This window comes from Ammospiza caudacuta, chromosome 5 (assembly GCF_027887145.1).
Source record: "Ammospiza caudacuta isolate bAmmCau1 chromosome 5, bAmmCau1.pri, whole genome shotgun sequence".
NCBI lineage: Eukaryota > Metazoa > Chordata > Aves > Passeriformes > Passerellidae > Ammospiza > Ammospiza caudacuta.
Genome location: NC_080597.1, coordinates 48165251 through 48297689, shown reverse-complemented (window position 1 = coordinate 48297689; position 132439 = coordinate 48165251). Strand labels below are relative to the sequence as shown.

At 40.2% G+C, this 132439-nt stretch overlaps 1 protein-coding gene across 1 annotated transcript; it reads left to right on the top strand.

Annotated features, from left to right (window-relative positions):
- Positions 1–16418: 16418 nt before the first annotated feature.
- On the top strand, positions 16419–87708 carry ANO6 (anoctamin 6). Its single transcript, XM_058804690.1, has 20 exons — positions 16419–16533; positions 43270–43346; positions 52544–52672; positions 60590–60655; positions 62225–62503; positions 62864–62977; positions 64830–64945; positions 65379–65513; positions 66792–66897; positions 68115–68175; positions 70956–71101; positions 72526–72603; positions 74048–74273; positions 75157–75326; positions 75871–75968; positions 76608–76738; positions 77543–77748; positions 81831–82030; positions 82487–82592; positions 83514–87708. The coding sequence occupies exons 1-20, from the start codon at positions 16449–16451 to the stop codon at positions 83718–83720; spliced, it is 2736 nt and encodes a 911-aa protein (XP_058660673.1). The 5' UTR covers positions 16419–16448; the 3' UTR covers positions 83721–87708.
- Positions 87709–132439: the final 44731 nt, after the last annotated feature.

Sequence of the window (132439 nt, the reverse complement as noted above, 5' to 3'; positions counted from 1 at the left end):
TGGGAACGTGCTGCCACCAGGAGGCTGCCTGGGCTCCTCCGGGCTCCTTCCAGCGCTTCCAGCCTTCTGCTCCAAAGGCACCTGGAAACACTCCCCACTCCTTGACAAAGCTATATACACAGCAGTGACGGAGAACTACCGAGCTGCCCCAGGGCTGCATATAAATCAAGGCTAAAAGTGACTTTAGTGAAGCGGCTGTTGGTGCCTGCACTGGGCATGCATCGATCAATGTGTGTTTAATTGCACTGCCATGACTGCCACACGCTGAGAAATACAGCACTGGAAATCACTCCGTGCCAGTGGTAACTCTTCCAAAACAATCAGGGTGAAATCACTCTGTACTCTTTCATATAAGATCATAATTTGATATCAGTGATCTTACCACCAAAACAGTATATTAGGTTTAGGAATCTTTTTTCATTCACTTTCAATAGCAGTTTAAGTATATTTCTAGATTACAAACAGACACATACGTATTGGGTAAGTCATCTACTGCAATTGGAGTCATTGGAGCTACCTCAGTATGAATGGTTTGAACAGCTTTCTCTAAGAATGCCTCTGTAGAAAATGCTGGTACTACAGTTGCCCTTGCAGTCTCTGATAATTTATTTTATGTTATTTGTGGGAAAAATTTAAATATAAAGAAAATATTTTATCCAAAGCTAATTAGAAAGTGGGGGGGGGGGGGGGGGGGGGGGGATGGTTGGTTGTTCTTTTGGAATTTTTTGATTTTTTTCCCTAGAGAAACTAACTACCCAGTCCTGGCCTATTCAGGTAACCTTTTCCATAAAGATCCACTTCTACAGGCAGACACAAGCAATTATGTCAAGCAGTCTGTAAATTAAACATACTCACCTTTGCCAGACTGTGAGCCTGGATTCTTTCCATTGCATTTCCTTGGTCTATCAATAACTTGTCTTGTGGCCTTGAGAATTTCTTAGCCTAGCTGTGCCTTGTGATCCTTAGATCAAGATCAACTAAATAATTGTCATGAATTATTAACCTGTGTGGGACTGGAAAGGAGTTCTGAAGCATAATGGCCTTTCCCTCCAGCCAGAATGCCTAATGGCATCTCTTCTGCTGGATAATGCAATAACATCTGCTGAGGGCTTTCTAGTGACAGCTTCCTTGTGACAGTGCTGAGTGACATTACAGGATGAAGCAGCTCACAAATGCCACCTTCACACCAACCTTCTCAGTACACCCCACAACATACACCATTTTATAGCTCCTAATGAACGCTAGTGATAGATTACCTGTTTCCATGAAAAGCCAGCCCAGATATGACTGGGGGAAAGAGCTTATCTTTAGTTCTGATTAGCAGTATGTTTCATCCTAAAATACAGATATCCATAGGACCAGGCAGACACTTGGCTCCTTCGCTGCACGTTGAGACCATCTGATGGTGGGCCCATGTGGCAGTGGAAAATGGGGAAAACTGAGTAAAATTCCTGTATGCTGGCAGGCACTGCTGAAGGGTCCCAAGCACCCAAGGGAAGCCAGAACACAAGATTTACCTCTGCCCATAGCCCTGCCTTCCTGCATCCTTCCAAAAGCTGGACAGATCCCAGCAGTTTGGCTTACTTGACAGGCACCTTTCCTGGATGAGGAAGAGGCAACTCCTTGACATTCAGATATTCAAAGCCCATAGCATTTGTATGCCCATACCTACATCAAAATGTAAATAGGAAGATTTCAAGGAACACTCTATTTTCTTTAAAACAATTTCCAAGTTTTGTTAGCTCCTAATAGGCTGTCTTTTTTTCTTTTGTACTGCTTGTATGTATTCTGAGACTATTTTCTTTACCAAGCTGTTCTATTCACAAGAGGTAGCATCTCTCTTTTGAATTTGTGAGAGTATTGTACCACTGGCCATAACTAAAGGAGCCCGAACCATCATTGTTAATAAACTCTTATGCTTGAAAATTATCATTTTGCTTTATTTTAGGTCTATACCCTATGGATGTCAGCAGCCTTTTCCCATGCTCTGCACTTCAGGAATGATGAACACATTAATACTAAGCAAAAATATTATGGACACAAAAATACTAAGCCTAGCTTGGATTTTCAGGGCTGTGTGCAACTACAGAAAGTTTCAAAGAGCTCTAGGAGATGGAACTATACTGAAGAACTAACTAGTCCCATAAGGCTCAGGCTGACAAATGCACAAACAAACTTCACAGGAGCTGCTAGTCTGTGCTTCCAGGCTTGAGCTTTCAGGCTTTCAGTACACAGTTTATCTTGGTGACTCATTTTGTCTGCACAAACCTCCAAAGGCTTTCTGCTACAACCACCCTTTCCTTTCTTACACATCCTGGTGTAAGGAGTCTCTTTAAACTTAGACCATTTTAGTCAGAGGGATGCTCCATGAGTTTTGGCCCTTGGATCTCACAGGAAATCAATATTTTTCTCTTCTGACAATGCTACAAGGAAGCTTTGCAGATTATGAAGGAAGACATGTTCCTCAAGGAAGCCCAAGCTACTGTACAGGCAAGAAACCCACCAAAGAAGGAGAATCTATTAGCTCAAAGCCAGACCTAGTGGCTGGCCTTCCATGGTACTTCCATGAACCCCTTACAGGTTCATGGAAGGTCCCTTAAAGCACCAGCGAGTATTCCTGGTGTTTAAAGCTTCAAGTGCTACTTCAAGCCTGGAAACAGCCTTAATCTTCCCAATAAGGATCAGATGGAGGTTCCTCCAGGCTGACAGAGGTAGGAGCTCCTGGGCAAGATACCCTGCTCCTAACTGGCTGGGCAAAGCCCATGCCCATGGAGAAGTGCTACCACTGCTCACTTAGTCTCTCCTAGCTCCACGTGAAAGCAGGAAGGAGAGGTGGAGCTGTTTTAGTTGGGGTATGAAAAAAGCACAGGCCATAATGATATTTATCTGTTGTTCTCGTTACTGTTATTCCTGGCATAATACATTGAATTTCACAGGAAACTGTGACAAGATTCTGGGGACAGATGCTTTTCTTTTTGAATGTGAACTGCTATTCAGTGTTCAGAGACTTTTTCCTTCAGAAAGAAAAAACAATGTTAAAGTATTACAGCGACCTGAGTGGGTCGCTGCTGGTGAGAGAGACGGTGAATCTTGTTTCTTGAATCAGAAGGCTTGATTTATTAATATATGATATAATACATTATAGTTATACTAAATAGAATATAGAGAGAGGTTTGCAGACCTGCTAGCTAAGCTAAGAAGAGATAGAAAAGAATCCCAAACAAAGTTGTGTCCAGGGACTCAGTCCCCTCACTTGCCCTGGTGATTGGCCCTTAATTATAAACATAGGAAATGAGCCAATCAAGGTGTCCCTGTTGCATTCCACAGCAGCTGATAATAATTGTTTACCTTCTCTTCGGGGGCCTCTGGCCTCCCGAAGATGCAGAAATCCGAAAGAAAGGATTTCTGTGGAGAAATGTCTGCGACATTAAAGTTAGATACTTGTCTGACTTTTGTTCCTTTAATGTACAAAGACTAAAACCAAAGTTATCAAAAAACAATCTTATTATCAATTTTTAAATCCTTGCAGTGGAATTGCCATGGAAAGATGTCTCTGACTATTGACTTTTTTTGAGGCTACATTTCTAATATTTGCTGTAGCTATTTGCTTGCTTTTCTGATGTTTTTGTGTCAGCCTGTGATGGTTGTGCAGTTTCTTTTCACATTAACCTCCATCACATGGTGTCCTCACCTCTGCATTTTTATGAAGCCCAAAAACCCCATTTTTTATCTGGGACCTTTACAATAGTGTATATTGCTATGATCTTGGCAATGGCTCTTTTTTCAGCTAATTTCATGAAGGAGCTTTACTGTTCCCTATATTTTGAGTTAAATGCAGCTGTTACAAAAAACTCCTTCAAGGAGATTTTGTCCAAGCCTTAGTATAATGCACCCTCACCCTCTCTGAAACCATCATTCAGAATGAAATTCTGAATTTGAGATTTGATGTTTACAAGGGTTTGAAAAGCTCAGAAAAAATCTTTTTGCATTAGTTGGGTATATCAAAGGTGAAAGATCAGACTGTGGAGTCAGAAATGTTGTTCTTCTACAAAAAGAGCTATAAAACCAGGTTAAAACACTGTATCATGTGCAGGGCAGGCATTGCAGCTGGTGTCTGAATTGCTGACACAGAGCTGGGTTCAGCACCTCGGTTTGTTCCTCTCATGACCATGGAGACTCTTATCTTCAACTGGGCTTCTTTCTCCATGAACCAACCCATCAGCACATCAGTCTCAGCCTACAGCCAGGTGTGCCTGGCTGTAATTTTAAACAGCAGTGCTCTCTGATGTCCTTTGCATTTCATCTGCCTGCTTGGATGTCTCTTGGACATCACAGAGCATCACTGCACCTTGGCCCTGGAAGGTTACACCAGGAGGAATGTCCCCAGAAACATCTGGGGAAAAATATGTTTAAGACTGTCTGTGGGACCAGGAGAGTTGTGTCTCTAAGGGCAGAAACAGTGGGAACATGTGAAGGATGATTTGTCAAGTCCAACATAAAGACTCATGCATGGAGGAGATGCAAAGGGACCAGATTTCCCTCCCAACAACATAGAGGTGAGCTCCACCAAGGACTATCCCCCTCCTCTGTCCCTGTTAAAAGATGCTGGATTTACACAGTCCTGAGAAATGTAATGGGAAGGTTTAAAATTCCCATCTACATCCTGAAATATTGGAGCTCTCTTCACAGCTCTCCAGACTAGAGCAGGGTCTTTTCTTTATGACTTGTACAACCTCATATTTCATAAACCAAGCCCAAAATGTGAGATGGACTAGGGATTGAAGGGCAGGGTGAGTGGTGATGTCAGCAGGAGTTCCTTGATGCAAATGCAAAGGGTAGGTCACTGCCAAAGCAGCACAATGCTGGTCCATGTGCTGAGCTAAAATGCCATGTTCTCCTTGTCCTCCTTCTCTCATATATGACCTTGTCTTAAAAAGGTCTTCCCAACAATCAAAACATAAACATGCATTGGGAAACCTGAGAGAAGTTAATAGTGTTCTGTCCCCAGGTAGCTGCAGCACATGTGTGCTGCTCTTAAGAGCTGCCAGTCACATTTGGAAGGAGAAAAATCACTCTGCAGAGGCAACAAAAACCATCATGGAGCAAGACATTTATATTCAGAGTCTGAGAGTAAAACCATATACAATATATTCAGTGGCAGAGATGCATCACTGACAGAAATTATCTGAGAAATTATTTTATAGAAGTTCCATTCTCTATTGTAAATAATGTAAATACTGCAAAATAATGTAGATTTGTTTGCATGTGTACATGCACAAAGGCTGCTATTGAAAAAACTTATACATTTTGACCCTAACTGCTGCATTAAAAAGTGCTATTTTCACCATAGGACCCTTGCTTGGAACCTTGTCAGAGAAGCACCTATTCTGTATTTTGCTTTAGCCACACTATCCTGCATCTACTGGGCAGGATATCTACTGTCCATGTGCAGGGCTGTGTTCACCTTGCCTTCCTGGGACTCTGCTCTGACACTTCTCCTCTGGTGTGAATCTGTCACAAGCATGCATTCTTAAGGCTTCCCAAGGCAGGGCTCCAATATTATTTCATTTTTAGCTACCTAAGGCTCCATTCCTGAGAATAGTAAGTATTATGTAGACCTTTTTGTCCACATAATAATTATGTGTGATTATGTTACTGTTGTTGCTGCTGTTGTTGTTATTTTTCCATAAGACTGGTGGGAAAAAATGAACATGATGCTGTTTTATGGAGTGTAAACTAAAGTACATACACTGTGTAAACCCATTAAGAAAGTGCAGACAGCCAACATTTGGCATTTCCTAAATTTTTCACAATTAAAATCACAGCCATTTCATGTTGTTTAATTATTTTTATGTCATTTTAGAAAGGGTGACAAATAGAGTCGTTTGACATGCCACATTCCTATGGCCAAGCCAAGTTGCTTCTGCTTAAATAGCTGCAGCAGAAAATAATGGATTATTGGAAACAGTTTTAACAGAACTAACATAATTAATTTTGTCATATCCAGCTAAGGGAGGGAGTTAAGGCGAAACTGATGTTTGCAGTTTAGGCATGCATAATTTAGAAGGAAAGCAATCTCCTAGCAAAAAGTAAATAAAGGTTAGTGAGCCAGGCCTAATATTAGGCTTTGCTTAAATAGTTCATGTACAGGGCAATTGGAGTATATAGTCAACAAATGAAAACACTTAAAAGAACACAGCTTCTCAGGGGTCCTGAGGTGCAGTGAAGGCTCCAATTCACATTGCCCATAAAAAGATGAAATCTGTGCTGCAGTATTTACCGTATGGGTTTAGAAACCGATCGTAACTGATGGAATACAAAAACATGGTGGTGAAATTGCAAATAAATAGGTATTGAAGGTGCATATACATGTTTCTGCAGTGAACTTTCAAGTTAATTTAAGCAGAGTTGATTTTCTTCTCACCTGTTAGCAGTTAAAGGCTGTAACTCTATCCACGGCTCTGCAGGGCACCCACAAAATTGATCAATTTGTGAGAGGTGAACTCTTCACTTGAGCTATGGTTACTGCAAACCATCAGCTGCTTTCAGGGGAATCAAAGTTGCTAATGGCAATACAAACACAGTAAAAGCATCCTGGGTGTTCTGAGGGGGATATCATGTAGCAGGAACCAACTCATCATTGAACAGGAGCTCCCACAAATGTATTTCTGTGAGTTAATGTGTTTGAAGGGGTTAGCCAGGTTAGCCAGTGTGTCCCCAAACAGCCTGAATTTACTGAACTTATTCACTTTCATTTTGAAAGGGTCACAGCAGTCATATAATTTAGTTTCTGCATAGTTCAGTATCATGTGGAAAATAATATAAAGGGCCATTTTGGGTTGCAAGGGTGTGGTAGCTTACAGAGAGAGCAACTAATCAGGAATGCTACCATTTTGTGTAGTTTCTGGACTGGCTGGTTGGCATTTAGTCAGCTCATATCTTCAGCAAAATAAGATCAAAGCTGTTCACACCCTTCTTTGCATTGGCAGTGATATGTCACATCCCCATACTGAAACATCAGATATAACAGAAAATGTTCATATGGTATTTGACTTTGGATTCTCCTAATTTCCTGTTTATCTAATAATTTTCCTTCAGAATGGAAGGTTAGAAAAAGTAAGAATCAAGAAACAGGAGCTGTTAGACTTGGCGTCTCAGACACAAGTTTGAGAATGGTCTCGTCTGTAAATGGGAAGATTTCTTGCTTTGAAACTTTAATTTCTAACAGCCACAAAACAGAATTGCTGTTCACAAAGCAATCACCATGGCTTCAAACTGCAGATCTGTAAAACTGTTCCAAAATGTTTAATAGATTTCTGGTACTTTTTGGGATCGCAGTATGGATTTGGTTACTTCATGATAGCCATCATTCTGGATCCTGTGGTAAGGCATGTTGTTTCTCTAAGGAACTTGATGGCTATAGCACCTTTCAGAAGGTAATTAACTTTTAGATAGAAGGGGAATTGTGATAACCTTTACCCAGAACCTTTACCTTAACCACAGCAGCCTGAGGAACATTTCTGCTTTTCCTTAGAGGAAGTCAACAAGTTCCACATCTACATTTTAGCCTTTGATCCTACAGTGCTTGAATCCAACTAGGCATGGGAGTCAGGAAAGATCCTCGTGCTATTTCTTGTATTTTTTTTCACAGCCAGCCATGGATCCTTTCTGAGTGTGGGGTAGTGGCACAGTCACACCTTTAGATTGACCAGCTACTGCAAATTTTCACCTCAACCATCAGGTGAATGCTTTTAAAGACTTTTTTTCTTGTTCATGTAATTTTACATGCTGGCATTTGGAGGAGAGCAAGGTTCTGTTTTATTCCTGTTTATCTCACTCTTGAGTTTCTCTGAGTAATAAGTCAGAAGCAAGTAATTTGTAAGATGTCATTTCACATCTCAGTTATGAGGACATTAATGTAAAGCCACATTTTGCACTTGTTTATCCTTTGCAGTACTGGTGGTTTCACTGGGGATTTGATGGAGGAAATAAGGTCGGGATGCATCTCTTTGAGCCAAATACTGCAGAATTTATTCCGGCAAAAAAAGCATGTGGGCTTCCTCCTCCTAATACTCCATGCAATGGAAGGAAACATATGCTCCTCCAAGTGACCATGGAAACTGGTGCCTTGGTTTCCAAGGTGATTTTCTGGCAAGTGGCCGAAGGAGGAAGTGTTAACAAAACAGGATCCTGGGCAGCAGAAAGCATCCACATTCCTGGCAATGCAGCAGCCTGCACTGAGGAGGACAAAGCCACAGAGACAAGCAGAAAACTCCTCATTTTAGAATCACCAAAGGTGTCAAACACCTGGCAAAGGATGGGTAACTTGGTCTGTGGTCCCAGCTTCCTCACATATCTATCTGTTTCCTTTTCTGCTTCTACCTGGGGAATGAGGTCAGTCTTACCCAGCTAACACCTTAAGGCTCATATAATCTCACTTTCAATAGAAAATAAGAAAAGCAAAATAACCCAAGGAGAGTAAAAAGAAGCTGCTTAAAACTGACTCATACCTTGAGGTAAGGAAATTCTCACACTCTGTGTATATCTATATATATCTATCTATATATATGTATGTGTATATGTGTGTGTATATGTATATATAGATACATATTTAATGTTTCATAGTAAATAAGAGTGGTTTTCTTTCTTGGCATTTGCAAGACATGGAAGACATGTGAAGAAATACCCATTTCTCTTTAAAGTGCAGTAAAGATACTTTGCAGAGCATGTGGGTAATCCTCCTGGGGTTCCATACCAGCATACAGCAAAATCCTTTCTTCACATTCTTCAGGAGGACCAAAACTCTCCTTGTTTGCCTGTCAGTGTAATTCCTCCTTGGAGTAAATTTGAAATACAGTGATGTGCAACATGACATAACAGAGTGGAGGAGGAGGAAGGACTGGTGACAAGATCACTTCCTTTTGCAGCAGAGGGGAAGAGGAGTTGATACAGGAGACACATGAGCTCCTCCAAGTCCTGTGCAAGCATTAAAGCCTGCCACAGAACGCTCTCACTTCATCAGTTGTGGAGTCTACTGATTTATACCACTTCCATGACCACAAGCCAGTACAGACATAACATTTAACAGTGGAACAACCCAGAAACAGCAGTGTTACTGAAGATTAGATGAAAATTAAAACCATCCCTAGCAGAAGAGCAACCCATCCTGATAGAAGAAATCTGATTGGAAAATAAAGGAAAGCCATTTAAGTGTTAAGTGTGCAATTATACTAATTCTTCAGCTATAAGTAAAGCCTTATGAAGTTTGTTTGCCAGGTTTTCATTAATGTCAGAAGGTCCTGTTCTATCCCTGCAGGAAACAGTTATTGACAAGTTATTTGAAGAATGTTTCATGGCCACAGGATAGAACCAAATTATCTTTAAAATGCTGGGAAGTATTTTGACATTCAGTCGCTTAATTAATAGTGGAATTTATTTCAGAATTTCTCTTTCTTGCTCTCTCTTCAACTTTTAATGGAAAATCTGTGCTTTGCAGGTGGTGGGGGAGATGTACAGCAGCAGTCACTGAAAGCACTTTGCTTACCACAAATAGAGAGCTTTACTGAAAGCATGCAGAAGTAGCACTTGCTTATCCCACTGGAATTGCAGTTAAAATGAACATTGGCTGAAGTGCTGCATGCATCAGCCAACACAATAAGGGGAGATGATGACAGTGAGGGCAGAGGATGTACCCCGCACAAGTAACAGCCAATGACCTTATCATTGGCTAACCTTTCTGACCTTATCATTGATAAACTCCCATATGCATATTTTTCATCAGATAAATCCAGGTTTTTCCTGGAAAATATCTATTCCACTGATAATGGAATGGCGAGTTTGTGACACACATTGCTGAGTGGGTTCTACAGAGTGGATCTTTCTCAGTTGTTCAGGGAAGATTGTCTGAGTAAGCCAACATGGAAATAGAAAAGTTAAAAAAGTATTTTATTAAAAATAAAATATCATGGCTTCTATTACCAAACTTCTGGAAACATTCTCTTTTTTTATTGTGTGTTTTTGTGGCAATTGCAGAAAAAAACTGTAGTATTACCACAATATTATGGTCACTTCAAATTTTCCAGTAAGTTTTATCTCCTTATGTTCAAAAATTCACAAATTTTATCTTTCCAGGACATACAGCTCTTATTTCAGATCAGAAAAACTGTTGAAGACTTTATTGTATATTTTTTGTAGTCTGAACATTCAGCTATGGTTGTGTCATTTCTGTGTTGGCTTAGATCAAACATTTTTCCCAAGTAACTGAGAAAGTGACACTGTAAAAAAACACTTAGCAACAAGTGTGGCAAATTATTTATCCTTTGCTTTCCCAACCAAAGTGTACCTGCACTTGGACACAGCAAAGATGTACAGCATTATTCAAATTAACCATTTCAGGGGGATTTGGATCTGTTCAGTGGGGTTCAGGTCAGGGCTACATGCAGCTCTTTGCATTTTTTCACAGCACAAAGACAAAACCTGTTGGCTGCCCTACAGGTGTGGGCCATAACTCCCCCAGCAGTCAGATGTGATGCCCAGGTACCACAGCCAGTTCAGAGCAGCTCAGTGCATCCCCAGAACCTTCAGAGGTCCCAGCCCTGGCTTTGAAAGGCCTGGCCTTGTTAGTCACAGCTCACCTGGACTAACCAACACATGTGGGTATTTCCTGGGACTTAGAGATATCCAGACAGACTTGGGACATTTTTAATTTTTTTTTTTTTTGCAAGTAGAATTAAAATATCATAAAACTAGAACAGCATATAGCCAAGAAAGTGGCTGAATGTTATTGTTCATAATTCACCTTTTGAAATAACCTCATTATCTCCCTGAAGTTTAAATATTTTGAACTATATGAGTTCAGATATTTGTGTTAAAAAAATAACAGTACTTGAACTCAATAACAGTACATTGAACTCATGTCCAATATACACATTGGACATGTACATACCTTTCCTAAGAATTAAAAGCTTGGTATTAAACAGGTTAGAAATATCAGACAAAAGGTTTCCCAGATGATTACCACATCTACTTACCATACTAAGGACAGCTAGAGAAAGAAGGCAAAAGGAATTCACAGGTAGCAGTCAGCAGAAGACTTGGCAGCCCTTACGAGACTTCTGCATCAAGTGATTACACACATCAGTGCTCTGAGATCCATCATTTATATCCTCTTTTCTGCATTGTAGCTCATATTTCCTTGGTAATTGTTATTACCAATTCACTTCAATAGAGGGCAAAAGAGACTGAAGTTGTCATCTCAGACTAGAGGCTGCATGCAAGAGTGAGAATTAAATCTGTGAGGATTACATGCAATTGGAAACATAACCGAGGTAAAAGAAAAATACTAGAGCTGTACAGAAATTGGGTAATTTAATTTCCCTTAATGATTCACTGCTCTCCCTATCTGTGAATCAGACTGAAATAAACATAAGAGCTTGATGAAACAAAATTATCTCAAAACTCTTCACAGTCATTTCTCTCTAGGCTTGAACAGATTGCAAGCACCAACTTAACAATACAGGAAAAATATATGATGCAGTGAACTGGAAGAAGTTTCTTCTACATTTTCTTTTACTGACTGTTAATGCAGCAAATTTGTGAATAATTTGGTGCACTTAAGGGAATTTCTTGTGGGGAAATACCATTTTATTAAGTGTATATTATATTTATATATGTATTATTTATTATTTCTTTAGTTAGTTTTAATCTTCTCTCTGAATTTGTTCTTCCATTATAGCAGGGGCTTTGCATTTCAAATGATCTCTTTTCTCTTACTGAGTTTCAAAGTTTCAGTAATGGTGCTAAAGTCCCCTGCTTTCAGACACAAAGGCACAATATCCCAGCAGTTATTAAAAAGTCTAATGTTTTATGAAATGTGAAATAATAGACTTTGTTTGGTCCCTAGGATTATTATTTCTTTCATTCCAACTGAGAATGCAGAGTAGAAAGACAGCTGTGTTCTCTGCTCTGCAATGAATCCCACAGTGGTGAACCACTCCAACTCCTGTATCCTTAAAGAAATCCTCACACAGTGATACTTGTCTCCTGCTGTCTTTCCCAAATTTCATGTGCACTGATACAATATTCCAGTGTGGCCCTAATATATTTCAATAATTGATATCTTTCCCACAAAACTCCCTCCAAGGTTTTTTTGGAGCACACCTGACCTACCAGTCCTCCAAATCTTCTGACTGTTTGCTTTCTACATGCTCATGGACTTTATTCTGCTAGGCTTATGGTTTAGGCCATATGAATTTTGTCCCCCAGCAGTTTGCTGACACCAAGAAAAACACTCATATTCAAAATTATCTTGAAAAATGAGAAAGAACTGATCAAATGAGGAAATATTATAAAAACAAGGGTAAAAATGTCCACTTAGGGACAGAAAATCAACTACAGAAATACAAAATGGGAAACTGCCAGACAAATTGATCTAAGACTTATTGCACAATGCAATAGAAATATGAGTTGACAACTGTGGAAAGACAAAAATTAAAATTGTTGCTGTGGGCATGTTAAAAGTAAAATCATGTCCAAAATGGTACAGCAATAGTATTCACTGTAGATGAGTTCTTACTTGGAATACAGTTCTTGTTGTTGAGCACAGTACATTAAAATAAAGGGTGAGGCAATGAAACAAAGTGTACAGAGGTATTGACAGGTAGTAGAAATATTAAGAGGGCAGAAATGAAGGATAAGTGGATATAACTGCATAAGCATGATAAAAATGAACTATATTCTATTAAAAAATGAACTATATTCATATTGAAGGAAGGGCATAGTCCCCAACAGAAAGGGGGACTGTTTCCTGCATTTACCATTCCAGTCAAATGAGACCACAGATTGCCTGCCAGCAGAAAACTCTACCTCTAACAAAAGAAAGTAATATCACATCACATCAAATACACTATTCCTTTTATTTCCAGCCCATCTATAACACAGACTCTGGCCTTAAGGAACTCAGGCCAGACTTGCCTAAAATTTATGGAGGTGGAAATAAGCAGAAGTACAATGCAAAAGAATGATGTCGTAGTGATTTTTGGTTCTTGGGTACAAAACATCTGTCCAAAAATTAGTTTATCATTGCTCAGGGGAGATGATGAGGACCTGATACCTGGCATCCCTTCACAGAACCACAGAATGGCTGAGGTTGGAAGTGACCTCTGCAGGTCATCTTGTCCATGCCGCTTGCTACAGGAAGAGCACCTGTGCTGTGTCCAGGTGACTTTTGGGTATGCCCAAGGATGGAGCTCCATGGCCCCCTGGTCCTCTGTGTTGTACACAAGTGACCCTGCCCAGACCACCTGAACATTTGCTTCTTGGTTCTTGTAATTGTGTGGATGTGAGAGTGTAAAGGAATGCAATCACTGAGAAAAGGACTGTGAGTGGATAAAGCCAATGTACTTAAAAGCTTTTGTAAAATGATATCACCTTCTCCTACCATAGATTCTCACACTGCATTTTTTACACTAACTTGCAACAGAGAGAAAAGCACAGACAGTGATTTGTGCTGGAAAACCTGGATTTGTGTAATCTGGATGAGGAAAGCTTCAGAGGCAATAAGGTGATAGTTTTCCACATGTAATATGTCATTATCAAGAGAACAACAACCAGCTGCACTCACAGATGCTGGGAGAAGACAAGAAGAAAATTTCAAAAGCTGCAAAATTCTTTTGGCTGTGTACCAACAGGAGTGAAACTGGGGCCTCGTGGACTCCCCACCAGACAACATGAAGCATGCGATGGCAAATGTTTGTCACCAGTGTCTGGATATGTTCAAACCTGCCTTTCTGCTGGGGGCTGGACCAGAGCAGTGACTGACAGCAAGCTTCTGATGCTCAGTGCCAGATCCTTTGTCAAAGGCCCTGTGACTCATAGCTCCTGGTGCCAGCCCAGATCCACGCCAGCTAAAGACTTGGTGCCTGCACCAGAATTTTGTCACTACTGGGCTAAACAATCTCTTTTACTCTCTTCCTGACCTATATTGTTACAGTTGCTATGAAACCCTTACCCATGGAAGCAATTTTTCCACTGGCTCCACGAACTGTCTCTGTTTCTCACCACCAGGAAGTTTTATTTCTTCAATAAAATTGAATACAGTCATGTTTGAGCCAGGGTGGGGATTACTTAGCCTAACTTTTTCATTTCAGATGACTTTTGAAAAACTTGGCTAGAGTTAACCCAACTGCAATTCTTTGAGTGGATCTTTTGCTATTATCCATCTGACAAAGAGATGGCAGTAGGGTGGTGCTGTTGCATTTTTGTCTTCATTTACTTTTTTTTTTAATGTGTTTTTCAGTGATAACAAAACTGATCTTCTGAAGCTTAGGTGTTTTACCAAAACTACTCAAGAAGTATTTTCATCTGGTACAAAGTCAAAAAACAAATAGCTTTGCATTTTCCCAACATACATGCTTTTCATGTGAATTTTGCACACAATATTCCCCTTATTTTTTAAGATATCTGCAAAACTCAGCTCTGTAATCTATGAAATTGAACATTCAGGTGTTGAAGGCTGAATGAAGCCTACAAAATCTTTATTTGTATTATTACAATCTATATTGTAAAATACTGGGAGAAATCTTTATGCTGGGAGCAGGAGGTAGATCTTCTACCTGTATTTTTAGTAGGATAAAGTTAAAAAGACTCCACATTTTGTTAAAGCCTGGTTTTGAAGTGTTCTTTCTTTTTTTAACTTAGCTATTATTGGATTATATTTTCATTCATTAAATGTGAAAATGGGAAGTATGTAACCAAGGTAACAATGATGTCCCTGGAGAGTATCCAAGTGCACAAATCTCACGTCACCATCCTAAACCAAGCTGTACCTTGACTGTAACCTGCCCTCTTCCCATCATTTGTGAAACAAGATCTCACCAGCCAGGGCCACATTTTGGGGAGGACCTGCAAGAAAAGGGGGCAGCTGAATGTTACACACTACAGGTATGTAAAGATGTTACTGCAGCTGTGTGCCAGGCACATCAAAACCATGACGTGTCTGCAAATGAATCATCTTGGAGTGACCACTCCTGGCTGGAAGCAACATAACTCACTCCCTCCCCATAAGCTCAGAGTGTGAAACCTGACAAGCAGTCACGGCAGTGAGTGAGGCATGTTCTTAGATGGTCAGAGGCAGATTGGATGTGTCACAGGGCAGCACACTATGCTTCTAACTTAGGACACAAAAGAACAAATCTTGCTGTGCACCATTATCCCCCCATCATATTGCCCCCCTTCTCTGGTTCAGTTCTGTGAATCTTTCCTAATCTGAGTGAGAAAAATGCAGTGTCAGATGGTGCAGATAACCATAATACCAGTGAGGCATTATCAAGAGGGCAAAACAAGTAGCTTCTGTTCTGATGCATTTGCAGACCACTTCTGTCTTTAAGCAGACTATGAGAGAAGGTCTTTGCCAAGCACAGCTGATTCAAAACTCTGCAATTAAATTTCTGAACTATTATTTTGCTGAAAGTGCTTGCACTTAGACTTGCTGTAATACCAGGCCCTGCTGTGACTCTAACCACAGCTGCCTGACAACAGATAACCATATTAACAAGCAACAAGCTTATCTGACAAATGGCTTTTCATCCAGTTTTTTGTTTGTACTTTAAACATCCTGAGTCCTGTGAGTCATTTTGGTATCAACAACAGACTGGAGAGTGAAAATAGGTTGCTTATAGGGCTTTTACTGCTTTCTGCAGGAAAAAATGCCTCAAATGGTATCTTGTGCTTCTTATCTTCTCCTTTCCCCAAATATTGCTCCTCCATTTCTTCAATCCATTTTTACAGTCTTATTTCCATTTCTTCCCACTATACCACCTCAGTCCAGTTCCTGTCTGGGCACTCCTCCAGATGTCTTGCAGTTTTAGTATCGCTTTACTTGCTCATGGAACCAACACATGTGAGTAGATGAGTATATTGAGGAGCACTTAAATCCCCTTTTATAAGTACTTCTGCCCCACAGTACTCCTGCTTAGTGACGATTCATCATTCTCTGCGTTGCAAAATTCCCCTAGGTTGTGTCTGGAGGCTAAGATGGAGATGACAACAACCTCTTCCCTCTGAAATAATCAACAACGAGTTGAACACATTACTAGAGGTCTAGAGATGGGCTTGTTATTCAGTCCTTGAGCATTCTCCCTTCAATTTCCATTACCTTTTCCAAATAACTCTACTTGTTGCTTTGGAGCTTTTTCCATCCGTAGGCTTCACGTTTCCAGCAGTATTTAGCAGTGGTGCCTGGGTGCGTATTTTGGCACATTTTGAAAGCCCCAGGGTTTCAGAGGGCTCCGGTTGGAGCGGGGCAGGGCCGGGGCGGGGCGGGGGCGGCCGTTCCTGCCGGGAAGGTGCCGGTGGCCGCCCCCCGCGCTCCGCCCCCGGCGCTGCCCGGGCTCGGGGCGGGCTCGCTCCGGCGGCGGGGAGCGGGCACGGGGCACCGCAACTTCGGCAGGATGAGCGTGGAGAACCAGGATGTGCTGCTGGATCTGGAGGGGGAGGAGGAGGAGGAAGATGATGATAACGATGATGGGGAGATCGGTGAGTGGGGGCTGGCGCGGGGAGGGTTCCCCGGACAGCGGGCTCATCGCGGGCGGTGTGGCTCGGCGGGGCTCGGGCAGTCCCTGCCGGGGCCGCGGGCGGGAGCGCACCTGGCCGTGCGGGCTGGGCCCGGCCGGGGCCGGGAGCCGCCGGCAGACAGCGAGCCGCGCTGCCGCTCGCCTCCTTCCGCTGAAACTACTGAGCGTTTTTCCGCGGAAAATTCGGGATGTCTTTGTCCCTGCTGGCGGGTGTGCGCCAGGTGTGGCTGCCTTACGGAGCGCAGTGGCGATGGTCCCGCTTCTATAGCATCGGCACGGCTCAGTGGGCGAGAAGCACCGAAAACTTTGTCTGTTCCTTTCCCTGTGAGCTGAGGGAAACGCGAGAGAGGGGGCAGAAGCAGCGCTTTGCAGGGAGCGCGGTGCCGGAGACCTTTGGGGCGGCAGTGATCTCACAGCCCGTGTCCCGGTGCCTCGGTCCTTGGGAAGACACAAAGGTGCCATCCCGGTGCCTCGGTCCTTGGGAAAACACGAACGTGCCATCCCGGTGCCTCGGTCCTTGGGAAAACACAAAGGTGCCATCCCGGTGCCTCGGTCCTTGGGAAGACACAAAGGTGCCATCCCGGTGCCTCGGTCCTTGGGAAGACACAAAGGTGCCATCCCGGTGCCTCGGTCCTTAGGAAAACACGAAGGTGCCATCGCTCCGGCCGCCGGCGCTCGCAGCATCCCTTTGCTCCCCGCGCTGCCCGACTGGGGTGCCTTAGCTTCACACCAAGCTAAGGAGAAGGGTAATCACTGAACGGCTTGGGATGGAGAGAGCTTGAAGATCGTCCAGCTCTAGCACAGCTGCCATAGGCAGGGACACCTTCCAGCAGACCGGGTTGCTCATAGCTCCATCCTAGCTGGCCTCAAACACAGTCAGGGAAGAGGCATCCACAGCTTCTCTGGGCAGCCTCTTCCAGTGCCTCACCATCCTCACAGTAAAGAACTTTTCCCTAATATCTAATCTAAACCTACCCTCTTTCAGCGACACCACTCCCTCCCTGCAGAACAAAACATCCAACAAAACAAAGTAAAATGTAAGGAGGAAATTGGCAAAGCAAAGAAAGATAGTGATTTTGCTGGGGGGAAAAAAAGGCATATTGTGTCTGCCAGAAAAGCAGACATTAAAATGGACAGAGATTTTTAAATTCAAAGTGTATGTAAGTCTTGTTCCAATGCCAGTAGCCCAGGACAATGACATTGTATTTACTGTGGGAATGAATTCTATTAAAGTATTTCCAGAAAACAGCCCAAAAGGGGTTGTTTCTCAGCTGGTTCAGACTGAAGGGGTCTGTTCATTTCACTGAAGAGACACAGATTTACTTCAGTTCAGAAGCTGTTTTTCAGCTGCAGTAGCCAAGATATTCTAAAGCCTTTTATTTCTAGTTCACTTGTTAAAATAAATCTAACAAATAAAGAATGCAGGTAAAAGTCAGTTAGACAAGCAAGTAGAAGCTGGGCCTGTACATATAAATTTTAACAAATAAAAAGGGTTTCTGCTCATTATTTTCCAAAAGGCTGTGAATCTTTTTGCTGAAAAGCACATATTTTGATGATTTTTTAAATATTTGGTCTGAGTTTCTGCATTTGTAAAAAATTTTAGTGACATTAACTCTCTCTTTTTCATTGCCTCCAAATATTAATCCTTAATAATGGTAGATACAGCCTGCCACATTTGTTCAGTTAGCTCACTCCAGAAGTACATAAAATTTGAGCCTCACCCAGTGTCTGTGGAAATCAGGGAATGTCTTTCCTCCAACATTATTAGCCTTTGTTTCAGATGGGAGTATCCCTTGACTTACAGTAATAGTCCAAAGACAAATCCAGTTTTCCATATGAAGTGCAGCAAAGGTATTGTTTGACTCCACTCCCTGAATTTAAAGGGTGGATCAGCACTGCAGTGTATTAATCAACAGCTGTCTTTTCCATTCTTCACCCCAGAGAACAACTGATTTTTTTCCTACTCATAACTCTTTATCCAACTTGGGGATAGTTCAGCTCTCAGAGCCAGCAAATCATGAGTTTCATATACTGTATACAACAGTCGGGAACAACTCATACTATGTGGCAAAATTGCCTAAAAACTGTGCAGTGATGATTTCATGAGTTGTTGTGTTATGCAGAGCCTGTTACACAGCACCTGGCTTTGTCACATTTGCTACTCTTCCTTGCAAAATGCATGTGTAACTGTCTTAAGGTTTTTATATTAGGTATAATTACAGGAGAATTGTTTTATTAGTATGACAAATATATTAATCATCCATTTACCTCCAGTTTTATTTTGCAACTTGCATCTGCAGTTTTCCCAAGGACATCATCCCTGGTTCAGTAAGTAAGCAGGATTTCTGCACTCTTTCCAGTTCTATTCAAGGTTAATCCAGAGTGTTTATATCTCATCAGAAAAGCATTATTATGGAATGTCAAAGTTTGCAGCCATGGCACATAAAGGGAGCGATCTGTCTCGTTTTGGCATACAGTTGGTTTTGGTTGTCCATGCTGATGACCAGCAAGCCACTCATGTCAGAGGCAGTGTTGGGCAGGCATCCAGAGAGAGAGCTGTACTCTAGTCCCAGTCCACAGGGAGGTACCAGAGCTGCTCTGCCTGTGGTACAGAGCTTTGACACTAATTGTTTGGATCAGAGTTGTGCTTAGGGAAGAAAGTCTTATCCTAAGGTTAGACTTTTTGGCAAGTTGCAACTTTTTCTTTCCAATGCTTAAACAAGATGGACAACTTTTTTATTTGGACTCAGGCTGTTTTCAAGAGGATTTTTACATCAGTGGCATTTTTCCTCCCCCATAATTTATTCTTTCCCTAGTGCAAACTTCACACCATATCCAAATTAGTTTGCTTGTGTTTGAGGATTTACAGGATATTTGAATATGCTTTCCAGAAAAATTAACTTGTGCAGACAATATCCAGAGGCATTCCTCCTGATTACCCATCCAACAAGAAATGCTTTTGCTTTTGTCTTCATAGGGATATGTTAGCAACTTGCTTACGCTTTGTGGTCTTGGTTTTACTCAAATATATATCCTATTTGCTTCTTGAGCCTAGAGTCTACATCTTGTCATCTTTTGACACTGCTGCAATAATGACCAGACTGTGCTTTCTAGATGACCAAGAAAAGGATGTTCGTTCGTATGTCAGCCTTTTTCTTCTCACACAGTGTGCTGATGAGGATTCAGGGGGAATTCCAGCTGTTCTTTCTAAGAAGGCTTTCATGCTGTTGTTCTGGACACATTTTCAGCAACTACAATAAAAATGTACAAAAGTAGTGGTTTATTCAAGCAACATAATAGCTGTGGAGCCTAAGACAAGCAGTTTTGTTCAGCCCACTGTACAACTGGAGCCCTGCCCTGAGGGGTGATGTTGTAATCCAAATGGTGTAGAATAGCTATTCTTCGCCTCCTTACTTTTGCTCACTGTTATGTTCTCTTGTTTCCTCATGGCATATACTGCATTTAGTCATGCTGCCTGCCCAGAGCTTTTATTTTTTCCATTTCAATAGTTCCAATAACATGATGTTCCTTGTATGACCCTACAAATATTGTTGATATCATATACTGTACTCCAATATGAAAACACAACATACCCACAATGTCCTCCAAATTACTCCATTTTTCCTTCATGATTCTCTGAAATGGGCAGTTCTCTACAGAATTCTTCTAAAGGCAATGGAAAGCCTGAACACTTAAATTCGTTTTCTCAGAAGTATGGCTTTGTCCTGCAATTTATTAAGTATAATCCCCACCTTTGGAAAATTTCAAAGGGGCCAGATCTTATATTTTCTTAACATGCAAGACTTTAAAAGTAGATTCTTTTAAAAAAGTAGTTTTGTTTCTGAATGGACACTTTCTACCTTTTCAGTCTGCCTACAGTAGTAGGGAGTAAAACTGCCCCAGTGGTGTCTTTTCACACCTGGTTTTCTTCTCTTTTGCTTCTCATACTTGCAATCAACTTAAAAAATGATTGAGGCACATTGCAATTCTCCATTCTCCTGAAGATGGCATAAACTGTCTGATGAGCTGAGAATCAAGAATTTCTGCTCCCTGCACTCTGTTTGGGACCCTGCTCTTGTGTGGACATCTCATGCGTGTATGTTCCTGCAGAAACAAGCAGGAATGTAGACCCATAGTCTCAGTTATTCTATTAAATTACTATTGGAGTTACTCTTGGGGCAGCAAGAAACTCCTCCTGGTGAGCTGGGACTTGCACAGGTCCAGGAAACACTGGAGTGTTACACTGGCCAACATCTAAACCACTTTTCATGCCTTCATGTCCTTTCTCTTATATCTGTTACACTGATGGTTTACCCACATTTTTTTTGTCTCTTCATAGTTTGTCATTTTTCTCTCTCTGCCACTTCACCTTTGCAGAATCCAGGCCACAGATGAGGATACAATCCAAGCCACACAATGACACCAACCTTGTCACCAAGTGTGGTCCCATTTGAAAGTACACTGCTGGTACCACTCACTTGTTAAGGCTGATTTATTTATTTTTCTGCAAAACTCTGAAAAACCAAATGCTGAGAATATAAATCTTTAATTGCAATATAATTACCAGTTTGCAGCTATTTATAATTCATAAATTCTGGAGGAGATCAGAGAATCAGGTGGGAATTTAGGAAATTTATACAACCTTCATACATATACCAAATTTAAATCTATTTTTAAAGTGTTTTTACCATACCTGAATTCAAAGTTGTCCATTAAAAACTTCCTGTACTGTGAAAATATTCTTTCTTCCTGTATTGTGAATTTAGCTGTACTGAACATATTACAGGTAAGTCTACAAACTGTAGGAGGACTAATTTGCCACTGTATTAGGTTGTGCAAATTGCACAACTTTAATGGTTATTGTTTTGTTTCTTTTCCTAATTATTAAGTTATAAATGTTATGGTGGATATTTATCACATGTCATTCCCTGAATTTTTTCCTCTATTTACACAAGCCACAATTTCCTTTAAAAGGAGGAATACTCTACACTGTTATGCTCAACAACTTAAGATTTTTTAAAACTACCTTTGAAGCATTACCATTTGTAAAAAAGAAAACTCATTAAATTCAATATGTAGGGAAAAGCCAGAATTTTGTTATGTGGTACAGAACTCCAGCAGTTCTATAATGTTACAGTTACTAAAAGTAATGCAATCAAAAGCTCACAAAAAACTGCCCTAATATGAGTTGATTTGTCCTTTAGGCAGAATATGAAAATGCAGATAGAGAACTTGAATTTGAAGAGATCAGAGACTTGGAAGGGAAGATGTACACATGCCATAACAGATGTTGTGTTTCCACACAAAAGTGCCTTTCAAGAGTAATTAGAGAAGAATTACTAATAAGATCTGTTACTATATGCCTGGGAAATACTTAGAATCACAGAATGGGTAAGATTGGAAAGGACCACAGTGGGTCACTGATCCAACCTCCCTGCTCAAGCAGGGTCATCCTGGAACACATTGCACAGGATTGTGTCCAGATTGTTCTTGAGTATCTCCAGTGAGGGAGACTCCACAATCTCTCTGAACAAACTGTTCCAGAGCTTGGTCACCTGCACAGTAAAATTATTCCTCGTATTCAGGTGGAACTTCCTGTGCATCAGTTTTTCCCTGTTGCCTCTTGTCCTATCGCTTGGCACCACCAGAAGAGCCTGGAAACACCCTCTGGACACCCTCCCTGCAGATACTGATGGACGTTGACAAAGTTCCCTCTCAGTCGTTTCTTCTTGAGGCTGAACAGGCACAGCTCCCTCAGCCTTTCCTCGTAAGAGAGATGCTCCTTTCCCCTGATCATCTTTGTCACCCTCTGTGGGACCCACTCCAGGAGCTCCATGTCTCTCTTGCCCTGAGGAGCCCAGAACTGGGCACAGCGCTCCAGATGTGCCTCAGCAGGGCTGAGTGGAGGGGCAGGATCACCTCCCTGGACCTGCTGGCAGCGCTCTTCCTAAGGCAGCCCAGGATTCCATTGGCCTTCTGGCCACAAGGGCACTGCTGGCTCATGGACAGCTTGTTGTCCTCCGGGATCCACGGGTCCTTCTCCACAGAGCTGCTTCCCTGTAGGAGGGCCCCAAGGCTGTCCTGGTGCAGAGGGTTATTTTTCCCCATGTGCAGTATCCTGCATTTGCCTTTGCTGTATTTCAGACACTTCCTCTCTGCCCATCTCTCCAACCTCTTGAGATCCTTCTGCAGGGCTCCACAGACCTCTGGGGTGTGAGCCATTCCTTCCAGCTTTCTGTTGTCCATAAAGTTGTTATAATTTATGCCATTCAATAAAGTTATCATTGAAATCTGTGACGGTGGTCACAGGGGTTCTTGGATGAGGGAAGAGACGAAAATGTTGACTCTATGTTTAGAAGGCTTGATTTATTATTTTATGATATATATATATTACATTATAACTATTCTAAAAAGAAATAGAAGGAAAAGGTTCATTTCAGAAGGCTAGCTAAGAACAGAATAGCAAAGAATGATAACAAAAGCAGCTCTCTCAATCTCTGTCCGAGATTGCTCGGCCTTGATTGGCCATTAATTATAAACATCTAAGATGGGCCAATCAAAAATCCACCTGATGCATTCCACAGCAGCAGATAACCATTGTTTACATTTTATTTCTGAGGCCTCAGCTTCTCAGAAGGGAAAAAAATCTTAAGAAAAGATTTTCACAAAAAGATGTCTACGACAGAAATCACCTCATCATGCTATTTCCTCATACCTGCCAATTCCTTGGAAATGATTGGTGCTGTGCACTTAAGATATAGTTTGCCACTAGACATGTGGCAAACCTCAAGGGGAATCTGATACTAAAATGGGTGTTTTCTGCTGTGATTACAAAAAAACAAAATACAACCAAACACAAGGGTGCTTTTGTTTTACATGGCATAAATTAAATAGTCTTGTACCCCTTAAAAAAGTCAAATAAAGTAGCATTAGCCTAAGCTTGGGATTAACTGGTGTAGCCAGGAAAAGGAGTTACTGACTGCTGTGCTTTTTACTTAATGCACAAATAATAAAACTAAATATTGTCTGCTTGACATGAGAAAACCTTTAGAAAAGGTGCTTCAGGCCTTAAGCATATGGAACTGCTACAGTTGCGTGTTTAACATGATAATTTATTTAACAGAGGGTGAATGTCAAGGAGGACAGCTCTAGAGAAGGTGCCATGGGTTGGTTTATGTGCTGTTCTCATATTGAGGAAACAAAGGTGAAGGGAGAAATATTATGCAAGTGCTGAGCTCTGTATCCTGATGAATAGAAAAAATCAGATTATTTTTAGTGGACTGTCACTAGTGCTACAGTGCATGTCTTTGGCATGGTCCTTTCTAACAGTCTGAAATATTGCTGTACAAAATACATATTATTAAACTGATATTTGGTATATATATTTTAATATGAAATTTCTAAAAATATTCACTAGGGGCCAAATATTCAATGGGCCTAATACCACTTGCAGTTTTTAGGGTTTTCTGTTTCAAACTCATTCTTAGTGTGAGTGTAGGTGGAACAGTCTTACCTCTGAAGAGAGTGAGTTAATCTGCTGCATTGGCTGTGAGGAGAGACTGCTCAGGAATTGCTGCTGTCTGGTGTTCTGGTTCCAGTCTGATGGATCTGGAAGCTGAAGTGAAAACTGGAGGCTGTAATGTCACAAACGAGTGAAGCAGCACAAACTGGTTTGGCTACAGAAAGTATTCCCACCCCCAGCCAGCCCACAGCAGCAGCCCAGGTCTCCTTGGCACTCTAGCCCTGTATTTCACTGGGGAGTCTCAGTGCCAGTGTGGTAGGAATGCAAAGCTGCAGGGAAGGACACTGCACACTTTATCTTCTTATTGCTGCTGTCTGTGGCAAATGAAAACTGGCAGTCATGTGCACTGCCACCAAACAATGGATGGGTTTTGGTAGTCAGTCTAAGAATGCAAGTATCTAAGCATAGATCTATTGTCTTTTCCACCCCTCACAATTTACTCAGGCATCCCACATCTCTCTGAAGGCTTTGTGACAGAAGACAATCAATTCCCTTGATTGTATCCCAAGGGAATACACAGCCATCTGAAATACATTTTTGCTTAATTTGATGGAATTACTCTCTTCTTACCTGCCCCATTCTCAAGTATTTGATAACAGCAGTAGATATATAGACAGGGTTCCCTGCAGGGACTTGAGAAGTGAGCTTCTGAGGCATCCTTAATGAGTGCCAGATTCAAACTGGAAAATTATTAAAATATATTAAATTGCAAACTGAACTTTAAGAAGTTTAGTTGCAAGTCCGCTGGACCATAAACATTCTTTTCATTGTTTTTGTGACTCATGTGGTAGAAACAGCAGCTTAGTTTCAGAATGTAAAGGCACTTCAATTAGTGTAAAGGCACTTCAGTTTAGTTTTTACATTAAATACAATTAAAATAATTTCCAACTAAACCACTATTCATCAACATCATTTTGACACAACTGAAAATTAAAGTTTTGTAAGAACTGCCACCAACAGCAGATTTTTCTTTGCTTTTACTGTTTCCCTTCCTTTTGTTTTTTTTTTTTTTTTTTGTAGATGGAATTCATCTGGCCCCATTAATCTGGTTAGTCAGGTTCTCCAGCATTTTTTAGATATGATTTATTATCGGACATTAAATATTTGCATAAGAGACTGCTTACATTACAGTCATCAGAATGAGCTGAGCAGCAGTGCTCTACTGTAGGAAACAGCTACTACCTCTTGTGTGTTCAGTGCTGCTTGAGACCAGCTGGTGCAGCAGGATAAATGCCTGGAAAACTTGAGTTCCTCTGGTGTGTGCCTGTCCTGCAGGCTTCCAGCATGGGTGGAGATAGATCACGGAACCACAGAATGGTTTGGGTTGGAAGGACCTTTAAAACTCATCTAGTCCAGCCCCACTGCTGTGAGCCCCATCTTCAACCAGATCTGGTTGCTCAGGGCCCCATCCAGTCTGGCCTTTAATGTTTCCAGGGATGGGACATCAACCACCTCTGGGCAACCTGTTCCAGTGTGTCACCAACCTCATTGTTAAAACTTGGTCCTTATAGGTAGACTGAGTTTACCCTCTGTTAGCCTAAAACCATCACCCATTGTCCTGTCTCTAAAGGCCCTGATAAAAAATCTGTCCCCATCTTGCTTATATGCCCCCAGTTTGTCCTAAAATGACACAATAAGGTTTCCCCAGAGCCTTCTCTTAAGCCCGAAAGCTTTTGGCTCTTTTTCCATGGCTGCAGCAGAGACTCTTGAGCTGTCCCTCTACTAGTTTGGGAAATTGCAGTCAGTTAAGGAATCTTCACTGTCTAGGAAGAGTGGGAGCAGGAAGAGCTTTTGTTGAGATACCCTGCACCTCCTATGGTGTGGTGATACTAATGGACTTGTGTCAGGAGAAGGGGATGAGATTAGTGACTTTTCAGTGGGTGAAATATCGTGGATTCTTTCCTTCCTTTGTGGGAGGAATAGTAACTCAAAAATGTCATCTGGGCTGCAGATCAGGTTGGAAAGAATGAGAAGTGATTGTTAAATTTTGGTGGTGTAGCAATCCTGCTAAAGATGCTCGCAACTGATATTAGTAATCCAAGGATGTGCTAACACAGTGGAGGAGTTAAGAGCCATGACCAAACAGCCTATGGAGAAGCTGTGGTCTGTTACTGTGATTCAAGAAAGCCTGAGAAAAGCACCAGACTTGAGCTTAGATCAGTGGAGAGACTCAAGTAGCACAAAGCAGGGTCTTACCTGAAGGCTCTCATAAAATAAAAAGTGTTGAAGTCATGAAAAGAATGAGGAAATAGAAGTGAAGACGAAACATGTGAGTTCTGGGTACAGAGTGAGAAAGACAGAAAGCAATTGAAAGTGAAAGAGGAAGAACTGCTGGCAGTATTCACTGGGGAGGGCTGGCCAGTGCAGCTGTTAAGGAGCAATTGTTTGCTGTGGGTGCTGAGGCACTGGGGCTCCCCAGAGGAGCTGTGAGTGCCACATGCCTGGGAGTGAGCAGGGCCAGGCTGGATGGAACTCTGAGCACCCGGTCCAGTGGAATGTGTCCCTGTCCGTGGCAGGGAGGTTGGGAACTAGATGGCTTTTAAGGTTCCTGCCAACCCAAGCCATTCTGTGATTCTATGATTCCGTAATTATATTCACCTATTTGTCTGGTCAGGAACTTATTAAGCAGTGGCATAAAGATTCTTCCAATTGAGTTCATCAGGCAAATAAACTGCAGAAGGGACTAAGATAATATAGCTGTGGCTGCAGTGAATTGAAATAATTCATCTGTGCCATTTTAATGTATTTTTTAATATATAGCAAAAATTGAAATGTGTTCATCAGTAATTTATCTGATTAAAATGAGGATAAATTAGCAGGAAAAAAATTACTATCTTTATACTCTTAGTTATTTGCAAAAAATTTCCACTGCTGCAGGTTTGGCACCGCAGTTAGAGATAATAAGAAGGCTGAGATGATAATCCAGAGGGCTCTAGCAGTGCCAGAGAGTTTTATTAGTTTGTGTGCAATATTAGTAAGATTATTGGTATTCTTTTTCTGTGTTTTTTTCTGTAAGTGGTCTAATGGAGTTTTTACAGGCATTAATGAATAAGGATGAGGTCAAGCAAGGCACACTTTACCCTTGTGAGCAGTCCCTTTGACTAGAGTGGGAATAGCATCATTTTTGTAAACAATGTTGCAAAAGCAGAATTATTCCCTAATCGAGGTAATATCTCTATTAAATATTTCATCATCTCCATATATGCTGATTTATTCTAGGAAAAATAATTAAATTCATTTATTCATTCTGCTGTCTATAAAATACAAGAAGGAATTTTGCACTAAAGCACAATTTAATCTATAAAATGATGGTAGTACTTAAGACACAACCCAGCAATTGCTCCTACAATATTTGGTAAGGCTTAAACATGTAATAAATTTTTTTTTAATGACCTGAAGAATAGAAGAATCAATGCTGGAATATATTTTTTAACTTTTTCCTTGCTGATAACCAAGTAAGGAGAGAGAAAACTTCAAGGGCAATGCAGTCCAGCCAAGGAGAGCTCCAGATGTTTTTGTAAGTTTATTGGAGTTTACGAGAAAAGCAAAGTTCATCTTTCACAGAATCACAGAATAAGCTGATTTGGAAGGGATCCACAAGGATTATTATTAGCTCCAGGCAGGACAGCCCCAAGAATCCCACCATGTGCCTGAGAGCATGGTTGAAATGGACCCTGCCAACCTTGGTGCTTGCCCACTTCCCTGCAGAGCCTGTTCCAGTGCCCAGCCGCCCTCTGGGTGAAGAACCTTTTTCTAATATCCAGCCTAAACCTCCCCTGACAATAACTTCAGGCCATTCCCTTGGGTCCTGTCACTGGTCACCACAGTAAAATCTGGGGAGTCCTTTAATTGTTAAAACTACAATTTACTCATTAGGAAGCAAAAGTACAGTTTGTTTCTAAACTCTGGGTCCAACACCAAGAATGCTTGCAGGCAGAGTCTTTGCACCAACATACAAGCTAAAAAGTACATCTAGATTTTGACTTATTTTCACTGTTTTTAAAGTAATTGAAAGTATCTTTTTGGGACCTTTCTATAAACACACTGTCTAACATTAGAGTGTGGGAAATACTTTAAAGCAAACATGCTGAGCATCTCGTTACAGAAATTCAAATATATCTCCTTTGAGACATGCAAATTTAACAGCAGTGGGTATAATTTTATAAATCTAACTCAAGATTTCTAATTAGATAGTTCATTGATCCACAGGCATTGAAGGCTGACCAAACAGCCATCTGCAATTACAATTGTATCAATTATGTCAGCTCCCAGTGAAAAGTCTCCATAGCTGCTGCCTGGAGATTTGGCATTGGTGAGGAACACCAAGGGCTCAGCTTGGCTGCTAAAAATCCATAGCTTGGCTGCTATGTTTGGAGCTTGGGGCAACTGCTGTGGGAGGGCTGCCCTCCTGGAAAACACAAGGAAGGCAGGGTATGCTAGTTCCCTCTGTAAAGGGGTAGTGTTTTTGACAGTATGGTTGAGGTTGATCTTGGCAAATTTGTCTCATGACAAAAGCAGAAGTAGCTTGTCTTCTTTGTATTTCCTGCTTCAGGACAGATTTTTTAGTTGATCTGGGATAAAAACAAGCAAACAAAAATGAACCACATTGTTTTAAGCAATGAAGAAAAGACCTTCTAATTCAAGAAGGCCCTTGGGGACCCTCAGCCCTGGAGGAGGTATAAAAGCAGCTTATCAGACTTTTGACCGGAGGCCAAACTCAACAGTCCTCTCCAAAGCTGTGACAGTCCTACAGCGAGTCAGCCTCCAGAGTATGTGCATGTGTACCATGGTTCTGGGCATGCATGAGACGTAGGGGAGGGAGAGTGTTCACACAGAAACAGTAAACAGCTTGTGCTGCTTCTTGGTTTCATCCTTTCTACTTCTTAAAGTATCAGCAGTACTGTGTTTTAGCAGCTGCTTTAGATAAGATGTCACTAACTCTACTGGAATTACTCAGGGAAAGAAAACATAAAACCAATGATATTTTATGGAGTTTGGGCTCAAATTTGGACTCAACCTTTTGATAGCTGTTACACTGCCACCATTCCATGTACTTGTCTCAGGCTGTGGTAGGAATACTGATTTTTACAGGATTACCTGCAGCCTGCTCCTGTAGTTCTCACACAACAGCCTAAACTTCTGAGGTAGCAGGCTGCTGCTTCTTTCTATGTTCCAGTCCATGTAGGGAAGGATTACAAGTCAAACATGAAAATTATTCTTTTGAGATGAGTGGATCCAGCAGAGTCTATGTAGTTATCTAAGTGTGTAAATGTTGCAGTCTTAGTCCTCAGAGCCTGGGGGTAGCTGTTCAGTAGGTGTTTTTCAGTGTGGGGTTTTTTCAGTTGTTTATTTTCCAACATTTTTCATTATGAAAACATAAATAATAATAATACTCCATTTATCATTTGTGGTTTGGTTGCTATATTTTCATTTGTTTCTTCAGAATGTAGGAGAGTTTAATTAAATGCATTGGGGATAGATGTTTATCCTGTGCTCTAAGATCAAATGTGTCCATCAGAAGAGCTTCTGCATCTCTCACTGTGTGTAGTTCACCAACCAAACCCATTAACCATTTGTCTCATCAGAATGTTCCTTAGGAGCACCTTGCATGCAAAAATAAACATTAGAGAAATCCTGTTTGCTTTCATGATGAGTCTTTCTGTTCTTTTCCATATCCATCACAATCTTCTTTGCTGTTTTCTTGTGCCAGCTTTAGGGCCAGTCATTCTCTTGGCATTCAGAATGCCAGGTTTGAGTCCATATGACCAGATCTGGCTCATGCAGAAGAGAAATGTCACTTACAAGTGGCATAGGATATTCTTCAGGTCCAAACTGCACAGCTGAAGTGCCAGCCTGGAGCAAGCAGGGATAGAGGAGTCATTCCATGATTTCATGTTTCTGTTTTTCTCCAGTTTGGTGATACTAAACTAAATTAAAATCTGGAGGTAAAATCCCCTGGTTTGTGTTCAGGGACCAGACTGGATGACCTTGCAGGGATCACTGGATGACTAGAACCTTCCTAGTCTTGCAGTCTAGGAGCTGGATCCACACATTTTAAAAGGTCATTTTTCTTACCTTTGACACAAAAAATGGAATCTGCAGTAAAGCCTTTTCAAAAACAGAACAAATCTCAGCATATATATTATCCCCGTATAAGGGATAATGACTAACCTCCTAACAGCCCATCACACTTGCATTTTCCCTACTGTAGTAACGAGATGCATAAGCATTCTAAACTCAGCTTAAATGAAAAACAACTCTCTAGAGGCTGCTGGTTGGATTTTGGTTTTATTTCATTGCAAAACTGATTTTTTACATTTTCTCCCTTCCACAGTTTTGAAGAAATGGATTAGAATCTCAGTGGAAATGAGTTTGTGGCGAGGGCCATCGCTGGGTCTCTCAGCACTGGTCTCTCTGATGGAGATCTGTAATGTTGTACAAAATGAGCAAGCCCTGTGGCTGTTCCTGTGTTACTGCCATCTGGTATGTTCATCACATCGTAAAACAGTTTAGCAGGATTCTTTACAATTCTTTACAATTCTTTTCTAGACACCAAAGTAAAATGTCTCTCCCTGCTTGCATGCATTTCCTCTTCTGTGGGCTTTTTAAAAAATTTCATGGAATTACACTATGGTGTAGGTGAGATAGGAGTAAAGGAAGGGTTTGGCTTTTTCCTCCTTATTATTCTTGCTGCTTGGTTTTGTTATAGTTGAACAGTATCTAAGATTTGATGCTAGTAATTTTTCATCAGGATCATTACAGTATAGTCCTGAGCTCTGTTAGCTCCCTCCTCAGATACACTGTCAAAATACACATTTTTATTCTCTGTGCTAAGTAAAAGGAGATTTGTATTTTTAAATTAATGAGTATTCTTTACTGATAGAGAGAATTTACTCAATCTAGGATGGCTAATTTTCTGTGAAGGAGCAGCAATTGCTAGAGAAATTTAGAAATGGCACTTTATGCCAGACTATCGTGTGCTTACTCTGCTGGGTCTAAAGCTGTCCTGCTGCTCCTACTCTGAGAGGCTTGTTCACAATGGTGGTGGGTGACCATACTGAAGTCTGAAGTACAACTCCAGCCAGGTATTAATCCTTCTATTTGGGTTGCTCGTAAGCACTTCAGCTAGATACCTTATTCTTTATTAACATTGTTGCACGTCAAGCAATCAAAAAGCTCTCCTGTCCCATGGTCAGCACTGTTCTTATATTTTCTCAGGTATCTTTGGCATCTCAGAGCTTGTAGTACTGTGTAATATATCTGGGAATATTTCTAATGTGCCATTCATGGATAGGTGATTAGAAACCTGCTGCTCCTCTCTCACCCCAGAGCCAAGACGTGCAAGAAGCAGCTGCAGGCTCAAAAGCATTTATGATCTAAAAAAATGTACTACTTCTGTCTGATTCTGTATGTGGGAGGTTCCCTGCCTCTGTGCCCTCATTTTACACTTTGGGACCCTGAATGGTGGTTCTGACCCAAAGCACCACTGGATTCTCTTGGGGCCTGGAGGCTGGGCTGGGTGTACCACTGACCTTGTGTAAAACATGGGAACAGCCTGAGTGTTCACTGGCTGGTGAAAAGGGGCAGTAAGAGCTGCACAGGAGGCAAGATGCAGGCCAATGACTCCTGTGAAATAAAGCTGGGGTCTGGGAGCAGGCATTCTGCCCAAGGACAAGGGCCAGGAGCTAGCAGTAAGCCCTGCAGCTGAATGACCACGAGGCAGTAGTGTGACATCATCTGACAGAAAGGACAAGCCAGCAGTTGGGCTTACAAACCAGATGACAGAGCACCCATCCCAACAAGAGGCTGATTGCAGCCAAAGGCAGGGCTTGATGGTGGCATCACTTTAGAAAGCTAATTGTCAACCCTGCCTAAGCTCAGGGCTTGGCCTGTGAATGTGCAGTGGTTGATCTGTCCATTCAGTCACCTAAACCTGGGGGCTCTTCACCAGTGACTAAAATGACCAGGGTCTTCAGCGTGCCATTCTCTCTCCAGAGAAATATACTTAATTTTTTCCATCCTTGTCTTGTTACGAGACTGTAATGCTGTTGGGATCTTACATCCTTCTATTTCTGTATTTTCAAAGTCCAGGGAAAAAAATTTGTGCTGTCTCTAGAACTTGCTTTTATTGCCTTTGTGTTTTTTGAATGTATTTGTGTATAAATTTGTTGAGTTGGTATTTTCATATGCATTTATTTTTTAGTTTTAGTTGAAGAGTGGACTTTTCAATGCCAGGCAGAAGGAGCGTATTCTTATTTTCCATCAGACTGCCCACACTACTTTTATTAGAAAGCTGTGTGCACACATGCATCCTTCTTGTTAATGCCTCTTTTCCCAGAAAGGAACTTAGAAACCTCTGTGTCTTCAAAGCCACAGGGTCTGTGGTATATGATCTTCTGTCTGGCACGAAGCTGTCAGACCTTACCAGCTGCAGTTACTGGGCATCACAAATAGAATTTTCAGCAGAAACCAGAATTTTTATTCATGGTGATTGTAATGAGCTAAACCAACCATATTTGGTTGGTTGTGGGTTTTTCCATCATGGTATTGAATTTACACTAATTACATTATTCTGAACTGACTTTTGAAACTTAATAAATTTGATCCGTGAGAAAAAGTGTCCATAGTTACTGTGATTACTTTTCTTGCAGTGCATTTTGAGATTACTCTGCAGCAGCACAGAGTGCTGCTGCGTATGGACCACTAATCAAATTGCCTGATTAGGTGAAATTCTAGACTTTCAGCAAAGTTTCCTCATGCCAATTGCAGCAATAATTATTACATCATTTCTGCTCAAGGGAATCACTCAAATGCTTCAGATATAATTTCATTTCTAAACTGACTGTATAATTAAATTATACAGTATAGCCAGTAGTAATCTTTCTCCGTATTTAAATGCAAATTTTACCAGTTACCGGCAGGAGCCATAGCATCCCTAATTGGTTGCAGCTAATAATATATTATGACTAAAAAATGTTAACATTAAGGCTATGAAGTCAAGCACTTAGAAGTTAGGCAGTGTCAGCATTAGTATTGCCCAGACAACTTCCATTTCCCTGCCATTTGTTTAAATGCAAGTTACAGTGTTTATGTACACAATCATTGTTCTTTTTTTCCTCTTAAGTCCATTGCCTCATTTAGTAAACTGGTAGCAATTGCAGATTTCTTTTTATCTTCCTCATAAACAGCATGGCTCCATATCTTGTTTAACTCAAATTATCCAAGCATTGCACAGAACATTTTCATTTTTTCATCCTCTGTGTTTCTATGGTGCTTTTGCCACACCTGAACGCTATATCCAACAGGGATGTCAGCGTCAGGTTGCCTAAAACTCCTGTTTTTAGGGAGTCATGGAGTTTCAGGCTCTTTTCACAGGAATGTAGGATGCTGAAGTGATTACTAAGATGTGGGGAAGGTAAAACACATCTGAATGGATTGTGCAAGCACAAGATGCTGAACAGAGAGATCCAGATTGCACTGGCAGGAATCCAGTGCAGTTGCAATGGCAGGAATGCATCTTCTGCAGGGCCACAAGAAAATAATTAATTTTTAACCACTTTTGTACAGTCAGATCTTAATCCCATTCTGTGTTTATAGTTTATAAACTCCCTGCTCTTCTTAAAAAGTTGTCTAAAAATGTTCACCAATGCCAAAAGCTTTGGGACACATTTTTCAGAAACAAGAGCATTTTCCACTTTTGCTATTATAAATACCATACCACACTTCATCATAGAACCATCATAGAACAGTTTAGGTTGGAAAGAACCTTAAAGATCATCTTGTTCCAACCCCTCTGCCATGGGAACGGATATCTTCCACTGGACCAGGTCGCTCAGAGCTCCATCCATCTTGGCCTCAGACACAACCAGGGATGGGACATCCACAGCTTCTCTGGGGAACCTGTTCCAGTGCCTCACCACCTCCACAGCAGAGGATTTTTTCTAGAATGTGATCTAAGCACTCTCTCTTTCAGTTGTAAGCCATTCCCCCTGGTCACTACATGCTGTTGTAAATGGTCTCTCTCAGTGACAAGCGCCCAGCTGTGCTGTAGAAGTGCTGAGCTCCCTGGCAGCACCACCCTGGGCAGCTGGCTTGAAAACTCTGGGCCAAACCTTGTTTGAGCAGCTTGCTCAGCACCACGTGTATCACATCCTGACGCAGGGACACAGGCCCCTTCTCTGCGGCTGTATGCAAATTCTTTGACAAGGAGATAATCTTTCTTCTTTCAATCTTCCAACAGCCCTATATGCTATCTGGCTTTTACAAAAATTACTCAAAGTTCTAGACAGACAAGTTTTACTTAGCCAAACCTGGAGTCATCGTCATTGCAGCCCCATCTTGTATACAAAAGAAGGTAGGGTCCTGGAGAAAAAATTTTGGGGTTTATACTGAAAAATTATTTTCTTTGCCTTAAAATCTGCTTACATCTCCTGGGCTAGATCAAGTGGTATTACACTGTACCTTTTACCTTTTTTGTAGTCACAAAAAATTCTGAAACAGAAAAACCAGGATCCAGTCCTTTCCTTTGTGTCTATCCAGTCCTTTCCTTTGTGTCTTTAGAATGAGGATCTGCAATGACAAAGAGTCTTGAACCAGAACTATTTCAGTGTTCATGAGTTTGAGTTTGGAGTCTTATTGATCTGCTTGCTTGCCACATCTCTCTATAATTTTCTTTTTCAGAAGAACCCTGAAAGCCATTAGAGCCACATTAACCAAAGAGGAATGATTGTAGTTACTGATTTAATTCATGGGTTGTAATATGGAGCAACCTGAATTTTTATTTTAATGGCTCTCTTAGAAAAAGAAGTTTTTCTTGTTTATTGGTAAAGAAGCTAAGGCAGTAAACCCCTTGTGTTCTACTGTGTAATGACATTTCCGAGGGCACCACAGGGGCTGTACCCAGTCTGGGTATAGCAATTTCCTGGCAACCTGACAGTAAGGCAGGAAATTCCTGTTAGCCAGCAGTTGCAAAATGATTATTTCAGTTTGTACTTCTGGAATTGAATGTTTTGATTTCTCCCAAGTCCTGCTTTAGGGGCCTACATCTCTTCTTTAATTCCATAGACACACATTAATTTCAGCAAGTATATGGCTCAATGCTCACTTTCTTTGATTTTCCACTTGTTGATGAATAATTTCTTTCTAATCTACTAGATAATTCCTATTTGCTCTAAACTTGTATATAGATGCATCTTGTTGGTAAGTAGAGTTAATATACCATAGAGAAAAATATGTTTATTAGTTGACTTAAAGATGCAGTATACTTTTTTAAAAGTACATTTATGAAACATTTTGCATTTAAAATAATTTATTAAGCAAGAGAAATATTAGTAATTTCATTTCATTATAATAATGAAATTGGTGTATCAATTAATGAAATTGATTCATTCTGGTCATTAAGGGCCATATGCTATGATTGATACAATTTGGCTTAAAAACTCTCAATCTGCTTGGGCATTTTGGAATACATCAGCAAGAATTTATCTGTAACTTTAAATGCCTACTATGTTCTGCAAATCTGTCCTAATGCCCTTTGGGTTCTTAAAATTTGTCTATCTCACCCTTTGCAACCTGGATTTTATTTACTGCAACAGGAAAAAAAATGCAGCCAGTTCTTCTTGATCCCTTTTTCAGGCTAAAAGAGATTATTCCAAGTCAAGAAATTTTTCTCTCAGAACTTTCTAACAGAGCTAAAAGTCAAAGTTGTCTGTAAGCTGGTGCTGAATTCAGTGACCCAGCTGATCCCTTGTGCCTTATGTTCTTAATGTGACTGAGGTCATTCTTTTTGTCTGCTCTAGAAACTATGAACCTACATTTTTGACAGTAAGAATTATAATGTTTTCATTATTGTTAAAAATGAAAGAAATGAAATACATATGCATTAAGTATGCCTCAGTTTGTAGGAGTGTGACAGAATCAATCATGAAACAGGCTCATTTGGCAGTCAACATTACAGTAGTTTTCTACCTGATTCCATATATAATTAAACCACAGCATCCCTTAATTGAAAATTTTAAGAAGGCTTGTTTGTTTCATCATTTTAATATATTTAAGTTACTTACTCAATTATAAAAAAATATATGTGGAGAAGAGAAAATGATTCAAGCCCATAGTCTGACTTGATATTAATGCCTGAAAAGTATATCAGCCTGGTGCCTACTGACTTAATCACTGTATTCCATTACTTTGACAAAGCAAGCCATGTGTTTGCCATGCATACAATCAGTTTACACTGAAAAGCATACCAAATATTGTTTAAAATTATAGCAGGTAGACATGCTAATACATTCTAAAACCAAAGGCTGTTTATCTTTAAATTGCCTATTGACAGATGAGAGCCAAAATAATTCTTTCTGACAGCCATTCCAACTGAACGTGAGTAAACTGTTTAGCTTGAGAAAAACCATGTGGAATATTATAATTAGCAGCTGAATTTCTGCAGTGATTTACGGTCAGCTGGAGTTGGATGTGGATACTGGATGAAGCCAGGTTGGTTCTGGCATGCACTGCAGCAGTGAGAAACAGGAGCCAACACTGGCTTTTCAGCAGATTACTCTGAAATCACAGAATTGTAACTAAAACATAATTAGCCCAGTGTTTTGTTTCTGAAACTGAGGCTGGGGCTAGTCCAGATCTCACTGAAATGTTTTAGGATTTTTGCCGCAGATTTTGGGCAATTGGCCCTCTTTGAGTTCTGAACACATAAGAACTGTTTTACAATTACTGAGCCCCCTAAACTTTGCAATTCAGTATCTCTTAAATATTTAGGTACTACTATCAGCAGAATCATTTCCACAAAGTCACATTTCTTGGTTTTATAACTGCCTGCCATTTACTTTATTATTTTTGGTGAACTACAGTGACCCAGACTTGCAATGGCCTCTATTATATAGCCAACTTAATGTTTTCCTGTTTAGGTTAGCCATGAAAGAGCATTTATTTTTTAAAGTCATTCCACATGTCCCCATCCTTTGTTTGCACAGCTGTAAAAGAAGAAAACTTAATGGAAAGAATAGTCTTTCAAACAAGAAAGAATCATCTTCCAAGACAGCCATTTCACTTCCTTTGTTCTCCAGCAGCATCTATAGCTTCATTATTAGGTTTCCTCGGGCTTCTGAAATGAAAATCAATGTTTTTCTCATTATGAGGCATAGATTAGGTTTTTGGGTTGATGATACCTGCAGATCTGCTCTATGCAAGTGTACAAAGTATGTAATTTATTGACAGCTGGAAAGCCATTTTGGCATTACTACATTTTAACATTACTAATTGTCACCATGTTTCTCACATGCTGTAAGGCTGCAGGTGACACAAAGTGAGCAAGACTTTCACATGGAAGGCAGCTTGTAAATCTCTTATTAACTGTAAATGATAAGTTATAAAGCATAGTTTGATATAAAAATAATTTAATTTCTCTCCAAATACTTAATTTTTCTGAAAGTGAAGAATGTGGGGTTTAGTAGCATGACTTTCAATTCATTGTTGAATAATTTCTTTCTAAGAAATTATCAAATCATTCTTCAATGAGGTATGAAATGAAACTAATTTAAACATATTCTAATCACAGAACTTAGCAGAATGAATGCTACTAGATGCAAGCCAGTAGTATTTGGTGGGATGGGGTGAAACCATTGATACTTTTATAATGTCTGCTCTCATATGTGCATGGAGGAAATATCATAGCCCAGAGAACCACTAGTCAGGAAAAATCGGCATCTGGGCAAAGACCACAGTCTTTGGATCTTCTTATTCATCCCAGCAGATGGGAACAATCTGACTCCATCCAGTTATTTGAGCCTCACTGTGGCAAACATGATATGATCTTTTCATTTGATTTTCATTAGAACACGTAGACTTTACTAATCACTTTTTTTTTTCTTTTCTAATGTGGTGATAGTGCTGTCAAATGTGTCAGGAAATGTGTCAATTCAGATAAAAATTGCATGTAAATATTTCCTGATATTTTCCAGTCAGTGATGTATTTTGTTATTATACTGATTTTCTTTGCAATCTATTTGAGGCCTGAGCGACCTGAGCGTGTCCAATTGTGTACACAGTGTTCACACATTTCTGTGTGCAGTGACTGTTGTTGCTCCAGGCATGGCTGTGTGAGGACAGGACTGTGAGGAAGCTTGAGTGGGGGTTTGAAATACCATCTACTCAGTTCTCCTTCAGCAAACGCCTGCTGCCCATTCCTGCCCTGCTGCATTCCCACCTGCTGCTCTGTGCGTGCAGAGATATTTCTGACCAGTACTGCAGAGCAGTTGCTGTGCCCCAGCACTGTGGCCTGGCTTTGCAACATCTCATTTTCTGTAACCACACTGTAAACTTCCCTCTCTGGGAACAGGAACTCCATGCTGCAGGCAAGTCCCACTGAGGGGCTGAGCAGATGTTCTTGAGCACATTGGGTTTGTACTTCGGAGAGCACAGTGTTATATTAACTTATTTTTCTCCCTGTAAGAAGAGAATTTAGACTGTTTAAAAATTCTGTGAGAGACTGTCATCACTCTCCCAAAACTCTGTGGGAAGTGAGAGGTGATGTGATCTCAATAGCAAAGCAGCAAAGCCTGGGCATTCCAGAGGTCACTTCCTGGCTTTGCATTCTTGGTTGCTCATGAGGTACCATGTTCAGTGCCAGGGCTGAGATCTTGTCCTTAACAATGCCTCACAGGCTTGTTAGATACCAGGCACTATGAGTTTAGTGTTGTGAAATCTTCTTGACCTCTCAGAATAATTTGGTGCCTACTAATTTGGGTTCATGCAGGTTATTTACAAGCCAAAAGAGTGCTGCAGCTCTTTTTTGCCTCTGACTGTTTTCATTTGAGAGGAAATCAGTGATAACAAATACATAGAATTTCTTTGTCACAAAAAGATTGGCATCTTCAGGCACATTTGACAATGTCCTTGTTACAAAGCCAAGCCCAGTGGTCTTTTCAAACATCAGTTTATCCAACATTTTTGTGGTTTTCTTGTCATTAATTTTTTTTGGACAGCATCATTTTTCACTTCTGGATACTGCTTTTTTTTCATTCTCAGTCCTCTTTAATTTACAGATGCAAAAAATCCTTTCATCCCTACTGCATGTGCTTTGGACAGCTTCCATTATTTTGCTATTCAGACCCCAGGGAAAGATTTATTTCTTTATATTGAATTCTTCTTTATAGTTTTACAAAGGCAGATCATCTTCCATGATTATCAGTAGGCCATAGCCTCTCACCTATAGGTAGAGATTGCTAGTAGAAATGATCATTAAAGCCTTTAAATTTGAATTATGCAATGAGAAATCACCGAACTTACAAAACCATCCACTGTCAATAACAATTAACTAATGAAAAGACTGGAAATTTTGCGTTGGCTATCAAGGAATTTTTTGTCTTTATTCAATCCAGTCAGAAATTCTGGCTTACCTGTGAAAAAGCAAAGCTGTAGAGAAAATTAATTTTAAAAATCACTGGTAGAATAAACAGCAGGATTCATCTCCCATGGCCTGGCCAAAAGAAGGGATACACACAGGTTATAAAAAAGTAGTGTGGGATTAACATGGACTACTTAGTCCTTCTGCATAGGCATATTTGAGGGAAGGTGTGAGGTGGTGACAGCTCACTTCAGTGTCCTGCATTGAAGAACAGTCTCCAGGCAGCTGGAAATACCCCTGACAAATTGGCAGCTCAAATACCACCGAGATGTTCTTGTAAAGCAGTTTGCACATTTTCAGTACTTAGAATTTTTACAACAGCATCTTTTGAGAGGACTAGATCAAAGACCAACTGGTATCATTGAGCAGACACTCAGAATTATGTCTACAATAGAAAGAAATTAGGTTAAGTGTTCTGACAAAAGCATATGTTGTTGGATTGCTTGAAGACAGAATTTGATGTATCTGTCAATTAAAATCAGAGTATGCTGGCACAAAGCCAGTAGATTTCTTTGTTCCCTTGAACCTCCTTTGCTTTAATTGGCTGGGTGGTAGAACACAAACATCCAGCCTCGATGTACTGTAACTCAAATATTAACAGGAGTGGTAACATTTCTGAAGAAGATATCAGTAAGAAGAACTATTATTTTAGAATAAAACCTGAGCACAGCCGCCCTTAGACATAACTATGAGAGCACTAGGACCAGACTTAGAGGAAGCTGGGGCTGGGGAGAGACCTCGAAAGCTCCTCCAGGCCAACCTCATAAAGGTGACGCCAGATTCAGCATGGCCTAAATTGTTCCAGGGTATTTAATTCATCTCTGCTAAATAATCTCTGATGTTAAAGACCTCACATGACCTCACCTGCCTTCCCAGGCACTCTCTTCTACTGTTCTTGCTGTTGGAGGGTTTTCTTAGTGTCTAGCACCAAACTTTTATGCTGCAGGTTTTTTTCCTTCCATACTTAAAACTGACTTTACCCTAATGCTGGAGGGGAGGGAGGAGAAATAAATTAAGTGATTTTGGGGGTATAAAATTACTTTGTGTGGGTGCACCTTTTTCTGGCAAAGCTGAGTTTTGCAGTACTGTTTTTGTATTTCTGAGAGACTAGAATGGTCTCTTCCAGATAAAAACTGCACAAATTGGCACAGCTGCCCTTGCAAACCACTGTCAAAACAAATCTTATCTAAGTACCCATTCAAGTAGTGTCAAGGCTTTGTAATTTTGGATTCACATGAATGCTAAGCTGTGATTAACTTGAGAGAAGTTCTTGGCTATTGTCTCATGAGAGGTGAGAGTGGCAGGCCCCTTTTACATAAGTTCTTCCTTAGGGACAATAACCCAGGGACTCCCTTGAGTATTATTTCAAGTACAAATGTGTTAAGGTGTTAAATATAGACCCAATTTTAAAGTTTCCATGACATTCAGCATATCAGGAGGAAGGTATCCTGGACAGAGAGCCTGATGCAGAGGTAAACTGTACTCACAAATTTCACAGAGATGTTTCTGACCAGCCCCAGATCCATCAGGGTTTGGGAGAGTTGGAATTCTTGTGAATGCCATGTTCCCAGCTTCAGTTCTGTCTGAAGGGTTTTCTAGACAGAACTGGTGATGGGGGTGTGGTTACTTAGCAAAAAGGCAACTTTAACTCCTGATTCTGCAGTTCAGTGGCTGGAAGTTGTCATGTCTGTGTCAACACCTGCATGTTTTGTGTAATGGCACACAGAGTTTCAGAGCAGCTGTTTATATTTCAAAACAAGATGCTTATATTTCTGCTTCCCTCTGCCCATTCATTACATGTGGGCAGAAACATTCTTTCTTCTGTGGGTGTTCAGAAATACTTTGTATCCGGATATCTTTGTGTCCACACAGAGAATAAAGAATGAAGGAAATGCAGGGAGATGTCCATTACACTGACATTGAGATTATATATTTCCCTTCTCACCCCAGTCTAAGCTGAATCCATTAAACCACAATGATGCACATGCTCAGCAATTTTTCAGTAGCTGCTGAGAGGTGCTTGTGTTTTCTGAGTCTGAATGTATTGTCTCACCATGTGACGTTTGAATGCTGCACTAGTCCACATTTTCCACATTTTCCATCTCTCTTTTTTTTTTTTTTTTTTTTTAATTCTGGGAATGTTTTTGAACATTTTAATGTTGTTGAGAGCTCACAGACCTTGATTATTCAACTGGACAGACCTTTGGGTTATGGCTCTAATATTTCAGAAAAAATTAATTGACTTGCTTTTGTCTTCTCCCTGGAGCATTTACTATCACCAGAGCAGAGATCTGGAAACTGACAACACCACCTGGAACTGAGTCCCTATCAAACTCTATGAAGGGGTACTTAAACAAGAATTTTTTGCTTGGAGGCCATGAGAGAGTTCTGTTGATTTGTAATCTTGTTGTGCTATTGTTCTGAGTTTTGACATATCTTCAGCTGGTATAAATGAGCATCATCAGTGAAAAAGAAAAGCTTCTTAAAATGTCTTGAAAATGTGGCCATTTAGCGATGAAGGTTTTAAGCCAAAAAAAACCCCAAAACCAAACAAAAAAAAGCTAAACTAAACCAAAACATAACCAGGCATATCAGTTGTGTTTTTCCTGGGTTTGTATCTAATGGGTGTTGAGCTATTCTAAAAGTACTATAGGCTAATTGTTTTAGAGTCTGGAGAACTTCTTTTAGTATTATAGTATTTTTTTGGTAGGTTGAGGCTATCCTTTCCAGACAACACTGGCATTTAAGTACCTGCATTATCCATGGCCCTTCCTCAGCACAGGACAGACTTAACTAAGATATGTCTCAGATTTAAGGATCTAAAAATAACAGATGGGATCCCCATCTGCCTGTCATGCATAGGCAGGAAGCAGCCTGCTCCCTTCAGCTACTTAATGTTATCTTCAGCCTCAGGATATTATCTGGCTTCTCCTTAAGAAACAAAAATAGTTGTGAAGAAACAAAACCTTGCAAATACCTTGCAGCAATTGTAGAGCTTCTGCACCTTATTTCCAGTAGTTTTATTAGGATGGATTTGTGTGTTATCTGGGGCTTGATTTGGTAGCCAGCATTCCCAGTATGCTTGATAATGGCTTCAGGCAGTAGCATATTTGACAAAGTCATTTTCAGTTCATGTTGTAATATCAGGAAACCAGTTCAGTTTCCAGGTTGTTCGTTTTTAACAAGTTCTGATGGAATGGGTGAGGAGTAGCTGAGGCATCAATACCCACTGAAGTTGTATGTGTGTTTTTAGGTTATGTGTTACTGAGTGAATGTTACAGCATCACACCTGTGTAGCACCCATTCCAAGCCTCGTGAAGACTTCTTTGCTACTGTTATTTGTTCTTGCCTGACAGGTACAGCCAGTATGAGCTAGGGTTATTGGCACAGCTGGAGCCAGTGCTGACACCTTTATTCATTGAAAAATAAACTTCTGCTACAATGTCCCTGGAGTTTCTGGAACCCTAAATAACTAGTAAAATACTAGCAAAGGGATGCTGTTTGCATCACTGTAGGGATGCATCACTGCCAAAATGTTCTCCTAGCATTACCTTGTCATCCTGGTGTTTCATTTTCTTGCCACCTGCTGATTGTAACTGAAGTGTGACACACAATTGTTCCATTTCTGAAACACTAAATAAGTGCAATTAACTGGCTTCTCCACCAAGCATTAATAAAAAATAATTTTAAAACTATAAACCCATGAAAAGCCATAACACAAAAAATGCTAACACATTTTCATTTTTTATGTTTAATTTTAGTCTTGGAACTGAACCAGGTGATTATTCCCACTTACGGAACTGTGCCGGACCAGCAAAACCTTCACACACCTGAATGGGTGGGTACCTGTTTACTTTAACTGTGAATACCTGTAAAATTCTCTCTTTAGGTATGCAGCAGTCCAGTAGCTCTTCCAGAAGACTAGCATTCCTTTGCATTTGCGTCATAGGCAGTTCATCTTTTGATTAAATCTGCAATGCTGTAATCCCCATTTCCCTAAAGGCACCTGAAGTAATTGGCTCAGATCTGAAAGCACAGCTTGTCACAGGCACTGGACTCAGTTATTAGTGACCCATATAAACTCACTGTAAACTGATACATACACATTCACCTCCTCTCTCTACGTAGTTTTGTTCACAAATGCACAGGATTTCTGTGTGTGTGTACAAGAATAAATGTTTCTGAACACACCCTACATATAAACACACGTACCCAAGAAAGCTCTAAGAAAGCTTGGAGACACTAAGAAATTCCTTACTCCAGAGACTGAACAGACAAGACAAAAAAAAAAGACCTGGAAGTGTCCATTGCCTTTGTCCAAAGTTCCAGGTTGCCAGCTCACCTAAGATTTTCTGCAGCTAGCAGGCTGCTGACTCTAGCACAAGAACCCCTGCCTCAGATCTCATAAAAAGCCAATATCCAAAGTAACTTTGGAAATGAATTTCCTTCTGGGAGGTAGACATCCTCATCTCCCCTCACCCTGTGTTTTGCAGCAACATGTTCATTTGAAGCTGTTTAAACATTGTTGAAGCATGAGGTGCAATCAAGAGCTTCCATTTCCCAAATGAGGGCCTAGACTTTGATGTTATAAAAATCCTTCTTGGAGTCTCCTTGTGGTTCATTGATTTTTTAATGTATTTTTATTAAGTGAAATAGCATCAAAACAGCTGGAATGTCGTGTACCTTGTGGTTAGAACAGTCTCCTCTGAACAGTCTTGGTAGAATTTATTTTTATTTCTACTGAAAATTGATGGTCAACATTGATTTTTATTTTTGGTAACTCATATTTACCAGCAATTGTAGTTTCTTCTCAGTTTTAGCAGCATTTCTGCACTGCTCCTTCTGGGTCAAGTCCTCCTTGTTGATCTAGATAGTTTCAGTGTGTTGGAGGAGACAGAAAGATATAATTGACAGCTGCTGAACCTCTGCTAAATGCATTATTGCATATTGTTTCTAGTTAATTGTAGCTAGAAACAGAGGCTGAAGAGGAAGCCTGATCTGAAACAGTTGAATAGAAGGGAAGTACTGTGCCTTTTGTCTAAACTTAGATCATGTGTTGCAGCCAGAAGTATTCTGGAAACTTGATTTGATTCTGCAAGTTCTTCTGAGGAGCCAAAACTAAGTAAATTATTGGTTAATAGAAACAGTTCTGTTCTTCTTATGCTGCTTTCTCTAATTACAGGATCATAAGCTAAGTTTGCCACAGGATCCCTGCCTCATTTGGCACATGAATAGGACAATTATCTCCAAAAAGCCAAAAATCTGTGAGGATATTGTTTGTGGTACTTTATAAAGCTTTAAATGTGGCAGGAAATTGCATCAAAGGAATGAAAGGCTCTTACCACTAGAAAAACTGAGTTCAGTCCTAGATAATTGAGTAATCCCTGCTAAAGGATTTTTGTGCAAGACTTATAGAGTTGCAGCCAGATTTTCTTTTTCCTGAGTGCCAAAGGAGAACATCATGGCCCTGTTTGCATTTGCAGAAGAGTGACACGTGGACCTGGAATTGAGTGTATTGCTCTTTGAAGAGAGACAATTGCTGAGCTCTCTGGAAAGACGTCACTGTCCTGCTGTATAAAGCTGTAGCTCCAAACTTAGGAGACAGTGAACAGGTTTTGGTGTTGATGTTTAGATGCCTTATGACCATTAAAATGAGAGTTATACTGTTGCTTTCTGTCCTGGAGGATCTTGTAAAATTTTCACAACATTTGCAAAACATTGAGATTCTATGAGGAGAATACCAAAAGCATAGTCAGAAGGAAATCCTTATTTTAAGCATTTGAGCTATTTAAATGAGGTGTAGCCAAAAAAACAAACAAGCAAAAAAAACCCCCCAAACAAACAAAAACCAACAAACAAACAAAAAGAAACAACCAAAAAAAACCTACCAGACATTAAATGAAAACAATAATAAGGAGTATTTCATAGCTACTACAGGGAGCACAGAAATATGGTATGTGATGCTACAATTTAATAATATATCATAAACAACACATACAAGGAAGACAAAACTGCACATTAATTCATTAATTCAAGGCTTTTCCTTGAAGTGTTTCATTTTGCAGCTTATCTGCTTTGTAGGTAGATAATTTGAGTTGGCATGTAACAATAATTTGAGAGTGAATATCTGCAGGGTTAACTTCTTCAAACTTTCTATTACTGCTGCCCCTCACATACAATTTCTTTTGCAAGAAGGCTTCTGGGAAGCTCAAAAGAGTGAATTTCCCAGCTCTTGCATTCCATGGATGATGGGAGTTGCTGAAAAGCAGGTTCTCAGTGAGCACTTTCTTCATTTTCTTTAAAAGCAAGGCCATTTGGTCTCTCTCTAATCAGGAGTGACTGGAATTCCTCCTGCAGCAGCAGCAACCTGACGCTCAGACAGGAAGTCAAGTGGGTGTCTGGTCCAAACTTAGCTCAGAGGACGAGGCATCCCAATGCCTGGCCAGTTACCAGCTGCTTTCTGCTGACAGAAATGCATGACTGTAGTGACACCCCATATTTTTGCTACTTCTCTTTAGTTTCAGTTTATTTCAATTTGTTACATAGCTGAAATTCCTTCGAGTGTTGAGGAAAAGGAAAAAAAACCTTCTTCTGATGAAGTGCTTGCTAATATTCACATTATTGCTAAAAAGAGAATAAAAACAGTCCTCTGTTATTAAAAAATATGAATAATAAAGGAAAATGTTAAAGGCACAGCAGTTTTATGGTCCTCCAGAGACAGACCAACATTATTATGCAATATGCAAATAAACTTACATCTTCCAGTACTATCTCATATATTATATATATCAATATAATCCAGAAATAAATGCTTGTGTTGGTCTTAATGTAGAAAGTTGTCTCTATAGGTTGCTCAGAACCTAAAGCAATAAAAATCTTTTTATATGGCTGTGACAGTAAGAAGAACTTTGTACTTCTGTAACATTTTCTTCAGATGATCTCAAAGTCATTTATAAATAATTATGTTTCCTGACACCCCGGTAATATAGATTGTTTTCTTTTTATTTACTTGTTTTCAAGTTTCCTGAAGCAGACAGAGAGAAATAACTGTGCTCCTAATTAGTCACTCTGAAATTTTCCCCTTCATGAAACCCACAACTGAAGTGCAGCCTGCAGATCCCCCATGTGCCTGTCTCTGAGCCTGTGGGAGGATTTTTTACAGGTGCCTATCAGCAGAGGCAATGTTACACAGGCTCTGCTCTGCTCTCCTCTTTCCCAGTACTGATTTATTCACTGGCATGCTGCAGGATGCTATTTTGAAGCATATCTGAATATTATGTGAGGTTGTAGACAAGCAGTTTATCCCTCCAGTAATGATTACATTTGGCGCTATTGACAGTCACACCAAAGGCTCTTGCGGGCAAAATAAAGCACTTATACCATCTTTCCAGTTAGCTAAATCATTCCTGCAGAATCTCTTGTTATTTAAAAAATCCAGCTTACAATACTGTGCTTGTTCAGGGTATAGTAAACAATAAATAGCTGCAATTCCTGTGCACATATTTTTCTTCATGCTTGTCTCTGTGCTGCCCATCCCACCATTATCCCCACTGAATATTTAACTATATCATGTCTAAAGAAGCCTGGAAAAGTGAGGCAGGTTTCTTGGAAGTGCAGCCATTTTTCCTCTCTGGAACACAGCTGCTGCTGAAAGGAGCTCTCTTGCCTGCACATTCTCCTGTAATGTGCTGCAGGCATCGTGTGTAGCCATGGCTACAGGAGCAGCTCTGAGTGACACACCGCAGCTCCCTTAGACACCTGCCAGCCTGGTTACAGTGAGGAGGGCATGCAGAAATCTCCCTCCTGATGAACTCTGAGTCAAGGGGCTGAGGGGACCTGCCATGGGGTGGGCTTTTGAAGCCAAAACTGCTCCCTCAGCCTTCTGTGCTGGGGCAAGCTTGTCTGCCTGTCCCACTTGCCCTTTCCCAAGTGCTGCTGTGTCCCGGGTCTGGGAGAGCTGGTGCTGCTGGCTGGTGATGGCTTGTGCTGGATTATCAGAGGGCAGGAAGCTCCTTATTCCTCTGCCAAGGTGGCCACAGGGGAGCACACTCAGGGAGCAGGAGGATAAGGTGTGGAAGGGAAGGGGAGTGCATGGCAGGGCACTTCTGGCACTGATGGCATGGCACTGCTTATGACCAGCACGTTCAGTGTGGCTGCAGCAGTGCAGCGCGTCCCAGCTGCAGCAGGATCCCACACCCACCACCTGGTGTGCATTGCTGGCACTGAGGCCCCAGCAGTGGGGCTGTGGAGAAGCATTTGGTGCTGAGGAGGTGGTGTCTGCTTTGCACACATTTCTGCACTTTTGGTTGCCACAGGCTCCTCCGGTCTCATTCTCTGGAGTGAAGAGCCTGTGATGCTCTGATCTGACCTGCTCCAAACTTAAACACAGAGGTACAGCCACATGGACGGGGCCATGCTGCCTCTAGACTAACCCACAAAAGTGTAACCTCAGTGTTACAAAAAACTTTATTCATGACCAGGTCCTTCTCTCCTTCAGATTCCCTCTGTTAAAAAGCAGCTGATAGTTCCCTGGTAGGCAGCAGTTGGTTGTGCAGCTCTTGGACAGTTATTAAAGGCTGCAGATTGTGTGCTAAGTATAATTAGTATTTCACAGCTACATAGATATATATTTTTTTATTAGTGGTGTTAATCAGTATTAACCTGCTGTCCATTAGAGTATTATTAAAACATTAGAGTGCACAACTGATTGCCTCCATCGGTACTTAAAAATGCCTTTATGCCAAGGCTAAAAAATTAAATAGTGCAGTAAATAGTCCTGTGTTTTAGAAGAGGTGCCAATGGGCCTGTTGGTTATTTGGGGCTGTAATTTGCTACTGATACTTTAAAAAACTATGTGTTGAAATTTCAGCCCCATTAATTTGTCTATGCACACAAGCTTGTGTGCCTTGGTATGATAGTAACATTTGTAAAACTGTCAAATAATATTACATATTAAAAAAAAACAAAACAAACATTGTCTCAAAGGAAATGCTAACTTCAAAGTACACTACATCTTTTTGGTTTCCAGTCCTGTTTTCCCCTGGGTAGTTATGTTGAATAATATATGATTTTTCATTACCAACTATCCAGTAGGGATTACAAAATACACCACATATGTAAGTTAATGTGGCTGTTGGAAACTTGGCTATTACTTTCTCTTTTACATTTTACTTCTTAATTTTAATTGAGCAATATTTAATTTATTATGAGCTACATAACAATCTATTTTTATAGGTCTAAATCTTGATCTCTTAAGTATTCAGGCTTCATGAGTCAATTCTTTATTATTTTATTGATATATAAAGTGTCCATGGAAAGGCCAACTGAACAATGTCCTTGTGATTAAAAGCAATGGAGATTACATATAAGAAGTTAGCTCCATAAGTATAAACTTCTGTGTATCTGAATTCATGCAGTCCAATATTTAATAATATTTCAGCTATATTCAATTTATATGTGCATAGTGTGTGAAAGAGAGAGATAAAGGTGTATGCACACAATAACAGTTATACATGTGAATGTCAACACTTATGTAAGTAAATTTATCAGTCAGAATGCTGGCTAACAGGCAGATTTTATTTTATGAATTGTTTTTTATAACTATTGTATATATGGTTTTTAATATGATAAATTATTATTGATAATCCAGTTATCACTGCTTTTTTAACCTTAGAAAAGACTACATTTAAAGGAAAACTACTCAGTGAAATTATGCAAACACAAATTACCATCAAATCTTCCTCTATCAAAACTTGATTTGATGTTTACTCTTTTCCATGTCTTTCTTTATCCTGAGGACAGGTTATATCAGAAAATGTGCTAAAAGCTGCAGTGGAAAGAAAAGTTACAACTATTACTACTTTTATGTTTTTGAGTGCTTGACTTTCACAACTAGACTGCGTGTCTTTAAACAGAAGTTATTATAATGATGTTTCTAAGATTCCAAAGAGGAAAAAGCCCAGTTAAAAGACCTTGTTCATTATGCAGTGGCAACCCTTCCCCCTGTTACTCATTTTCACGGGATCTGGGCCCTGTGTTTCCACATTGCAACATGGAGCCATCATAGCTCGTGATGTGCCACAGCCTGCTGGGGTCCCAGGGAAGAGCAGCAGCTCCCAGGCTGGGCTCTGTGCCCGCTGCTCAGGCACCTCCCAGGCTGTGTCCCAACAGGGGCTGTTGGCTGGTTTTGGTGCTTTCCTCCTAACAGCGAATCTTGTCAACGTGAAATCATCGTGGCTATGTTTTAAATGAGATTGGAAATTGTGGGAACCCAGAACATCCTTCTGGCTGTCCAGAATGGCCAAGACCCCTGCAGGGGGCTCAGAAGCCCTGGCACAGAGCCCAAAATACCTGTGGTTTTGGTTATGACCCATGGAGCAAATTACCATCCTTGTATGAAGGTCAGCAAGCCACAACAGTTTAGGTAGAATAACAGTGAAGTTATCACGGGGTGGAAAAGTAGATTTTGAGTTTTCTGGAATGGGGGTTCAGGAGGTAAGATGGGCTTGTCCAGCCTTTCTCCTTCTTCTTCTTGGCCTCCATCTTCTGCTGTGATGTTGGCACTTACAGATTGGTTTAGAGTAGAAGCTCACTATCTAACATAGGTGATAGGTATTGGAAAGTAATTGTAAACATTGTAGACGTAGTTTTTAGTATAAAGACATAACTCTGCCCTAGGGGCAGGCAGTGTGCCTGGAACTGTCCTGCTGGAGGGATCTTGGCAGGGCAGGAGAAAATTTTTTATAGATAAGATGCAATAAACAGCCTTGAGACCGAGAATTGAAGGGCTCTGACTCATTCTTCAAGCGCTCGGGCTGGGAAAAGAGACTTTTAACAATCTTGGGGTCCAAAAGATCCCGAGAGGCAATTATAGCAGCAAAGGTGTGTTTTACACCTGTGACTAGTCCTCAGCAGGAGGAAAGCTTGTCATGGCCAATTCTGATTTCTTGATAGGACTATGCCAACTTCATCTCTCCGGAATTTAGAAATTCACACTTGTAACTTGCTTTGGCTGATAGAGAAACTTGGTGTCATTGTGGTTGGGTGATGTCATCTGGAAATTGAATGCCTTTTTTTTCCTAAAACTTTTTCCACAGTATGTGATTGTATGTTGATTTGGCGACTGCCTAGGTAGTCTCTAAATCCTATCCCAGGCTGTGAAACTAACATGCAGAATGTGTGTACACTGGCCATATGTGTATGTGTGTCAGCAGCTGCTTGCTGTCAGGTTTGTCACAAATCCCAGCACACAGGTGGCATTCAAAGAAAACTGTTCTATTAAAAAATCTGCTCAGACTTTTGAAGCAACTAAGTCAACAGGACCTGTTTGCAGCAGGTCCTAGCCTTTGCACATGCAACATAAAAAAACTGTGAGTTTAAACTACCCCAAGTTTATTTAAAATATGGAAATTTCGTCATAATTGCAGGAGGACATATCTTGGTTGCCTGTTTTGGTTCAGCCAATAAACTGTTACAATATAATCTACACGGAGAGGTTTTGCAAAAAAACATGAGAAAATTTGTTTTGGAAAAACTGACACGTGGTTCCTAAAACGCTATATGCTCTCTGGAACTTGGGTGCTCCTGACTGAAGACTGACATTCTTCTTGGTTCTTCACAGTTGAAGAACAGCCATTTCAGGCTGCACTGATGGGGTTTCTGGCACCATAACCACATATCTGTGGTCTTTTTGTGGACCAGACATCCTAGACCTCCAAAACCTGACTTTGCATGTCTCACGAAATTTGGTCTGAACTGACAGGGGAATTCCAGGGATGGGACATCTGGGAATCATTGCTACATGCACAGCAAATGCAAGAGATTATTCTGTGTCATTTTTCCTGACCTGATCCCAGCTTGGCCAACCCTCCATGCCCAGTCGGCTGGAGGCCAAGGCTCCTCTGCAGTTCTGAGTGGGAGCCTTCCCAGCTTTGAAGATGTTCCTGTCTCTGATGCCATGCTGAGTCCCACTTCAGGCTTTTGGGATCAGCTCCAGTGGCACCACCTCCGTTTACACCATGGACAGATTTGGCCAAGTACCTGAGAGGCTGGTGCACATTACATAGCATGACTTGGATAACATTACAGCTGTACATTACCTGAAAGGAGGGGGGTGGTAATGTGTGATATTGCCCCAGAGTACTCTAAGAAACTACAGAATCATTATTCAAGCGTTCAGGTTTCCCTGTCACCAAAGTGTCTGTATCATTTCACGCATGAAATAACACATTAAGATGTTATTAGTGGATATGACAATCTATCCTGCTTTCCTCCAGGGACTAGATAATGGCTTATGGATATATTAAAACTTTTGATTTTGGCATCTGTTATAACATGGTGGATGTGTGGCACACAACAATGTGTTTTTGCTTGCTGAGTTGTTGCAGATAAAATGAGAAATAAATCCACATAATATGTGTCTGTTTGGAGATCTCATCTCTGCTCTGACCATGTTCTTTGTTCTCTTGGCAGTGGTGGGTTTAAGTAAGCATGCATGGAACAACTGCTTTTTTTTTTTTTTGGTTTTTTTTTGGTGGGGTTTTTTGGTTTTTTTTTTTTGGTTTTTTTTTTGCTTTTTTTTTTTAGTAATTGCAGAGATGCTTACATTTGTTCAGGTAAGGGAACAGATGGTAATGCACTAATTCTGAGACTCCCATCAGGCAACAACAATTTTCTAGACAAACTTTCTAATGTTATGTCCATGATGGTGTACAAATTACTAGACAGATGCATTATTTGGTACTGGTGCTGCTTCCCAGTGCTTCTCTCATTATGAAAATATAATGTACCATTTTTAAAGAAGTAAGTTAGGTCAAGGTTCTGTTGGTTTGATGTCATGCAGAGACCTGACAAATTCCTCTGGATAATTTATTTTTCTTCATTTTACTCTGTGCAATTTTGCTATTTTGGGCTTCCTGTTACACAAGGCTGATTTATGTTGAATTTCTATGTTCAGTGAAATACTGTGTAAAGGGAAGCAAGTAAGGAACTAGTGAGCAAAGATCTTCATATTAACCTATGGCACCTGCCCTTCAGGTGGATTTTGATGACAAGCCTGACTCCTTGTTCTTCAAAGATGGGCAGCGAAGAATTGACTTTGTTTTGGTGTATGAAGATGAAAGTAAGAAAATGACTCATAGGAGGAGTGATCGTAAAAAGCAAAAGGTGAGTTATTTTTCATATACTGGGTGTTAGAGCTGTGGGCAGAAAGAACAGTGCCCTCACCCGGAACAGCAATTGCTTTGCCTTATCCTCAGAGTACTCTTGGGAGCTGGGAGGCTGAAGCCCATCAAATGAGCAGAGAACAGGGCTCGAGGTGCGAGATTGCTGTGAGGGTGGGCAGAGCACTGCACATCCTGTCTGCCAATGTGTGCTTGGGACCTCAGAGCACCCTCCTGGATGGGAGGCCCCCCTTCGGAAGATGTGAGCAGGAAAATGCCCGTGTCAGGTTAGAGTTGGACACCAAGATCTTCACACTGGGAAAATTTTCTGTACCTACAGTGATTCAATTAGGCCCCTAATGGACTTTGGTAATAAAATCAGAGTATTCAGAGGAACGCAAAGGAGGGAGATGACCAGTTGCTCCAGATCACAGTTATAAACACAGCTGCTGTCATTCTGCTGACTTCTGATAACATAGCTTAATTGTTCAAGGGAAATAACTGCACATCTGCCGCCAGAATTTTTCTTAATAAATCTAGATAATTCTTTCCCTTGGCCCTTCAGCAGCTTCACCCTTGCTAGAGACCTTGCAAAGTTTCTGACTCAAGCCAGTGACTTCTTGATGCTCCTTAGCATCCACAGCTCCATAGCTCCTTAGCAATGAAGCACAATAATAGAGTAAGAATTATTCTTTAATAATTTCATCAGTTCCATCAGAGGACTACATTCTTTATGGCACACAGGGTCACAAAAATGAGCTCAGCTATGCCACTGAACTGCCTGAGAAGTAAGCATCCATGAGATTGTTCCCTTGGCATCTGCACTCCCCCACCCACCCACATCCTCCTCTGATTTAGTAATAGTCCATGTCCCAGCAGCAGCCTCTGGTAGAGACAGGCAGGGACAAAGATATCACTGAAAGCAGCTCGTATACAAATAATAATTTGCAGTTAGGAAACAGAAGAGTAGGAGTAAGAAGGCCTGTAGCTAAGCTGGTTGATACTCATTACACAGTGTTGTTGTTGGCATTAGGAGGACAGCCATAAGGAATGTCGTTAGTAGGGTTTGAGGGAGTCCTGACGTGGGTGGGTGTTGTATTACACATGATCACAGGATCAGCAATATAAATTAATTGAAGGGGGTAATTAGACAAAAAAGCTGCCCCTTTGGAAAGAATTGTTTTTATCAATTAGCATTTTACATTTATGTTTGTAATGCTTGGCCATTGCCCAAATATATTAAAAATATAATGAGCATCTTTTCTAAGTAGTGATGGAAATTAAATGTGAGCAGTGGAGTAGTATTTTCAGTGCAGCATTAATGTTAAGACATTAGCCAGAATGAAACCATTAATAGTTAGACCAGGAGATTGTGGGTAGGTGCTTGCATAAAAATTTTACTTTCCAAGGTCTTAGCTCCACAAATATCTGCAGCCAGGTTGGCTCTGTGGTGCTGAGGAAGAGGAAGCAATCTACCCACATGCAACACATGTGAGGACAAGACCATATCAGACAAGTGGCCAGATAAGGGGAACGCTGAGTGGCTGGAGAGCAGTTCTGTGGAAGAGGCCCCAGTGGTTTTTGTGGAGAGCAAGCTGAACAAGAGCCAGCTGTGCAGCCTGACAACAAAGTGGCCAACAAAACCTGTATGGACAGAAGTACAGCCAGGAGGGTGACACACGAGCCTGGGGTGACTGGGATGTGTCAGAAGGAAGCCAAAACTAGTATTTCCATGCATAAGTAGAAGCTGAAGCAACAGGGGAACTGTGCACATATAACTTATATCTGAGATTGAAATTAAGATTATATTTATGGTGCAGCTTTACATTCTTAGAATTCCAGGAAGGAAATTAACATTTGGCCTATCACAGTTCCCAGAATAATGTGGGGTTGGTGCTGCCCAAGATACACTCAGATTTCATCAATGTTGGCATAAAACCTACTTTATAGCTTGTCTTTACTGACATTGTTGTTGATTTGGTTGTAATTTTTCTGAGAAAAATTGCTTCCACCCTTGTGATGAAATGGAACCAAAATAAGGAGCATTGCCATGTACAATCAGTTTTAAATGCTGCATACATCACTGTCTGATCAATGATGAACTGAAAACGCCAAATTTTATAAGTAGTATCTTGTGTAATTCAGGGTGCTTTAAGCATGAATAGGTTCCTTGCCCATGCTACTTTCTTTGACTTCCCTGACAGTTTTATAGAGCTTTATTGTGCACAGAATTTGGAAAGTCCAGATTACCGAAATATGGAAGATTCAGTGAAGTCTGTTCTTGTAGGGTGACATCCTCAAGTCACTGGAGTCAGGAGCAAGTTTTGCACTGGTTGTGTGCAATGTTACAGGTCTCTGAAATCTAGAGATTTGTCACTGGGAAAAAATCTGACACACACAGCACTCCACCCAACTGAATGATGTGGAAGTCACTTCAGAATTCAAATTATCAGTGGACACCTGTAGATTTCTGAAGGGAAATGTTTTGTGTGCTGCATTGGGTGTTTTTTTATGATACATTATGAATGTTGAGAAGTCCCCAAATTCTTACTGAATTTAGACAGAAGGATTTGAAAATCAGGCCAGAACCTAGGTATCCAATTGACCAGATTCAGAGAAACAGGGCACAGATCCACGTGTTCTTCTGCAGCAAGAGAAGACTCAGATCCTGGGAGTATCATTGTATTGGATTTGAATGGCTTCTGCTCTTTTTCTGAATAATTGCATGAATGTAATGGAAAGGTCCAGCATTAATTTATAGTAGTAAGCAATATTCTTGGGGAAATAGCTCGGAGGACAGCAGGAAATAAAACATGGGTGTGATTTGATAGAAGGAAAAAAATATATGGGATTCTGAAGCTCTTGGAGATCCACAGGGCTTCTGTTATTTTCATCTGTTTCTGAAATCTGGTTTTGGGTAGGCAAAGTCAAACTAATGAAATGACAGCCTCAGGGAAGTGTCTAACATAATTTATAGATCCAAAAGATAGTCAGTAAGTTTCAAATATGCAACTCAATTCAAACTCCAAACTTTTTAAAGTTGGTATACAATTAATTTTGCAAGCACTAGCAAAAATGAGATTGCCAGGAGAAGATTCCAGAAACTTTACCTTGAAAGCAATTGAAATTCGTGCCCAAAGCACATCTTTTAAATCTACAATTTATGTAGCCTATTTGTCAGGATAGCTTACCATCAGAATAGAATTTAAATATTGCCAGTCTCTTCAGGAATGCTCCCAAATACCAGTTTCATCTGTTGAGATCCTCAAGGAGCTCACTGTTGAAAGTCAAAGGATCAGGGCCAGAAAGGTAAATTCAAGATAAATCAATGCAGAATGTCATTTTAGTCCATCTATTCCCCCCCAACAGAAATAAACAGAAAGACTGTCAGTAATTTAAATCGGAATGTGGGCAAAACCTTCATTTCCAGCCATGGAGGAATCTGTGCTTCTCAGAAATAGATGGATTGTTTTTTTCTTTTCCAAATTGAATGAAACTATCACTCATGGAGAATATTGCACACATCTTGTTTGGGTTTTTAAGTACAGTGTTTCTGACAAATTCATCAGAGCTGGAGAATTTTGTTCTCATAAGCAAACAGTTCCTGCCTCTATACTTGTCTAGTTCAGATAACCAACAACAATAAAACCACAAAAAGAAAAAACATGACCAAAAATAAGCTTGGGTAACTTTTCAAACAAGAATTATACTTATCCCGCTGCTTAGCATGTGTCATACCTGCAGTGAGAGAACAGCACTCGGGTTTACAGTAAAAGGGTGTCTCTGTGCCATTTTATGCAGCGATGTGAAGCAGTAGAGAATGACAGGCTCTGCATGCCTGTGGTGTGCTCAGTCAACCTACTCAGGAAGTCTGATAAGTATGGAAGGGACCTTTGGCACTGGGAGGAGGGCGGTCACACCTGCCTTCATCTCAGCTGGATGGCTTGGTTTGAAGCAGAAACTCACCGAAATAAAACCTCTGCTCCTGAGGCAACCACAAACCCAAATTTTACTACTTTTGAAGGAAGGATGGCAAAAAAATATGAAGACAGATAGAAGGAGGGAGTTACTCTACAGTTACTACATTCATTTGTAAGAGAAATGTCTCGTTCCAAACAGTGTGCCTGGAAGCTGTTGTTGAGGGCAGGGCTGGACTGCAGTATCACCAGTTCTGTGTGGTCATGGATCAGGTTGCAAAAAAACATGAGCTGGCTTAAAATCAAAGGGTATATCAGAAAATATGTATTTGGAGTTCTTTGGGTTCTTATTCTCTATAGCATGCCCTGCTTCTAATTTTTATGATTGTCTTCAAACATAAGGGAAAGAAGCTTACAGAGCAGAGCTGCTCAGTCAATTAGTTTTCTGATGCTGACAGCTGGGACTTTGAGGAAAGCTTCCAAACACCATCAAAGAAACTGTGAGGCAGCTAATATTGTTACAATGATCCTCTTCACTTCCTTCAGCTGTTTTTCATAGGGGAGGCTTTGGGCCCCATGTACTTTCTCTTATTGACTGTGATTTATCTGTTGTCTGTCAGATGAGGCAGAGGAGGCTATTCAAGCTCTCTTTTTTATTTAGGATTTTTTCCCTGAGCCCACATGGATATTGTGATAGGGAACTTTCCACATTGCACAAAAGAAACTTAGCAAAGATATGAGTTGGTGTTCTGTCGCTGCAATCAAAGCAAGTCTTCCCTACCATTTACAAAGCACAGGGGGAAAGACGCCACTGGTCTGCTACCAATTTCCAGACCCACAATCTTGTTAATCTCCTCAGCTTGGCAAGACAATCACCAGAAATTGAAAACACCGTGGTTCACAAGGATCACAAAAGCTGATCCTTCCACATGCCTGTAATACTTGGCATTTAGCTACATTCTGCTTTTGTTTTCTTAAGACTGTGTATGATTATGCATCCTAGGTGTCTTAGTCTATTGACTAGCCATTCAATCATCAAAACCTGTGTCAGATTTGAATCAGCAGCATTGCCATGATTACTTTATTATTGCAACTTAGCCTTGCAGGTAGCTGAGCAAAATGCCAAATACTAAAGTAAACTTTGGATGGTCTCCACCTTCCAGCCTAATAAACTGTTATATCTATATATTGTATTCCCCAGTCAATGCAAAACCACTATAGACTCCTCTGGGTAAAAGTCTAGCTCCTCCATAGATCATTATACACATAATTCAATCATTTATATAAAATAGCACAGCCCCTAATTAGCAAAGGCTCCCAGAGGCTTTTTTTCTCACTATTTGAATTTATGCATTATTAGAAACCTTAATATTGTCAACATTCATCTAAGATTTTGAGGGCAAATTTAATTTTGGGAACTTATTGCCATAATCAATTATTAAAGGAATCTGATTAAAAGTTTTTTAAAAATAGTATTAGACTTCTACAAATGAGAATTGCTCTACATGTATTTTCATGCTCTTTAGAAAGAAAATCAAACAGGTATTTAGCCCTGTGCCTATTTGATTTGCTGGAACAAAGCAGAACTTGGGTTGAAATACTTTCATGACTGGGTAGTGTTCACTTTAAAAACAACCACGTGAATATGGAAGAAGCAAAGTGGTGGGATGAAATAGCAGAAGAGTTACTACTAGAGTGACAAACTCCTGTGTTGTGTACTACATATATTACTGAACTGGGAAGAGGGTTGAGTTTTGATAAAACAAAAAATTGCAGAGGAAATAATTATATAGTTTACTTAGAAGCCAAGGTGGCTGAAAACCTTTAGCTTTAAAGGAGACTGGAGAACATTATTATCTATGAAAGAGATAGTGAATATCTTGAAAATGCAAGAAAATGTATTACTGCAAGAAAAACACTCATTCACATTTGTGATTTTAAATACAACAAAGATAATTAGATGCACACATCATAAATGTCTATATTACACACACACACAGATAAATATATATATATATATACATATATATATATAAGAAAAAATATAAACAGCATAATACTCTCTCAAATAGCCAAGTGAATTTCTGAGACATGGAGAAATCCCTCAATGAAGGGTGCTATCAAAGTCTGGGTTTGTGGTTTTGTCCTGAAAAAAGCAAGAAATAAGGAGAAAAGTGATAGGTGTTGATGAGAGAAAAAAATAACAGATTGAAATATTTGGCTCTTCTTGTGCCTAGCTCGAGTAGAAGGTGATATTCACTGGAACAAAAAGGCAGAAAACCCAAAACAGATAAGAAAAATACTTTTCACAAAATACGAAATTAGTCCATTGAGATCATTTTCTCATGCAGCTGCTGCAGCTGGGAAATGATGAGCTATAAATGGGGTAGGCTGTTCATATTGTTATTCAGTTCTATAATTATTAATTTCAAGACTTGCTAGAGTTTTGGAAAAATAGCATTTTCTTGTTTGGGGACTTATAACCATCTTAAAATATTGAAGAACTGGATGAAACTTATTTGGGTACAGAAACTTATTTGGGTACAAGAACTGACCTGTTCCTGTGGAACTTCTGAAGAAGTTTTCTGAAATGGCTTTTACCCATTTGCTGAAGCATCTTTTTGCCCCTAGACTGGGTGAGCTTTGAGTCTAGCCCTGAGGACCACTTTCTACCTACCTATCAAAATTGCCAAGACTTTATCTAGAGGGTCATTAATTGACTCTGATTGTTCATGGTAGCAGCAGGTCTGGATCCTGTGCACAGATGTTAAGGCAGCTAGAATTGCTATAGAGAACCACAAGACAAAAAGCACTGGGACCCTCTTCTTTAAGTTCCTGTAGTGGGAGATGCCAATTCCTTTAAGCACATATTAATCAACAAAGAAATTGGCATGAAAGGAATCTGGGAGAAAGAAAGTAGTATGCCCAGGTCACTCTGAGAACCTCACTGCAGCCCTAGTCTAACCTGGTACAGGAATAAAGCTCTCAGCTTTACATTAAATTCATCTTCTTCCAGCAACCTGCTCACTTAAGAGCCCCAGCTGCCTACAGGTGCCCCCCATTACCCAGGCTGGTATTTTGACATGCAGTCTGTAGTTCAGGGAGAGCTGGCTACCCTTGACTCACATAAACAAATAAATCATTGAGAAACTACTTATTTGGTGTAGATAGCTTTAAATTTGATTGCTTCACATGGAGTTTCAAAATTTCTTGTAAATCCCATATGGATTTGCACATTTTTTATTTGAGGGGAAAGGGGATGTTTCTGTGTTTCTTGGGAGGAGGTCATCTATATGGAGAAGCAGATTCAAGATTGGAAAGACATTTCAGGTTTTTTGCAATTAACTATCTGCCAAGTGATGGTAACTATGAAATAAAATTAAAATGATCCACAATTTTGATTTTTGCTTAGAAAAACTTCTTATGTCCTTCTGGGGACATTAAAGGCTCCTGGAATATCACCACTGACTCTACAAGTGCTACAGGCTACAGCTCTCAGCTTCTTCCTTTGGGGATGTAGCCCATGGACTAAAATATAGTGGGATATTACAGTTTGAACCACTGTGTGAACACATATGATTACTGTGAAAGAATCATAAAGTTACAGGTTTCTGGAAGGAAAATGGGGTGGAATGCATTTGAGATAAAGACTTTCTAAAGGAAGAATAATGTAGTTCACTTAGTGACTAAAGGTGAAAGAGATCAAAATTTCAGGAGTAGATTTACAAATTCTCAAAACCTGAGTCATACTTACACCTCTGAAATGTACCAGAAACTGAGAGGATAAGTTGTACACAATTGCATTTGAGGACTATATTGCATATCAGACAAAAAAACTGATCCAGGTTAATTAGTAGGTAGGACTGTACATATTACCACAGTAGCTATCAAGTGTTATAGAGATAACATAATGATGGTTTTGGGAAGCAATTCCATTTTTCTATGCATACATTTTTTGTGAAATTTGGAACAGATGTTTTACAGTGTTCAATATCTTTTAACAGAGGAAGAGACAAGTCTATGAATCAAACCTGATAAACAATGGCTTGCAACTAGAAGCGACGAGGTCGGTGAGTGCTGTTCTCTGTGTGAATGGCTGTTCTGAGAGCAGAGCTGCCCTGTGGGATTAAGGAAACTGGGTATAGTAATTCACTGTAAGATTTCTCTCCTCTCAAGAAAAAAAGGCCCACCTTTCTTCCATTAGCAGTTTCTTTGAGATCTGATGCAAAATCTTTTTAAACTTATGTCTGCTCCTTCCTCTGCAAAATAAAAGAAGGGAAGCTGGAAGATTACATCATGAAACTTGGAGATTACATAGGCCATGTTTGCTCAGAGCTTGCAAGATAAAAATTACTGTGTATACCCGGCAGAGAGGTACTTCCCATACTCTGGTTGTGTAGTACAGGTGGGAGGCTAGTGTGTGTCTGGGGCAGAATGCCCCTGCCAGAGGAGAGGGGTGACCCTGCTTCTCGAAAGGCTGTGATGTCACCTGCAGGCAGCTCCAGAGCACTGAGGTAATGCACACCAGCTGCAGGGCTGCTGTCTCTGGCAGAGAGGATTATAGCCCCCTCCAAATGCCTTCTCCTTTTTCCTACCCTGCAGGGCTGCAGTGCTCCAGCTGTGTCTCCCTCTCCAGGACAATCACTTCCAGTCTAAATTTGTTGTCTGGTAGTCTATAGTGAGCTCCAGAGATGGGTGCTTTGCCCCTTCCTCCCAAATTACCCAGAATCTATGGCATCACAGTATTTATTTGTCTGCTGTGAGGGCTCCTGTTGCATGTCCAAGAATGCAGTCTGGTTCTTCACATTCATAAAAAAGTAAATGCTTGCTGTCTGGAAGGCTGCTGCAGACCTGGTGTGATACTTATATGTTGCTTCAATAGTTCTGCTGTGATTATGACTGGAAAACATTTGAAACTGGACATTTCCCCAGGCTGGATCAGATATCTGACCAGTGCCCCTGAGCCAATGGGCTATGTAAGGAAATTTCATGTGGCTGACACTCACTAATGCAGGGCAGCCGTAGGACTACAGGCCACGTGTGGACAGGAGGCAGGAGCGGCTGTCAGGGTTCCCACTGCATATTCCTGCTGGTCTGGCCATTCTCCTGGAAGCAAATGTGCCCCATGCTGTCTTTTTCAGCAGTTCCATCTAATTTCCCTTTCCCTCTCCCCATTCTTTGTAGGAGGTTTGGAATTCTTGTTGCACAGGAGCACCCATGAGTGCCTAGCCTGCTCCCATCACACTGGGCTGTAACTGAGCTGCAGGGGAGTTGCCTGCCTGCCATGCCTGCCCTGTCAATCTACAAGTAAAAAAAGTCCAAATGACCCTGTATGGGCAAAGTGTTACACTTAAGTTGCTTTGTAAAGTACTTTGCAGAGATGTAAACATTAAGCATTAAGGGAAGATTTAATTGTCTTTTTTATATACCTTTATATACCTTCATTTGCCTGAATGTTTCCTTATGTCAGCATTTTTACAGAAGCCAGTGATATATTTGCTGGGATGGACAATGAATGCAACTTTGAGTGGGTCATCTATGAGCTGCAAAGAGAAAGAAAATTCTAGATAGTTCAAGCATTGTTAAAATGATAAGTTCTTTGCTTACATATTTATTTTCAATATTTTTTTTTATCTCAGGTTTTGGATGAGAAACTTATTTTTGTGAAGGTGCATGCACCTTGGGAAGTGCTGTGCACGTACGCCGAGGTTATGCACATCAAATTGCCCCTGCAACACAATGACCTGAAAACCCGAAAGTCAGCTTTCAACTGGTTCAGTAGACTCTTCAGGGTGGACGAAAATATCATCAAACCTGAGCAAGAGTTTTTCACTGCCCCTTTTCAAAAGGAACATTTGTCCAACTTCTACATCCAAGACAAGGACACATTTTTCAATCCTGCAACCAGAAGCCGAATTGTAAGTCAATAGAATAGTTCTAGCATTTACCCATAAAAAAGAAACTATTCCTTTTATCTAATCAGTGTAATTACCTTCAGTGGAACATCCTAAAAAATTAAAAATGTTTGGGATGCAACAGTCCTCTGTGATTTATTACATAGCCTGGGCAATCCAGAAGGAAAACTTTAGTTACATTTATCCTATTTCTCTTCCACCTGAATTTTAATGAGGGATTTGAATGGTTTGTACACCCTGTGCAATTATTTTTGTCTACACTGCTTACTCTTTCTTAACTTGATTGTATGCTGATACAGGTATAGCTGTATATGATTTCTTTCAGGTTGCAAGGACACAATTTTATTTTTTTTTTAATTTCAGGTTCATTTTATCCTGTCCCGTGTGGAATATGCAACAAAAAATAATGTGAAAAAGTTTGGCATTAACAAATTACTGGAGACTGGAATCTACAAAGCAGCATTTCCCCTTCATGATGTAAGTCTGGTGCTTGTAACTAAAATACACTTTTGAAATAGAGGTCTGAACTATATCTAGAGGTCTGAACTGTACCTAGATATATATATCCTCGAGGTATATCAAAGAATAGAAGCACTATTCATTGCCTTACTCCTGGACTGGTATTATATCTACATAGAAGAACAGGATGTGGTTTTGCTAAAGAGATTTTCTTCCAAAGCACTTTTGGTTAAAAATGTGTTTCTATAAATGAAAAACAATATATTTCACTTGAGAATTCTTAGACTTGTATTTTCTGGGAGATGTATTTCAGTAAAGTACCTGGACTGAGAGATAGTTCCCATGACACACTGCATTATCAGTCCTAAATCAATGCTTCATTAGTATGCAATTTTCCAATATTAGAATTTCTGTCAACATTGTTAATAAAGATGTAGACTACAAATCTCATTTTAGGATGTGTGAAAGTCTTGCACAGCGAGAAGCAGTCCCTTGGTTCCCAAACATTGCAGCAGACATGCATGAGACTCAGGTTTCTACAGGAGGACACTGCCCAGCCAGTCCAGTGCCTCGCAGGTGTTGTCAGAATCTTGCAGATAAAAGCTTCACTGCTTTCAATTTCACCTTGCAATAATAAAAAATCCAGCTTTTGCAGCTACACTTCTGAAGCTTTTTAAATTATATAATTTGAATAAGAAAGTTATTCTGAAAATTGTTTTGCATACTGAGGCTAGCAATAGCACTAAAAAAAAATCAAGGAGAAAAAAAATCAGATTTCAGAATATTTGACAAAGAAACAACTCCATCTGAGGCTGTGAATGCAAAGTGAGCAAAGACTGAGGGCTAATTTTCTGTATTCTATCTATTGCATAACTGCAACATCCCAACTTGTCCCCCTCAGAGCCACCATTCTGTGTCCAAGGTGTGTTCTGTCGAGGAGACATTGAGAACATGGGAGGTCAGGAATGATAACTGCTTCAGCCGCATGGACTTGGCTTAAATCTTTAGGAGGCCTCCAAGGTTTTCACAGAATTTTTTAAGGCAGAATCAAGATAAACCATGTTTCTTGTAAGTAATCAGATTTACAGAATAGATTTGTGACTAGCCATTTTTAAGGTTTCCTTTTAAAGATTTAAAACCTGCCTTGCAGGATATTTCTATCATAGCACGGGAAATTTGGACTCAGTATGACTAGTAATTAATGACTGTCTTTTTATACAGTTGAAATTATACATAACAGCTATGCTGAAAATGAAAAGTAGCAGATAAATTTCTACAAACATTTCTCACGTTGTTGCATCACAGATATAGAATGGAAAATATCTCAAACAAATCAGGTTTTATTGGAATAGCTTTTTTAATAGCCTACTAAGAAATACAAAGATTATCTCCATATGAACTCTTTTTTAAATTTAAAGCAGATACTAGAGGCCCTGGATTTTTCTCTCAGTCTTTCCAGCCTGTACTCTAGTACAGTATTGAAGGAAAGCATGTGTAGCATGTTAAAGCTACTTAAAATCCATTTTAGTTCAGTCCTGTTCTCTAATTAGAATGGATCCTTTTTTATTTTCTATTCCTAAGTGCCAAGATGCTGACATGTGCTTAGATTAAGTTCATGATGAGTCCCTGTTATTTTCAGCTCACATATGTACAGCATTTACTTTAGCATTCAGTGCCTTTCTGACAATCTTCTATCCTGAATCCTGGTGTGCTCTCAGAGCTGCTGCTCCTTTTCCTAGCTTGCAGAAAGACTGTCTAAAAGCTACTCCAGACTCTAGCTTTGTGTCATAGAAGTCATCTGTAGAGATGAGAGAGGAGCAGCTCTGGTTAGATTTTAGTGCTGTCTTCTCATGCTCGTTCTGTTTTGCAGTCAAGTTTTAGGCACCTGTCGACTGATCCCAGCTGCCCAAGTGAACGCTATCTCCTCTACAGAGAATGGGCTCATCCTAAAAACATTTTTAAATTGCAGCCCCTGGATTTCATCAGGTTGGTGTGACTGGTGCTCGACTAATGCAGGGAGAAAGAGAAATCTACATCATAGGTCTGGTTTTGGGGAAGTCAGAGACACAGGTCAGTTCTGAGGGAAGATACATACACCCAGATCAGCTCATGCACAGGAGCATAATTTGAGACTGGTTTCATGATGAGCTGATTTATGAAAAGGCAACCACTTAAAATTTTTCTTTGCAAGCCATGATCTTTTCTCTTTTTCCTTTCCCCCCCCACCATTTCTATCCTTTTACAAAAGCATGCAATGCTATTCCACCCCAAACTTGAAACCAGAGGACTATGACAATATGGGTTGGCATAAAATGTGTGAATTGAAGAGCCATTTGAAACAGAAATGCAAATTTACTTGCATTTCAGGAAAAAAAAAAAAAAAAAAAACAACAAAAACCAACACTTTTCTCCTCCACAGGAAATATTATGGAGAGAAAATTGGCATCTACTTTGCTTGGCTGGGCTTTTACACAAATATGCTGACTGTGGCTGCAGTTGTAGGAGTTGGCTGTTTTCTCTATGGATACCTGACAAGGGACAACTGCACATGGAGGTACCTGGTTTAATATCACATACAATTTTGGTCAGTCCTGTACACAGGGGGACAGTACAGGGCTTGCAAGACATTGCTTAATAAAGGAAGCAAAGAAAAACTGCCATGGTGGATTTGAAGCAAAGGCATAAAATATTAGATAAATAATGGATATCCATGGACCATTACAGTGATAGACATCTGGGAGTTTGCTATTTCATAATTTTATTTCTGTTTTGCATGAGGTTCACCATACCTGGTGTAGAAACACAAAGAAAAGAGTGACAATCAGAAGTCAATACGAATTGGCATAATACATAATTTTCACTGTGGTAATCCTTACACTGGATACTCAAAGATGTTAAAAGTTTCTTTCCTCTAATTTGGTAAAATATAGGAAGAGCAACAGCACAGGGGCCTTCAGCTGCTTAGGATACCTTGGAATGCAAGGCATAGCCATGACACAGATCCTCTCATCAGAACACAACAAAATTCAATCATGGCCAAATTACCCAGGGAAAAAAAATGATGGCATTGTGTCAAAGGACCTACAGATATACAGTTGTAGATCCCTCCTGGAAGGGTGCTCACATTCCATGCTGAAGGGCTATTCCACAGCTCCACTCCTGTGCCCAATTTTTACCCATTTCGCTTTTTGCCAGAATTATAATTCATTTAAGCAGCTCAGCTCCCTCCCTGGTGTTCACCCCCCTGATGTAAGGTAGGAAGTAATTACATTACCTTTGGCCTCCACCATGCTGGGTTAGCATGTGTGAGATGGCAGCTCTTTTGCCATCTCTCAGGAGATACATCTGTAAACCCATGAATCCTTGCAGCAGCTCCCCTCTGCACAATTTCCAGTCTGATCCTGTTTAGGAGACCACAGGGCCTAGGAAGCCCTTGGGGCTCTGCAGCTATTCCTTGTTCTGCTGGGCAGTGCTGCTCTTCCTTCTCCCTTTAGACTTGCCACAATAGCAAGCAACTGTGGGCTTCCTACTGAAGAGAGTTAGATCTTTTAAGAATTTTATTTAAGAGTTTTATTTTTAGTGTAGGCAGTTTTGAGAATTATCACCATGTACAAGGGATGGAAATGATTTTCCTCATGTGTCATCCATTTTTGAGGTGAGGACTATGAATGGAAATGGGGATGTGTTGCCAGGGCAAGGGGTGGAATTCTTTGGTGGAGATTACTGGTAAATTATTCCCTAATTCCCTGAGATTATTGCACTGTCTTCACGTGTGAAAAAGGACTAAAGAATTATTTAGTGTTGGTGAGTGACTGACTAGTTTTGTTTTTAGCCAAGAAGTATGTGACCCCAACATAGGAGGTAATATCATAATGTGCCCTCAGTGTGATAGAGCATGTACCTACTGGAACCTCACCATCACTTGTGAATCATCCAAGGTAACTCCATTTACAGCTTCTAGACATGATTTTGATCTTTAGTTGCACTTTCCCTAGAGCTACATATAAAGCAATGTTGGTCCTCCATCAGTATCCTGCAGAACTGCTAAAAATGTGCAAATAGTTGTTCCTTTTGATACAGTGACTCAACTTCAAAAAGTAACAACAACAACATTAATTGCTGCAACTCAATCTAAGATGAAAAATTTAATCTTTTTTAGTTAACATTGTTACCACTATTTGATAGGAGAATAAAATTATTTCAATTGAAAATTGGTTTCATTTGGGGGTACTTCTTTTTGAGGGAAGGAAAGATTCAGTTAAAGCCTTGATCCAGTAACTGAATCAATTTTCCTAAGGAAACATTTAAAGCTTGTTTTGACATTTCTAATTTCTGCCTCCTCCCAGCATGAAGAAGTTATCTGGATCCATGCCTTGAATTTGATCTGTGTTGCCAAGGAGAAGATGGGTACAAGGGGAGGCTGGTGTTGGCTATGACAGAAGCTGTCACTCAGCCATGTCCTGTTGCCTGCTCTTTATTCCTGTCAAAAGGAGCCTCACTTTCTTTCCCCATTACCTTGTCTCACTAAGCTAATGTTAGCCTTTCATCATTCCTCTCTGTAGATTCAGTCCCAAAACTGCAATTTTTCAGCTATTCATCAAAAATATTTTGCCCAACTTTAATGTGCTGCATCCGCACACTTACATAGTAAAAGAAATAAGGTTGTAGGGAAAAAGCTGTAATGGAAAAAAAAAGGGAGATAGTGACCACAAAGGTATTTCATCAGTGTGGTTTTACTAACTTATTTGTTATCCTGCTTATGAGAACCAGATGTGCCCATGGCCTTAGTGGCTGTACTAAAAATCCATAATTCTATCCTGAGTTCCCAGACCAGAAGCACTGTTTTTCCTCTTAGTAAGCACCAAATGGAAGGAAGTTTGATAGCACTCCATTTTACTATCACTCATAATGCATATATGGCTTTTATTTTTAATTCTGAACTTTGCATTTAATTTCCTTTATTTACTGGAGAGTGGTGTGCATGGACAGAAATTGAGGAAACACTATCCACAAGGGTTGTTTATGAAACTACACAAAAACTGAAAGTCAACATTTTCAGTAAGCATCTTCTGGGTTCTGTTCTGGGTTAGTGTAGAAGAATAAAAAATGGTCAGTTATATTTTAAGATTTTTTTTTTTCTTTTCCACTTTTCCAGAAACTCTGTATATTTGATAGCTATGGAACACTGGTGTTTGCAGTATTTATGGGAATATGGGGTAAGTCAGTTTCAACAACTGTGGTTTGTTGTCTAATTTTGGCCAAGCCTCCAGCATCAGCCAAAGATAAATTTGCACTGACTTCATTTGCTAGCACTTAGGAATTCACTGGAAAGTAGTTCCATAGAAAACAAGCACATTCACAGGAACTCATCACAAACAAACAAAAAATTGTAGTCTTAATTAGTCGTCAGTATCTCTTCTGTTTGGATGACTTGAAGAAAAGTCTGAGGGAGGTGGTCAATACTGCTACATGTTCATCCAGCAGGAGCCAGCCACATGCTTAAGTATATCTGTCAGAGGAGCTGGGTTTTTTCCCAAAGACTTATGGAGATGCTTGTGCTATTAACAGCTGTGTAACTGCACAATGCAATTGAAAAATAGTCATTTGTTATACTTCCCAGGAATTTTTTCCTTCTGTCTTTAGTTAAGAAGTTGATTGTAAAAAGTGTAGTAGGTTATAAGCACTAGATTTATCTTTTAGCAGAGAAAATATATATGAAACCAGGATGTTTCCCACAGGTGAAAACACTTAGTGCTAATATTCAAGGGATTAGGCAAGGTTTATTTCCCTAGGAAAAAATTATTTTATTCATATTAGCAGCTTTGTTAATTGGCTTTTATTGCAATGTCTTATCCAGTAATTGTGGAAGTTAAGTTCCATGTTACATCTGCATACCAGGTGCTATAGAGAATGTATCTCATGTAATATTTTGAATTCATATATAGGCTGACAAGAATGCAAAATTTGTTTTCTTTGTAAAACATATTTTATTTTTATTTCCCTATGATGACCTAAAGTGCTTCAAAATAACTCTTCCTTTAAAGAAATGTAAGATGAAATGTATAACTTTAAAAGGAAGTTTTTTCCTAAACATATGCTGAAGTCAAAATACCAGCAGGGAGTTCACTAAATTAAAAGTTATTAGAAGTTTGATACTAATGTAATCTTCTCCCATCATGTCAAGAGTTAATTTATCGGCAATTTGGTTTTTAATTAAAATTGTGCTTCCTGTTTTGAAGAATGGTTCCAGGAGCAATAATTACAAAGTTAAGCTTCATGGTTATAGAGATGGCTGCAAGGTCTATTAGTATTCTTGTTGTTAAGTCCACTATATAAAGAAGTGAATTATATTACAGAAATTCAGCCAAAATTGTACTGCATCCAAATGACCCATGGTCCTGGTGTAATTCCAGCTGTAATTTTCATCTTGCTCTATTACTTTTTTAGACCTCCTTGTCCAAAACAATTAAAATTAATACTAGAATCTTAGATATATTATTGCATCATTAGCATCAATACACTTTAATAAGAGCATATTTTCTTGTGTGTATTCCCTTCAAAAATCCTAAAGCACTATAAAACACCAGGAAATTTGGCCTCAGAAGTTAGCCCTTTTTATACATTGATGCTCTGCCAATTCTCCCTTTGCTGGTGAGACTAGATTGGCAGAGGTCATGAGCAAGAGGCAGCTTCTGCTTCGCTTGCTGCCATTCCTGGGTTCCCTCCCTGAGGAAGGTCAGTTAAGCCCAGAAATGTTCTCTAGTGGAGGCACTTCTTGTCAGACCTTGGTGGCACAGCTTCAGAGGCAGAATACCTGGGCCAGCCTGAAGGGTAGTGTTGGGGAGCACACAAAAGGGGACACCATTCAAAATGACATGAAATGACTGCTTTGATCTCCTGATTCTGAAATGTCATGTGTTTCCACTGTTGAAACAGTCTTGCTTCAAAATAAAAGGGAAATGGCAAATCCAGCAGGAGCTCCTTTCCTGCTCTGAAAGACACAACACAGCTAATAGGGGAGAGCTGTCCCTGTGTTATGTGCCCTTCTGTCACGGTTAGCATGTGAGGCTATCATCACAGAAGGAGTCCCTGCACTTCTGGGCTCTCCAGCAGCAGCTGAATTTGCAGCTGGAGCAAATCAGTGTAGCCTGTAGACTCCTGTGATTTGGGCTGGGCAGCAATTAAAGTTTTATGGAAAACTAATGTCCTTGCTCTGCAAGAGAAAGCAGATGAGAATCTGGTCCTCCACTTGCAGTTCCTTGCTGCTTCCAAGCATGAAGGGGTGGGGAAGTCCTCGTGAAAGTGGCCCCTGAGGAATCAGGGGAGCAGGGTTTTCTGGAGTTTTGCATTTGCAGATGCCAAGGTCATCTCACAGCCCAGCCCATGGAGTTTCCTGGCTTTTAAATGTTTCCGTTTGGGATTTTTCAACCACACCTGATTTTAGACATAACCTTTAATGTTCGGACTTGTAACTGCATGCTGCTGAGGTTTCATCATTCAGAATGAAGAGCCAAACTAGGAAAAAAACCCCAAATTGTAGGGCTAATTACTCCCAGACAATGAGAGCAATGAAAGTGCAGTGATTGGGTACTACTCCTGGAAACAGTGCTGCAGAGCCGCACCACTCATTTAATCTGAGACTGCACCCTCTTCAAGAATGAAGCACCCAGGTGTGTGCCAGGGAGCATGGTACTGACACCCAGCATCCTGAGCTCCTCCCAGCCTTCCCATCTGGCTTTGTCATTGCCTCTGCTGCCAGATCTGCCTGTGTAGTGTCTTGGGACAAGGTCATGAGTTTGGCTGCATTCATGTTTAACCATTACTACTTAGGCATCTGTGTACCTGATCCTCAGCACTTCCAGCTGCAGGAGCACAGTCCAGGAAAACAGTCTGTGAAAAGCTGTATGGAATACTGAGCCATGTGTTATAGCCCAGAGGGGGCAAACAGTATCCAGTACTCATGTGTTATTGCTCATTTTGTCTGTCCTTTGGGTAGTTACCTTTTTTTTGGAGTTCTGGAAGCGACGGCAGGCTGAGCTGGAGTATGAATGGGACACAGTTGAGTACTTGGAGCAAGAGGAGCAGGTCCGCCCAGAATACGAAGCTCGCTGCACTCACATAGTGATGAATGAAATCACTCAGGTAAGGAATATTTTGACAACTGGTGTAGGCATGCTGTGAGCAGACACCATGAAAATGGTGACTCAGGACTGGAGCTTTATAAATCAGCAGTGCCTCAAATTGGTAAGCTGGTCTGAAAAGAGTGACTTGATAAAGTACAGATGCAGGGAGAGGGAATTGAAATCTAACTGAAAGCACTTTAAAGTAGTTGCCTGTTTGAGGACATTGAACTGCTGAGTTTCCTCTGTCTTAAGTAAACAGAAGTAGGCATCATCCCCAGCTTAGAAGACTAAGTCTACTTTATTAAATGCCCCAAGAAATCGTAAATTGTTGCTGCCAGAGGCCAAGATCACACAGCATTTGCTATCTTTACCTAGACATGCATCAGGAAAAAAAAGGTGAATAAAGGGAAACAATGCATTATTGTATATTATGCCAGGAATGTTTTTTAACCGAAGATATTTCTGTTTGAAACATGTATAAATAGCTATTGTTGCTAAGTGCATATGGATGAAATTATGATTAATAACAACAAATTTGCAGAGACAAGGATAAGCCTCATTTCAATGACAGAGGATTCATATTTATGAGGATCTTACTTTAGATTTCTATTTATTATACATTTCGGTAGCTTTAGCTTTGGCAGCTTACTCAAGTTCAGTTTCACTTTTTATTATTCTCTGTCAATAGATTACTCTGTCTTTTGTGTAATCATTTGCACTACTTTCACATTCCATCCACGTTATAGTGATGTTTATTAGAGGGACTTGAAAAGTTTCAAAATTAACTGCCATAGTTGAAACTATCCTATACAGGTCTTCTTTTTATATCTTGTGCTATCAAAAAGCTTGTAAACCTATGCCACCTTGAATATATAAAGTCATAGCTAGAAAGTTCCTTCCAGACAGTTCAAAGAGTGAAGAATATGCTAAAATATTTTATTTTGATCCTCAGAGATTCTTTAAAGACTCAGTGAATTTTTACAGTACCACATTGAGGTAGTCATTTTCCTTGGGGAAGCCATTCCATTGTTCGTATGGAATACATTGAGAAATACAGAGATCAAGGACCAAAATTTTTAGTGCCTGCTAAATTTAGCCATTGAAGTTTGAAAGATAATTACTTTGGACGCCATGATCAGCCAAGAAGGATGGGTCCATTCAAAAGAAGTATGTACTCTGTAATCACTGAAGTCAATAAGATCTGAGGACCCTCTACCTCTATGGAAGTCATTTTTGTCTTAGAAGGGGCAGCAAAAAAGACACCTATAATCAGGCAAGACTTCTGAAATTGTGAATAAATGTTGAGTTTCCAGGAAACCAAAAAAAGGTACTTTTTTCCTTTTTTTCTTCCCTCAGTATAATAAAGAGTTCAATTGGAGCACACCAAAAAAAAAATGAAAGAGGATTGTGTGCTTCCTTGATCTGTTTCCTAATCTTTTACAGCAAGAAGAACATGTGCCATACACTGCATGTGGGAAGTGTGTGCGGATGACTTTCTGTACAAGTGCCATCTTCTTCTGGGTAAAGTTCTTCTCTTATTCTTTCCCCTCATAAATTCACTTTTCTAGTAACTGTCCTCCTGAACTGAACAAAAAATGAGAATGGAGCATGTTCAGCTGGATTTCCATCTCATGCATAAATCAAGCCCATAAGGTATGGACCCACATGGAGAAGGTAGCTGTGGTCACCTAGTAGTCATTAGCATACAGTATCAAAATATCCTGCAGCTGTAGCTTGTGAGTTATGCTTGTGAAGGTGGTCCGTTGATTTTTCCTTCATTATTTTAAGACAAATGCCTTTGCTTTTAGGGGGGCAGTAAGGGGAAGACTTTGGTTTATATGCTCTCCTCCTTGCTAGTTTCTGTCTGATTTGTTCCAGCTGTGTTCTTCCATATTGTGTCTCACAGTCCATGACCTCTTTCAGGTTTTGTGTTTCACTTAACAGAGCAAAGCTGGGAGCTCTTTAATCTTCCAGAGCTGCTACTTTAATTAAAACTAAACCTTGAAAGCAGTCCAGTCAACCATGACACAATATATAACACAATGAGCTTGCCTTGAAAAGCTCTGTGTTTTAGCATGCTCCTCATCTGTAGCACATATAGCAGCTGGAAAAGACCTCATTCTCAGTGAAAGGATGCAGAGAGGAGATAGAGTGGTATCTGGCAGCCCAGGAGAGCCTCAGCATTGGCACATTTTAAACACAAAGGAAGAAATACCCATTTGCAGTTGGATTTAAATAGGGCAGACTCCGTGTTGCAGGGAAGAGATTTGTTCTGGGTTTGTCACTTGTGTTACTGCACAGTTACTGAGTGCTGGGTCAGGGAAGGTAGTTCATGGCAATTTGCTGAGATAGTGAAAAGAAGATACACAGCCTGTGGAGCTTAAACTGAACAATATCTAGAGAACTAGCAAAAAATAAAAGCAGGAAGAGACACAGAAAGAGGAGATGGCAAGCAAGATGGGGTACCTGGATCATTACTGCAATTCCTGCAGACTACATGACTTGGCTTAAATTTTTTCTTTTCCTTTGATGGGGTCTGTAGTCTGTAATAGTATCATGTGGAAGAGAAGGTGCAGCCCCCTCCACAATCAATGTAGACTCACTAGTACATTTGCCATCCTGCCAATTGTCCGGTATGAAGAGTTTTCTCCCATCACATGCCTCGAGGTGCAAGATTTGATTACACTTTTTGTTACATTGGCTTACATCAGTAAAAAACCTTGTTCTTAGTCATAAAACAGACCATCTCTTTTCTTTCCTGCAGATTTACTGTGTTACATGAAAAAAATGCTTCTTTCATGGATTCTCTATTTATTGCTTTGTATCTTATTTGATCATCCTCTTGCAATAGAGTGACAGGCACAAAATTACTTTCCTTTTGCCTATCATAAAAAGTGTTTTGAACTCACTTTTTCCTAACGTCGGTGGTTGAACATGAATATATTTTCTTGCATTCCCTTGGCAGATCCTTTTGATTATTGCTTCAGTTGTTGGAATCATTGTCTACAGGCTCTCAGTTTTCCTGGCGTTCTCCTCAAAGTTGTCGCAGCACGTCAATGGGACGGAGGCGCTCCGCAAGTACCTGACTCCGCAGACGGCCACGTCAGTGACCGCCTCCCTCATCAGCTTCGTTGTCATCATGATTCTCAACATCGTCTACGAGAAAGTGGCAATCCTGATCACTGACTTTGGTATGCTGCTGTTCTACCTCAGGTGGAAACGTGGGGTAAAACAGCTAGAAAAAAATAGCATTTATATGTGTAGTAGGTATTGCAGTAGGTGAACACCTGTACCACATCTTCCAGAATTTTCCCACAAAAATCACATGATACCACCTAGAAATTTTCTAATATAGATTTTCTCAATATCAGAGAAATATGATATTCAGCTCTTTGCCTGAAAAGGCCTTACATAGGCAGCATAAAAGATGGATTGTTTACAGTTTTGTGCTTGTGAAACATACAAAACAAAGAAAATTACTACAACAACCAAGCTTTATGAAAACAGATCAGTAAGGCATAACACATTCAATTATGTTAGCTTTTGTTTATGGGGAAAATAGCTATTTTCTTGTAAATAAGTGAACTAAGATCACCATTCCAAAGTTACATACCACTCTGATGTTCTTAAACAGATAAACAGTAACAAATAATATTATTCTCTATACCCAGACCATCAACATCAAAGTAGCTATTTTACTTTAGATGTGTGTAGTAGTTTGGTGTTTTCACTTAATACTGTTTCATCAGTTCAAAGTGTTACATTTGCATCTTTGTCGAGTCCGTTGGATTTGGGTGCTTTTTCTTCCCCTGAGTTATTAGAATTTTTGCTTCTTCTCTTTCTTTATTGTCAGGGAACAAGTTCTTTTCTTTTTACAACCCATAGAGTTTTAGAATTATATAATGGTTACAGTATACATGGGGATTAGGTACAATCTAAATGATAATGCTCTCAGTCATATAAAGGAATATGAGGCTTACAGATACTTTGCAGCTGAGGCTCTGGAACAGCTTGTAGGTTACTTGTAGATTGGGTTGGGGTTTTTAAAATTTATTTACTTTTTTTCCATTGCAGAACTTCCAAGGACACAGACTGATTATGAAAACAGTCTGACCACAAAGATGTTCTTGTTCCAGTTTGTCAACTACTATTCTTCATGCTTCTACATAGCCTTCTTTAAGGGTAAATTTGTGGGTCACCCTGGAAGCCCAGTTTATTGGCTGGGAAAGTATCGCAATGAAGAGGTAAGAATGTAGAATGTGTAATTAATCCAGATATTGTGCTGCAGTTTGGAGTGTATAAAGTAAAACATAGTTGTACATATTTAACCTTAGGGTTTAAAAGTGACTGCCTCCCAACTTACCTCCTTACAAACCCCTAGCATGAAAGAGTCTGGCACAAGACCAGTTGGGCTTAGAAATGTATTGCACATACTCAGAAAACTGTATTTTACCATGGTCCTACAATCTGTGACTAGGCACACAGAAAAGAGAGAATATCAGTGGAAGCATTCCTGTTTTGCTGGGTGACCCTGACCTGGTGATAGCACAGAGCTGCATGACTTAACCTGGTATTTCACTCTTCCACTGATATTCTGTCAACCTACCATATGTGGCCTGGATTTGGCTTTTGAATACATTACTGGAAAAGTTTGCCTAGACAGTCTTCTTTGAATGGTTTCAGTAATGTTATTTTAATAAATCAGGGATGCATAATTTTAAATGTTTCATGCATACTTGAAAAGTTACCCAACCTCAAAAAAATTTTCCTGTCTCTCCCAACCTTCAGTGTGATCCAGGTGGATGTCTCTTGGAGCTCACAACCCAGCTTGCCATCATAGTGGGAGGGAAAGCTATCTGGAACAACATTCAGGAAGTGCTTGTTCCGTAAGTTCAAATTATTAAGTAATCTGCTCTTTCATAGTTGAAAAACACTGTTTTGCTTGATGCCTTCAGGCATTTGGTCACTGAGTTTGGTAAGTGCATATTGTGTTCTGAAAGAATAAGACTTGTCTTCAGAGTCTTTTTTGGTCGGGTAGTCTGGGCTGCTGTCTCTGTTGTTTTAACTGATTTTAATTCTAATCAGAAATTCTTCCTTCCTCTGCACGTCAAACTTGATGTGTTTCAGGCTGCATATTCAAAACTGAGGTAGTAAAAGCTATGACAATATTAAACTGAAGACTTGCTTAATACTGATTGGAATGATTTGTTGTTATACATTGGGATTTTAAAAGTCATGTATAAGTTACTATTTTAACTCATTTAGTAGATATAAATCACTGTGATTCTGGTATATTTACACTCTTATTTATGGCTTGTAAAAACCCACTTGAAGGGTAAGGCAACAAAACTTGCCTTTCTTAGGAAGAAAGTTTTGAATAATTCATAAATAAATAAATCTGTTGTTTAAATCTACAAGCAAAAATGTAAAAGCAGAAATGCCAATTTTTTTTTTTTTTTTTGCGTTTACTGGACTTCTTAGGTTCTTTTACCAATGTTAGTGTTCCTTTTCTCCCCGTCTGATAGTTTGGTCAAGAATCTAATTGGAAGATATTCTGCAGCTGCTAGATCAGAAAAAGTTGTTCCCCGTTGGGAGCATGACTACCACCTCCAACCCATTGGAAAACTTGGACTATTTTATGAGTATCTTGAAATGGGTAAGGAACAGTTTAGTCTGGATTCACTACCACTGCTGGGTACAAACATGTTCTAAAGAAAATCTTCACACAAGCAGTGTGGAATATGGTGGCCAGAGGAGACATTAATGTTTTCTGAGACAAGTTTTGATTGAGCCATTACAGGTGGTATTACAAGCTTTTATTAAGCAGCTAAGCCTTAATCCATTTTATAACTAGGAAGCAGGATGTGATTGTACAAGGAGGAGTGCTGCTGCTTCCTTGCCTAATCCTGTGAGAAATGCATTCAGAGGGCAGAGCCCTGTCACGTTCTGGTGCTGCAGAGCAGAGCCCTGTGTCACACTGCTCTGCTGGAGCTCTGCAGTCACCCGGACTCACTGCTGGTAACCTCGGAGCTGGCAGGCCGTGGCTGGTTTGTTGCCACCATCCATTGTATGACAACGTTGCCAGTGTGCTTAAGACAGTATCCAGACACCAGTTTGATGATTGTTGGTTTGGGCCTTCCAGTTCGGTACAGAGACAGATAGTCATGAGATTTCCAGGTCTTCATGATAAAGATGTCAGAAAGAAATGGATATTTGAATACCCAGAATAGTTTCTCATGCTGTGTTGTGATTTGTAATATTTTCCTGTTGCCTTCACCTAGCAAGTTTCTCCGGTACTGTTGTGCTACTATTTTCTCATCCCAAAGAGTCACGAGGAATCGAGCTACGCTTTCTTGTTTCTTCCACCTGAATTTGGAGTATAAAAACCATACATGCCTGCACTTGCTTATCTCCAGGAAATGAAAGCCTCATCAATGCATGTAACCTCTCCCTTTCACAGTTATTCAGTTTGGCTTTGTGACCCTGTTTGTGGCGTCGTTCCCCCTGGCTCCTCTGCTGGCTCTCATGAACAACATGCTGGAAATCCGGCTGGATGCGTGGAAGCTGACCACGCAGTTCAGGCGCATGGTGCCACAGAAGGCACAGGACATCGGAGCCTGGCAGCCCATCCTGCAGGGCATCGCCATTCTGGCCGTGGTCACCAACGTAAGTACGGTGCAGCAGCTGCTAAAGAGAAAATGCCTTCTCTGCAGGTGCTACATCCAAATGTGGGAATGCTGTGTGTGGCAGTGCAACTGAAATGATCCTTAAGGCACACGTTCTTAAAACAGAAATTCAGCTTCTTTCTTGTGTGCCGAAAAATACCACGTGTGTTCAAAATTGTGTATCAGAATGAATTTTCTGAGAATTTGGACTCTAATCTGTTCTTCAGCTGTACTTAATTTTTTAAGTACACAATAAACTGAATTTTAAGAGAATTTTTCAATAGTTTCTTGAAATTATTAAGAAAAAAATTCTGATTAATATACTTCTAACAATGAAATTCAGACATTTCACTTTTTTTGTATCAATTCACCATTATTTAATTTGTAGGCTGCATTGTGGGAAGAAAAATAAGCCATTATTATTTATCACTGTGGATTATTTGTGGATTACTAAACAGGAGCTAGTATGTATTAACTTACAGAAAATTCTTGCTGCTGGCCTTTTTTAAAGGAATAATGACCACTGGTTTCTTCTGCAGGCACAATAACACCTCAGACTATCCATGGGGAATAATAGCCTTTTTCAACAAGGTCACTGTTTTCTTCTGTTTTCAGAGAGATCCAAATATGTTATGCTATTGGATAACTGTAGTTCCTAGTCAGTCCAGCTGGATCTTGTAATACCAATATGAAACTAGAAGTTGAACATGTATCTTAAGATTACTTTAAAATATTGTGCCTTATCACAGTTCTCATGATATTCAGGGCAGAGTTACAGTGGCTTTGGTGACCTCACGTTGACTTGGCCATGTGTAGGCCTCTGTGAGGAATGTGTTTGTGCCCTGCTTTTGGCAGGTGATGTCAGTGTGCAAGCAGGGCATCGGCCGCTCACTCTGGGGGCTGTTGCGTGCGAGGGGCTCAGCTCCAGAGACTGCCACATTCCAACAGCCCCGCTGCACGTGTTGTGAGGACCTCAAAGAGATTGGTATTTATTGCTAATGAAGTGTGGGCCATGAAGCCATGTGCTTGAGCAAATGCTAGAAGCTGTTTTCCTCCTTTGAGTGTGTTTCTTTCCTTGTTTGACATCCAGGAACTGATCCAAGTCACCAGTCTTTAACAACCCTGCCTTGATTTTGCCTTACCTTATAGAACATGTTTCTTGTCTTTTACATGACTTGTTACAGCTAATTATACTTGGGTAGTGTATCATCTTCCCCTTGGTGCATCTTCTCCTTCATGCATGTTACCTTTGTAGCAGCTGCTATCAACTTTTGCACAAAGCTACCAGTTTTGTGAGTTGCCGTGAGGCACTGGACTTGCTACTGCATCTGTTGTTGATTTGAAGACTGATTTTAATTAGTTATGGTATAAATGGAAAACTGTGTGCAGTAAGGCTTGGGAAGCAAAGAATGTGCTGTTTGTTTGTAGTTCTCCAGTGCAATAGTCTGAAACGCAGCCCATAATTCAAGAGGAAAAAAGTTTTTCCTTTGAGAGGATGCCGTAGGATTAGTTCTCGTATTTCTGTCCTTGAAGCTCTCTGGAGCACATCTGGAGATCATTCTGAGAGAGGGAGGAGAGTGAGACAAGGCTCAGATTTAGGATGATGAGAGACCTGGGGCCTTGCGAAAAAGATTCAGTAAGATCAAATATTAAGCTCTGTAAATACCATATTCCAGCATCTTTCTGATACAAAGAAGCAGCATCAAATTCATTTGGTCCAAAGGGAGAAGAAATTTTTTTGCCTTACTGTTAAGTTGATAATAATTCATTTATGGTCTGACTAGATGAGCTAATGAACAGAAACAAAGTTTATTTAACAAAAATTTTCTATGCTTGTAATTCAGACTACAAATACTCTACTTGTACTCTACTTTTAACTCTACTTCAGAGTTAAAAACAGAGTAATTTACCTGTGAGGTCGTCTCCCTGCAGCTGCAAGACACAGTACTATATACTTCTTGTCAGTCAAAAACTCCTACTCGGCGTGTAAATATAAACAACACATAATTTTCACTTCATTTCACACTGGCATGTAACGCTTAAAAACAGTTTTTAAAAGTGCATGCCAACTACATTTGATTTAAGCCAAAGTGCAGTACAAGAAAAACACCTTATCCTTGAAAATTTTCAATGAGTTTTAGACCTAGGATGCCTTCTTTTTATTTCTTATCAGCCAAACTTTCTCTCAGCTGAACTCACTTGTAACCATATTCTGGAGAACTAAATACAGATCTTAGGCCACAGTCTCAGAAAGAATGTTTCTGCAACTTTTATCTTAACTACAGTTTAGCTTTTCCAGTTCTTCAAAGTAAGCCAACTCAAAAGGTCAGACACTAGGATATTATTCATCATTTGGCAGTGGTGCTACCTGAGGTAGGGTGGGTCTTGCCCCCTTTTCAACTCCCTGCTCTTTCCCTTTGCTGTCCTTCCCCCTTGGTCCTGCCTCTTGCATTGTGCTGGCACAAGTGCTGTATAGACACATGATGAATCAGACCAGGGAAAGGATCCAGTGGTGATTCCCAGTCAGATCAGCATCTTCATCTGGTCTGCTGAATGGGCCCAGGACTGCCCAAGCCAGCACAGAGCACAAGTCAACTGCTGGAGGCAGATAGAGGATGTTGATTTAGCTAGCACTGCCACCAAAGCATTGTTCAAGGAACTGTGGAAGAGTTATCCACTTTTTTTTTTCACCCTTTCCCCTCTCTCCCCTTCCCTTTTTCAGCAACTGCTACAAATACCTCCTCAGGCTGGGATTGTCTGGCTGGAAATGCTGCACAAAAATGGAAATTTTTTTGTCCTATGTCATCAAAATAAGGACATACAGATCTCATTGGTTACAGACTGGCATGATGGGGAATAGGAAGCAGATATGAACCAGTTTTTGTGCTCCTCTGTTACCCATTATTGCTTGACTTTGCCCCTAATTCTGTCCTATAATTTTCCTGTAGTTTTTTCTGCCTCTTTTATACATCTGTGCCTAAAACTCCTCCCGCCTGATCTCATCAGATCCCTACTTCACACCTTTCTCTTCCATGTCTCTGCCCTGGTTCTTTCCATCCATGTTGCTAAGTGGGTATTTTTAACCTGGTATGGGACCAAACACTTCTCTGGGGCTGCCTGAGTGCAGCTGGTCGCTCCTTGCCAGGTGCCGGGCACCAGAGACGCCTGTTGTCATGAGCTGGCTGGGCAGCCTCTTGCTAAATACTCAGCTGCAGATATTGCCAGTGGAAAGTCTTCCTCACAGGGAAACCTTTTGAACTTGAAGTAGCAGGGGAGGAAATTGGATTAAACATAGTTAACCTGTCCTCCAGAATAGGATGTTTTGGGAAGCTCATGAGTTCAGAAAAGACTTCCCACAACAAACCCACAGATCGTATTTCCTACCCAGTTTGTGACTAGCAGACTGAGTAGGACAGGGACTCTCTTGGGAGCAAGATAAAAACAAATGGTCACGTCATGTAAAACAGCACTGTGCAGCTGCTGCTAAAAAAATTATCTTGGCATCAAGAGTAGTTTCCACATGTACTATGCTGTAGTAGGAGGCAACAAGTACCAAGATGAATTTGGGCTGGCTAGCACCTCAGAAAGGGTGGGAGGTTTCTAGGATCAGAGATGGATCAGTTATATATCTAATTTATTTAATTCCTTTACTCAGACATCGGAGAACCTGGTGACATTTAATTCTCTATTACTGAAAAACTCCTCTGTTGTTTCCATTAGTTTCATCAGGCAGAATTTCTTCAAGCATCTCATTAGTACTCATAAGAAGCACATTTGCTGATCTTCTCTGCATGCATGTGAAAGAAGTGTTTTACAGTATAGCTGTTTTAAGACATTCAGCAGAGCTAGCAGAATTTAGGAACTGTACAGAGTACACATGCCAGAAAGGGATTGTTTTGTGCCCATGAGAGACTTACATGCTCATTTACAGAATGAACAGCCACTGATGGGAAAAGAACATATTTTCTATTTTTAGCTCCTATGCTAACTTTTGAGATGATAAGTATATGGCAAAGGAATGCATATTAAAGCTTATTTCTTTAATGCTGCTCTGCTTTTTTGTCTTCTCTGTCTGAAACGCAGGCTTTGATCATTGCTTTTACATCTGACATGATTCCTCGTCTGGTTTATTACTGGTCCTTTTCTGTCCCTCCTTACGGGAGCCACAGCACTCACACTATGGAGGGGTACATAAACAGCACACTTTCTGTCTTCAATATATCAGACTTCAAGAATGAAAGCAAGCCTTCTTCCCCTTGGCTCGGGAAACAAACAACATGCAGGCAAGTGTCAAATAAGTATTTGTCATTTTCCAATTACAAAAATAGTTGTTTTTATTTCTGGGCCATCTAATTCAGAAAACAATATCCCTTAAGAAACATTAAAACACAGGAGAACCCAGCTTATTTTGAATGGCTGAATGGAATGGAAGTATTCACCCAAAAGTGCCACTCAGAAAATTCTTTTTTTTTTAAATTGGGCTTTCTCCTAGCTGATAGTTTTCAAAAAAAAGCACCTTACAATTTTTATCAGTAATTCTTAATAAAATGGCAAAAAACCCACGATGTTTCAGCCAAATATAGCTTATCTGGCAGATATGGTTTTGCCCATCGCAGCAGTTCCCCGAGCTGACTGTTCTGGACACGTGAAGCAGGGCCATGTCGTGCTCCATCCTCTGGCCACAGTGCCGTACTGCAGAGATGCCAGAGACAGCTCCTGACTTTCCGGTTTGCTTCCAGATACCGGGATCTCCGCTACCCTCCTGGTCACCAGCACCAGTACGAGCACAACATATACTACTGGCATGTCATTGCAGCCAAGCTGGCTTTCATCATCGTCATGGAGGTCAGTGTATGGGGCTTTGAGCAATGCCTATTTAGTCTCTTCCCTCCCTGTGGAAAATCCTTCAGAGGCTTTCGGTCCAGGCACAGCTGTGATCTGTGCTAGCATGAGCAAGAACTTGGGAGATGTAAATTAAGAGTAGCAACACTGGAAAAATAATTCCCTGAAATCATGACATCAGCTGAAGATTGCCCCACAGAGCTGCAGCTTCTTTTCTCAAGAACTGTAGAATAATTTTTAGTGGCAGAAATAGAATACATGTATTTAGAGGAAGTTTGCACATAGCGTCCTGAGTGCATGTGCACAATACCTGTTTGTAATGCACGTACATAATGCAGGTACAATACATGGCAGAGTGAAGTCTATAAAGACAGTCCCTGCAAGAAGTGATCTTCTCTAGATGACCATCAAAAAACAATTGCTCTTTCCTCTGCAGCTACAGCCTGGGCTTACGAAAGATGGAAATCAGTCCAAGACGAAGAGAGAGGAATATTGAGTATTATTTAACTATAAAATGTGTTTAGGTCCTGATACAGGGACTACTGAAGTCATCAGAAACTGGTTAGAGCAGATTTCCTGTATCAGAGAAAAGTAATTGCCCCAGAGTGATTTGAACAAACATAAAAAATCTAGGAAACTGTAAAAAGTGTTTCCATGCAGGAAGGAAGCGCTGTGTACCAGGGTTTCCCCAAAGCAGGCAGAGAAGTCCTTGCTCAAATCAGGATTGGAAAATCAGAAAATTCTTGTTTATCAGATAATTATTCTATCTTATTAGTCATGTCTTTTTAAAATCTTTTTCTACAGTTTTAGATACTGGCACTGAGTCAGCTCAGTGTCTTAAGATAAAAAGTGACATTTCATTTATAATGATAATAATGTCCTGTTCAGCCTGACTGACATTTTTTTCATTTTCACCTTTCCCAGCATGTCATATACTTTGTGAAGTTTATTATTTCATATGTAATTCCGGATGTATCGGAGAAGACCAAGAGCAAGGTCAAACGAGAGAAGTACCTCACACAGAAACTATTACACGAGAATGATCTCAAAGGTGTGAAAAGAACCATGGGCAAAATAGCTGACAAAATCATCAAAGGAGCAGACAGCACTTTCCGACCTAAAGATGAATAAGCACTTTTTCATATGGAACAACAGTACTTGGACAGCTAATATCTGTCCAGATATTACCAATAGCTATCAAGCACTTTGGATGTACTAAACATTGTTTCTTGCAGCTCTTACATGCTCATTTACCAGTTTCCCTTGGACAAATGCAACCACTGCAATGCAGACAAGAGTTATCATTTTTTAAAACAGCTTTTTAGAACATTTAAAAAAAAAAAAAAAAAAGAAAAAGGGGAAAATTATTTATCCTCTTAAGAAGATGCAGATTAATTCCCAAACACCTAGGCTGTTTTCTACTTTTCTTAGGCATCAGCTATTAGATAACTAGTCTAACTTGAATAAACCTTAAGAACAAGAATGATTTGCTATAAGAATACCATCACATCCAATGAAGGAGTTTTGATTGCTTGCTAATACAGACCTCAGCTATAAAATGAAGAGGAAAAGCCAAAACATGAAGGAAAAAGGAAGAAAATACAACTCAAAATCCCACTGTTAAGCCATTGGAGTTGACATACTAAGCATGGTTGGTTGCTATTCTGAATTAGCTATGCATACTGAGACTTAAATGGATAACAAGATATTTCAATTAATCATGGACTTGGATCACAAGAAGCAACAGGACTGTAAGCCCATTCTGTTCATCAATCTCTGTGTAAACAGGAGAATTGCCTTTGAAATCAATGCATACAAACTGACCTTACAGCACGCCAAGTGAGTAGAAAACTCAGGCATTTTATCTTTCCGCAGTCAATGTTCTTTCATTAGTTCACTCGCCCATTCTGAGCTAAATGCTCATGGCCCTGAAGGTCTCCTACCTGTAAAAGCAATAAGTGTTAAAAGTCTTTTCACATACTAAATCAATATTTGTGGAGGGCTGTCTTTTGCATTTCTCTCACGCCAAAACGTGCTCTTCCCTGAGGTTTTGACATAGGATGAATGTGCAGCTGAACATTTTGATACAACAATGCGTGGTAAAGTAAATTCTGACAAGACTATGAATCTGTTGGAATTGGAGATTGGAATAAACCATTTCATAGGCCTTAACCGTGCTGTGAAGCTTTGAATAATATGGAAGGATGTCAGGGGTATGGAGGCATGTGCTACAGCCATCAGTCATCTTCAAATCAGGCTGCCGATCTCCCCCCTTGTTTTGGCTCCAGCTGCAAACTGGGAATTAGGGAATTACAGATTAAGCATGTGGAATGCTATTTTGTGCCTGAAGAAGTGATATTGCAGATTATTAACTTGCTTTCTCTTTTAACAGTTTTAATGAACAAATTTATATAAATCATGAAAACCAAAACCTTTTAAAAAAAGAAAAATATGCCTGTGCTCTATAAACCAGGTGATTATGTTTGTAATTTTGTACTCTTCTTAAATGCAATAGATATGCAGAATTTTTAGGCAGATTATTCATATAACTATTTAAGTATGAAGTCCATTTACAGAAATTAAATAGCATTTGGAAGATGCATTTTATCCAGTCAATAATCAAAAGGAATTACACCTATGAACTTTGCAGCAAAATCCCCAAATACTCAGTGCCATGTAACTCAAGCCTGTCTTTTGAAGCCAACCCTATAGAATCATAAGATCATTCAGACTGGAAAAGACCTTTAAGATTATCAAGCCTCACCATTAACCTGACACTGCCATGACCACAACTAAGCCATGTTACTGAGTGCCACATCTACATGTCTTTTAAATACCACTCTCTGAGCACGGCCACCCAGCCAGTTTTTTATCTAGCCAGCAGTAGGTCTGCCCAAGCTGTGAGCAGATCAGCATCCATTCAGCCCCAGGGACTTGTGTCTGTCTAAGTGGTGTAGCAGGTCACTGAATGTTTCCCCTTGGATCATGAGGGCTTCATTCTGTTCCCTGCCCCTGTCTCCCCTCCTCCCAGGGAGCTGGGATCTCAGAGAACAACTGGTGTCACTACTAAAGACTGAGGCAAAAACAGCATTGAGTACCTCAGCCTTTTCCTCATTTTTGTCCGTGTGTTTTCCACCACATCCAGTAAAGGATTGAGAGTCTCCTTAGCCCTCCTTTAGTTGCTGATATGTTTATAGAAACATTATTATTGTTTTTTGCAGCAGTAGCCAGATTAAGTTCTAGTGGGGCTTTGGCCCTTCTAATTTTCTTCCTGCAAAACCTCATAGCATTAGTCTTCCTGAGCTGTCTGCCCCTTCTTCCAAAGGTCATCAACTCTCCTTTTTTACCAGTTCCAGCCAAAGCTCCCTGTTCAGCCAGGCTGGTCAAATATTCTTTATATTCTTTTGAATATTTCCAGGGATGGAGACTCCACAACCTTTCTGGGCCACCTGTGCCACTGCTCAGTCATCCTCATAGTGAAAAAATGTTTCAGTTTCTGCCTCTTGTCCTGTCACTGCATAATATACCAAATTTTCAGTTGAAACAAAGTTTTGTCCAAAAACTTTATTAAGGAACAATTTTAGTGATGTAGTCAGGATTTCCCTGTAGAAAATGAGTTGGTTTAAAAAGGACAGTTGGCTCCTTTCATACTTGGAGCTTTTGATTTTAGCTTTCAGCTGGACCTTTCTCATTTGCAGTTGTGTTCAGATGAGAGATGCCATTTTTATTCCCTCATCAGTGATCACAGTACCAGTGTGCCTTAAATACCTTTCCAGGTGTGGTGTTAGAGGGCAGGTAAGGAGGCATCCTGTGATAAAGGGGTGGAAATGCAGCACAAAATGGACCATTTCAGGTTATTATTTGGTCTTAAGGAAGCTCTTTGAGAGTTAAAGAAACTAGGAAACAAATTAATTGTTATACTGTGAGCAGTGGCAGGGCTGAAGGCTGATTTTCAGAAGTGCCTAGAATTATGCTCCCTGTGTGATACCTGGGGAGTCTCCAAGTTGTTTCTTCCTGCATCAGTTGTCACCATTTCCTAAAGGGAGAGTTCGCCCTCAGTGTCATGAAGAGTTTATATTCCTGCCTTTAAAATAACAATTAAAAAACCTGCTACATCAGCAAAGCCTATGTGCCTGTGGCTTGGGCTCCTCCCATAATAAAATCCTAATCAGCCCTGAATGTGTTTCTATGTAACCTTTTTTGTTCAGATGACAAATGTGCTTTGGAAACCGGTCTTCCACTTGTCTCCATTTTCTGGGAGGCATCACAGGTTAGTCTGGGCACACATGGGCTGAGTTCCTTTTGGTTCCAACTGACCCAGAAGGCAGCTTTTAGATATGCACTTAATGGTCACCAGCAGGCCTTTTGTCTGCTGAAACCAGAGCTGGGCTGAAGAGTGGTGGGCTCTGCATGGGCATCACCCAGCCAACATGAACTTTTTGCTCGAGTGATTTGCTTCTGAAATGCCATGCTCCTTGCTAATGTAGCTGTAACATTTCATTTCAGAAGACATTACATCAGGAACTCAGTTCAGTTTGCCATGTGCTCAGTGTTATTCACAGCAGAGTTCTGAATCAGAGAAAGGAGAGGGAAACCAACACAGTGCCTAATAATTGCATTTTAATAGTTTGAGTTAAGCTGTGCAGTTTCTGAAGCCTCTACCTCCAGCTGCTGAAATGTGCTCTGCTTGAGTGCCGGAAGCTCTGCGGAGGCTTAAGAACAAAATGCTGGGGGCCAGTTGCCAACATATGAGTATTTGTAATTTTTTTTTTCTTTTTTAGCCTTTGTCACTTTAATTAAAGATCTGCTTGAAGGAAAAATCAGCATTTATTTTAAACTCTGACTCCATTTTACTTTTTTCTACACTTGATACGTAGACCAGACTCCTACCTTGTACAGATCTATTGAAGTCAGGGTAAATTTGGACCAGTGACCATTTCATTGCCTTACCAAGCACCATAAATTACAGACTATCACCACTGTTTTAGACTCTGTGTATGTCAATAAAATTCAGAATGTAAGAGTGTATTTTTTATTTTTTCTAAGAATGTTTGCAATTAGTTTCTGAATATTAAGATTTCTTTATATTTATTGTCATTAAATAAAGTCTATTTTAAAATATCAATACATCTGATGTTGATTAGTGTTGTTTGTTTTTCCTTGAATAATACTGCTGCTCCCAAATGCTACACTTAAATTATTACAGTGTCATCCCTGTCTTAATTTCCATATTCATCCTCCTTTTCAATCTTATTCCATTAAAGTGTTACTAGTGCTGAAATTTATCTTCTGGGTTTTTCTGCATCCCCTAGATGGAAGTCATTCCTTCCAACACCATGTTGATGACAAGAACCATTATGTTCTCATACAAATAAACAGTTTAGGTCTTTATAACCTTTCACTCCTGTCATGATAAACCCTGTGTTATGTTTCAGAGTCATCATTTATTTCTTCATTTGGATCGAGTCTGGGATATTCCCATTTCCAGGCAACCCACTCTGTCCCTCTCTCCCTGCCTTCCAGCCATCAGTTCTCTTCTGCTTCTGCTCTGGGTCCTGCTCTCTGCTTCTGGGAAATCCTTTCCTAAGATGTAGAGAACAGAAAGGTTAGAGGGTAATTTTAAATAGGTATCTTCTTTGCACTGCAGTGTGTTGGTTTTATTTCACACAGAGATTCTCAGGATCTGCTTCCAGCAGCTTTATGACAGTTGTAGAAGCAGAAGTACCACGACTTCCAACCTGGTTTCTGCTGACTAAGGGCTACGTGTCTTACCCATGCCACTACCCACATTGCCCTGCCATTCTTGCTTCAGTGTGGCTTTGTCAGAGCAAGAACAGCAGAAACTTTAGAATAAAGCATAAAAGGATTATTGTCCTACAAGCAGAAAGATAAAGTATCATCATAGCCCAAATCCATATGAGGATTGTGGAGTTTTGAATTGACTTACACATTTAAAACTGTTCAAACAACAGCCTTTAGTTATTTTTCTACTTAATATAAATAGCCAAAGAATAGGATTTTATTTCTGGTAATGTTAGAATGTAATTCTTTCTGTCATAGAACAGATGAAGTGCACTGATTTTGGATAGTCAGTCTATACCAGAGGAAAGCACACTGTGTTCTGCCCCACCTGGAACACCCAACCCTGTTATTGTGCTCTGCCTGCACATCACCAGAGATGTCAGCAAAGGTATGAGCAATTCACACCAAGTCTAGATTTTTCTCTGGTATGCCTACCTGTCATTTCCAGTCTGTTACATAAGGCTGCTTTTCCAATACAGGGGAGCAAGTGATGGCGGCTGCAAGTTCTATTTTATTTGCATTTTTGTGGACCTGAAGCATAGATCGGCAGCAGGTATGCAAAACACTGAGAAGATATGGATGTAGTTAGTAATAACCTCAACACAACTTGGAGCAGTATTTTCCTTGTAAGAAAATAATGTGTTTTAATAGCCAGATAATAGTAAAAAATTATTTTTAGGAAAGTTGAAGAAAGTGGTTTTTATTTACAAGCTGGAAGTGGCTCAAAACAAGAGTCTTTTAAAATTGCTTTCTACAATTTCTGCTGCATTCTCTGATATATCCTGTAAAAACAATGCTAATTGCTGAGATTAACCTTACAGTTAATCGTCAGGAATTGTATCAATTGTATCAAGATATACTCTTCTCTAAAAATACGTGGGCTATGGTAATATCCTAAATGCTGAAGAGAAAGAAAAAGAAGAAAAAGTACACAACACAGACCAAGGAGAAAATCCCTCTGCATTCCACAGTGCAGCATGCACAGGCCAGGACAGCAAAAAGCCACCTCTAGCATATGAAGAGAGAGTTGGGGGGAGAACAAGGTGAGGGAGAAAATCATATCTTAAATTGTGCTACACAAGAGAAATTACAACCAACTCTGACAGCATTAACATAATATCAGGGCAGGGGATGTTAGGTATTTGCATAGTGTCCATGTAAGTCTCTCATATAATTTCTCAGCTTTTTGAGAAATTATGATTGCCACAAGTGCCTAAGTAAGCTGTGCTGTGATCCCCAGCCCCCTGCAGCTGTTGCCTTACCCTCCCATTCTCTGGGATCCCACTCGGTGTCCTGTTACAGCCATACTGTGCTCATTCATGCAGTCATGCTCCAAACCGGTCTGGCTGCTCCGAGTGAGCAGTAACGTGTGAGCCTCTCTGGATGGGCACTGCAGGATCTTCGCTTGCTGGAGCCAGGAAAGCCAATGGAAATTGTGACTGGCACCCCCAGCCTGGCATTCAGCCCTCAATACCCATCCCCTCCACTGAGGACTGAGGGTGCTTGGGGTTTGTTGTGTTCTTGAGTTTTATGGAGCTCAGAGTACTCAGGCTGCCAGGGGTTAAGATTACTTGTCCTGTGAAAATATTTTGGCAGCCATGCCAGCATAAGGAGGCAGGGGCTCTGCCTTCTCCCTGCTGCCCTGGGGCTGCCTGCTGCCAAGCTCCTGTTTGTGCAGCTGTGCACTGGGCAGGGGAGGGTGGCTGCATGGATGGCCGTGCTGGCACGGTGGCTGTGCTGGCATGGGTGGCTGTGGCCACAGGGGGTCACACAGGGTGGGAAGTAGAGATGAGATGGTGGGAGAGGTAGCCCAGTTTCAGGGCAGCCTCTGGCCCAAAAACTCTACCAAAGCACAGCCAAATGGGCTCCTCATCCCACAGTTATTTTAATGAGTTTAAAAAAGAGGGACCTGCCTGCCTGCCTGAGCTGGTTACACAGATGAATGGGCAGGCTTGTACCTTTAAGAATCCCCTGCGCAGCTGCAAACAAGCAGGTCTGGTCTTGGCACCTGCTCTGTGTCCTCTGAATATCCCTATTCAGGTGGAGCTATTGTGCTTTGAGCTCAGCCTTCACCTGAAGCCAAATGAATTTTCCAAGTTCAGACATGCTGTCTGTGTGCTCATATCTTTAACTATATAGAAGATTATACAGATGGCTAAAAACTCACAGGATCGGGCCCTTTACTATTGTCCTAAATGTAGTTTTGCAAAAAATATGTCATTGTTCTATCAGAGACTGCCAGAATGTCACCTGGACTCCCAAAGGCCCAGGACAATGTGGGAGTTTCATGCAGCAAAGTGAAGGAGCCAGCCGTGCAGCCTGGGACAGAGGGGACGCCACACAAGGGGACTTGCAGGAGGTCTTGGCCAGAGGCAGAGGTCTCAGGGCAAGGGCAGCAGCAGCCCCCTGCCCAGCCATGCAGCCCCATGCCCAGCCATGCAGCCCCTGCCCAGCCATGCAGTCCCTGCCCAGCCATGCAGCCCCCTGCCCAGCCATGAAGCCCCATGCCCAGCCATGCAGCCCCTGCCCAGCCATGCAGTCCCTGCCCAGCCATGCAGCCCCATGCCCAGCCATGCAGCCCCTGCCCAGCCATGCAGCCCCATGCCCAGCCATGCAGCCCCATGCCCAGCCATGCAGTCCCTGCCCAGCCATGCAGCCCCATGCCCAGCCATGCAGCCCCATGCCCAGCCATGCAGTCCCTGCCCAGCCATGCAGTCCCTGCCCAGCTGTGCAGCCCCTGGGTTACAGCACTGACAGCTATGCCAAAGCAAGGACTGAACACTTCTTGCCATATCTGCTGTTAATTAATAACTACTTACTTGGACCTGGGAAAGGCAAAAACTGATCTGTCTTCCCTGGACTACTGTACCTCCAGATTAATGATAGGTTATAGACCTGTTACTGCTCACAGCAGCTTTCTTTTTAAAATACGCTTAAGTATTTCTTTTTATCTCTTGAAAAGGTATAGGCACATGAACATTTAACATTATATCACTGGTTTTGCACATGACTACAAATAAAAGAAAAAGGGTGATTTTGTGTTTTTCATAGCTTACAGCTTTTACTGAGAAGCATAGATTTTTTTGTTCAAATGGAAAAACAAAAGAAAATTAAAAAGTGCTAAACTGATTTTCTTTCCTTGTCAGCCTGCTCCTGTATTTTTTCCCCAGTGATCTATGAGGGGAAAAAAAAATGTCGCCATCCCCCAAGAGGAGCTATTAACAAATTCTTTCTTATCTTGCAGTTGAAGTAATGACATCTTATTGACAGTGCAGCAGAACAAACAATGTCTCATTGAAAGCTCTAGTACTGGAGGATTTGGGCTGTCTTCAGTACCTGAGACCTAGTAATGAAAACAGGTTTTACTGCTAAATCACAGACAATGTCTGCTCTACTTCTCCAATGGCCTTTAGCAGTCCCAGGCACACAGAAGGTGTGCATAGTTCACACCCACACCACAAACCCAGTCCAGTCCAGAGACCTGACTACAAGAGGTGTGCCCAAAGTAGCAGGCAGTGAAAGTATGATCTATGGTACGTATGGGAACAGAGCTGGAACTTTTCCATAACACTGTACTTGACACATGGATCAGTCTGGAAATACAGGTCCATCTATTTCTTGCAATCTCATTTAGTCTTGTCAGAGTCTATGACAAATTATTTGCTGATTTCTGTACCTCATCAAATTCTTTAGACCAGCTGCAGATATTTTTGATGAGCAAACATGAGTTGGTGATTTGGGTTTTAGTTGTCATGTCTGTGTATGATCTTATTAAAATTATTAATGTACCTTTGTTCTTGAGATAGATTCTCCTTCTTGTAGCCTGCTCTCAGGTACAAAGAGAGTTTTGCAACCCAGACATCAGTTAGGTCCATTGTATACAAATGGCTTTGTGCAGATAAAAAAATCAGTCCATTTCAGAAAATATAACTGTGCCTCTCAAATCCACCCAAGCAAAGGGGAAACAAAAATGCAGAAAACAGGTTGTTGTAGCAGTAAAGCCTACAGCTTCAAGTAATCTAAACCACCCCTGTTAGAGCTCAATCACATCCTGTGTCCCCATGCTTTTCTGCACATTTTTCAACTATCACTTGTGTTTACTTGACATCCTGAAGAATCAGCTCAAGATGCAAAACTGGGAGAGACCTAACTAAAATCATACAAATACTGAATATTCTTCTACCAGCTCATCACAGGGCCAGTGGACACAACTGCTGGTGGACATAAAGAGCAGGGCACCATGTCACTGCAGAGCAGGGTAGGACAGCAAGACCCACTTGGAGTGCCTTAAAGTCTTAAAGATCCTGGTGTCCTGGCTGGGGAGGTGGAAGAGGCAGCTAAGGGGATCTAACAGATCTCTACTACTTAAGAGTCATCATTCTCCCTCTCCATCAACCTTCACTACGGGCATTCCTCCGGCCCTTTGTGAAGATGATTGAGCTCATTAACCCGAGTCAAAATCCCCCCATTTTCATCTCTTCAATTTTATTCTGGATAAGTGAGTCAACCTGGTTCATTACAGATCCAAACACCACCAGAACCAGAGCAAGAGCTGAAGGAACACAGAGTCAAAAGCTGGGGGATCAAGCCCTGTCAGGGTTTATGATATATTAGATCAACTGAGCCCATGGAATGAACTGCAGCTCTCAGAGTTCCATTATTTCACAGAATAGTTACTTGGCTTGAAAATGCTTTTTTTATTCTTGTCTTTTTTTTGTTGTTGTTTACAAAGCCAATGCATTACATCTATACTGCATATATATAATAGATTATAAATGTGACTGTGAATGTATGAATGTTCAATGAATGTGAGCATACATTAAGAAAGTGCTCAATTTATCAGTATGAAATTTAACAGGTTTTAGATTAACAGGTCTTAGGTTAAACAACTTACACTGTTAAGTAAAAAAATATTAAATCCTGTTTGTGCTAGAGCAGGAGAAAGCAATGTGTGACGTCTTAACTTGTGAATATGCATCTTCAAAATGCATCAGTGAGGCCAGAAGGAAAGTGCAAGGAGACCAAATTCAAGCCCTCTGAGGAAGATGAACATCTACCAAGGCTTGGCCAGGAGAATACTGAAGGACCTGTGACAGAGCAAGCCCTGTTCTCATGACTGGCTTCTCAAAAAGCCGCTAATAAGGCTGGCAAACATCTGGCTCAGGAATACCACTTCATTTTTCAGATATCCCTCTTCAATTAAAGTTGAATTCTCATGAAAATAAAAACTTATGAAATATTTAAATAGATATTTTAATAGAAAAAGAAATTCTTAGAATAATGAGTCAGGACATCCCCAGTGGTTCTTCTCTCATATTTGGTACCGTAAGTTCTACATGGGTGGTTGGAGCTTTGTGCAACACCTTCCAAGATTATTCCTGGTTAAATGTGCAAGAGATGATCTGCAGGTTCAGACAGCCAAGCCCATGTGTATTCAGCATGGTGGCCAAAAGGTCTCCCAATTCCCTCTTCTTCACCCAGGAATAAGATATAAGTGTGCCCAAACCTCAGTTCTGAACCAGAAAGGTTTTCCTTCCCTCCAGCTGCAGAAATGCCAGATTTGTACATATGACCTAATAAACATCCTCTTATTTGTCTGGCTTTTGAAAAAATTAGAAACACCCAACTTGACCACTTACATATCCCATAATGAGTCACATTTGTGCAAAATTTCGCAAACCTTTGATTTCTCTTGTTGCTTCTGGCTTTTACTTGGTCTTCAAAAAAAGGAGGACTGACTATACTTGTGCTTTGCAGCTTATGGTCACAACAGCATGAGGGAACTTCTTCTCTGCCCCACTCTGGTGCACCCTCAGCAGCAGAAAGCTCATAAGAATCCAGCCACCACCACATCTAAATCCAACATCTGGCTCCAGTCAGCCTCAGACATAAGCCTAAACACCACTCTATCTTTTCATCCTTTTTTTTTTCTTTATCTTTCCAGTGTGACAGGAATTTCATGTCTTCAAATATACACATGCCTTGTCTTTAAATACCAACAGTCTCATCTGGCTTACCTATAATTAAACCATTATTAGAGTAACTTAATTTCATTTCACAAATAGCTTATGGACTACAAACAATCCGACAGAATAATGTATGGTTCTTTACATTGATTTCATTTATTCCTGTTGTCTGACCTTAAATAGGATTGTGACTTCAAAAGTCAGGGTATCCTGTAGATAAAATTTTTGATTGCCCAAGACTGGAAGGGCTAGCAAACTGTAAGCACATAGTCTGAAAAAGATATTTACTACTTTACTTCAAGAATCTCCATTATTCACTTCATAGGCCCCTTAAGTCTGTGTTAACCTAATGAATTATTCTCAATCATACTGGCAATACATTAATGGAAATGCTACATTTAGTCAAAATTTGTAAAATTCTCACAGGTAAGTCTAACCTGATCTTTTTAACAATTTTCATTGCAGGAATATAAGCTGTAACACAGCTATTCTTGATGCAAACAGTTTTCCAAAGAGGACATTCCATGCTCGGTATAGCCAAGTATGATGAATCCCTCCTGCTCCCTTTCCTCCAACAAAACCACTGGAGGAGTTGTTTGCACTCTATATTTTCAAAGTATCTTCTCAGTCAAGGGCATTTCAATGAAAGATGAGTTTCTTCAAAAGCCTCTGGACATGTTCTTTGCTGAAAGATCAGAAGAGCCATCTTTTTACTCTTGTAATTTGACTGACAAACAAACCTGGGCTCTATTGCCTTCCAGGTTGAGAAGATGCATCTCCATTCAGTCACAGTGAAACATGTGACAGAAAAATTGGGGAGGATTTTTATTAAGTAAAAACATCAGAGAGGATAATCCCAAATATTAATGAGCTTCAGATATACTGAAGAAACAAACTAAATATCTCAAACACTGATTTCTAAATTATCGTAAGTAAAAGAATATCAGAAAGGACACCAGTAGTCTGGTGAACAGTTCCACACCTCGTCCTTCTCTGGAAGATCCCACCTCTAAAATGACGCACAAATTCGTAATCCTTTTTTTTTTTTCTCTTTTTACTGCAAAACTTCTATAACCAAATGTCTTTAGGTAATGGCTGGGAACACAGACTTACCTCGTAGGTCGGTACCGATCTCCCGAAGAGGCAAGGGGCAGGGCTGGGGACCGGGCATTCCTCCAGCCTGACAATGGCACCGCCACTTAAGAGCACAATAAGGAAAATGGGCAGGGAGGGCAGAGGGAGAGGCTGCTGGAGGGCCAAGTTTCACCTAAATCAGCATAATAATCACATTTCTTCACAAACATTGTCCTTAAGAGAGGTTGTTCTGAGCCTGGTCCTTAATAAAGGGGATAATAGCTCATGAGAGCAACAATCACAGGAGTGATTTTTCTAGTCAGCTTTTGTTCCTGTACTTGGCCAGTTTATGTGCAGCCTAAGGGTATAAATAGAGAGGCTATAGAGGGGATTAACAGGCTTCCTTTCTAGCAGGGCTCATGTGCCAAAGCGATGACTCTATTAGCATTGTTTCCCCTCAAAGGTTTGCTTCAATCAGAAACCAGCACAAAGGCACCAAACTCCTTCTGGGGCCCTGTTTTTTCCCCTGAAGAGGAGGGAAGCCTCACTTGTGGATCTAAATACTTTGGTGTTTTTCCTTCTATCTGAGATAAGCCAACCAGGTTTTCCACCTCCCCTTTGCAGGCCATAGTCAGAGACAAGGTGTCTGTGGAGATTTTACACCCCTGCAAGCTCCACATCAGCAGCCACTTCTCCACTACAGCATTTTAGCACATTTATTTGATCAACAGGTTGTTAGTTATGCTGTGGCCTTTTACTCTTCTGTGTACTGGCAGCCTAACAAAACACTGCAGAGAACAGGGAATACAGGCATTTAAAAGGTAAACCTCACCTCCTCGAGTTTTAGGGCTCTGGAGGGTGGACATCTATACTTGAGCAAGCCACCTCAGGATCCATTTGTAATTAACAGAGAAAAATTGGCACTTCTCACGTGTCATCTTTCTGATCCATTTTGATTGACATTGGGATGTGGTGGATGTAAGTGAGAAGTGGCTGAGTTGTCTGCAGGTGACCAGACAGGGTTGGGTTTCTGCTCCTCTTCTATCTCCCATGGAGAGCCTCTCTTACTCAGCTCCCAGCTACTCAGTTAATGCCCAGGTTCTAATTTTTGGGGTTTTTTATTTGTTGGTTTTAAATACAGTCTCATTTTTGCAAGGCTTTTTAAAAATTGTAATTCCCTTTTTAGGGATAGATCTCACACAAATGTAACACCATAGAGAGCTCAGGGAGGCACAGCAGAGAGTGCAATGACTTTCCATCGAATGAACAGCTGGACAATGATAACATGAACATATCCACCACCAGAGGAGCAACAGGACTTTGCTCTGTACTAGGCACTCCACAGGATTCACCAGACTATCTGCACATGTGATTAAATTAAATATGATCAAGTTTAGATGTTTGTTTGGTCCAGCTCTAAGTTCCAGCATGTCAAAGCATGAAGCTCTCAGTCTGTGGCTGACACCATTCCCACAGATGCATCTTTGAGCAATTTAAAAAGTTAATAACTCTGACTATGACTATCCATGTGGTGGGCCATAATCAGCTGCATGATGCTGTCCAATATGTGCAGAGCTCAATTTAAGCAACTGGAAACAACAGTCTGCATGACAGGATAATCATTCATCCCAGGTGCCTCGTGCACTGCCAGGATGAAGGCTGGGAACCATCTAAACAGCTTAGTGTGAATTACTACACCATCATTCAAAGTCACTGCTAGCTTTTATTAATCATTTATAGGGCTGTGTATTATTCATATATGAAGAAGCCACTCTCTCTCTCTCTCTCTCCCTCTCTCTCTCATGGAATTTGCTTTTGTGAGTGATTTGGGGGAGACCAAGGAGATGAAAAACCAGAAGCCCAGCAGAGCTTTCCCAGAAGAGCATGAGAGCTGCAGAAGTAGGTCACCAAACCTCTCAGTGACAGACCGGTCCTTCCCTCATTAGGTTATTTTTAAGCACACGTGACCAGCTCCTTAGGTAGCATAAAGGAGTTTGGTACCATTGATTCCATTTCAGCCAGACATATTGTCACTCTCTGAAAATTAGGGCCATGATTATTTAAATAGAAAGAAATACCCTGCAACATACCACCGTTACAAGCCCAAAAGATACCCTGAGTGTGCCGTAACATTAAGCAGGAGAGGCAATGCACTGCAGTAACAGTAACACTTTAATGTTCCTCAAGACATGGGGCCAAAGTGCTTTTAATGCTTCATGATGAATACATTATAGAGGTGAAGCTGTCTCTATGTATTTATAGAGCAGATACTGCCTTCTTATTCACTGGTCCATGATTTTTGCTTGCCAACACATTAGAGCTGTCCTCTAGGACTTCTTCACTCAAGGACTGAATCTCTGAACCACTATGAAAGATTAAAAGGCACTCTTGGTTTTACAGAAATCCTCTTGCTTTTACAGAAATCAGCTCCTCCTATTTAAATATCTAATTAATTTGATAGCAAGCATTTCCCACCATTTTTTCTTTTCAATCTATTTATTGGCCTGTTTTCTGCAACACCTTACAATACAGCAAGATCACTTGCTTTGTCTGCTAACATTTGTACTGTACCATGAAAAAGCAATTTTAAGGAATGAAGTATCTATCTCTTAGCAACCTTTATAATTAAGCAAAAAAGAAAAAGTTCTTTTATTCTTTTTTGTTTTGTTTTGTTACAAGAGCTGAATAGGAAATATTTTTCCTCCCCAGATAGTTTCTAAGAGTCCAAACTTACATATTTTGCTACCAAAGGAAAACCCAAGACCTTGGGAAGCTTTCCACAAATATATTTAAAAGTCTGGAAAAGGCTAGAGTAAAGCTTTTCCACCAGGGCTTTGGGGAAAGCAGACTGAGGTTCTGTGCCAATGTCTAATTATCTAAAATTATGGTACAAAATTATTTCATTAGAAGTAACTCAGTGAGTCCTTCCCAGTTAATTCCATCCCAGCTACCATCCAGCATCTGGGCACGCTCCTGCCAAGTTTGAAACCAGGGAAGCATGACTTCAGTCAAAGATTTCAGAATCCCAGGGAGGGGCCTGGGATACTCCCCCACAGTGAAGGAAAGAAGAGAAATGTTCCCTCCTGCTCTCCTCACTCTTCCTCCTAGCTTGGCCCAGAAACACCTCACTTTAGTCAGGAGCCTTTCTGTAAGCATTTGTGTGTGTTCATAAGAAAAAGAATATTTTTCTTAACAGCTTCAATTTAGAATGATAGGTTTAAGAGACAAAAAAAAGGTGAAAGTGATTGACTCCTCAGAAAGTGTGTCAATGTGGAAAAAGCCGTGCTATCCCAAAGATCTCACAGTGTGAATATTAACATCATTTTATAAACATTGCTGCTAAGACACATCTAAGTCCGCAACATAGAGCAGATAAGAGCTGAGACCTAACTTTTCCTAGTTTTGTCATGCAATTTGATGGAAATTTTTGAAAAATCAAGTTTTATGGGACCCTGTCCACTTAGTGACACTGATATATGTTTTGAGACCATTTGCAGCCAGATCCTGGCTAGGACTAAAAATTTTAGTTGTCAAAAAAGTCGATTTTATTACTGTTTCCATTTCACTTTAAGGCTGATTTTGAGTGCTCTGTAGCTGTCAAGAAGTGTGTTTTATTCTTGCTGGAAGGCTTGATGAAAACCTGTCTTGTATGTGTAGTGTAACTTGTAGAAGGGTGGTAAAGTTCCATCACTTTTGAATTGATTAGTAAAAAAAGCTACATAGATGCTAGCTGGATGTTAAGATTCATCATTGTCAACTTAATTGTTAGAGGAATTTTCAGCTAAGACATCTGAGCGTTTTTGGATCTGGATTTTAAGAACGTACCAAATTTAACTGAACAAATTTCCAGGATTTTAAATTAGGGAAAAGGACAATTCACAAGGAATCTTGTAATTTGAAAAAAAAAAACACTTGGTTATTTACACCATTTACAAATGTATGCAATACTTTCTGATCTTTAGCTTCCTCTTGTGAATGAGAGTTTAGCTGACAAATAAAAGATGTACAGATACTGCATGAAATGAAGCACTGGTTTGCATTGCTTCGCAAAGGTTGTGGAAAAGTCCTCTACAGCACCTGATTTACAGCTTGCATGTAACACACAGCAGGTGTAGCACACGTGTCTCTCTGTAATGGATAAGAAGATTTTAAAAGTCCTTGCTCTAAGCCGCATGACTCACCCAGACACAGGCACTACTGCTGTCTGTTTCCAATCCCAAAAAACTAGGAGCTGAGGAGAGACTTGGTTACTCTTTCACACCTTTGTGATCTGTTTCTTCAGGAATATCTCTCTAGGCCTAGGTAATGGTAATTTAATGGGCTATTTCCTCCAGTATCCACCTTTTACTGGCTAAATGCAATGCAGTTCACCTGGATGATGGATTAGGAGAGCAATCCCTCCTTATGTAAAGTAAAGCCTGTAAGTCACAGACAGCTCTGCTCTTCACCTGAAAGTGCAGTGTGGAGTTTCACCACAATTTCAAAAGATAGGGTGAACAAGAGCAAGGCAGCAACTGAATTTTTTTTTTCTGCATTCATTTATCTATGGCACTTCTGATTTTAGGTGCTTCCTTTTAAGTGAATTTAGTTGTCCCTTGGCTGAAGCAAAAGGCAGCTTTAGTAAGGTTCAGAAATGTCTCTATATCAGAGGAAAACGTGCTGTCATCCATCAGTGTGTCCCCCAGTGAAGCAGAGCTCAGGACAGCGGGGCACTGTTGCTGGTGCTGCAGGGCTGTGTGAGAAATCCCTCCCCATCTCCATGGGTGCTGCTCAGAGGGAGCAGACACTGCCACCTGCCCACCACAGCATCCACACCCATCAGCTGATGCCTCAGAGCAGCCTGTACAAGCATCCACTGAGGCAAAAATAAAGTCATTTATGCTTCTTATTTTTGCCCTCTGGAACAGAGACTCATATGATGTGATCTAATAAAGGATCTATTCCTAAAATTTGAAAATGGGCTGCAAAAGAATGCTGTTAGTGAAAGTTTTAAAAATCAACTAACAAGAGTACTAACAAGAAGTTACTAACAAGAGTCTTTCAGCTGAGTACTAAACTGTATATGGAATGGGATGAAGATGAGGGCACTTCACAACTGAGGAAACACAAGTTACAATAAAAATTTCAATATGCTGCCATGCTACATGACTTATATTAAATTATTTTTCCTATGTTTGAACTTAACAGCTGTTTCCTCTTTCATTAAACATTCTCCCATGCAAAATCATTAAAAGCCTATTACCATGAAAACCCAATCAACTTTTAATGTTAATGAAATACAGATTGTTACGTTTGTCTTCCTTCTTCTATCAGAATAAGGAAGATGAAATGGCCAGACCCATTTCTAGAGATTGGCTGTTATGGCAGAAATGGTAAATACCTATCCCTCCTCACTTGAGCAATGCAGGGCAGTTTTCTAAATCTGTTGTAAAAATAATTTGCCAGATACCTTTATAACTTAACCTTTGCATCCATATTCTGAAGAGTAGCTTAGGAACCTCTCAAATAGGGAAAATGTCGCAAGAAAAAATTATGAATATGCCATATTTCCTACCATTTTCCTACTTAAGGTCCTTGAGAAACTTTTGCTCAACCTAAAAGCAAGTAATTTTATCCTAGAAAAGAGCAAATACACAAGACATCAGCTCAACAGATGTGAGAGTCTGGGATGGAAGAACTTATGTGTTCTTAACTATATACACAAACACTAGATTTCAAAGCTCACCTGAAAAAATACTGCAGTTGTTGCACAACACTATTATTTTTAGAGCTGACTTCTCAAATAATTTTCACATGCATTAAAAGAAAAACAAAAAAAAAAAAAAAAAAAAAAAAAAAAAAAAAGCAAAAGGCAATGTGATATTTGGGGCATAAGTAAACATTCCTACACCTAGTCACCAGAAAGATCTTCCTATGTGCTTTAGGACACACAAATCTGTTACTTTTGCCTGGGCATCTGAAAGGCTATTACTTTACATATTCTGTTATTCTACTGTTATTTTAACCCACGTGTATACACTCAATTTCACACAAGCATCCCAAATCCACCCAACCATCCCCACAAAGTAAGATCTGTATGACAACCTCAATTCCTTAGATAAACTCCCCTAAGTAAAGTTACCATGTCCAAAGGCCTCTGGGACCACAAACAGGGGCACTCACAGAGGGCTACAGGATAAAATCTCCCAGCTTTTACAACATTACTCTGCTACCTCTCCTCAAATCCTAACTCTACAAACCATTTCAAGTGCAAAGACATTAATTGGGTCAGGAAAATGAGAAGTAAAAGAGAAATATTATAATATAATAGAGCAAAGGGAATTTTTAAAAATGGAGAAGTGCCTGTGGAATGCATCCCATCCAGCTCCAGCTGCTTCACTTTGAACTTGGTGTTGCCCCAGTTTTTGCAGGGAGCTCACCTGCAGCCTCAGCCATCTCTGGAGTCAGGCTGAAGCAGCTGGGGGACTCGCTGCAGCCAAGCTTTTTGATATCAAACGTGAAGACTTTGCAGGAGGAAAAAAGGGAGTCCCTTACACACCTACAATCTGTTCCTTTTGGGAGGAGGTTGTTGATAGCGTATTTGAAGTGATAAGCACCATCAAGCTTTGTGTCTAGGGCTCTATGCTACATATTTAAGCTAAAAATAGATTTTAAAAGCTAATCAGAGAAGGCTGTATAACATCAGCTAGGAAGTGCAGAGGGTGGTCTGATAACTTTTTCTTCCCATGAATACTTACAAATTTAAATTTGCTCTGAAAACAAAATTATACTTCCAAACACAGGAGATTCAAGAATAAAATTCCCATTAACAGCTATTAACAAGAGTGATCAGTGTAAATCCCTTCATATTAAGTGAAGAATAAACTGGAATTGAAAGACTCTCTAAGGAAGAAGGAGAAGTTAGAAAGAAGAGCCCCAGAGACTCAGATCTCTCACCAGGCTTGGGAGCAGGGATCCTCTGTCATCTCTGGGGCTTGGTCCCACAATCCAAGGATCAAGGAACTGCCTTGATCCCTCCCACTTCCCAAATGACAGCCAAGTCTGTAGGTCTTTGTTGGGCACTGAGGAACATGCCAGAGTACCCAGCCCAGGCACAAAAGATGGATTTATACAATTTCTGGGGCTTGCTGGGATACAAACCCAGGTGTGCTGTGAGTGAACCACATGGTAGGAAGCAAGGGCATGGCAGTCTCCATCCACACTGCTGCTGAAGCCCTGCAGCAAAAAAGAAATACTCATCAAATAAAGTACACTGCCATGAAATTGAGTTTGCTGAGAAAGTACAGCACTATCATCAGCTGCTTAGGGAACTTGTTTGGTGACTCCTCAGAGATGGTTACAATGGTTGCTGCCTGTGAAATACAGAGGCACGAGGTGGCATGTTTTTAGGACTTGGTCTTGTGATATTTCACCATCACCCCTGAGTTAGTAAACACCAGCTTAACCATGGTAACTGATGGCTTGTTTCTGCTGCCTGTCTACTGCAAATGCATGAGAAACTGTGCTCACTCTGACCAAGTTTCATCCCTCTGTGAATGCTGCTGTCCGCACTGACCACAGGCTACGTTCACAAGCTGGGCTGACTCTCTTGGCTCAGATGATGCATATGATGGCTGGACTCGGGCAGCTGACTCCCCAGGGTGGCTGAAGCCTCAGACACCTGAGCCTTGCCTTTTCCTGGGAAGCGTGCTCGCTGCCAGTCTTTGTGTGTCCCCTTTCCACCCATGGAGATGCAGCATCCCCTAGGCTGCAGAGCTGCACTCAGCTTCACCAGCAGCTCTTATAAACCAGAGAAGTCTTGTTACAAACCACAATAAGTTCAAACACTATTAATTGCCTGGTTCCATGGATATTTGATATGGATATACCACGTTGAAAGGTATCTTCCTTTCCTTTGACTTGGAATACTCCCAGATTTTCTGTGGCTCTCCCTATTTTCTGTTGTGTGGGAAACAGGGACAAGAGCTGCTACTTCCCTATATGGATGATTTTTAACTTTTATAGCCCAAAAGACACGAGGCAGAGAGCCCAACTTTCATCCAGCTTGCAGGGAGCAGCAGGTAGCAGCAGTTTAATTCAATTCCATGGTTGTAGACCTCTAAAGGGCTTTTAGTACGTCACAAGGGGTACATGGATGAGTCCTTCTAGATTTCTTTTTGTGGGCTTCCTTTTGATTTGTCTTATCTCTAAGAGAAACCACTCCAACCTTATTAACCTCCCTTCATATGAGAGTTTTCCTGTGCTCCAAGTATGTTTGTCACCATTCCCTGAACCTTTTTTACTTCTTTTGTTATCACCTTGAACAAAGATGGATAGAAGAGCAGAAGTAGAAGCAGTTCTCCAGGCACACAACTTGTGAACTACCGGAAAACAGGTCAAGGCTAAGCTTGAACTTTGGATCAGCTCGAGCAAGGTCAGTGGAGTTACCTTAGGAATGAGTGTACTCCTCTTCAGCTGTTTCTTGTCAAATTCACATTCCTTAATGCTGCTTAGGCTGTGAAAAGCAACTGTGGTGACACCAGGCTGTCCATGGCACATGCAATTGAAGTCATGTTAAATGTATTTTAGCTGGAAATGTGGATACACAAAAGCCTTCATGAGCATTTTAGCAAAATTGTGCCTAAGCTTGACTGTACAGCATGGCAACACGTGACCAGAGAAATGATCTGGCCATCTGAAACTCCTGTTCAGATTGCTGCCAAAATGAAGGGACATGAAATCTACTGCCGATTAATTAAGGCCCTGCCTTTTGTTCCCGTGGCTTGTGTCATCCAGTGCTGCCTGACAGGTTTTAGATCTTCTTATTATCCATACAGAGATTTCTCCTTGCTTTTATTTTTACTAAATCCTTCATTTTGATGAGCCAATCAATACCATAAATTAATAATATACCACTCAGGATATGCTGCTTTTCACTTCCATTTCAAATTACCTTGTTTCGGCATTATGCTCAAGAATAAATAGGAGACCTTGATTTTCTAAACAATTTTTTTTGTGCATCTTCCATTCCATATTGACTCTATTCATACATTTACTTTTTAAATTCGCTCTCTGAATCAAGCAGCTGTGGTCCCTCCATCTCTATATGCAGAAATATTTCCTGGCCTTTAGATGACGCCTGTTGGTATGGCAAGACTGCTTTGTCCAATTATTCTGTAAAATAAAGGAAACCTGGTGCAATACAACCAACTGCCCATTAAGTACAATAATGAGTTATCTTTGTGTATGTCCTTAGGCTTTAGTGACTTTCAATCAGGCAAAAAATTTAGACCAGTATCTTGATTGGTGCCATCTCTCCTACCACCCTATAGCTCTTGCACAGCACTTAATCTAATCTGTGGCAGCTGGCAGTATTTCTTCCAGATCCTCTCAGCTCCTAAGGCCTTTTTCATCCCACAGTTTATGGGAATGTAGAAAAAGAGTGAGATGGAAGCACCATCAGAAGAAGTGAACTGAGCCACACAACAGAATAGTGCTGGAATAACCATAAATGGTTATTGCTGGAATAACCTCACAGCAACGGCTTCATGGTCTGGACCAGCAAGATCTTCCCTCAGGCAGATGTTTTTGACTTGGCAATGATTATAATTGCTTTCTGTATTAAGGGTGCACAGCACAATATGGTAATTTCTATTCTGTAGAGTCAGTGTTCAAAGAAAAGAAACCAGCAAATGCCAGAACAGATTTCTAGTGATGTGTGTGTTAGTACTGAGCTCAGGAATGTTTCCCCGATACGCAGTTTCTTCATCAAGAACCAAATAAAAGACTGACAGTGGTCCAGGTTTCATGAGCCCCTGCAGAGATTCTACTCTCCAGCTATAACCACAGCCCCTCCCCAAACTGCACCAGAGCTCCCACGTCCTCCCCCTCCACGGGGCTTGGGACTGACCTCCTTCTCTACGGATGCGGAGAGCAAAGGGCTACACAGACACAACATGCCAGTTCCCAGCTGGACTCTGCTGAATGAGAGTGTCACAGATCTCTCTAAGAATTGCAGTCATAGCCAGCCAAAGGCATATTCATGAATTCTCACTTTGAATCCCATTCCATTTAAAAAATGCTGTCCCCTTGAGGTTTTTTTTTTCAGTACTTGCAAACCTGCCAGCTTTTTTAACATATAAATAGGAACATTTAGTAAGAAAACAGGGACATGATTCTAACTCTATCAAAATACATCTGATAGAAAGAGCTTTCAGGAGAGAAAGAATTGAAACGATTCACTGCTTTTAAAGAATGGTTAAAACCCCATCTTTCATTACAGCAAGACCTAGGAGGAATGGCTTTGATCCCTCAATATTATTGGACCAAAGGCAGTTAATACCAGCTTCTAGAGTAGTGGCATTAGCTATTTTACAGAATTCTTTAAATTACTTCCAGGGCTATAAAAGTCAATCGTAAAATATCACTGCATTTACCTAACCAAAAATTTCCCCACCAGGTCATTCCACAAAAGCCTTTAGAAGTTGCAATATCAAGTGTCGCAATTCTGAACTTCTGACACTTTCAGCCGGCTTCATCCCACTAACTTTGGGAACCTTAGCCAGAAACAAAGGCCTTGCAGAGCTCCTCTGAAGTTAATGGAGAATTCCAAGCAATAATTCAGGCTGACTCTTACATGGGATGAATCCAGTATCTTTTCCCACATAGAAACATCCAGCCCTGAGTTATATGCCTATGCTCCCTGTTGTATATGTGGGGACATCCATGTGTCTCTGAACAGGATCTGGGAAAGCCACCAGAAGGAATACAGAACTCTCTCATCTAGCTGGCACTGAGCTGAGGGGGAACACCTTTTCTCCCTCAGCCCCGGGAAGCTGCTGATGCAACCTTCTTGGTTTCCTTGCTTTCTAGGAGCAATGAGGACAACCATCCAGGTCTGTGGGAGCCCTGCCCACTCACATCTGCTAAGGCAGTTTTAACTTAAATCTTGTTGTGGCCAGCAACATATATCTGTATGTCATTCTCCAGTTTCTTCAGGGTAATTTTTACTTAAATGATTGCACGTCTGTTGAGCTAGCAAGCCAGAGAATGACTCTAATCGAGTCACTTGGAGAAAGCATGTAAGACTATGTCATTACAGTTTCCGCTCTCAAAATTATTCAGTTTTTTGATATAAAATATTGATTGGAGAAGAAATCAAAGCACTGATCTAACAGAAGAAATTACTATGTTTAGTGGATATATGAGAACACCTAGTTACTCTCAGCAATGAGATGATGTCAGTCAAGTTCCCAACATATCATTCAAAAAATTAAGGATTTTTCTGGCAGAAATGTAGATGCCTAGAGACTTATGATTCTGGCAGGGTCAGCTAGCAAGAGAAACAAGATTTTAAGTGTTTAAATTGCAGTTTTACATCCCTATAAGTGTGTAGGATGTGCTAGGAAATCCTGCTGCTTCCATATTTCGCAATGAGAATCTTAAGGGAAAGTCCAGTGACTGCAAAAAAAGAGGATTCAGTCTCTTTCCCTCTCCCACATGTAGATGGAGGCATACATTTAGCACACTGCCATGCATAATTAAAAATTGTATAAATAAGTAAGTCATTTTTGAATGACAGAAGGAATGAGTTGCCCTGCAATCTACATACCACTCCTCATGGCATACTGGCATAGCATGTTTGCCAAATAAGATAAATAAATAGGGGTTTACCCATTAGTCTGAGAAATAAAGCTCACCATGTTTAGATCTCTTTCAAAAATGTGAACATACTATTTGGAGACAACATTGTGCCACTTATAAGGTTACTAGGGCTACATGCAAGTCTGGGAAAAGGCTAGACAAGGTAATATAGAGATCACCACAGAGGGGAGTGGAAAGTCATGTATTTAAGCAAGTAGGCAGCCCAATGAAAATGAAACATCAATACAAAACAATGAAAAAGGTATTGGCAGAATGGAAAAAAAAGACAGGAACATAGAAATAGAAAAAAAAAGAAAAGAGCTATCAAGGTCATTTTTATGCACTTGTACACTGGAAAAGAACAGTCTTCTATTCATTTAAGCGTACTGTGGGTTTGTTTCTGATTGAATAGCATTACAAAATGCTTTTGCAAAATATATTCCTTATTCCTTATTCTAATAACTCTCATGTAAACTGCACACATGCTCAATAAATGGATATATATTATAGCATAAAAACTTATTCCTTAACCTCACTGTGAAAATGTAAATTGTCTTTCAATAATAAAGAAGAGAATCAGATTCAGGTTAATGAGAGGATTTGTCTGATTAACCTTCGCCACAGTGAATGACTTGTAATGGTCCATCACTCATCCATGCCTAAGTAAGGTTTCCAAAAGAATTAAAGCCATGGTCAAAAACATATTTATAGAAACAATCACTGGCCACTAAATAAAATCTGGAGCCTTATGTTAATCAATGAGCTTTAGGAAAGCATATTTAGAGCATTTAAACACCTAAAGATGCACTCAGGGTGACTGAATTACTAGAGTTTACAGTCTTTCTGGAATTATATACCCAGGTGAGAATTGGATCATACAAAGAAAAAGGGTTACAAACAATTAAAAATACACATAGATTTCCCCTTGTTAATAAAAACAAACCTGCTGAAAGATAATAGTGCTTAGCAATTGGAAAATTGCTTTCCTGTATGTAAAATTAGTCTTAATCCAGTTAGGAGCAGTGAGAAGCTAGCTGCATCTTGTGCTCTGATGGAAAAACATCTGGAGTTTGCAAAACAAAAATGAGGAGGTAAGAAAGATTTCATTTCCTCTGTTAATGCTGTGATTACTTTGCCCCCATAAAGCTGTGTGGGGAAACTCCTGCCTTTCCAGGACCTGTCAAAGAGATAAATAAAGATGCACTTTTTTCTGAAGATGCCAAGTAAATACATGAAAACCCATTAACTCTTCTTTAAAAACTAAGAACAGAACCAAACCCACCGTGTGCAGGTAGAACCAGGTCTTGGCATTTCAGGTATTCACAGGAGTCATTTTAAGAAAAGATGAGTTGAAACACTTGGGACTTTCACTGCCATGTTTCAGGCTCTAAATCAGGCAGTAGTTTCCAGAGATTTAAAACTGTTCCTTTGTGTGGGTTACTACATAAGATGCCTTTGAAACATAAGGAATTGATCACTGGTAACAGACTCATCACAGTAGATGTCTGCTAAACTACAGCAATTCTTCTGTTCCCTTGGTTATCAACAGAGCAAGAACAATAACTCATTGCCAGTAATTTACTGGATAATTCTTGATTCTTCTCTTTATGAACTGTCCCAAACAAAACTTTCAAATATTATTTAAAATTAGTTTTTATTTCTATTAAATGTCCCAGAGATCAGAGTATTCATTAAGATAAAGTAATTGAGAGTATGGATGCATTGGTAGGCCATACTAATGGCCTTGTTTCAGGCTTCAGTTGGGCTCATATCTGCAAATATACGTGAAAGGGCAAATGGAATATTACAAATTAGTATGTGATGTAAAAATAACTTTTGAAATGAAGAACATAAACTATGCCTTTTTTCTTGCTCATGATGCAAAGCTCAAAAAAATTGACTGCTTAGAAAAGCAAATCGTAGTACATGCTGACTTTCAAGTGCCAGATATTCAGACCCAAGAACTTTCTTTTTCTTGTTAAATTCTGTCTTTTTCACAAGCCTTAGCCAGAGGACAGAAGGACAGAACCAGCCTACCAGCTGTACTAAGGGAAGCATTTGGCCAGTGGCTTGATTCTTGTTCTTCAGCACCCCCGTCTTAATTATATTTTGCTAATTATGTTATTGACCTTCCTCTGAGGAATCTCCTCTCTCGTGAAAACAGTATTAACTCAATTAATTTAAAATGGAAGGTGTTTCTTCTTTTTTTAATGAAGCAGAGAGCATTCTAAAAATGCCATGAAAAAGATGGGTACCAAAGAACAAATACCTCTGCTGCCCACCTTGGGCCATCCCAAACTAATGGAAAGTACTCTCTTTCTTGTTACCAAAACTACCAACCATGAGCAGAAATAGGCAAACTACACCTTCACCATAATAATCAGATATGTGCCTAATATAGGTCACAGCTTCACTTAATCTAATCCACTATTATCGGAATATTGTTTTTTTCTACAAAACAAAACAAAAAATATTTTATTGATATTAACAACATCAAAGACAAATCTCCAGGAAGTAAGTGTGGATTGTGTTCTGCTAAGCAAAAGGTAAGATCATAAGGAGTCAAGTCTGAAAAACATTTTGAAGACAATTTGCTAAAAAAATCCAAAAGATGTAGTGAAATATCTCTCAAATTTGCTGTGGGCAATCAGGGAATCAATAGGGCCAATGGGGTTTCCAGAAAGAGGAAAGCTAGGTGGGCTTGGTGACCACAAAGAATAACTCAGGGACATTCCCACTGCATAGGCTTTCCTAATGACAGCAGATAGGAGCAGCTCAAATGCAGTAGGGGACTACTTAGGACAGAACAGTAAAATAGGTAGCAATGAATCAGTAGAACCCTAAGGTATTTCCCCAGAATTGTAAAAGAACTGCTTAAACTGCTCAACCCTCCCCTTAAAAGGTAAATGTGAACTCAGTATTGAAAAGAAAATTAGAAAAGGTTCAAACACCTATAGATGTGTAATGCTGATGTAGGAACACCGACATAGGAAACATATAAGAAAGCCTAGAACTTCTGTAGGGAGTAAATCTTACATCATAAATCCACTGAGCTCCTTGGAAATAGTCAGTGAGAGCAAGATTATGGTGGTGCTGTTAAAGAAGCATGCTTGTGTTTCCGAAGTGATTTTGAGAACATCCTTCCTAAAAGATTGTTAAATAGATAAAGCTCTTACAGTCGGAAAGAAAGGATAGGAACAAATTGTCATGGGGGTTTTCTTGGGTTTTTTTAAAGGAACATTTCCAGGGCAGTCCCACCAGCATCTGTGGACTTGTGTGCCTGTCCCATTCTCACAAAAATCACCTGAGAAAAGCAAATAGCAGCATAGAAGTGTTTGTAGATGATACAAAATAGTTTAGGACAATATGAAAAACGGCTGTCTGCAATGTGAAAGAGACAGCTCACAACAGGTGGGATTTATTTTACCTAACAACAGCGTAGCTGTTAGAGAAACAAAGAACCACCAGAGGCTCGTTTTGTACTCAGTGGAGAGAAACAGGCTGGATTCCCTTGGTCTGTTTGGGATAAGTACATTAGACTTGGAGGAATCAAGGCCCTGGAGATGCCTCTTTCTCTCTGCTGCCTATAATGGAAACACATGGTACCTGGCTCAGATGATGTTTTCCTACATTTATTCTGATGAACAGGCTCTGGATATGCAGGCTGTAAAATAACAGACAAAAATTCAATGGCAATAAATGTAAACCAATGAATATGGAGGCAAACAATTTTAACTAGGCATATATAAATTAATGGACTTAAAATTGGCTATTACCATACAGAACAGAGACCTAGGAGTCACTGCTGGTAGGTCTGTGGGAAGCGCTCAGTTCACTGTTAATAGCAATCAGAATGACACATAGTTTTGTCAAGTGTCATATCTGGGGATACCAAGTGCTTTATAACATAAGTATAACATAAGACAGGTCAGAGGGGAGTTTATTAACCATGACCACAGGGAACAAACATTTGGACAGCATTGGTCTCTCTGCTCCCCTCTGCTCTGCCGAGTGATTGCACCCAGCCAGCCTAGAGACTATGTCAATATGTAAGAAAGGAATAACAGTAAAACTAGAAATTATGGTGTTTGAGATGAGGTAAAATTACCCTTACTGGTGACAGTTCAGGTCCAGCTATTTAAAAAATCATCATAGAGATGGTACAGGTGTAGGAGAAACACAGTGGGGATGGTCCAGAAGTGGGAATATCTTCCAAATGGGGAAATATTAAACCAGCAGAACTCATTATGTGCAAAAAGATATTTAAGGGGAATGAAATGAGGAGTGGTATGGACAAGATGCTGGTTATTCATTCTTGCAATTCTATCAATGTCAGAACTGGCTTGTTGTCACAGGCATCATGTGGACAACAGCACCATGTGGTACCTGGGGTAGTGTTAACCATGGAACACTGAGGCACTGCAGCCAGATCCCAGGAGCAGGGTGTGGGTGGGAACATCATAAACGTGTTCCAACCTTTAGGGGAAACTAGAGATTGAGAGAACAAACAGAAAGCTAAAAGGAGCTAAAACCATACAACACGTGACTGGAGAGGCAGGGAACTGCCGGGAAGGCTGTGCACAGTGAAGGATCCAAACAGAGAGCTGAGAGATATGTGGATTTTGGAGAATCCCTGCGTGTAATGGAAGATAAGTCAAATAAACATAGTTTCTTAACCCTCTAACAGCATGGTGTCAAAGTAGAAAGAGAGCATTCTTGCTGGGCTGTTGTGTGTGAATCTCAAGGAAGCACATTCCCTTGCTGAGGTTAAGCATCCAGAGTTAGCTTTAGCACAAGGACAGGGAGCCTAGGGCATTGCTTAAGGGAAGAGGCTTAAAAGGGTCCTAATAACTCACTGTGAAACTGAAAACTATGACAAAGGGTAGAAAACACTGAAAGACTTGTAGATCTAACAGATTGATCAGAACTGTGAACTTTCCACAGCAGATGACCTGAGAAAAACCCAGCAGAACTGAATTATGTTTGATATATAGCATATGTGATATAAATATATATTTATATATAAATATAGGATATTTTAACAGTTCTGAATATAGGCATTGGGGAAAATGTCTAAGCTGTTGATTGAAGATTGATTCTTCAGAACTGCCAAAAACTAAAAATTTAACAACACGCAACAAAAAATTGTGAATTAGCAGTTTCCATATTGGAGACTTTCCAGAAACAGTAAGACTATGAAAAATGTCAGAAGAAGAATTAGAAAGAAGCAGAAATCTTGTTCCATGTACTTCAGAATGGATATACAACAGCTCCATGCAGGAAAGAAAGAAGTATTTCCAGATACTGCAATCACTTAGAAATGCATCATATTCTATTCTATCCTTCTTCAAAATAAATAGAGCCAGATAAATATTCAACTGTCCTGTACTCATGTGGATTTAAACACAATGTTTCAACTACAACCTTTGCAGAGACTGGAGAAAGGCAGAGGTAATCCTTGCTGGAGAGAGGCCCAGCTCAGTTTTCTTTATCGACCTTCTATCACTTGCTCCCAGAGCAGGAGAGGGAGCAGAAGCCAGGCAGGGGCAGGAGGACGGGGCAGAGGGACAGTGGCAGTGGCACAGCAGTGGCAGTGGCACAGCAATGGCAGTGGCACAGCAGTGACAGGGGCACAGTAGTGGCAGTGGCACAGCAGTGGCAGTGGCACAGCAGTGGCAGGGGCACAGCAGTGGCAGTGGCACAGCAGTGGCAGGGGCACAGCAGTGGCAGTGGCACAGCAGTGGCAGTGGCACAGCAATGGCAGTGGCACAGCAGTGGCAGTGGCACAGCAATGGCAGTGGCACAGCAGTGGCAGTGGCACAGCAGTGGCAGTGGCACAGCAGTGGCAGGGGCACAGCAGTGGCAGTGGCACAGCAGTGGCAGTGGCACAGCAGTGGCAGGGGCACAGCAGTGGCAGGGGCACAGCAATGGCAGTGGCACAGCAGTGGCAGTGGCACAGCAGTGGCAGTGGCACAGCAGTGGCAGGGGCACAGCAATGGCAGTGGCACAGCAGTGGAAGTGGCACAGCAGTGGCAGGGGCACAGCAGTGGCAGTGGCACAGCAATGGCAGTGGCACAGCAATGGCAGTGGCACAGCAGTGGCAGGGGCACAGCAGTGGCAGTGGCACAGCAGTGGCAGGGGCACAGCAATGGCAGTGGCACAGCAGTGGAAGTGGCACAGCAGTGGCAGTGGCACAGCAATGGCAGTGGCACAGCAGTGGCAGGGGCACAGCAATGGCAGTGGCACTGGCTCTGGGGGCTCTGCTTCCTCAGTTCCCACCATGCCACAAGGGAAATGTTCACCATGGAGGCAGGAATTTGCCCACGTCCTCCATGGGGGTGTAAAGCAGGGGAATTTTTGCTTTTTTTTTTACATTTCCCTTGTTCAGAAACTCATGCTGGATGATGTAAACCTTTGTGGTTAACAGCTTATTTAATAAAATATTGATTTCTTTCTTTTCTCATACTTCAGGAAATAGGATCTTCAAGAACTTTGATTAAGTACTGTAGTTTCCTCAAACTCTTTTCAATGTCTAACAAAGTCCTAAACTGACTCTTTCCTTAAATTATATCCACATTTTCCACAGGTCCTTTAAAAATAAAGTATGCCCACCAAGAACACTGATGAAGGAGAATACCTCAACTTTTCTGATTTATCCAGCAATAAAAGTACATCTACAGCTACACATGAAAAAATGTCTAAGTGTAGTTTTGAGAGGAAAATACCCTCACTGAAAAACAGAGGTGTGAATAAATAAAATCTGTCATAGTTACTTGCTAAATAAAACTAACCAAAGCGGAAAATAAATGTTATGTATATCTCAGAGAAAAAAAATTAGCATAAGTAATTTAGATTGTATAAAGTAAGTGTAATTAGACAGTATGCAAAATAAATGTGTACATTATTTATTCTAGTTAATGAATTATAACCCTAGTACTAGAGATGAATATGTATATGAACTAGGGTTTATAAATTTATGTCTTGAAAAATTTTGAAAACAGAAATCATCAATAATTTTTAATCATAAATGAAAATAAGATCACCCGTAGAGTTATGAGATAGGATTTAACAGAATTTAACCTGATGTAACAATACACACAATGGAATACAGACAGCTATAGAGAACATTTTTCAAAATACCCATGGTAATCCTATTAGTGTTCATCATAATGTAGCAAAATAGAATTACTACAAAGAGTGCATAGGAATTGTAACTTCAAACTGACAAATTTTGAAACAAAGTATCATAATCTGAAACACTGCCTACAGAAAGAACATTTTAAGTATTTGTCTGTTTCTTTCACTGGTGGGTTTGTAATTTTATGGGTCACATGAAAATTTATTTTAAATCAAATTCTACTTTTTCTTTTTCCCCCATATGAATTCTGTGGAATTAATATGGGGTTTTTTTCTCTTGAAACTTGTGGAACTTTTCTGTACTGTATCAATCCTTTTTACTGAGTAGCAAAGAGACTGAATATACACTGGAAGCTTTTCTGAATCAAGTTTTTAAGTTCGCCCAATGAAAACCATTTGGCTGCATAACAGTTTTAACCAGCTTTAAAATTTCTATCACTCAAGTAGGAATAAATGGGTTCTTGGCTAATTGAGCTTGTGATGTTTGGCCATCTTTAAACTTTGTTTAAATTTGGGATAAACATATTCACTGCACATAACAGACATAATTTTAAAGTCAGCATACGCATGCTGATTTAAATTAGCTGAGGATCTAGTCAGAAATATTGTCCAGAACACACACGGAAACCTTATGCAGATTGCCTGTCTGCATATTTTCAGCACAGTCTGTAAGAGATTGCACTGGAGTAAGCCATAGGTAAATGCTCTTATCTTCTGTGTGCTATCTGCACTGGCTAAACAAATGTGTTATGGCCTTCTCTTCTCTTTACACAGTTAAGGCTTGTGGCCATTAGAAGAGAAGTCTGAATAAGAAAAGAAGAAACATTCTAGCACACAATGGTTTTAAGCAAACTTATACAATGTACTAAATGGCTGAATAAAAAAAATAAAAGTGAAAGATCTTCAAAGTATTGACACTACTGCCAAACAAAATGCACATCAGCTTCATTAAGCACCTTCAGCTTGCTCCTTTTACTGTGACAGGAAAATAGAAAAGTATCAATTTTCTAGATCCAGACACTATCTGTCTGTGTGGCTTGTCACAGCAATGGAGCTGCTAGATAACAAAAGGCTTTATTTGTGGAAGAGAAAACATAAGTGCTGGAGTGCTGATGTAGAATCATAGAATCTTGGGATGGTTTGAGTTGGAAGGGACCTCAATGATTATCTTGTTCAAACCCCACCACCATGGGCACAGGCACTTCCTACTAGACCAGATTGCTCAAAGCCCATCCAACATGTCCTTGAACACTTCCAGGGATGGGACATCCACAGCTTCTCTGGACAACCTGTTCCAGGGTCTCACCATCCTCACAGTAAAGATTTTCTTTCTAACATCTAATCTAAACCTAAAGCCTTTCAATTTGTCCCCTTTACTCCCTTGTCCTGTCACTGCAGTTCCTGAGGAGGTGTTCTTCTCCAGCTCCCCTGCAGGCCCCCTTCAGATACTGGGAGGCTGAGATGAGGTCTCCCCACAACCTTCTCTTCTCCAGGCTGAGCAGCCCCACCCTTACTGCACCAAACTACATAAAAAGGAAATGTCAAAGAGTGTATGACTCCTGAAACAGAAAATTCAGAGGCTTCATCTGAGGAAGTTCCCCATTGGTTCTATCCACCCACAAACTACAAACATGTCTTGAAGGCCCACACTTTTGCTCAAACGCAAACCTGAGAAATAAGTTAGATACACATAAAATACAATAAACTTGAGGAAAATGCTCTAAGTTTTCCAAAGCCTAGACTAAAACCAAATATCACCCAGGACAGAATCAGTAGCTTTGCCTTGTTATTCTTTTTTATACTTGATATCCATTATTTGTCACTGTAAGGAAAAAACAATACATTAGCCTTTCCCAGCTCTATTTAGATTAATGTCTCTAGTTGGTGGGCTTTGTGTTTACCAGAGACAGGCTGAGACACAGAGAAAGGAGTTTGCTTTGTAGGGACAACATGTGCAGCTCTGAACTGAATGACTACCCCTAAAGTAAGTTCTCCCCGCAGAATTAAAATTATTGGTGGACCTGGCTTGCTAATAAAAGGAAAAATGCAACTTATCAGTTCCATATGATAAAAACAATGGAAAGGAGGTTCTCTGCCACATGATGGATACTAAAGCCTTATAGAACAGTGCATGGAGTTGTGGGTACAGTCAGTCCAGGACATGCTACTCCATCACCTCAGTATGCTGAAACTCTCCCTTCACAGCAAGAAATAGTTTTCCACCTCTGTTTTATATCACTATTGATTCTAAGGTCGCTAAAACCAAAATACTGACTGCACCAAGAGTAATATTTTAAGACTGTCTTGTGCTCTGCAGGAGCACTGATAGAGGAAGTGTTGCACCCAGTGCTGGCACAGCAAAGGTGCTGCACCCAACCCCAAGAAAAGGTAAAGGGGGTGTGAAAAGCATGATTCCAGCTCCTGAGGGAATGAGGCAGCCAGGACTGTGAGCAGGCACTCACATCCCAACATCCTTGTCCTGCCTCTCCCTTCCAGTCTCCAAGCCCTCCTCCAAAGCCTCCCACCTGAATTCCTGAGTGGCAGCGACGGCCTCCATGGGGCAGTCACCTTGACATGGGATGTGGGGAGCACTCTGAATATAAAAAACTTGAAAGACCTTGGTGAAGGCCATTCCTGACATGTTTCACTCCCATTTCCAAATACAGCACAAGAGTCTCTCCTCTCTTTCCAGCTGATGAAATATAGCTGTTGTAAAATGCTAGCTAACCTCATTTAGCAAATGGAGATAATAAAATAAAAATGAAACTATACTTACTTAGGAAAAACAGTTTCCAAAACACAGACTTTGGCTAGAGGCTGTGTTTTCTTAAGAGTCTGCCAGGAGATCTGTGGACTGTTTTGTAAACAGTTCTCAAACTGGTGTTTTTGGGAGAGACACATGGGAAGGGGATGAGAGACAGATGGACATATGAAATGTATCCCAAAGGAAGTTCATCAGGAAAGAAAATGCTCAAGAGCAGCTTTGATGGGACCCAAGAGAACTGCACACCATGGAAAGAAGGTGAATGGGGAATTGTTCATTTCCCATTGTTTCCTGGTACACAAGAGCTAAGGGACAGCCTCAACTCTATCTTTAAGTCAAACACAAGGAAACATTTTTTCCAACATAACAGAGAATTTAATGATGTAATTTATTGCTACCAAAGTTATAATGATCTATAAAGGAATTTAGTGAGTTTGTAAACAATGGGATTACCAGGACTGTTTAGCAGAGCGATTTAGGTGGAATTGAGAGCCCCACCAGTCCAAACTCAGTGACTGCTGAAGATGAGATGGTGTCCTGGGGTACCAGATGGTGCTCTACACAGGAGAACCCTTCATTTATACTCTTTCTAATACTCAAACCCTAGGCATCCTACACTGATCACTGTAAGATTTAGCATTATGTAGCAGTCATAATCTGACCTAATTTGTCCTTCTCATATTCCAGAAGACAATAGATCTTTCAGGGTTCTGGTTCTGATTCTTTCTGACCTAGCTGAAAATCTGTAAGCTGAAAAACAGTAAGCCAGAGCTTAAATTCTTCTATTTTATTCCCTCTACTCACTTCCTTTGACATGAACTGTTTCATTCCTCTTCAAAAGGGCAAAAATACCTACCTAGGGAACTGCAGACTGCTCAGCCTACTGTTGTTTCCTTGGGAAATCATTCAGTGAGTACTCTTGGAGTGGCACATGAAGGAGAAGGTGACTGGGAACTCTCCTGGGCTGCATTAGTCAGTAGTTCTAGATACTGAGTAAAGAAGGACATGGGCAAACTGGATTGAGTTCAGCAGACGCTCCTAGGCTGGGTGGGGACTGAACCATTTTCCCCTTGGGAACAGAGTGAAGGAACCAGCTTGGTCAGCCTGGAAGAGACAAAGCTACAGGAGGACCCAGGAGCAGCCCCCCAACACCTCTGTGGGAGTTCTTAGCAAGAGGAGAGGTCTGGGCTCATCAGAGTGGTACATGGAAGGAGAGCAAGAGACAAGGGACAGAATTTGAAATAGAGACACTCAGGTTAGTTGAAAGGCATCAGGTATTCCCCAGCACACTGTGGAAGAGGCTGCCTAGAGGGGCTGCAGAGTCTCCATCTCTGGAGGTCTTCAGGACCCAAATGGGCATATTCCTGAGCAACCTGGTCTGGGCTCAAGGGGACTCTGCTTTGAGCAGGAGGCTGGCCTAGTGACCTTCTGAGATCCTTTCCACCCTGAATTATGCTACGAATCTACGATACTATGACAGCAGTGACAATACTGCCTTTCACTCAGTTCTATAGATTTAATTAATTTTTTCTATCCCAGTAATTTTAGATTAATTGTTTTAGTTTTTCCAAGAAGTGCATTTGATGCGTGCTTTTTTTGTGAGTGATGCTTAGTGTCCTAACTTTTGAGCTATTAAGCTTGATGTCCTGCTATGTAGCACTGCCATTATTGAGTTCAATTGCTACTTTCAGTTAAAGCAGTGTTTCTTGCTACTGGAGTCTCCTGCTAAGGCAGGAGATGCTGTCCTCTGCTCTGGTGAGACAAAGCAGAGGTCCAGCAAATCAGGTTGATGGACCACGGCTGAGGGAAGCTGTGGCACCATGAACTTTTGGCTTCTCAGTCACTCCAAACACCCATGCTGTGGGGGAGACAGTGCAGCACATATTCTGGCGCAAAGACCCTCTCCAGGATGATTTTGGGGACAGCAGTAGTTCTTCCTTGTATAAAAAGGGGGTGCTGACTCTTAAGCTGTGGTGGGGGGTCTGAGGCCTGTGCAAGGGAAGGATGCATCTCCAGATTCACCTGTCCCTGCTCAGGCTGGAGAGCTACCTACCATCTTTGAATGGCAAACCTCACCCTGGAGAGAAGTGCGTACACGATCTTCCTGTTTCAGCTTTCCTACACAAGCATTTTTAGAATAGGGAAAAAGTAAGCTTTAGGTTATTCACAGGCTAGGAATAAATCACTTCAGTAATTTTGCTAAGGCAATTTTATATTTTTGAATTATATGGAAATAAGAGCAATTAGCTTTTAGACTATTGTTCCTTTCACATATTTTACCCACCCATTTCCCATTCTTCTTTATAGGGCAACTAATAGTAGACATTTTGCTCAGATGGCTTTTAAGAACTGGAATGCACAGAATATAAAGTTGTACTTTCTTTTCACATTTTTCCCACTCATCAGAAGACTGCCCAGCACACATTTTATACCATACTTGTTTTGTTTTTTTTCCTTTCATACTCTTATGGTTGAATGCATTGGATTAGCTTCTATAAAACATATTATTATTTAGAAAAAAAAAGAGTGGACTGTTACATCACTGATGCAGATCGATGGGAGTGCCTTTTGCATTCTTGAGATTTGTGACTAGAGACATTTTCAAAGTTTTCCCATTGCACCAAGCAACTTGTTGACATCAGATACAAGCAGATACATGCAAGTTTCTATCTTCTTGCATACAAAATGGGTTGAAAAAATCCACAAATTTTCTGGTAATTCAGCTCACCAAAACCTAATGCTTAATATTTAAAGATATAAAATTTTAAAAGTGTTTTTGGATTTTTTTTTTAATGTAATGGTTTTGGACCCTGTACCAAAAAAATAGTTAATTCCAAAAAGCACAAAAAGCAGAGGTTCTTCCTCTGCATGGACACCCTGAGCTGGGACTGCAGGGCAGTGCCAGACAGCACCCAATTGACTGGCAGCGTGCTGACCCTGGGCTCAGCTCTAGCAGGAAAAGCAATCTACAGCTTCCACATCCTGGGGAGTAACTCTGCTCAGCCACTTTTGCATTTACCTCTTGTCAGAAATATTAAGAAAAAAATTGTCTTCCAAGTGAAGAAGTGAAGATATGCGGGAAAACCATTAATAAATGTCATGTCAAAGAAAATACACTTAACCATAAACTTTGGTTGCATGGGTTTTCTTATTCATCCCCCTCCTCCAGGAGAAGGATAGGAAAGAGAAATGATTGCAACCTGTTCTAGTCAATTAATGTGTTGATATTAGAAGAATGGAATTTGGAACAGAATGTGGAATTACATACCATTGTCTTGGAATCCACAAAATCTTGTACATAAGGAAAAGCGACTTCATATTTTTCCATAGTAAATCTGAATTTATGTAGACCAGCATGTAAAGATTGTTTCAACCCTGTTCAGTTAGAAACACCTATAATTTTAGAAGAGAGGGACTGAGACTAATTATTAGTATTTATATTTTAGAGTATCTTCTTCACACTGAACACATTCCTGGGCAGAGCCTGCACAAAGCTTGTGAGGCAATTGTGGACATCCTGAACTCTTTATGACACAAGAGCCAGGCTTGGAAGAGGTTGGTTTCGCAAATATGAACTCACCTGTTGCGCTCCCTTCGTTTTTTCCCTACCTGTCCCCTGAGGACTTGTGTTACAGCAAAATGTGTGTTAGAGCCACACTGGTGTTTTCCAGTGTATTTGCCTATTGGCATTCCTTGGCAGATGATTAATTACAACTTATTGTACTATGCCTACTGCACATTGTGGGATTCTCAAGTTGTGTCTCCTGTAAGGACTAGGAAAGATCCATCCATGCTGCTTACCTCTTACGGAGAAGCCTGCAAAATATATCATCATTTGTGCTGGAAAGCACAACGTCATTTTAACTAAGTTCTTTGGTTTAGACTTTGCAATAACAGCAGGAAAAAGTAACTTTCCTTCCACTGAAGCCATTAAGCATTGTTCATAGCAGGAAGTTTTTGGGAAATCTTGTGGCACAGGGTATATCCTTTGTGTACTACCAAGTAAAGACCAGAGTTATATTTGGGCTCTATGAGATTTCTGAATGCATAAAGCAAATAATTTTTATATTTTCTCCTTTGTTTTTAATGCAACAGAATGTGGTCATGGTATTCAGTAGCAGTGAAATTATATTTGGTATTTAATAAATCTCATCATCACTTAGCTTTTTTAAATGATAGAGATGTATTGATAGCTCATTTTGTGGCCCTGGTATTAAAGCATCCACAGCCTCTCATTTCAAACAATTCTTCATAGTAAAATGAAAACAGTTTTAGATGTGGTCTAGATATCAGCCAAGATGCACCCTAGGGGTGCAATTATCACTTATGATATTAAAGCAAAAAGAGGATGTACTGAGATAAACAAGTATTCTAGAAAAAGCATTGTCCTAAGTTTACTTTTACTTTTTCCAGGAATACTCTCTAAACAATGAGACACACAGAAAAAAAGTTAAGTATTTTTTGGCACAAGTTTTATTCTTTAACTTTTGGAGTCATTACTAGTGGATGCAAGATACCTTGGACAAAAGGGATTTAAAATGATTAATGATTCAAGATATTTATCTGTAACAAATAATTTCCAATAAAACCAGATTGCACAGAGCTGAATGGCAGTCATTACCATGAGCCTCTTTGCACCTGCTCTTGTAGCCCTCCATGAGCTCCAGGTACCTGAAGCATTCAATCTGCATGGCACTGATTAAACCATCAGGGTCAAAAATAAATAGCAGACCAGATAATGGAGGAAAACCAGCTGAGGCATCAGTGCTTGCAGACAGTACCTTTGTGCATCAGAGACCATTGCACATTTTCTGCTCACTGTACTTCCATAGCTTCTTCAATTAACTCATTCTGTACATTATTACACGGTCCCTTGCTGAGAAGGATCCAGGACATGAAGGAGCCCTACAACTTCTGGTTGTTATCTTCTCCGGTGTATCCTTACTGCCATGAATCATAACTCTCTATCAACTTTGCACCTGTAATAAAATATTTAGGAAAGACAAAAAGACTCATCAGTCAATGCAAGCCACAAATAGCTTTATTAATATCAATGTGTTCAGCCAGTGCAGTTCAGACAAGGCACAGCCAAAAGGTCTCTGAACAGTTATTGCCTCAGTAATGCCTTGCATGGTGAATCATAGACTTACAGATTTTAGACTGGGCAGAGATTTTAAACTGACAAATTGCTGGTAGATTAATGGATACCTCTTTTCCTTGGTACTTTCCTTCACATGAAGAGCTGCAGTAAAAGTTCCAGGGGGATGAGTGATTGTACACTGTTCTTTTGTAAAAATAATACGGGATATGGCATGCTTTATGTAGGTAAGTGCGCTGGGACCTTCTTTGGGGTATATTCTGCTCCCCACAGCTTGGAAGTGCCATGAAAGTGCAGAAAACACATACAGAGAAAACATCATTCAAAGGTATCTAGTGACTTAGGTTAGACAGACAAAACTCAGTTTCTGCAGTCTGCCAAAGAGAAGTCTCAGGGGAGACAGGATCACAGAATACAAATACCTTCAAAGGAAGAGGATTATTTGCATTACCAGAATATGACAAAACAAAGAACAGGGGCTTCGAACTAGAGAATATAAAGTGCAGCGGAGTAATTAAGCACTGAATGAAGCATGGTGCCAGTGAAGAAGGGGCCAAGAGGGAGGAAGAAGGTCAGAAGAGAAGACTGAAACTGACAGAGGAGGAGAGGATTACAGGCATAATTAATTAATTCAGTGTTCAGGAAACTGGGAGATTAGGAGTAGGCAAAAGCTGTATCCTTCCTCCCTCCACAGAAGAACTCTATGGCCTGCTGCACATTGGCCACCACGGCAAGACATTCTTGTTTTCAGTGATCTTCTCCATGCAGGTACCGCTTGCCCAGGAAGAGCCCAGCTACCAAAGGAGGGCTGGCTCGAGCCTGCACTCTGCACCAGCTGTCATCAGGTCTGTACCTCACCTTCTCAACTGCCCCAAGGCCTGATCTGATCATCCCAGGGCTCAGGTTTTGCTATACACTTCCCTGCCATCACCACAACATATTATACAGGGAAGTGCAATCGAGCCTCTTCCTTTAACTTTCCAATCCTTTATGAGAGCTAAAGGCTTTTTATTAAAAAAATTCTACATTAATAGTATATTCTTAGCTAACATTTTAATATCTTACAACATTTTAAGATTCATGTAATTTCTTTCCCCTTTATGGAGAACTCCAAATAGGCAAAAATGAATCTCCATTTTAAAGGAAGAAGGAAGTAGATTTTGAAACAATCAATAAAGACAGAAAAGTCATTGCTTTTGAAAGACAAAGAAGAATGTCTAAATCATTGACAATACAGGGTCAGAAACAGTTATATGCCTGCAACAGACACATATCCTTTTCCTGACTGAAGCAAAGTCAAAGGTGAAGAAGAGTTCATTATAAAATAATCTTCAAAATAAAAGAATTGATAATGTTTATTGGAAAAGAACTGTGCTCAAACAACAAAACATCTTTGGAGTATCAGAACAGGGGTTCACACAAAAAATATTCCTTCAGATACATATTAAAATGGCTTTCTTATTTAGGTTTTTTTAGTTAAGTCATTGGTTCCAAGACAGAGATAAGTTTAAAGTATTGACATGAAGTAAAATATGCACTTGTGTTTTGGCTAAATAAAGAAAATTTCAGAAAACAGCCAATTATCATAGTCAAGAACTATTTCTGGAAAAGCAGTGCCTGATTAGTCCATATTTTAATCAAGTAAACAGAGGACAACCAATTCTATAAATAATATTGGGGTTTATGTGAGAAAAGATTAGCAGGATGCAATCTTTACAGACTCAGTTGTTTTCAGATTAATTGGAATATATAATGAAAGTAATTACACTCTGATATTTTGGTGCATGTCTCAGTGTACATTGGAAGGAGTCCAGTAAGTTGTCTGTCTATATCTGATTTATAGAATAATGATGTATCATTTTAAATTGCTCCTTATGAGCAATAAGCATGGAGTGTTTGTACAAATAGTAAATGTCTCTTGATTTTTATCTTTCTGTGCCCCCCAAAAAGATGTCACTAAGAATAAAATATCAAAAAAAACCCTGAGCGGTTTACTAAGAAGAAAGTACCTTTTGAAGCTAAAAGGTGAAAATTGGCTTGTTATTCAACAGGCCTGTGTATCATGCAGACCACCCAGGCCCTTCCCCATGACAGGCTGTGCTCTCTGTGCCCAGGGGGATGCAACTGGCAGTGTCCTGGCTTGCTGGCTGCACAGCTGGGCTCCAACCCTGCTTGGGCAGCATCCTACAGCAGCTCCAACTATGGGCACTGCCAGAGCAGACCACAAAGTTTCATTTTCCTTGGTTGGCATGTTCATTTTCAATTTTTGTTATAGTTACGTTATGCTATGCTATGTTGAACTTAGTATTTTTAAGCTGTTTACATATTTTTGATCTGTCCCACGTACATTTATTTAGATGATTAGTTGTACACATATATAGATGTATGTGTATATGTGTATGTGTATGTGTATGTGTATGTGCATGTCCATGTCCATGTCTATGTCTATGTCTATGTCTATGTATATGTATCTATTTATGTCAGGTAATAGTGATGGACACACCTCCTGGTGATTATTTTGTCTTAAGATTTTTATAAGCAGTATTAAGACGAAAGATAGAACTAAAATTTTAAGAATACACGAAAAGAGCCTGTTAAAATTGCTTCTACAGGTAAAATAAATGACCCCTTACTGCTGTTCCATAAAAATGAAGCTTTTAAACTATGTTTTGTATTTAAAAGGACATTATTATGCAAAAGAAATATTAATTGCAGTTAATGAAATAACATATTGCTTCTGGTCAAAATGGGCCTCACTTCTAAAGGTATTCCCTGCCTAATAAAGGAGTTCATTACTTTGTGGGATTTCAGAATTGCTGCAATAGGCCAGCTGCTTTTTCCCCATCAAAATCAGTGCCATTAAGATGCTGAGGCACTTCTGAAAAGCAGCCATACGTGCAAGAATATTGTCACAAATATGTCTATATATTCTTTAATTTTCAGATTCAACTGATTATTTTTTGCCCATTTGGGAGTTTGTTTGTAAACTGTAAGACAGAAACACCTTTTTCTGCCTTTTTAACTCAGTCTATCAGCTTTAGCTGAAATAACACAAATGAAGAAAATATTGTGTTTGCAACTCACAACTAAAAATTCCACTGGAAGTAATTCAGGAAAGCTTTAACCAATGCAGCAGAAACTGAAAAATCTCCAAAGTTTAAAAAAAATCAACAAACCACAACACACCAAACAAACCCTCTTTTCTGAGAGACTTATACAATGTGAAGATTTATTAGGCCAAATGCACTTTTGAACTCATTAACATCTGAGAATAGTAAGAGTAAAATTATGCCTTAGAACAGTCTGTCATTGGCATGAATATAAATAGCATTTTTAAAGAAAAGTGTTCTTATTTTAAACTAAGACCTTTCGATTTAAAGAACAAAGGATGGATTTTTTTATGTTGAAAAGCATGAACATAAACTCTTATGTTTATGGGTTGTACCTTGAGACTACAAATATTTTAATCATAAGTGATAATATCTACAAATCTAAATGTAGCCTGTTCCATATTGTCTGAGTAGATGATGTTGTGCAGTTTTAGGTACATGTATAGTGACAACAGCATTACTCCAGGAGCAGCAGCAATTAATATCTTAATCAACACAGGACAGGACAACAGAAACATTGGAGTAGACTTTGGTATTCAGATACACAAGCAACTCAACAACATTTATATAATGTGTTTGGGCTGAGTGTAAGTGATAATAAACTAATGTGGATTCATTATGATGACTCAGAGAAACAATATTACATTATAAATTCCAAGTAATATGTTTCTGTTCAGAGTGGATGTGGTCTTGCTAAGAAAAATAGTGCCTTTAAAAGTTGTTGCTTTGGGCTAAAAAAGCTGCTTGAATTCTTGAAGATAAAGATTACTGGAATGCCATGCAAAGACCTCTAAAAGACTTAAAACTGAAGAAGAGAAGGGGAAAACAAAGCAGATTTTTCTTTTTAATATACAAGTGATTTTCTTATTTTTCTATCATAAAAATTGGGGCTACAGGTTGGAGTGGGAGATCTGGACAATCCAAGTGTGTAATAACACTTGTACAGTTTGGAACAGGTCAGACAGTTTATTAACTATGATCACAGTGAGATAACATGTGAACAGTATCATCCTCACTGTTCCCATAGGCTCTGCTCAGTTATTGCAGCCTGTAATCATTCTAATAGAGGCTATGTCAGGGAATAAAAAAATAAATAAAATAGGTGAGAAAAAAGGTCATTGTGGTGTTAACAAATTCCAGTATCCATCTCCAACAGGAGGACAGACTTCTTCAGTAGCTTGCTGGCTGCCATGGCTCCAAGAAGGACTCACACAGTAAATAAGGTAAGGACATGGAGCTGATACCATCAGGTATACCCTGTATCTCCTACAATTAGCACTGGGGAGGGGAAACAAACAGGCTGCAAGCTCCTAGTTGAAAGGACTGTTCTTTTACTTAGGATGAACTTCTTAGCCAGAGCTCTCAACTATCAATACTCTTAAATATCAATAATTTTACCACCACACTGGTAAAACATGATTGAGGATGTTGACTCTTACGATATGTCCAATCAATTTTGCATAATCAATCACAAAAGTCTGGCTTTTCTATTGTCCCCTGACACCTGCAGTTGGGGGATGACTATGCTCATAGTGAAAATCTGTTCTCTGCAATGTGCTGGTATAAGCTTTCCAGTCACAAGAAGTTCACTGGCTCATGTCCTGCAAGTGTAAGGAAAACACTTCCGTGATGATGCTCTTCCTCACCCCCTTCCAAATAGACACACCAAATATTCTAATAAATACCTCAATAATGTCTTCCATGCTGCATTTTCCAGCTTTTATGGACCTGTTGTAACTGGAATGTGACTGTGAAATAAACAGATAGAAAATGACTGACAATTCTCAAAGATGGAAAAAATAAGCCCATTTTAACTCCAGGCTGTTAAAGTAGTTCCTGCATGGATTCTACAAAGTATTGCCCTTAACTGAAGCTAAAGAAACACCTCAAAGGTGAGGCCCTTTGGTTTTCTTTTTAAGCCCAGACTACCAGAATGATAACCTTATTAAAAAAGTAATGGCATTGTTGCACCTGGTATTTCTATGAGCACAAAGTAAAAAAAACCCCGAAACCATTTGTATCACAATGATGCATACTCCTTTGTATACAGTCTTTATAACTTATTTGCCCTGACAAGTACACACTGGGTTTTTTATTTGTGACAGGACTCAGGTTAACATAAGTCTGTGTCTTTCTCACATTAAATTCATATGACTAAAACCAAATTAAACCAAAACTGTAAACACACTGATTCTACAGCTGGAAGTTATCAGCTATGCAAATAACAGATAACACTATTCCTACTCATTCCAGAAAGATTAATAAACTAAAAAATTTCATTACAGGCATTGTGTACTTTATACACACAAATAATTTCTGCTTCTTAATTTGTCATCAAATACTTCCATAAATGCTTTTTGCAGTGGGGTCTTCATACAAACACTATATACTAGAGCTACTCAACCTCTTCATACAAATACTATATACTAGAGCTACTCAATCTCTCTACCCCCATGATCCAATTAAAAAAATCAAAACTTCTGCATTCCCTGCTTACTAGGGACTGTAACTCTGGCAAGAATTAGGGGTGGAGATGATTTTCAACTCACAATTTGGGAGAAGCAATCACAGACTGAGTGGTGAAGGCTCTTTGGAGTTAATGCTGTCAAACTCTTCCCAGTAGAAACCCTTCATTTCAGTTGTTAAAAACTCTTCCAGAATTTAACTGTTGGGGCTGAAATGTTCCAAGTCTGATATCCAAAAGAGTGTTAGCATCAATTGTCCTGTTGTTTTCAATAATAAAATCAACAGAAAATATATTATTTGCCAATCATGCTATTTACCAGTGATTACTTCAACAGTTCTGTAAATAATTTCTGGCAGTATGATGTCTTGAGGCAAGGAAATGAATTAAGCATTGAATAGTCTTTGTGTGATGTGTAAGTCTTTTGTTGTGCATCTATGTGTATGGTACACATCTATGTATAATGTGCAAATATAGACAAGTTATAAATAAATGAGAAAATATCTGATTGCATATGCTCAGTAGCAGTTGATAAATAGCATTTCCAAGGATTCTGTCAATGCTAAGCCTATTTTCTTTCTGACCCCAGGATAAGGGAGGCTAAGCCCAGGCTATCTCCACAATTGCCTTTCCCAGCTGTGCTGTGCTAGAAGACACAACCAAACTAAGGTGGATGTTACACAAGGTGGTTGCATCAATGGGATCACTCCCTGTGGTTGGTAAAGGAAAGGCATGGATCTCCTTTCCAGGCCTTATAGCCAGCTAACCTCACAAAGCCATTCCCCGAAGCATCCTTCCTCAGCCAGGCATCAGCTTGAGAAAAAGACTGTGGCGGTCTTGCAGAAGTGTGGGGTTCTCACACCCACACCTGACACCAGGGAGGGCTGTACTGTGAACTAATAAAATCTGAATAATACTTGTCTATTGTTTTTTAACTCAGTGTCCAAAATTTGTAAATAAAGTTATTATTCATATTTGTCTGCTTCAGCTTATTATCTGAAAAATGGGACTAATAATACTCTTCATTGCAGCAAACAAGTATGGCAGGAAGTTCATTACTGCTTGTGAAACAGCTGAGTACACTAATGATGAACATGAAAGAAACAGTTGTAAGGAAACAAATAATTCTGCATTACATCAGTCTTGCACAATGTGAAATGAATCAGCATTGGATGCTCCTTGAAGACAAGGGTAAAATCAAATACTGAGTTCATTAATGGACCATCTATATGAAACATGCTTCCATGGCAGGGGTCTGACTTGAAAGAGTTCCAGTAGAAGAGGTTCATTGACAAGAACAAAAAAATGTGTGTTCTTTTAATTAAAGACTAATCACAGTGCATAAATCCAAAGGAAGCTAGTTAAAATTGCACAGATTACTGCCAGAAAGAAACAGAATTATGTTTTACTGCTTGATTTTCTAAACTTTGTGTCCTTTAAACACTTTTTTAAATACATAATGTTAACACATGCAAATAGCAACAAAATGCAGAATGGCTACAGTGAAAATTATAATCTTATTTTTTGAAGTGCTGATATGCTTCCCTAGGAACACCATTTAGACTAGATGATTTTACAATACATAAACATAGTACATGCAAAACCAAGATATGATTTAGTACCTAACAATATGTTCCTGAAACCTAGAACATACAAGAACAAGATCAACTTCAAAATTCTTGCAGAATCAGAGCTTTAATGTAAAGAAATGCAAATGAAATTTGGGATGATGGCAGCAACTTTTTCCATTTTTCCTGAGATCTTTCTGGAGTTGATGTGATTTAGTAGTGAAATACAATCCAATGGCAAACAGTAAAAATCTATCCTTGATGCAATTTCACAAAGCAATCCTCTTAAGCAGCAGGTTTTCCATGAACACAAGGTGACAGCTGAAAAAAAAGTCAGGCTAAACCTAAGACTTTGGTTAAGAGTCTCTTACCTGGTAAATAGGTTCCAGGCTGGAGGTCACCCATACATTTTAATGCTTCCAGCATCCCCCAGCACTTCCTCCACTGGACACGGTCTCCACTCCTGTCCCAGAAGACTCCACTGTTGGACAGACAGCCTCCCTGTACCATGCCATGGCCCTTGGGAAGCCAAAGTTCATCTTCACAGCAAGGCAACAGCGTCACTTCAGACAGCAGCAGTGAGCTGGGGTCATGGGAAAGCCACAGGGCAGCTGGAAGAGCTGTAGAGCCAAGTGTAGGGTGGACATGGGCGGCCTATGCCCAGTGGTCAATAGGTCAAGCATCTTCTGGTCTCACTGTGTTTAGCAGTGCAGGGGCAGTCCAAGGACCCTGTGCCATCTGAGGGACCAGACTGCTAATAGGGGCTAAGGGTTTCCTAGCTCCTGTCTCCCAGTTCATGCCTCTTATTGGGGAAGCTGGCACCCTTGGAGCTCCCATTCCTCAGCTCAAACCATCAGTAGATGATTATGGACACAAGCCCCAAAGGTTTTCATCCTTCTTACCATCACAGCCTTTAGCAAAATGGAGGTTTCTGGCAGCTTCATCTCTGTCCTGTGTCCTTTGTCATCAAGAGATTCCCAGGCACTTGTCACCCATGCGTGCCTTCCCTTGTAGGGCCTGAACTTGGAACAGGGATTTGGAGCCCACGCTTAATAAATTAATCCAGTGATTTACAATAAGAAGATTTCAAACACTCCTGCTATAATTCTTTGAAAAGTTTCCTTACCATATATTAGCATAAAATGACAAACATGTTTTGTGAGATGCAAATGATACATGCTGCACTGTGCTCAGGACAGTGACTTATGCATGTCACTTGCCCTTCTGCCACATGTGTCTTAAGCTGCATGTGCAAGATAACCTGGTTATCTCAAAAGCTGTGATATAGCTGGACTTTCCAGTGAATTCAAGAAGCATTTATAATCATGAGTAAAATTAAACTATCAAATATTTCTGCCTTCAGTATGGCAAATGAGTACTAATCATTGCACTACATTCTGTCATCACTTAGATTTTTTCCCAGAGTAACTGGACAACTTCTTGAATATTGCATTCTCTAGCATGATTGATTTTAATGCATCAGTCATGTATTTTTCCTCTTCCAAATTACACTTGCTGAAGAAACAGAAACATGCTGAGCAAGGAAAAAAAATTATGTACTCGAAAAGTACTCTCAGTTTTGAAAATGCAATGAATTCCTGGTTTTAATTTACTAATAAAACAAAATATTTCTAATTATTCTGAGGTTAAACATATACAATAAGTTTCCTGTGGGACAGCTATATCTATACTAAGTAGATGACATTACTTCATTGCCTGAGGTCCCAGGAATGTGGAATCACCCCTGATTGCTCTTAGCTCAGTCCTATGAGGTACTAAACAACTTTGACTTCATTTCAGTAGTAGCCAAAAGTGTTTTGCCATTCTTAGGAATAAGCACATGACAGATCCTTCTCTAAATTAGCTGAAAAAGAGTTCCATGCAAAATTTTACATTTGTTTTTAATAAGAAAAGTTAATTCCAACGGAATAGGATGACTACACAAAGAGAACATTTGATCCGCCAAGTTCAGAATTTCCTTCAGTTTCTCAGCAATCTCCCATAACAACACAAACTGACTTCTTGTATGCATACTGTCCAATTTTATATCAGATTTGTTCCAAGTGCTCACAAAGGCACTATAAAATGTTTTATTCCAAGTATAATGTCCACAAATAACTAGCATAACTTTGTTGTATAAAAATTTGTTGACATTTTCATCAACGAAACAAAGAGAATTGCCATTCATAATCTGCAAGCGCTCTACTAAATGAGATTTGTTAGTATGAAATTCTCAGAACATGAGTAATTATAAAGAAAAATCCATTACACTACACATTAATATTGCAAAGGCATTCCCGTTTTCTCCCTTTTTTCCCCATCTTCACTTCTTTCCAGCTGGAAAGTGTTTTTCTTTTAGGAGTTTGCTCACATTCTTGGTCAGTGGGAGTTACCTGAACTTCAGACCCTCTGTGAGTGCCTCTGCTTTCCCTCTTCGACACCAGACACATTTTCAACAATGGACTTTGCTGAAATACTGATAATCAATGCAGGCTCCCTCTCATCTTCTGGGCCTACACAGTGGCCAGTGCTGGACAGACTAATCTGACTGCACTTGTCAAAAGAGTTGTTGCTGTTTCTAGAAGAGAAAATTTTTCTATGAGCATAAATAAGCCAGATACTTATTTATGAAGACGTTCACCAGGTCCAGTGGAGGTAGACTTTACTAGAATAAAAGATGACAAATGTCACAGCAGAGAGGAAAGACATTTCATTTAGCCCTTCCACAAATAAGACTTATGAAATTCTTTTAGCAATTCAATTGTTTGAAGCACATTTTTCATTTGAAAACTGGTTTTTGTGCTTTGTAGATACTTTTAAGACCTAAACCTCCATACATTTTGGCATTTTGAGCAGTCAGCATTTCAACATCATGTTCTGAGCCTCTAGAAGCAGCCTTTAGTATAGGTCTTACAGGTATAAGTGCAACACCTTGGTTCATTCTGTGTTACAACTAAGCAAATTTTGTAAGAGATACAGTGGCATTTTCTACCTCAAAAATGTATTTTAAAAACCCCAAAACCAAAAGAAAACCCAACTTAACTTTGCAATTCCAATGTCCCAATGTATTCTTTAAAACTTGTTTGATGCAAATATTCAGACTACACATTTTGTTTCTTCTACTTCTCTCTTAATACTTGTCTTTAGATTCAGCCAATCAAGAGTTTCTGTTCACCTAAAGAACAAAAATTATGAGGTTGCTGACGCTCTTTTTGCTTGTTGTTGGTTGCTGTTATTTCAACTCA

Coding starts and splice junctions, on each gene's coding strand:
- ANO6 (XM_058804690.1), top strand. CDS start 16,449: ATGAGCGTGGAGAACCAGGATGTGCTGCTGGATCTGGAGGGGGAGGAG. Junction 62,504..62,863: donor CTGCAACCAGAAGCCGAATT/GTAAGTCAATAG, acceptor TTTTAATTTCAG/GTTCATTTTATCCTGTCCCG. Junction 82,031..82,486: donor GGGAAACAAACAACATGCAG/GCAAGTGTCAAA, acceptor GTTTGCTTCCAG/ATACCGGGATCTCCGCTACC.